A 144,179-nucleotide genomic window follows, 5' to 3' on the forward strand; every position below is an offset into this window, starting at 1 on the left:
ATCAGGAGTCCAGCAACCTGCATTTGTTTATTTTTTTAATTGAGATATAATTGACATACAACACTATATTAGTTCCAAGCGTACAACATAATATCTGTTTATGTTGCAAGTGGTCATCACAGTAAGTCTAGCTAGCAGCAATCTGCATTTCTTCGTCAACTCTGCCACGTCCCAACTCAGCAGACTTGAGAGACGACATCTCTCTGGGCCTGTTTCCCCACCTGACAAATGCACATGTTGATAACATTTCCATGCTTCTCTCCAGCCTTCTGGGAGTTTTCTGGGCCTGAGAGGAGCCCGGGCAGTTGTGGAGTCACAGAGTTACTCACTTCCTTGTTTTCCTACATGACTTGGCCCTATTTCCTGGCTTCCACCTCTACCCTGTCAATGACTTGGTCTGAGCCACTTGTGCGGGGAAAGCTGGTGAGCTGAGCTGGGATCAGAAAAGTGCTGGACAGACCTGGGCCACACAGCCTTATGCACTCCCCTGAGGATGGGCCCTGCCACTAAGGAGATGTGTGGATAGAAGTTCATGAAGGTCAAGCTGGAAGGTCTCTTAGAGACCCTCAACTTACAGCAGGGAAGCTGAGGGTAACAGAGGGGAAGAGACTTGTCCAGGATCTCACAGAGGTCCCTGGGAACATCTGTTTGTTTTTTAATAAACAAGAAACAACCTTATTACAGCATAAGTAGCATCTATTAAACTCTACATGAAGTGGAGTTGGATGAGTTCTGACACACATACATCCCCATCAACCAGCTCCACAGTCAGGATACTTATCGTTCCCATCACATGGGGACTTCTTTGGTGGTCCAATGGCTAAGATTCTTCACTCCCAATGCAGGGGCCCAGGTTTGATCCCTGGTTGGGGTACTAGATTCCACATGCCCCAACTAAGAGGGCACAGGCAACAACTAAAGATCCTGCATGCCTCAACTAAGACCAGGCACAGCCAAATAAATAAAGCTAAAAAAATTTCCCATCGCCTCCAGAAGCTTCCTCATGGTCCTCTGTTCTGTCTCCCTCACCGACACTCCAGGCCAACTCCAGTCTGCTTTCTGCCACTACCGACGCATTTTTGCATCTGTTTTAAGGGAGCACTGAGAGGGCTGGTGGGCAGGCTGGGCGTGGCCTGGGAAAGACAGGGGGCCACCAGGATTGCGGCCTGAGGACTGGAAGACTGGAGCAGCCATACTTTGAGGTGAGGGTCAGGGAGCTTCATGAGCTTAGCCTTAGGCCTTAGGTGACCTGTCTAGTCATCCTCGTATGGGGAAGGCTCCGGGGCAGTTGGACACAGGAGCCTGGAGTTCCAGAGTCTGGACTGGAGATCTGCAGAGAAGGACGGGAAGTCAAGGACCGGCCAGACCTCCAAAGAATGAGTGTGGTGACAGCAGGGCCCTGGTCTCCCACTAAGCAGTTGGTCAGGGCCAGCTCTCTACAAAACATCTGCTCCCCTCCAGGGGTCTGGCATCCCTGAGCCCAGGAAAGTGGGTCCTCCAAGGGCAGAGTGTTTTTGCATCTGCTTGGTGGCCACACAGTGCCTGGTCCCTGGGAAGAGCAACTGAATGGGCAAGGAAAACTCCCTTTACCTTGCCAATATTTGCAATATTGGCAAAAAGTATGTGTCAGAGGAGGGCAAGTACCCAGACAATTATGACCACTTTCCATGGGCCTCACCTCTGGCCAGAGGTTCTGCAGAAAAGGAAAAAGCAAAGTGACATTTGACTCGCCTTTCGCAAACACTCCCTCAGTTGACCTCCCAGTAACCCCATCAGCTAAGTCCCTCCTTTACAGAACAGGAAAGTGGGGCTCCAGAGAGAAGATGGCACCAGATGTGGACCCACTGCCTTCTTGGTGATCCCTGGGGGCACGAAGGCTTGAGCAAATCTGCCTTGGGCCATCCCCAGCTGGTCACTGCCCTTTCCCCAGGGCTCCCCTCTCTCTGCAAATCTACTCCAAGACATTTTGTCCTGTTTGGACTAACTGCCCCACCAGCCCTATACCTTGGCACCGCACCCTGGCCTCTCAGTGTGAGCCCACACTTCCCACCTGCCCTGTCCTACAGGGCTTTCTCTGGGCCATGCGTGATGCCTCATACTCCAGGTGTGTGCAAGGCCTCATGGCAGTATCTTCCAGAAACCCCCATGCGGCTAGAATATTCGACATAACTGATAAACACAGTTGAGCAGCTTTCACTGTGTCTGGCCTGGCACACAAGAGGCAGGCACTATCCTAATCCTCCTGCGCCTGGAGACAGGAGGTCCGTGGGTCAACCTCAGGTCATTAAAGTTGACTGTGAGGCATGTGTGCTCTGAAGCAAAGGGTCAGTGCATAGGACGGGGACCAACCATTCCAGGATCCATAAAGGGGTTCTGGGGAAGGGGGTGGGGAGCTGAGGCCGAAGGAAGAGCAGGAGTCACCAGGGGAAGATGGAGGGGAGGTTATTCCAGGCAGAGGAGGGAGGGGACACAGCTGTGAGGGCCAGAGGAGGCCTGTGTGCCTCAAGAGAGGACACCTCAGGTCAGCTGAGGATGTCCAGAGGGCAGGTGGGACCGGAAACGGTGTGTCTTGTCCACCAGCAGAGACACACGCCCTTCCCTAGAGCAGCTCAGGGACTGGGAGCAGGCAGGGGCCCTGGGCCTCATAGCACCTTGCGGAGGGAGGGTCCCAGGTCAGTTTCCTGCTCAGCAGAGGCCAAGTAGCTCCAAGAGCTCTGCCAAGCAGAGAGGGGGCCGCTGGTCCCCACTGCCTGTCCACTGTCGGCTCCAAGCAGACCAGGAGGCCCGGGCCTTCCATCTGCTGTGAGTTTTCTGATGGAGGCAGAAAGGCCAAACCCTGGAATGTGCTGACCTCTGCCCCCTTCAAGGCCTAGGAGCTAAGCCCCATTCTTCCCAGTGCCAAAGCCCTGCTAAAGCCAAGGGTGGGTGCGGCCCAGCATGGGGCAGGCCAAGCAGGAGAAACATTTCCCCTAGGATGGTTCCCAGAAGGGTCTCCTTCAGCATCCCCAGCCTCCTTCCCTAATGAGGAGAGGAAGGCCCCTGAGGCCAGGGTCAGCACAGCATACCCCGGCCAGTACTGGCTCAGCGCTTCCTGGGCAGGGCCCTGCCACAGCCCTTGAAACTGGCGGCCCTGGAGCTCCTTTCAAGAAACTTCACAGTTGGTTTTGGAATCCACTCCCGTCACATAGGAACAGAGCTCTGTGGCCTGTGTTGGGAGGGAAGTCATGGGCGGCTGGAAGGGGCGGGGGCTTCAGGGCAGGGCCTGGGCGTGGGAAGAAGATCAACCTTGGAGGAAGCCCAGCCTCGTGCTCTCCAAGCCTCAGTGGCCTCATCTGTGACATGGAAACCACGGCTGCTCTGCCAATGCCAAAGGAAAGCTTTGAGGTCACAGGAAACTGTATGGTGCTTTCCAACTGTGAGGTGAGCCTCTTATCAGGCTCCAGTCACCCAAGGGGAGGACACTGAGTTAAGGTAGCGACAGCCCTCAACGTGGAGCTGAGAAGCTGCAAAGCTTGGGTTCTGCTGCCTGAGGGGCCAAGCAAGGTCTGAAGACTCTCAGCACCCCTCATCCTGAAATGCAGAGCCCTGGGTTTCTTTTCTCCAGATGAACTGGGCTCTGAACCCTCCTGGCAAGCCAAGACATGGGCTTGCACTGGGGCTGGTGGTTCTTAAGGGAGTCCTCTGAGAATCCTCGATGGGAGGGGAAAACACAGACTCCCGGGTGGGTAGGGCAGGGATGGACAAGGCTCCCAGCTAAGGACCCCTAGAGGTGTGTGTGCAAGAGTTAGGATTAGACTGGGAATTTAGAAGGAGGCAGGAACCGCTGCCAGGAAGCTCCCACAGCCCTTTGGCTCCTGAAGCCTTCCCCGTGGTGAGTTCTTGAGAGTGAGGACCACACTTTCTTCCTTAGACCCACAGAGTATGCCAAGATAAGGGCCTCTGTACGTGTGTTGGGAAAATGAACAGAACAACTCTTGTAAACTCTCAACTCAAGTCTCATCTGCCTTTGTCTCTGGCATCTAGCACAGCACCTGCATTCAGCTGGTGCTCAGTATATGTCTAGCGGCTATTTGTTTCCCCAGTAAACCCTGCCCTGGACTCAATACGCACTACCTGAGCTTTTCCAAGCACGTCTTTTGTTCTCCAGCCTCTCAGCCCCTGTTCCTTCTGTGGGAGCATTGTCCCAGGCCCTTCTTCACCACCTGACATTCTGAGCATCCTTTGTGGGCCCCCTTTCCCAGGAGGCCTTCTCTGATCAGACTGACTTCCACTTGGTACCACCCAAAGTCCTCCAAGGACTTTCCTCATCCCACAAGGGACTGCCAGGCTCTCAACACTCACCACACTCCCAGCCCTAACCCTTTCCCCAGCCCTCACCTCAACCCAACACCCAGCTGAGGGTCTGTCCTGCCGGGAAGAAGTCAGCCACGTAGCAATGGGAGTGTATCCATCCGCTGTCCCCTAGGGGCCATGACACGCCCCGTCACGCGCTCACCCTTTCTCAGAAGACACAGGAGAGGATGTCTGTGTGTCTTTGGATGACAAAGCGAGAGGCTCTGGACCAGTCCCCAACTCCACCAAAAGGAAGTGGTAGTTTTGAAGAGCCCTGAGCTGGTGGTCAGGACGCCTGGGAGGGTGACCTTGGAAAAGTCATACACAGAGCCTCAGATTCCTGTCTGTGAAATGAAGAGTTGGACCATGTCTCACAAACTCTGACACATTGAAACTGCCCAGTCCTGTCTCAAGAAGGAAATTCCCCACAATGGCTGGAAAAGGAGTGGGGGTGGTATGTGCTCAAGGGCCCCCTGTCTACCGGGGCCAGTCTCCCTCTCTCCCAGGACTGCCCAGGAGCTCAGGACACTGCCGGAGGGTGGGTGTCCCGCTCCTGGTCAGGTTTGCTGTATTTTGCTGTGTGGCGAGTCCTGGCCTAAGGTCAGCTGTCCCCCTGCATCCAAAGCAGATTTCCTAGGAGGGAGCCCTGAAATTGGCTCCCAATTTCGGAGGAGGGAGAACAAGTTGATTCCAGGGAAAGAATATATTTTCCAGAACATTTAAGACAGCTGTTGTTTCTGGGGCCTGCGGGGGTGCCCCTCACTCTGTCATCCCCAGAGTTGTTGGCTCCCCCAAATCCCTGGGACCTGGGAAAACACTGTCCTCCTTCCCTCCACCACCCGCCTCTCACTTCCAACAAGCAGCACTTCCTCTGGGATTCTCCACCTTGGACTCGCTCCAGGGAATTTCTGGAAACATAAAATGGTGCAAACAGATTGTTTTCATTATGATTATTCTGGGTTTAACCTCCTGGCCCTGCGTCACTGAGAATTGGGGGCTCTTTGTTAGAACCGCATGGGGCAAGAGGCCTTTCTTTTTCTTCTATTTGCTGCCCGAATCAGTCTTATTTTCCTTCCCTCAATTCTGGATCCTCTCCTGCCTGGACCCATTCCTCCACACGCCCTCCCTGCCTCCTGCAGGATTTGTCTAATGAAGCCTCAGGGTGACCCTGCTCTCCTGCCTGACCTGCATTGTTGTCAAATCCTTGCTTCTCTCTACGGCTGCTTTCCAATGTGAAACCAACCTCTCTGAACCCGCCTCTGAAAGACTTAGAGGATCTGCCAACATTTGGTATGAATGTATTTTAACATGAAAATTTTCCTGTTCATCAAAATTGTAGTGAAAACAACACACTCACACAAATGTGTTACATGTAAATTTCAGTACATTGAAAACTACCAACACATTAACTTGGACTGCTGCAAGAAGCGTTTTTTGGTACAGATCTCAAAGCAAGAATTTTATTTAACTAAAGGTTGTTCTAGGAACAGCAAGAGAGCTAATTTAAAAAATAAAAACCACACTTTTAACAATTGCAAGTACTTCTCCACGTGAAACAGAATTTCTTAATCTGGTACAATCAAAATAGATGGCAGTGGTTCTCAGCTGGGGTAATTTTACTCCTGACACCTGACTCTGGAGGAAGGGCCAGTGACTATTGGCTACCGTCACCATGCAGGGTCTTGAGTTGTGCCGTGAGGGCTCCCACTCTGGGCCCACCACTCCTAGACCATGTGACCTCAGGCTCAGTGCCTCGTCTCGCCAAGCTTAGATTTCCTCAACTGCAAGATGGCACCACAGTATCATGTATTTCATTTGGCAGTTGTGAGGATTAGATGGTATCATTTATGCCAAGTGCTTAGAACAGTGTCAAACACACAATCAGTGTTAGCCACCACCATCATGATTCCTGCAAATTCTGGCAGCCTGCTGGTAAGAACTGGCCATTGGAGGACCCCTGTTTGCCTCCCCGACTCCAGGGTCCTTGTCTTGCTTCACAGCCCAGCCCTGGCGTGGCCTTATGTGGGGAGTGGGGGCAGCCTATTGGAAGGCACTCCCCAGAACAAAGCTTTAAGCAGCAGTGTCCAGAGACACAGACACTTGAGGATTTTTCTGGCCCCAAAGCTTACAGATGCCCAGACTCACAAAGCCCCCTCCCCACTTCCTCTTTGAAAGCTGGAGTCCTACTGGGCGGAAGAGGAGCTGGGGGGAGGGGGGATGACGGTTAGGGTTCAGGCTCAGCCCTGACCTTTAATTTTGGTGAAGAGCCTCTTTGGAAAAGCTATTCAACCTTGGCAGAGGGGAGGGGAGTGTCCTACCAGGACACCAGGGGAAAAAGGCGGTGTTTACATTTCTGCAAACTCTATTGTTTGAAAGGACACAGAGCAGCCATTTCCCACAGCAATGGCCAATAGGGTCAGAATTTCTCACATGTTGCAGTGAGACCAGCCTGGCTGGGCTGTTTATTTACAGCAAAAAGCATCACTTTACCAAAATGATTTACTAAAAGCTATCTTCCAGCATCAAATTTGAGAATTTGCTCTAAATGTGACAAATGGATTTACTTGCTGCAGATGGTTTTCCTGCAAAGAACAGCCAGGATAGGCATTAAGAAGATGCTGAAGCCCATTCTGGAGAAGGTTTGTTTGGCTGAGCCAGTTGGCGAGGTTGGGGGCGTTCTAGGTCTGTCCTGGAAACCTCAGTGCCTTCCCCGTCTCCTCCTTCCAGGACTTCCCTCCCTCCCACAACATCTTCTGGCTCTTCCTTCAGCATCTGTCCAGAACTAGACCACCTCCCATCAGCTCCACCGCCACCCTGGCTCAAGCACCGCCATCTCCCGCCCGAGTCGTTGCTGTGGCCCCTCCTTGGTCTCCCTGCTTCTGCTATGGCCCCTCTACAAACTACCACCTGGAGAAAGGTCATTTTAAAATGTAACTCTGATGTCACTCTTCTAGAACATTCGAGTCCAGAGGACCCTTCCCAGCTCACAAGGAGTCAAATTCAAAGTCCTTTCTGTGGCCTGTATGCTGTGCTCCCACCCCGGCATACTCACCTGGGCCTCTTCTCTTACCACTTGGCTCACTCCTCCCAGGCCCACTGGGCCCTTGTTCTCCCCTGAACAACCCCTGGTACAGCCTGCCATTCCTTCTGCTCCCACATGGCCTCCCTGACTTCCTTCAAGTTCCTACTGAGGTGTCTTCTCATCGAAGAGCCTTTCCTTGACCACCCTGACAGTTGCCAGTGTCCACCCCACTGCAAACCCAGGTTTCCTCCTCCATTTGCTTCACAGCATTGCTGAACCTTTGCTCTCTGCTCATCACTTACTTGTGTGTTGGTGGTCTCCCTCCCTGGAGATCCGCTCCTCAAGTGCAGGACATTGTGGTGTTCACAGCTCTATCCCCACTATCCCCATCCATGTCAGGAGCTCAACCAATACCTGTTGCATAAGTGATGATTGGGCGAGTGAATTCTGAGGGCAGCCCCAGACAACTGTGATTCCTCTCCTCTGCCCACAGCTGACGGGGCCACGGACCGCCAATCCCCAGGTGAACCAGCACTCAGACAGGTCAGGAGGAGAACACTCAGCCCTCCTGCATCATGGGGATTTGTGGGTCAAGTCCTCATCGGTCTCCACCTCCCTCTTTCTCAGTTTAAAGAGATTAGCCAGGAGATAGTGAGAAAGAGAAGTTACTGCCAAGGGTTCCCAGCTGCAAAGACTATGGCTCCCCACAGATCCACGGATGAGGCCCCAGGCTGTCCCAGCCCTCTGGTTCCAGGTGTCATTGGAAGCCACAGTCCTGGGCAAAGAACGTTCCATCTACACATATAACATCATGCCACTGGTATCCGTGTCAGGATTGGGAGCAGGGTCAGGGAGGGTCACTGTGTGAAAGTGTTAGGGTTCAGGGTGGTTCTGTGTGAGACAAAGGAATGCCTTTGGTGGCTTTTGGCTGGTCCAATTGGTCAGGAAAATCATTCCAGAGAAGGAGGGCCAGAGAGCATGATCTCAACTTCCACAAGTGATCATGAACTTTGGAGGATATTCCAGGTAAAAGAAACAAATATAAGAAGCAGCAAACTGGTTTCCTGAGCAGGGACTGAGAAGCTGGAAATCGATTCTGTAGATGGGCTAAAGTGTAGGCTTCATGCTGGGGGCCAGAAAAAAATGACCCCAGGTTTCTCCAGCACCTGCTGTGCCAGGCCCTGTCTCGGTGCTAGAAGATGAATAAGGCCCAACCTCCCCCACCCTGTCACACCCTACACAAGGTGGTGGGTGTCAGAAATACACGTGCAGCCAGCATCACGGCACACACACACAACATGCTTATACACATTGCACTTCCACACACATACACAGAAAAGAGGCTCCTGGATGACAGCTGACTCAGTGGCCCTTGTCAAGTCTCCAAAATGATTTCTCCCAACAGAAAATAGGCAGTGGTGCCAGAAGATCCACCAGGCATCTCACAGGCTGCACCCAGCTCCCCTCCTGCAGTACCCTAGAGCCAGGCTTTCACCTTGAAACAAATCTCTTTTTTCTTTTTCTTTTTTTAATTTAAATTTATTTATTTTAATTGGAGGCTAATTACTTTACAATATTATATTGGTTTTACCATACATCAGCATGAATCTGCCACGGGTGTACATGTGTTCCCCATCCTGAACCCCCCTCCCACCTCCCTTCCCGTACCATCCCTCTGAGTCATCCCAGTGCACCAGCACCAAGCATCCTGTATCCTGCATTGAACCTGGACTGGCAATTAGTTTCTTACATGATATTATACATGTTTCAATGCCATTCTCCCAAATCATCCCACCCTCTCCCTCTCCCACAGAGTCCAAAAGACTGTTCTATACATCTGTGTCTCTTTTGCTGTCTCACATACAGGGTTATCGTTACCATCTTTCTAAATTCCGTATATATGCATTAGTATACTGTATTGGTGTTTTTCTTTCTGGCTTACTTCACTCTGTATAATAGCCTCCAGTTTCATCCATCTCATTAGAACTGATTTAAATGTATTCTTTTTAATGGCTGAGTAATACTCCATTGTGTATATGTCCCACAGCTTTATTATCCATTCATCTGCTGATGGACATCTAGGTTGCTTCCATGTCCTGGCTATAATAAACAGTGCTGCGATGAACATTGGGGTACACGTGTCTCTTTCAATTCTGGTTTCCTCAGTGTGTATGCCCAGCAGTGGGATTGCTGGATCATAAGGCAGTTCTATTTCCAGTTTTTTAAGGAATCGCCACACTGTTCTCCATAGTGGCTGTACTAGTTTGCATTCCCACCAACAGTGTAAGAGGGTTCCTCTTTCTCCACACCCTCTCCAGCATTTATTACTTATAGACTTTTGGATTGCAGCGATTCTGACTGGTGAGAAATGGTACCTCATTGTGGTTTTGATTTGCATTTCTCTGATAATGAGTGATGTTGAGCATCTTTTCATGTGTTTGTTAGCCATCTGTATGTCTTCTTTGGAGAAATGTCTATTTAGTTCTTTGGCCCATTTTTTGATTGGGTCATTTATTTTTCTGGAGTTGAGCTGTAGGAGTTGCTTGTATATTTTTGAGATTAGTTATTTGTCAGTTGCTTCACTTGCTATTATTTTCTCACATTCCAAAGGCTGTCTTTTCACCTTGCTTATAATTTCCTTTGTTGTGCAGAAGCTTTTAAGTTTAATTAGGTCCCATTTGTTTATTTTTGCTTTTATTTCCAGTATTCTGGGAGGTGGGTCATAGAGGATCCTGCTGTGATGTATGTCAGAGAGTGTTTTGCCTATGTTCTCCTCTAGGAGTTTTATAGTTTCTGGTCTTACATTTAGATCTTTAATCCATTTTGAGTTTATTTTTGTGTATGGTGTTAGAAAGTGTTTCAGTTTCATTCTTTTACAAATGGTTGACCAGATTTCCCAGCACCATTTGTTAAAGAGATTGTCTTTAATCCATTGTATATTCTTGCCTCCTTTGTCAAAAATATGGTGTCCATAGGTGCGTGGATTTATCTCTGGGCTTTCTATTTTGTTCCATTGATCTATATTTCTGTCTTTGTGCCAGTACCATACTGTCTTGATGACTATGGCTTTGTAGTAGAGCCTGAAGTCAGGCAGGTTGATTCCTCCAGTTCCCTTCTTCTTTCTCAAGATCGCTTTGGCTATTCGAGGTTTTTTGTATTTCCATACAAATTGTGAAATTATTTGTTCTAGCTCTGTGAAAAATACCGTTGGTAGCTTGATAGGGATTGCATTGAATCTATAGATTGCTTTGGGTAGTATACTCATTTTCACTATATTGATTCTTCCAATCCATGAACATGGTATATTTCTCCATCTATTAGTGTCCTCTTTGATTTCTTTCACCAGTGTTTTATAGTTTTCTATATATAGGTCTTTAGTTTCTTTAGGTAGATATATTCCTAAGTATTTTATTCTTTTTGTTGCAATGGTGAATGGAATTGTTTCCTTAATTTCTCTTTCTATTTTCTCATTATTAGTGTATAGGAATGCAAGGGATTTCTGTGTGTTGATTTTATATCCTGTAACTTTACTATAGTCATTGATTAGTTCTAGTAATTTTCTGGTGGAGTCTTTAGGGTTTTCTATGTAGAGGATCATGTCATCTGCAAATAGTGAGAGTTTTACTTCTTCTTTTCCAGTTTGGATTCCTTTTATTTCTTTTTCTGCTCTGATTGCTGTGGCCAAAACTTCCAAAACTATGTTGAATAGTAACGGTGAAAGTGGACACCCTTGTCTTGTTCCTGACTTTAGGGGAAATGCTTTCAATTTTTCACCATTGAGGATAATGTTTGCTGTGGGTTTGTCATATATAGCTTTGATTATGTTGAGGTATGTTCCTTCTATTCCTGCTTTCTGGAGAGTTTTTATCATAAATGGATGTTGAATTTTGTCAAAGGCTTTCTCTGCATCTATTGAGATAATCATATGGTTTATGTCTCTGCTTTTGAATATGCTATCTAGTTGTTCATAACTTTCCTCCCAAGGAGTAAGCTAGCGCCTTTTAATTTCATGGCTGCAATCACCATCTGCAATGATTTTGGAGCCCCAAATCACTTACAGAATGTGGTCCACTGGAGAAGGGAATGGCAAACCACTTCAGTATTCTTGCCTTGAGAACCCCATGAACAGTATGAAAAGGCAAAATGATAGGATACTGAAAGAGGAACTCCCCAGGTCAGTAGGTGACCAATATGCTACTGGAGATCAGTGGAGAAATAACTCCAGAAAGAATGAAGGGATGGAGCCAAAGCAAAAACAATACATGGTAAGTATTGTCAAATGAGTAATAACTCTTAGGTTATATTGTATGGTAAATGTTGCTAATATAGATATCCTGGAAATTGTGAATTCCTTTTTCCAATGGTCATGTATGGATGTGAGAGTTGGACTGTGAAGAAAGCTGAGTGCCAAAGAATGGATGCTTTTGAACTGTGGTGTTTGAGAAGACTCTTGAGAGTCCCTTGGACTGCAAGGAGATCCAACCAGTCCATTCTGAAGGAGATCAGCCCTGGGATTTCTTTGGAAGGAATGATGCTAAAGCTGAAACTCCAGTACTTTGGCCACCTCATGCGAAGAGTTGACTCACTGGAAAAGACTCTGATGCTGGGAGGGATTGGGGGCAGGAGGAGAAGGGGATGACAGAGGATGAGATGGCTGGATGGCATCACCGACTCGATGGACTTGAGTTTGGTTAAACTCCGGGAGTTGGTGATGGACAGGGAGGCCTGGCGTGCTGCGATTCATGGTGTCTCAAAGAGTCGGACATGACTGAGCAACTGAACTGAACTGAACTGACTGAAAATACTGATAGATCCTAGTAAAATTTGTCAGTCATGATTCTAGTTATTATCTTAAAGTGTTCTATGTCATAGCAGTAACCAAGTTTCTTTGCCAATTGCATTGTAATTAGATTTTAAATGTGCCTTAAGTCTTTTGTCATCATAGACAGTTATGGTTTTATTCTGATTCTTTTGCAAAAATGCTTCCTCTTCAAGAAGATTAATATAAAGGACTTCTGGATAAATACAGGTTTCTGACTTTCAGATCATAATGCTGAACTGAGTAAGAAATTAAACATTCCTGATGAGAAACGTGATGACTTCATAAATTGCTAACAAAACAAGTTAATTACATAAGACTGAATGACTGGTGAATATGGTTATACTTTTTACTTTCAGTCTGCAAAACTACTGGTTTGGATATATGTTTTCCAGGTATAAGGAAACCTTTCCCTCAAACAAATTATGACTTTGATAAATTATACCTTTGTAAGCAGAATTGCTTATAAACAATTCTGAGCAGCAAGAGGCAGCTGTGTGGTGCTGGAGCGGCGAGTGGCTGAGAGGAGATACCCTGCATCCAAGGTCAGTAGCGGTGGCCATGAGGAGATACCACACGTCCAAGGAAAGGAGCAACAGCTGCAAGTTGCTGGAGCAGCCATAAAGAAATACCCAACTTCCAAGGTAAGAGAAATCCCAGTAAGACGGTAGGTGCTGAGAGAGGGCATCAGAAAGCAGGCAGACTGAAACCACAATCACAAAAACTGACCAATCTAATCACGTGGACCACAGCCTTGTCTAACTCAATGAAACTAAGCCAGTCCGGGTAAGCCACCCAAGACGGACAGGTCTTGGTAGAGAGTTCTGACAAAATGTGGTCACTGGAGAAGGGAATGGCAAACCACTTCAGTAGTCGTCCTTGAGAACTCCATGAACAGTATGAAAAGGCAAAAAGATAGGACACTGACAGATGAACTCCCCAGGTCAGTAGGTGCCCAATATGCTACTGGAGATCAGTGGAGAAATAACTCCAGAAAGAATGGAGAGACGGAGCCAAAGCAAAAACAACACCCAGTTGTGGATGTGACTGGTGATAGAAGCAAGGTCTGATGCTGTAAAACAGCAATATTGTATAGGAACCTGGAATGCTAGGTCCATGAATCAAGACAAATTGGAAGTGGTCAAACAGGAGATGGCAAGAGTGAACGCCAACATTTTAGGAATAAGTGAACTAAAATGGACTGGAATGGGTGAATTTAATTCAGATGACCATTATATCTACTGCGGTGGGCAAGAATCCCTTAGAAGAAATGGAATAGCCATCATAATCAACAAAAGACTCTGAAATGCAGTACTTGGATGCAATTTCAAAAATGACAGAATGATCTCTGTTCATTTCCAAGGCAAACCATCTGATATCACAGTAATCCAAGTCTATGCCCTGACCAGTAATGCTGAAGAAGCTCAAGTTGAACTGTTCTATGAAGACCTAGAAGACCTTTTATAACTAACACCCCCAAAAAGATGTCCTTTTCATTATAGGGGACTGGAAGGCAAAAGTAGGAAGCTGAGAAACACCTGGAATAACAGGCAAATTTGGCCTTAGAGTACAGAATGAAGCAGAGCAAAGGCTATTAGAGTTTTGCCAAGAGAACGCACTGGTCATAGCAAACAGCCTCTTCCAACAGCACAAGAGAAGACTCTACACATGGACATCACCAGATGGCCACCACTGAAATGAGATTGATTATATTCTTTACAGCCAAAGATGGAGAAGCTCTATACAGTCAGCAAAAACAAGACCAGGAGCTGACTGTGGCTCAGATCATGAACTCCTTATTGCCAAATTCATACTAAAATTGAAGAAGGTGGGGAAAACCACTAGACCATTCAGGTATAATGTAAATCACATCCCTTATGATTATACAGTGGAAGTGAGAAATAGATTTAAGGGACTAGATCTGATACACAGAGTGCCCAACGAACTGTGGACAGAGGTTCATGACATTGTACAGGAGACAGGGATCAAGACCATCCCCAAGAAAAAGAAATGCAAAAAAGCAAAATGGCTGTCTGGGGAGGCCTTACAAATAGCTGTGAAAAGAAGAGAAGTGAAAAACAAAGGATAAAAGAAAAGATATAAGCATCTGAATGCAGAGTTCCAAATAATAGCAAGGAGAAATAAGACAGCTTTCCTCAGTGATCAGTGCAAAGAAATAGAGGGGAAAAAATAGAATGGGAAAGACTAAAGAGCTCTTCAAGAAAATTAGATATACCAAGGGAATATTTCATCAAAGATGGGCTCAATAAAGGACAGAAATGGTATGGACCTAACAGAAGCAGAAGATATTAAGAAGAGGTGGCAAGAATACACAAAATAACTGTCCAAAAAAGATCTTCACGACCCAGATAATCACGATGATGTAATCACTCACCTAGAGCCATACATCCTGGAATGTTAAGTCAAGGGGGCCTTAGGAGGCATAACTACGAACAAAGCTAGTGGAGGTGATGGAATTCCAGTTGAGCTATTTCAAATCCTGAAAGATGATGCTTTGAAAGTGCTGCACTCAATATGCCAGCAAATTTGGAAAACTCAGCAGTGGCCACAGGACTGGAAAAGGTCAGTTTTCATTCCAATCCCAAAGAAAGACAATGCCAAAGAATGTTCAAACTATCACACAATTACACTCATGTCACATGCTGGTAAAGTCAGTCAGTTCAGTCAGTTCAGTTGCTCAGTCGTGTCCGACTCTTTGCGACCCCATGAATCGCAGCACGCCAGGCCTCTCTGTCCATCAACATCTCCCGGAGTTCACTCAAACTCACATCCATTGAGTCAGTGATGCCATCCAGCCATCTCATCCTCTGTCTTCCCCTTCTCCTCCTGCCCCCAATCCCTCCCAGCATCAGAGTCTTTTCCAGTGAGTCAACTCTTCGCATGAGGTGGCCAAAGTACTGAAGTTTCAGCTTTAGCATCATTCCTTCCAAAGAACACCCAGGGCTGATCTCCTTGCAGTCCAAGGAACTCTCAAGAGTCTTCTCCAACACCACAGTTCAAAAGCATCGATTCTTCTGCGCTCAGCTTTCTTCACAATCCAACTCTCACATCCATACTTGACCACTGGAAAAACCATAGCCTTGACTAGATGGACCTTTGTTGGCAAAGTAATGTCTCTGTTTTTGAATATGCTATCCAGGTTGGTCATAACTTTCCTCCCAAGGAGTAAGCGTCTTCTAATTTCATGGCTGCAATCACTGTCTGCAGTGATTTTGGAGCCAAAAAAATAAAGTCTGATACTATTTCTTCTCCAAGCCAAGTTTCAGCAATACGTGAACCATGAACTTCCAGATGTCCAAGCTGGTTTTAGAAAAAGCAGAGGAACCAGTGATCAAATTGCCAACATCTGTTGGATCATCAAAAAAGTAAGAGAGTTCCAGAAAAACATCTATTTCTGTTTTATTGACTATGCCAAAGACTTTGACTGTGTGGATCACAATAAACTGTGGAAAATTCTGAAAGAGAAGGGAATACCAGACCACCTGACCTGCCTCTTGAGAAATCTGTATGCAGGTCAGGAAGCAATAGTTAAACTGAACATGGAACAACAGACTGGTTCCAAATGGGAAAAGGAGTATGTCAAGGCTGTATATTGTCACCATGCTAATTTGACTTATATGCAGAGCGTATCAGGAGAAACGCTGTGCTGGATGAAGCAGAAGCTGGAATAAAGGTTGCTGGGGGAAATATCAATAACCTCAGATGTGCAGATGACACCACCCTTATGGCAGAAAGTGAAGAAGAACTAAAGAGCCCCTTGATGAAAGTGGAAGAGGAGAGTGAAAAGGTTGGTTTAAAGCTCAACATTCAAAAAACTAAGATGACCATCACTTCATGGAAAATAGATGGGGAAACAGTGGGTGACTTTATTTTGGGGGGTCCAAAATCACTGCAGATGGTGACTGCAGCCATGAAATTAAAAGATGCTTACTCCTTGGAAGGAAAGTTACGACCAACTTAGACAGCATATTAAAAAGCAGAAACATTACTTTGCCAACAAATGTCCATCTAATCAAGGCTATGGTTTTTCCAGTGGTCAAGTATGGATGTGAGAGTTGGATTGTGAAGAAAGCTGAGCGCCGAAGAATCGATGCTTTTGAACTGTGGTGTTGGAGAAGACTCTCGAGTCCCTTGGACTGCAAGGAGGTCCAACCCAGGTCATCCTAAAGGAGATCAGTCCTGAGTGCTCATTGGAAGGACTGATGTTGAAGCTGAAACTCCAGTCCTTTGGCCACTTGATGCAAAGAGCTGACCGATTTGAAAACACCCTGATGCTGGGAAAGATTGAAGGCAGGAGGAGAAGGGGATGACAGAGTATGAGATGGTTGGATGGCATCACTGACTCAATGGAAATGAGTTTGAGTAGACTCTGGGAGTTGGTGATTGACAGGGAGGCCTAGCATGCTGTGGTCCATGGGGTCACAAACAGTTGGACACGACTGAGCAAGTGAACTGAACTGAAGCAGAATTGAGGGTTTCCAGGTGGCACTGCTGCTGCTAAGTCACTTCAGTCGTGTCCGACTCTGTGCGACCCCATAGACGGCAGCCCACCAGGCTCCCCCATCCCTGGGATTCTCCAGGCAAGAACACTGGAGTGGGTTGCCATTTCCTTCTCCAATGCCTGAAAGTGAAAAGTGAAAGTGAAGTCGCTCATCGTGCCTGACACTTAGCGACCCCATGGACTGCAGTCTACCAGGCTCCTCCATCCATGGGATTTTCCAGGCAAGAATACTGGAGTGGGGTGCCACTGCCTTCTCCGCCAGGTGGCACTAGTGTTAAATAAACCCCCTACCAATGCAGAAATTACAGGAGATGCAGGTTCTATCCCTGGGTTGGGAAGACCCCCTTAGAGAGGGGTATGGCAATCCACTCCATTATTATTGCCTGGAGAATCCCATGGAAAGAGGAGCCTGATGGGCTCCGGTACATGGGGTCACAAAGAGTTGGACATCATTGAAATGACTTAGCATGCACGAATACAACTAGAATTGAAACATTTATCTTTTCTTCTCTATCTGCTTCCTCCAGAGATTGTAAACTCTTAAGTTCCCAGCAACTTTACCAGAAAAATAAGGAAAGCCACACACTAACAGCTACAGAAAGCTCAACGTAATTGGGGGACCTTAAAAAAAGACAAATTAACCAATATATCTGTTAGGTGAAATCTGTGACAAGCCCTTTGTGTACCTTTTCTAGCCCTGATAGGATCTTTAAAAGTTCACTCAGACTCCTTATAAAATTTTCAGCAAAAAGTGTATATGATCAAATATAAATTATCAGGCCAAATTTTTGAGATCAGAGTTATTTTGCAAAAAAAAAATAGTCAATTTTGTTATATTTGGTAGAAATTAGGGTAATTCTAGAGAGGAAAAGATGTTTCAATGAATGTTAAACCCCAGTTTTGTTAACAGAGGTCTATATTTACTATGACTCACCTCCTGGATAGTTCCTTGCTGTTATATTAAAGTAAAGTTTAATTGAATTGTTAAAAGAATACTCTAAGTTTGTATCTGAAGCTTTCTTTATGGTCCAACTCTCACATCCATACATGACTACTGGAAACGCTATAGCTTTGACTGTATGGACCTTTGTAGGCAAAGTGGTATCTCTGCTTTTTAATATGCTGTCCAGATTTGTCACAACTTTTCTTCCAAAGAGTATCTTTAATATCATGGCTGCACTCACCATCTGCAGTGATTTTGGAGTCCAAGAAAATAAAATCTGTCACTGTTTCCACTTTTTCCCCTTCTATTTGCCATGAAGTAATGGGACCAGATGCCATGATCTTGGTTTTTTGAATGTTGAGTTTCAAGCCAGCTTTTTCTCCCTCCTCTTTCACCCTCATCAAGAGGCTTTTTAGTTCCTCTCCCCTTTCAGCCATTAGAGAGGTATTATCTGAATATCTGAGGTTGCTGATATTTCTTCTGGCAATCTTGATCCCAGCTTGTGATTCATTCAGCCTGACATTTTGCATGATGTACTTTTCATTTAAGTTAAATAAGTTGCGTGACAATATGCAGCATTGAAATACTCCTTTCCCACTTTGAACAGTCCATTGTTCCATGAGCTGTATGAAAAGACAAAAAGATATGACACCAGGAGATGAGCCCCTCAGGTCAGAAAGTGTCCAATGTGCTCTTGGGTAAGAGTGGAGGACAATTACAAATAGCTCCAGAAAGAATGAAGTGACTGGACCAAAGTGAAAACAATGCTCATTTGTGGATGTGTCTGGTGGTGAAAGTAAAGTCCAATGGTGTAAAGAACAATATTGCATAAGATCACAGAATGTTAGATCCATGAATCGAGGTAAGGTGGATGTAGTCAAGCAGGAGATGGCAAGAGTGAATATCAATATCTTTGGAATCAGTGAACTAAAATGGACAGGAAAGGGCGAACTTGATTCAGATGATCATTACATCTACTACTGAGGGCAAGAATCCCTTAGAAAAAAATGGAGTAGCCCTCATAGTCAAAAGAGTCTGAAATGCAGTACTTGGGTGCAATCTTAAAAATGACAGACTGATCTTGCTTCATTTTCAGGGCAAATCATTCAACATCACAATAATCTAAGTCTATGTCCCAACCACTGATTCTGAAAAGCTGAAGTTGACCAGTTCTATGAAGACCTAATGCAAAAGTAGGAAGTCAAGAGATACTTGTAGTAAGTATCTCTTGTTTGGCTTTGGGGTACAAAATGAAGCAGGGCAAAGTCTAACAGAGTTTTATCAAGAGAATGCACTGGTCATAGCAAACTGGTCATCACAAAAGACATCTCTACACATGGACATCACCAAATGGTCAATATTGAAATCAGACTTATATTCTTTGCAGCCAAAGATGGAGAAGCTCTATACAGTCAGCAAAAACAAAACCTGGAGCTGACTGTGGCTCAGATAATGAACTCCTTGTTGCAAAATTCAGATTTGAATTGAAGGAAGTAGGGAAAACCACTAGGCCATTCAGGTATGACCTAAATCAAATCCCTTATTGTTATACACTGGAGGTGATGAACAGATTCAAGGGATTCGATCTGGTAGACTGAGTGCCTAGAAAACTATGGGCAGAGGTTCATAACATTGTATAAGAGGCAATGACCAAAACGATCACAAAGAAAAACAAATGCAAGAAGGCAAAGTGGTTGTCTGAGGAGGCTTTACAAATAGCTGAGAAAAGAAGAGATGTGAAAGGCTAAACAGAAAAGGAAAGGTATACCCAACTGAATGCAGAGGTCCAGAGACTAGCAGGGAGAGATAAGAAGGCCTTCTTAAATGAACACTGCAAAGAAATAGAGGAAAACAATAGAATGGGAACAACTAGAGAGCTCTTCAAGAAAATTGGAGCTGTCGAGGGACTATTTTATGGAAGGATGAGCATGATAAAGGACAGAAACAGAAGAGATAAATAAGACGAGGTAAGAATACACAAAAGAACTATACAAAAAAAGAACTGAATGAACCAGATAACCACGATGGCGTGGTCACTTACCTAGAGCAGACATCCTGGAATGTGAAGTCAAGTGGGCCTTAGGAAGCATTACTACAGACAAAGCTAGTGGAGGTGATGGAATTCCAGCTGAGCCATTTCAAATCCTAAAAGATGATGCTGTTGAAAGTGCTGTACTCAATATGCCAGCAAATTTGGAAAACTCAGCAGTGGCCACAGGGCTGGAAAAGGTCAGTTTTCATTCCAATCCCAAAGAATGGAAATATCAAAGAATGTTCAAATTACCGTACAAGTGTGCTCTTTTCAAATGCTAGTAAGGTAATACTCAAAGTCCTTCAAGCTAGGCCTCAGCAGTATATGAACCAAGAACTTCCAAATGTACAAGATTGGTTTAGAAAAAGCAGAGGAACCAGAGATCAAATTGCCAACATTCATTTGATCATAGAGAGAGCAAGAGAAATCCAGAAGAGCATCTACTTCTGTATCATTGACTATGTGAAAGCCTTTAACAGTGTGGATCTCCAACTGTGAAAAATTCTTAAAGAGATGGGAATACCAAACTACCTTACCTGTCTCTTGAGATGCCTATATACCAGTCAAGAAGCAAAAGTCAGAACCGGACACAAAACAACTGAGTGGTTCCAAATTGGGAAAGGAGTATGACAAACTGTATACTGTCACCCTGCTTATTTAACTTCTATGCAGAGTACATCTTGTGAGATGCTGGGCTGGAGGAAGCACAAGCTGGAATCAAGATTGCCAGGAGAAGCATCAACAACCACAGATATGCAGATGATATCACTCTAATGCAGAAAGTGAAGAGGAAGTAAAGAGCTTCTTGATGAGGGTGAAAGAGGACAGTGGAAAAGCAGGTTTGAAACTCAACATTCAAAAAACCAAGATCAAGGCATCCAATCCCATCACTTCATGGCAAATAGAAGGGAAAAAGTGAAAGCACTGGCAGATTTATTTTCTTGGGGGTCCCAAATCACTTCAGACAGTGACTGTAGCCTTGAAATGTAAAGATGTTCACTCCTCAGAAGAAAAGCTGTGACAAATCTGGACAGCATATTAAAAAGCAGAGACCTCACTTTGCTGATGAGGGTCTGTATAGTCAAAGCTCTGGTTTTTCCATTAGTCATGTATGGATGTAAGAGTTGGATCATAACGAAGGCTGAGCACTGAAGAATTGATGCTCTTGAACTGTGGTGTTGGAGAAGACTCTTCAGAGTCCCTTAAACAGCAAGGGGTTCAAACCTGTCAATCCTAAAGGAAGTCAACCCTGAATATTCATTGGAAGGACTGTTGTGAAAGCTGAAGCTCCAATACTTTGGCCACTTGATGTGAAGAGTGGACTCATTGGCAAAGACTCTGATGCTGGGAAAGATTAAGGGCAGGAGGAATAGGGGGTGACAGAGCATGAGATGGTTGGATGACATCACAGACTCAATGGATATGAATTTTAGCAAATTCTAAGATACCTTGGAGGACAGCAGAATCTGGTATGCTGCAGTCCATGGGGTGGCAGAGTCAGACAGGACTTAGTGACTGAACAACAATATGTGGTTAACACCAGGCTGAGGTCATTTAAGTTTTAAGGCCCCTCCCCCCTTAATCTTTTATTGTTTACTCACTAAGTCATCTCTGACTCTTGTGACAACAGACTGTAACCCACCAGACTCCTTTGTACGTGGGATTTCCCAGGCAAGAATACTGGAGTGGGTTGCCGTTTCCTCTTCCAGTGATCTTCCTGACCCAAGGATCAAACCTCATCTCCTGCATTGGAGGAAGATTCCTTTATCTTGGGAACAATTAAATTATATTAAGGATAAACAACCTAGTAATACTAGGCTGGGTGCCTTATGGACAGTGCCAATCCCAGGTGGTGCAGTGGGAAAGAACCCTCCCCTTCCCGCCCCCCCCCCCCCCCCCGCCAGCCAATGCAGGAGATGCAAGAAATGCATGTATCTTTGGATTGGAAAGATCCCCTGGAGGAAGGAATGGCAACCCACTCCAGTATTCTTACCTGGAAAATTCCATGGACAGATGAGGCTGGCAGTCTACAGTCAATGGGTCCACAAATAGACATGACTGAGCACACACAAAGTTTATTATTTCCATGAAAAATAAAGATTGGTACAGAATAGATGAAGTCAGACAATCTGAGGATATACTGGGCTACACCTAATGGAAGTTCTTGGCTTCTTACTGATAACTTTAATAATACTGCTAGCTATGTTATTTGTACTTTATCTGTTTTACAAGATTGTTGTTTCTTGCATTACCAAATGTGTGATTGAGCCTCTGATGAAAATATTTTTATATGATATCAATGATTATAATAGTATAACTTTAGATATGGGAAGATACAACAAGAGGGAATTTTTTCCTGGACATAAGAGGTTAGTAAGACAGGTGATCCAGAGTCCTGGTTACTGTTGATAAGACCTAGTCCAGTAATTGCACTGAGTGGTCTATCAGTAAAATCTTTGACAGATCTAAAAATGAACCTTCCTAGCACTGTGTGACAAAATGGTCATGAAATGCCTCCTGAAGCATGGTCGAATTTAATAGCAGGCGGCTGCTGCTGCTAAGTCACTTCAGTCGTGTCTGACTCTGTGCGACCCCATAGACGGCAGCCCACCAGGCTCCCCCATCCCTGGGATTCTCCAGGCAAGAACACTGGAGTGGGTTGCCATTTCCTCCTCCAGTGCATGAAAGTGGAAAGTGAAAGTGAAGTCGCTCAGTTGTGCCTGACTCTTAGCGACCCCATGGACTGCAGCCTACCAGGCTCCTCTGTCCATGGGATTTTCCAGGCAAGAGTACAGGAGTGGGGTGCCATTGCCTTCTCCGATACCAGGAGGGGGCCCTATCAAATTGGCACTTGCCATCTACCTCTCAGTTCAGTTCAGTTCAGTTGCTCAGTTGTGTCTGACTCTTTGCAACCCCGTGGACTGCAGCACACCAGGCCTCCCTGTCCATCACCAACTCCTGGAGTTTACTCAAACTCATGTCCATTGAGTCGGTGATGCCATCCAACCAGCTCATCCTCTGGTTCTCCTTCTCTTGCCTTCAATCTTTCCCAGCATCAGGGTCTTTTCAAATGAGTCAGGTCTTCACATCAGGTGGCCAAAGTATTGGAGTTTCAGTTCAACATCAGTCCTTCCAATGAACACCCAGGACTGATCTCCTTTAAGATGGACTGGTTGGATCTCCTTGCTGTCAAGGGACTCTCAAGAGTCTTCTCTAACACCACAGTTCAAAAGCATCAATTCTTCAGTGCTCAGCTTTCTTTATAGTCCAACTCTCACATCCATACAAGACTACTGGAAAAACCATAGCTTTGATGAGACGGACCTTTGTTGACAAAGTAATGTCTCTGCTTTTTTTTTTTATTATGATTATAAATTTATTTATTTTAATTGGAGGCTAATGTCTCTGCTTTTTAATATGCTGTCTAAATTGGTCATACCTTTCCTTCAAGGAGTAAGCATCTTTTAATTTCATGGCTGCAGTCACCATCTGCAGTGATTTTGGAGGCCCCCCTCCCCCAAAATAAAGTCAGCCACTGTTTCCACTGTTTCTCCATCTATTTGCCATGAAGGGATGGGACCGGATGCCATGATCTTAGTTTTCTGAATGTTGAGCTTTAAGCCAACTTTTTCACTCTCCTCTTTCACTTTCATCAAGAGGCTCTTTAGTTCTTCTTCTCTTTCTGCCATAAGGGTGGTGTCATCTGCACATCTGAGGTTATTGATATTTCTCCCAGCAATCTTGATTCCAGCTTGTGCTTCATCCAGCCCAGCATTTGCATGATGTACTCTGCATATAAGTTAAATAAGCAGGGTGACAATATACAGCTTTGACATACTCTTTTTCCTATTTGGAACAAGCCTGTTGTTCCATGTCCAGATCTAACTGTTGCTTCCTGACCTGCATACAGGTTTCTCAAGAGGCAGGTCAGGTAGTCTGGTATTTCCATCTCTTTCAGAACTTTCCACAGTTTGTGGTGATCCACAAAAGTAAAAGGCTTTGGCGTAGTCAGTAAAGCAGAAGTAGATGTTTTTCTGCCTTCTACCTCTACAAGGAATAAATCATGTGCTGCTGCAGCTACTCATTTCAACACTCCCTGAAAGGAGTTTAAGGTGGAGAGCAGAAATGAAGTATTCGTGCTTTGGAAAAAGACCTGGCAGAACAGGGCTCCAGATGGATATTTTTAATGACCCTATTTTATGACCCCGATTTTGTATCTCCTCATATCTAGAAAAGCACTTAAATTCTTCATGGTGATGTCCACTCCTTGTGACTAGCAGAAACCTTCTGCAAAATATATGTGCTTGAATGCATGTACTCCCCCTTCACCAAAGGCACATATATACTGACCTTCCATTCTACCACTTTGGAGTAGTTTCTAGGAACTATCTGAGGTGCTGTCACCCAGGCTATAGTCCTTGTTATTGTTGTTGCTGTTCAGTCACTCAGTCATGTCTGACTCTTTGCAACCCCATGGAATGCAGCATGGAAGCCAGCTGCATGGAACCCCAAGGAAGCCAGGCTTCCCTGTCCTTCAGTATCTCCTGGAGTTTGCTCAAACTCATGTCCATTAGGTTGATGATGCATTTCAACCATCTCATCCTCTGTCACCCCCTTCTCCACCTGCCCTGAATCTTTCCCAGCATCAGTCTTTTCCAATGAGTTGGCTGTTTGGATTAGGTGGCCAAAGTATTGGAGCTTCAGCATCAGTACTTCCAATGAATATTCAGGGTTGATTTCCTTTAGGATTGACTGGTTTGAAGGGGCTTCCTTCATAGATCAGTTGGTAAAGAATCTGCATTCAATGCAGGAATCCACCTGCAATGCAGGAGACCCAGGTTCAATTTCCAGGAGAAGGAAATGGCAACCAACTCCAGAATTCTTGCCTGGAAAATCCCATGGACAAAGGAACCTGGTGGGCTACAGTCCATGGGGTCACAAGAGTCAGACACGACTTAGGGACTAAACCACCACTGGTCTGAACTTCTTGCATCCAAGGGACTCTTGAGTCTTCTCCAGAACCACAGTTTGAAAGCATCAATTCTTCAGCACTCAACCTTCTTTATGGTCCAACTCTCATCTCCATACATTGCTGGGAGCCGGTGAGGCATTCCACTCGTGACAAAGGTCATGAGGAAGGAGGCTCGGCATACGCAAAGGCGGGATCGAGCCTCAGGAGTCCCCCCAGATATTCTCGAGCATCTACCCCCAAAAAACCAGAGTCTGCCTACTTTATTGCTCTGTGCTCTCACCTCTGACTTTACTGGGGGCTGTCCCCCACCACCATCTCACTCTCTCTGTCAAAGAATTAACTTATGGCTCCAATTAATAAAGTTCCTGGGCAATTAGGAGTGTTTAAATCCAAACCCCTCATATGGCTCTCTAACTCGCCTGACAAGTTTACCCGGGCTCCTACAGCTATGCATACGATTGTTTACAGTCTCCCAGCCTCGAGAGGCACAAGAAGCTTAAGATATTCAAATAGCTTAGAGCCTCTCAGAGAGTTAGAAACTGTCAGAATAAAACTAGTAAAAGATTTCATTGATGAGCCAATGTTTGTTGCCAAGTTTCCACATCCCCTGTATTGTATCCTTGAATTCGTATTAATTAGTATAGTTGGTATGTAGAAAAAATAAGTAGTGGCCTTGGTGTTAGTAACTTTAGACCCTTAAGGTAATAAATTCTTTCCTTTGTTGTAAACCCATTACACATCCGCCCTATAGGAATGCAATTTTATCTCCGGAAGATGGTGCCAAACCTTAAAATAATTACTCTTAGAGAAAATAAGTCTTTGTTGATAAGTCTTTGTCAAGAGTCATGAAATGTTAATAGGCCTTCTGGCCAGATGATGTAAATCACCTAAACCATTTGTATACGATAAATTTGCAGGAAAGAAACCCTGGTTTTTGATAAGGATCAAAGACTGCTGACTTTGCATCCCCTATTCTGTATGTGTAACTTAGGGTATATAAGCCCCTGTTGAAAATAAAGCTACGGGCCTTGCTCACCAACGCTTGGTCTCCCCATGTCATTCTTCCCCTCAATTTCCAGCTGAGTCTCCATCTGGAGTGTGGATATCCTCTGCGACCATTTATTTGCCTGGGCTTCTAAGACCCACTCGAGAAGGTGTCTAAGGTGGGGCACCTTCTGCTATTCGAGAGGGCGCCTGCGGCCTCTGTGGTCAGAGCTAACCTGGTGTCACGGGTTATATTGATTTTCTGCGTAAACCAAGCTACTCAGCTTCTTTTCTCCACTGAATTTTCCTACTGAGCTATCCTCATTCTATTATTCTTTATATCTTTGATGAATAAATAAATAAATAGTCACCGACGCCATCTCCCCTTTGAATACCCTGATCAGCCGGGGCTGGACCCTGGCAATACATGACTACTGGAAAAACCATAACTTTGACCATACGGAACTTTGTTGGCAAAGTGATGTCTATACTTTTTAATACGCTGTTTTGGTTTGTCATAGCTTTTCTTCCAAGTGAAATGGAGCAGGACACTGTGTCCCTGCCCACTCCTCCATCATGTTTGCCTGCCTTTTGTCTGTGGAAAACTTTAGTCAAAGAATAAGCTTAATCAGAGAAGTGATAAATGTGGAGATAAAAGAAAACAGAAGAGACTTAAGAATAATGTAGTCATTAAGCATCATCAAGGACCTTTATCAAGGGCTGTAGATAATATTCTGAGCCATACACTATGAGCTGTTTTATAGATACTAAAACCCCAGGTGGAGAAGATAACTACACGATGACCAGACTGTATCCAGGACATGAACTGCCACAATTCCAAGGACTGATCACAAAGAAATTCGAACAAATGGACCCTGGAACTGAAGATTAACTATGCCTAAAATGATCAAGATGATGCTTGTCAGATCACTGATGACCAGTTTGAAGATGATTGTTAGAGCTGTGTTGTTTCTGCATGTAGCCTCTGCCCCACCCCCACTCTGTTTATAAAAGTTCTTACCCCACTGCTTGTGGGGAGAGTCAGCTTTTGGAGAGATGTCTGCCATCCTCCCCCCAGCCCAGCTGCCAGCATCTGAAATAAAGCAAACTTTCATTTCCATCAACCTGGCCTATTTAAGCATCTTTAAATTTCATGGCTACAGTCACTGGCCCCTGCGATTTTGGAGCCCAAGAAAACAAAGTCTATCACTGTTTCCATTTTTTCCACATCTATTGGCCATGAAGTGGCCAATGGGACCAGATGCAATGATCTTAGTTTTTGAATGTTGAGTTTTAAGCCTTCTTTTCATGCTCCTTTTTTACCTGCATCTAGAGACTCTTTAGTTCCTCTTTGCTTTCTGCCATTAGGGTGGTGTCATCTGCATATCTCAGGTTATTGACACTTTTCCTGGCAATCTTGATTCCAGATTGAGCTTCAGCCAGCCAGGCATTTCACATTATGTACTCTGTAAATAAGCGGGGTGACAATGTACAGAGTTAACATACTCCTTTCCCAATTTGGAACCAGTCCACTGTTCCATGTCCAGTTCTGTTGCTTCTTGAATTGCAAACACGTTGCTCAGGAGGCAGGTAAGGTCAGTTTTCATTCCAATCCCAAAGAAAGGCAATGGCAAAGAATGCTCAAATTACCATACAATTGCACTCATCTCACACACTAGTAAAGTACTGCTCAAAATTCTCCAAGCCTGGCTTCAGCAATACATGAAACGTGAACTTCCAGATGTTCAAGCTGGTTTTAGAAAAGGCAGAAGAACCAGAGATCAAATTGCCAACATTCACTGGATCATCAAAAAAGCAAGAGACTTCCAGAAAAACATCTACTTCTGCTTTATTGACTATGCCAAAGCCTTTGACTGTGTGGATCACAATAAACTGTGGGAAATTCTTCAAGAGATGGGAATACCAGACCAGCTGACCTGCCTCTTGAGAAACCTGTATACAGGTCAGGAAGCAACAGTTAGATCTGGACATGGAACAACAGGCTTTTTCCAAATAGGAAAAGGAGTATGTCAAGGCTGTATATTGTCACCCTGCTTATTTAACTTATATTCAGAGTACATCATGAGAAAAGCCAGGCTGGAAGAAGCACAAGCTGAAATCAATGTTGCTGGAAGAAATATCAATAACCTCAGATACGCAGATGACACTACCCTTATGGCAGAAAGAGAAGAACTAAAGAGCCTCTTGATGAAAGTGAAAGAGGAGAGTGAAAAAGTTGGCTTAAAGCTCAACATTCAGAAAACTAAGATCATGGCATCCGGTCCCATCCCTTCATGGCAAATAGATGGGGAAACAGGGGAAACAGTGGCTGACTTTATTTGGGGGGGGGGGCCTCCAAAATCACTGCAGATGGTGACTGCAGCTATGAAATTAAAAGATGCTTACTCCTTGGAAGGAAAGTTATGACCAACATAGATAGCATATTAAAAAGCAGGGACATTACTTTGTCAACAAATGTCTGTCTAGTCAAAGCTATGGTTTTTCCAATAGTCATGTATGGATGTGAGAGTTGGACTATAAAGAAAGCTGAGCACCAAAGAATTGTTGCTTTTGAACTGTGGTGTTAGAGAAGACTCTTGAGAGTCCCTTGGACTGCAAGGAGATCCAATCAGTCCATCCTAAAGGAGATCAGTCCTGGGTGTTCATTGGAAGGACTGATGTTGAAGCTGAAACTCCAATACTTTGGCCACTTGATGTGAAGAGCAGACTCATTTGAAAAAAACCCTGATACTGGGAAAGATTGAGGGCAGGACAAGGGGATGACAGAGGATGAGCTGGTTGGATGGCATCACCGACTCAATGGACATGAGTTTGGGTAAATGCCGGGAGTTGGTGATGGACACGGAGGCCTGGCGTGCTGCAGTTTATAAGGTAGAAAAGAGTCGGACATGACTGAGCAACTGAACTGAACTGAAGGTGCTCTGATATTCCCATCTCTTAAGTATTTTCCACAGTTTGTTGTGATCCAACAGTCAAAGGCTTGAGTATAGTCAATGAAGCAGATGTTTTTCTGGAATTCTTTTGCTTCTCTATGACCCAACAGATGTTGACAATTGGATCTCTGGTTCCTCTGCCTTTTCTAAATCCAGCTTGAGCATCTGAAAGTTCTTGGTTCACACACTGCTGAAGCCTGGCTTGAAGGATTTTGAGCATTACCATGTTAGCATGTGAAATGAGTGCAACTGTGCCATAGTTTGAATATTCTTTGACATTGCCCTTTTTGGGAATGGAATGAAAACTGACCTTTTCCAGTCCTGTGGCCACTGCTGAGTTTTCCAAATTTGCTGACACACTGAGTACAGCTCTTTCACAGCATCATCTTTTAAGATTTTAAATAGCTTCCCTGGGACTCCATCACCTCCACTTTGTAGTAGTGCTTCCTAAGGCCCACTTGACCACACACTCCAGGATGTCTGGCTCTAGGTGAGTGACCACACCATAGTGCTTATCTGGGTCTTCCAGACCTCTTTTATATAGTTCTTCTGTGTATTCTTGCCTTCTCTGCTTCTGTTACATCCATAATGTTTCTGTCACATCCATACTGTTTCTGTCCTTCAGTTCAGTTCAGTTCAGTTCAGTTGCTCAGTCGTGTCTGACTCTTTGCAACCCCATGAATCACAGCACGCCAGGCCTCCCTGTCCATCACCAACTCCCAGAGTTCACTCAAACTCATGTCCATCGAGTCAGTGATGCCATCAAGCCATCTTATCCTCTGTTGTCCTCTTCTCCTCCTGCCCCCAATCCCTCCCAACATCAGGGTCTTTTCCAATGAGTCAACTCTTTGCATGAGGTGGCCAAAGTATTGGAGTTTCAGCTTCAGCATCAGTCCTTCCAATGAACACCAAGGACTCATTTCCTTTAGGATGGACTGGTTGGATCTCCTTGCAGTCCAAGGGACTCTCAAGAGTCTTCTCCAACACCACAGTTCAAAAGCATCAATTCTTCAGTGCTCAGCTTTCTTCACAGTCCAACTCCTCACATCCATACATGACCACTGGAAAAACCATAGCCTTGACTAGACGGACCTTTGTTGGCAAAGTAATATCTGTCCTTATTTTGCCCCAAATAAAACTTAACTCGCTACTCTTAGGTTGTGCAGTTTTTAAAGTTGACAGTGGCCAACAATGCCCATTTTCTAGAGGACTGCCCAGCAGAGTGAGCAGGAGCCCTCTGTCCACCGTCACTCACCCTACAAATAGTAATTATTATATCAGCTCAGATTTGCTCCTTCACAGTGAATTGTGGTAAGGTTGTCTCTCATTTTTTTTTAAAACAAGTGTAGTAACTTTGATTTATCTGTAAGGCTTTCCTTACCTCCTCCCTGACAACAGGCCTTTCAGTCCCAGTGTTTCTGATTCTGACTCACCTTCCACTTAAGTGTTCACACACTTGGACCCAAGATGCTGTCTACCATCTTTAGACATTTAAAAAACCAAGGTACAGATCATTAAACTTCTCAGGTTACTCAAGTCATGATTTTCTCTCAACAGTCAAGAATAAAATGAGGAGAAACGCTGACCAAGCAGTTTGTCATTGGCTGTCAACAACTAGAGAATCTACAATCCTATTTCGCCTCCTCTCCCCATACCTTTTCCATTTGAACATTAGGTTCCATCCCACAATCTGCCCAACACTTGGGAAGCTAGAGAAAAAAATGAGATGCTCACGGGGTGGGAGTAGCGAGGTGGGAGATGCGGTGTTAGTCCTGGAGAGGGCACTACTGAAGTTGGCAAAGACCCTCTGCGCACCAGGCGTGTAATTCACGTCATCCTGACATCTTTCTTTCCTTTAAGACACTTGGCTGTTGTAGTTGGTGAGCACATTTGGGCTATACTGGAGGAAAATAATCCAGTCCACCAGTCCATGGAGTCAAAAAGACTTGGGTGCAGTCTTAAACTTCTACCACTTACTGTGACCTCGAACACTTCATTTAATTTCCCTAAGCCTCAGTTTTTACATCTGTAAAATGCGAATCAGTATTTGCCTCCCAGAGTTGTTTTAGATAACATATGGTGTCTCGGCATAAAGTATTTATTAAAGAAACCCTCTTTTACCTGTCTTTATTTTTTTGATATGTTAGGGTCTGCTCTGAGGCATCAGTCCCCAACATTTTTTGTAACTAGTGACCGGTTTAGTAGAAGACAATTTTTCCCAGGGCAGGGGGAGCTCGGCAGTTTAGGTGGCAACGCGAGAAATGGGGAGCGGCTCTGCTTCCACCACTAACCTTCCCTGGCCCTAGAGTAGCGAACTCCTGCTCTAAGATACCTCTGATCCGCCGCCCCAAAGCCCTAGCCCTTGGCGCTTCGCCAATTCCCAGCAAAGGCAAAACCCGTCCTTCCAGCTTCCAAGCCAAGCTTCTGCCAAAGCCTCCCTGGAACACCTTAGCCTCCGCGTGGGAACCAACTACCACCGCCGCTTTCTTTCGTCTCCGCCCTCTGCCCCCCGCAGCTGTCGTAGTGTCACTTCCGCCGGAAGGTACGGGCACAACCGCGCGGTTGGCGCGAAAGTCGGTTCGCGGTTCGGTAACTTCCGGGTCTGCGTTTGCTTTGGTCGGGGGCGCCGCTGGGTGCGGCGGGTGTGCGCCGGGCTGGCGCCCGACCCCAGCCGCAGTCCCGCGGGCCGCGCGGCTCCCCACTCGCCGGCCGGAGATCCCCTGGCTCCTCCGAGGTGAGTGAAGCTCAGAGTGAGCACCCAGCTCCCTCCTCACCTTGCGGGGGGCGGGAGGGGGCGGGGCGGGGGAGGGGTCCTCGACGCCGCTTCTGGCCTTAGGGGCCCTGGATTCCGGACCTTGTAACCGGCCCCCGGACCGGTGGATGGGACACCAGAGAGCACGTGACTGGGGCTGGACCGATAATCGGACTTTTCCTTGGCAGCTGGGGAACGAGAGCGTCTGGCCTTTTAGGGCCCTAACTTGGATGGCTGGCTTTCATGTTTATATTTAAAGTTCGTTTACTGAGGGCTTAACCTATCTCGAGGGCCGCAGATGACCTCAGGGACTTAATCGTTCTGAGCATTCTCAAGCTAAATGAAATTGAATGGCCATCGGCTTAGGAGACTTAGAGCTCCAGAGCAAAGGTCCTCGATGAATTCAGTTTAGCAACATTAATTTCGTCTTTTGATTTACGAAGACTGGTTGTTGTCATCTTTTCCCTTGATTTTGTCCACATTCCACTGTTTCTTACAAACCATAGTGAACGAATTCAAGGGCAAGACCAGAATGTTTGTCCTTCGGCATTCTTATTTGCGCAGAAAAACAGGTGCTTTAAACATTTAACTTTATATGTAATGTGTTTTTGCTCTTGTTAATGGTTCCTTTATTTTGACAGTTCAGAAATGTCCAAAAATGACAAAGAACCGTTTTTTGTGAAGTTTTTAAAGTCTTCAGACAATTCTGAATGTTTTTTTGAAGCTCTTGAGGTAAGACTACTTGACAATGTCTTGCTGTGAATTCATTTTCTTGTTTCTAGTGTTTTTGACTTAGGCCTTTTATGTCTTAGTCATGGTTATTTTATTTTCATAATAGTTTTACTCTAGTCTACATTCGTAGATATCTCATTGTTAACACACTTTTGAATTGATATTAGTATATCATGTATTTTGGGGGGCTTGAAGTCTTTACTGACTTTTATATCGAAAGTGATGGGCCTACTAGTCTTAGAAATTAAGTAGTTTTCTTTTGTCTACTAACCATAGACCTTTGTGTGTTGAAAAAACTTGAGGTAGTCCTATATTGGTTACACTTCAGTTTTTGTTTTTGTTGTTAATTGTTAAAAGTATGTTTCATTATATAGTTTCATGTGGGAGGATGTAGGGGTAGTGTCTCCCCCAGTAGCATCACCGTGGCCTGAGAAATTGGACCCCAACTCAGACTTACCAACTGGAATCTACTTTTTAACAAGATCTTATGTGTGTTTAAGAAACACTTGTAGCAGGTTTTTCTTTAAAGTTCATTCATTCAGCAAATAATTATTGTGTTCATCATCTGATAAGCACTGTTCAAATACTTGGGATACACAGTGGTTTAGATAATGAGAGCAGGCAAAGATCCATACTTGCTCAGAGTTTACGTTCTGGTCTAGCTAGAGGAAATAAACTAATCAGATAAAAAAGTGTGTAAACTATATAGTATGTTAAAGGTGCAAAGTGCTGTGGGAGGAGAAATGTGAAACAAGTTAAAACATTCCAGAAGATGTTTGTTAAGGAAGAAGGGAAGTTTACAATTTATTTTAAATATAGTGTGATATATTTTGTGGAGAAGTTGGTATTTGCAAACACTTGAAGGAGGTGAGATAATGAGCCGTGTGAACATGTGGGGAAGGTTTCCGTTTCAGGCAGAGGGAATAATCATGCACAGGCCCTGGGAGGGTGTTTGCAGTGACTGTCCTGCTTTATTATGGCTGTAGTGTAGTGTGAACAGGAGATGTGGGATGAATGCTAAGGTTTGCTTCAGAGAGTAAAAATAAAGAAGTCATGAGGGCCTTGTGGTCTCTTTTAAGGACTTTGGTTTTTTCTTCCGGTGAGATGGAGAGCCACTAGGGGAGTTTAATCAGAAGAGTATTATGAGCTGACTTACTCGTTTTAAAAGGATCACCCTAAGTATTTAATGAAAGGACTTCAAAATTTGTTAAGAAAATATTTGAGTGCTTATTGGGAGCCAGGATATGTTGCCAAACAAGATAGATCATGAAACGTTCTTCTTACAAGGGAGAGAGACAAAAACAGTGTGTATGTATGTATATATAATATACATATTATATATGCTAGTATACATAATACTACATCTATGTTAGTTTCTTCGTAAAATTGGAAAAGAATATTTTAGAAATGTGGGATCAGGAAAATCATCTCTGAGGAAGTGACACGTGAGCAGATGTGGTTGAAGTGAAACAAGTCAGGTGAAGTCCTGGGGGAATAGTATTCCAGGTAGCAGGGGGAGAAAGCAAAACCTCTAAATGAGGTCATACTTAGCTTGTTCCAGGTCTGGAAAGAAAGCAGGAGTGGCTAGAGAAGAGTAAGCAAAAGGGATTAAAGGAAGAAGTAAGGATGGGGAGACAGAGACAGGTGAAGTCCTGGGGTAAGAGTATTCCAGGTAGCAGGGGGAGAAAGCAAAACCTCTAAATGAGGTCATACTTAGCTTGTTCTAGGTCTGGAAAGAAAGCAGGAGTGGCTAGAGAAGAGTAAGCAAAAGGGATTAGAGGAAGAAGTAAGCATGGGGAGACAGAGACAGGCAAGGGCCAGACTCTGTGGTCTTGTAGGTGATTGTAAGAAATGAGGATTTTATTCTGAGTGTGGTGGGAAGCTCCTGGAGGTTTTGAGCAGAGTGAAATGACCTGATTTGTATTGTTGAAAAGATTAGTAGCTGCTGCGTGGAGAATAGATTTAGGGCAAAGGATTAGAAGGAACCCCTTTGGAGGCTCCTGCACAGGCCTCGTGAGAGATTATGGTTCCTTTTGATAGGAAGAAGGCTGGATTTGAGATGGATTTTGAAGATTAGAGTTCATAGGACATAAATACAGGTGAATAATTTCATATGCCTTCTTATTTTTTCTTTCAGTCAATAAAAGAGTTCCAATCAGAAGAATATCTTCAGATTATTACAGAAGAAGAGGCATTGAAAATAAAGGAGAATGATAGATCACTGTATATCTGTGACCCCTTCACTGGTGATGCCTTTGATCATCTCAAAAAGGTTTGCTAACTTTTAGTGTGTTCTTTCAGGTACTGTTTTTGGTTTGTTTTTGCTGCAGTGGACATAAGTTCTTTACTGGTCATCATGTATTTTGTAAATTATGAATTGAGAGGAATCTTTTGGTTTTGAAAGACCAGAATAGTATTTTTAAAGTGTAATTATGTTCCAGTAGGCTTTGGTTGGGCTTCCCTGTGGCTCAGACAGTAAAGAATCCACATGCAATGCAGGAAATCTGGGTTTGATCCCTAGGTTGGGAAGTTCCCCTGGAGGAGGGTATGGCAACCCACTCCAGTATTCTTGCCTGGAGAATCCTCATGGACAGAGGAGCCTGGCGGGCTACAGTCCATGGCGTCACAAAGAGTCAGACACGACTGAACGAGACTAAGTACAGCACAGAACAGACTTTGCTTAATATGTGATTTTTATATTTCAGGGAATTTAACCTCACTTAGTATAATTTAACCCTATAGTAACAAAGTATTTACTGATGAAGTTCTGATGCACTTAAACTCAGTTTGATTGTAGAGTAAGAAAGGATTTGTTTACTTACTGTCTTTACTGTGTGCTCTTGAATTTTAGTACCTGTGCTTTGTATAGGGTATGAAAACTTATATGCTAAAAGGAAGCGTTTGGGGGATGAGCATTGCTAATATATCATTGAGCCATCTTATTTCTTTTTGTTGATTCTAGAGTCTACTGACTCATTACTTTTTTGGTGTCTGGACAAGAGAGAAGCATTGAAATAAAAGTAAACTGGCTATAATTCCATCCAGATTACAAAGAAGTGACTCTTGTTTGAAGGAGAAGAAAACATTAGAAGAGTAGCTAGATGCAGTACTATACAGTATATGGAAGGTCTGTGCCCATGTTTGCCAAAAGCATTATTGGTCTTACTCTCCTTTTGGAAATAACATCTCTTGTCAGATAGAATCAATAGCGTTGAATACTCAGTTTTCTTATGACTGACCAAAAAGATAGAAATGGACATTTACCCTGTAGACATTTACATCAGTTATGTTTTGGTAACTTTGGCAACTGTAGGCTTTTTAGTCTGGCCTGGATGTGCTGATGTTGAGCAAGATTGTTAACTTTTCTCAGTTACTAATGAAAGTGATACCTTATGAGAAGTTTTTGTGGGCCTTTCTTGGAAAAACATTGAGTTGTGAACAGTGTTTAAAAACGAATGTAGAAACTACCTAGGGTTATGCTTTTTTGTAGCATAATAGGTATTTTAGAGGGGAATTATTTGGGTTCTTACACTTCACTGCCTTATTGGCTGGGTGCTTCATTTGAACAGTAAAGGTAGATGTTTCCTAAATATTATGGCATAAGGCTATTACTCATATCCCCTATTGCTAAGATTTTGTTTCGGAGATTAAAATTTTAATGGCAATGTAGAGTGAGTGTAACTTTTGGAGCTTATTTCTTTTGATAGCCTGCGTCGTTTGATTTGCTTGTGTGTTAATGTGTGGTATGTCTGAGAAATTATATAACGTGTTTGTTTTTTTAACAATTTGGTGGGTTTTCTGCAGTGATCAACTTCTCTAAAGAATTGGTAAATACAGTGTTACAAAATATAATTTTCTAAAACTATCTTTTCCTACTTAATAATCTTTCCTTGTTTTTGTAGCTTGGTTGCAGAATTGTTGGTCCTCAAGTAGTCATATTTTGTATGCACCACCAGCGATGTGTCCCAAGAGCTGAACATCCAGTTTATAATATGGTTATGTCTGATGTAACCGTGTCTTGTACAAGCCTGGAAAAAGACAGAAGGGTAGGTGTTGCTGTGTTAAGTGGATTATCGTCAATATATATTTGCACACTTAATTTTTCACTGTGTAGGGGATGTTTTGAAAGACCTTGCATTTGGTGTTTATGACATGTAACAGAGTCTAGATGATATTGTATGTCTTTTTTTATTTATTTATTTTAATTGGAGGCTCATTACTTTACAATATTGTAGTGGTTTTTGCCATACATTGACATGAATCAGCCATGGGTGTACATGTGTTTCCCATCCTAAACCCCCCTCCCACCTCCCGCCCCCATCCTATCCCTCAGGGTCATCCCAGTGCTCTGGCCCTGAGCACCCTGTCTCATGCATCAAAGCTGGACTGGCAATCTGTTTCACATATGGTAATGTACTGTTTCAATGCTATTCCCTCAAATCATCCCACCCTCGCCTTCTCCCACAGAGTCCAAAAGTCTTTTCTTTACATCTGTGTCTCTTTTGCTGTCTTGCATATGGGGTCATCATTACAATCTTTCTAAATACTGTATATATGTGCTAATATACTGTATTGGTGTTTTTCTTTCTGACTTACTTCACACTGTATAATAGCCTGTATAATAGGCTCCAGTTTCATCCACCTCATTAGAACTGATTCAAATGCATTCTTTTTAATAGCTGAGTAATATTCCATTGTGTTTATGTACCACAGCTTTTTTATCCATTCATCTGCTGATGGACATCTAGGTTGCTTCCATGTCCTGGATATTGTAAACAGTGCTGCGATGAACATTGGGGTACACGTGTCTCTTTCAATTCTAGTTTCCTTGGTGTGTATGCCCAGCAGTGGGATTGCTGGGTCACGACTGAGCGACTGATCTGATCTGATCTGATGGCAGTTCTGTTTCCAGTTTTTTAAAGAATCTCCACACTGTTCTCCATAGTGGCTGTACTAGTTTGCATTCCCACTAACAGTGTAAGAGGGTTCCCTTTTCTCCGCACCTTCTCCGGGATTTATTGTTTGTAGACTTTTGGATAGCAGCCATTCTGACCAGCGTGAGATGGTACCTCATTGTGGTTTTGATTTGCATTTCTCTGATAATGAGTGATGTTGAGCATCTTTTCATGTGTTTGTTAGCCATCTGTATGTCTTCTTTGGAAAATGTCTGTTTAGTTCTTTGGCCCATTTTTTGATTGAGTCGTTTATTTTTCTGAAATTGAGCTGCATGAGCTGCTTGTATATTTTTTAGATTAATTCTTTGTCAGTTGCTTCGTTTGCTATTCTCCCATTCTGAAGGCTGTCTTTTCACCTTGCTTATAGTTTCCTTCGTTGTGCAGAAGCTTTTAATTTTAATTAGGTCCCATTTGTTTATTTTTGCTTTTATTTCCGTTACTCTGGGAGGTGGGTCATAGAGGATCCTGCTGTGATTTATGTCAGAGAGTGTTTTGCCTATGTTTTCCTCTAGGAGTTTTATAGTTTCTGGTCTTAACATTTAGATCTTTAATCCACTTTGAGTTTATTTTTGTGTATGGTGTTACAAAAAGTTGTAGTTTCATTCTTTTACAAGTGGTTCATCAGTTTTCCCAGCACCACTTGTTAAAGAGATTGTCTTTTCTCCATTTTATATTCTTGCCTCTTTTGTCAAAAATAAGATGTCCATACGTGCATGGGTTTATCTCTGGGCTTTCTGTTTTGTTCCTTTGATCTATATTTCTGTCTTTGTGCCAGTACCATACTGTCTTGATGACTGTAGCTTTGTAGTATAGTCTGAAGTCAGGCAGATTGATTCCTCCAGTTCCATTCTTCTTTCTCAAGATTGCTTTGGCTATTTGAGGTTTTTTGTATTTCCATACAAATTGTGAAATTATTTGTTGTAGTTCTCTGAAAAATACTGTTGGTAGCTTGATAGCGATTGCTATAGATTGCTTTGGGTAATACACTCATTTTCACTATATTGATTATTCTGATCCATGAACATGGTATATTTCTCCATCTGTTTGTGTCATCTTTGATTTATTTCATCAGTGTTTTATAGTTTTCTATATATAGGTCTTTTATTTCTTTATACTATACTAAGTCACTTCAGTTGTGTCCGACTCTGTGCGACCCCACAGACAGCAGCCCACCAGGCTCCCCTGTCCCTGGGATTCTCCAGGCAAGAACACTGGAGTGGGTTGCCATTTCCTTCTCCAATGCATGAAAGTGAAAAGTGAAACTGAAGTCGCTCAGTCGTGTCTGACTCTTAGCAACCCCATGGATTGCAGCCTAACAGGCTCCTCCGTCCATGGGATTTTCCAAGCAAGAGTACTGGAGTGGGGTGCCATTGCCTTCTCCGTTTGTTTCTTTAGGTAGATTTATTCCTAAGTATTTTATTCTTTTTGTTGCAATGGTGAATGGAATTGTTTCCTTAATTTCTCTTTCGGTTTCTCATTGTTAGTGTATAGGAATGCAAGGGATTTCAGTGTGTTAATTTTATATCCTGCAACTTTACTGTATTCATTGATTAGCTCTAGTAATTTTCTGGTGGTGTCTTTAGGTTTTCTATGTATAGGGTCATGTCATCTGCAAACAGTCAGAGTTTTACGTCTTCTTTTTCCAATCTGGATTCCTTTTATTCCTTTTTCTTTTCTGATTGCTGTGGCTAAAACTTCTAAAACTAGGTTGAATAGTAGTGGTGAGAGTGGGCACCCTTGTTTTGTTCCTGACTTCAGGGGAAATGCTGTCAATTTTTCACCATTGAGGGTAATGTTTGCTGTGGGTTTATCATATATGGCTCTTATTATGTTGAGGTATGTTCCTTTGGCCACCTAATGTGAAGAGCTGACTCATTGGAAAAGACCCTGATGCTGGGAGAGATTGAAGGCAAGAGGAGAAGGGGATGACAGAGGATGAGATGGTTGGATGGCATCACCGACTCAATGGACATGGGTTTGGGCGGACTCTGGGAGTTGGTGATGGACAGGGAGGCCTGGTATGCTGTGGTTCATGGGGTCACAAAGAGTCGGACACGACTGAACTGAACTGATGTTCCTTCTGTGCTTGCTTTCTGGAGAGTTTTTATCATAAATGCATGTTGAATTTTGTCAAAGGCTTTCTCTTCAAAATTGAAAGCAGTGGACTCTTCTATTGCAAACTGGCTACTTAAAATTTTTTGTTTTGTTTTTAAAAGGAAACTCACTTTTTTCTCTGTATAATCAATAAATTTGTCTTTGAGTCACCTTTTTCCACCATAGTTAATCTTTTGAGATTTACACATATTTTTTCTGTATTCTATATGTAATTTGTATATTTTAAGTATGGGCATCAGTTCAGTTCAGTCGCTCAGACATGTCCGACTCTTTGTGACCCCCTGGACTGCAGCATGTCAGGCCTCCCTGTCCATTACCAGCTCCTGGTGTTTACCCAAAACTCATGTCTATTGAGTCGGTGATGCCACCCAACCATCTCATCTTCTGTCATCCCCTCCTCCTGTCTTCAGTCTTTGCCAGCATCAGGGTCTTTTCAAATGAGTCAGCTCTTCACATCAGGTGGCTAAAGTATTGGAGTTTCAGCTTCAACATCAGTCCTTCATAGTATATTAAAATATATAGTGTTCACTGTAGAAGAAAAATAGTTAAATTCATGGAGTTGCAAAAGATAAACATAGGAAAATAACGTGCATAAAGGTGATTCTAAAATTTATACTTTATATTTATCTTCTAAAAAGTAACTTAATGAATTATTTAACTTGTGATGAGAAATATTTGTGTGTTCAAGCTAAGAACAACAAACTGTTTATCGGACATTGTATTTAAAAATAGAAGAAATATTGTTTGATTCTGTATTAATAATTTTCTTTTGGGGCTACAGGAAGAAGTTCATAAATATGTACAAATGATGGGTGGACGCGTATACAGAGACCTTAACATATCAGTAACTCACCTTATTGCAGGAGAAGTTGGTAGCAAAAAATACTTAGTTGCTGCAAACCTAAAGAAACCTATTTTGCTTCCCTCTTGGATAAAAACACTTTGGGAGAAGTCACAGGAGAAGTAAGAGATATTTTAGATATTTTCTAGATTTGAATAAATGTTATCATTTTGGCATATTTTGGGTTTTCATGGGGGGTGGTTTATGGTATCCGTTTGGGTGAACTCTGGGAGTTGGTGATGGACAGGGAGGCTTGGCATGCTGCAATTCATGGGGTTGCAAAGAGTTGGACACAACTGAGTGACTGAACTGAACTGATGGATTTGTTATTTGGGACAAAAATTGGATCATTACTCTTTTCTCCAATGAAAACAAAAGATAATCTACAAGTTCTTATTATCAAGGTATAAGTTGTTAGGTAGACTGGGCTATGGACTTAGCATTAGCTACAAGATAATAAATTCTTTGATAATAGAATTGTTTTCAGCAGTGAACAATGATAAAATAGTTGAAAGAATCTGTGTGGCAACTGTAGCTTTTATGTTGCATTATCTTTCAATACAATGCCCTCACGTTGCTGCTGCTGCTGCTGCTGCTAAGTCGCTTCAGTCGTGTCCGACTCTTGTGCGACCGCATAGACAGCAGCCCACCAGGCTCCGCCATCCCTGGGATTCTCTAGGCAAGATCACTGGAGTGGGTTGCCATTTCTTTCTCCAGCCCTCATGTTAGGATGGAGAATAAGTTTTAGCCACTTTGGTATTTGTATTTCTTCCCAAAGGGGACATATTTAAGGTTGAATATAAAAATATATAACCCATTAACTGAGATGTAATTATTCAGTAAATGTTAATTAAGCCCATTTTATGTACCTGTCCTGAGCTAGGCATTAGGTAACTGGAGAGCAAAACAAGACATCATCCCTGGCCTCATAGAGCTTAGAGCCTATTTCAAAAGATAGAATTGAGTCTCCCTTAGAATTAGATTAACAACCAATACGTATTTAGTTACCACTGTTTAAATTAAGTAGGCATTTTCCAGTCTTCCTTTCAGCACCATCCAGCATATTCTAAACATGTCTCTATATTGGCATCATCATTCCTAGCCTGTTTCATCAGTACATCTACCTACCAGGGCAGCAAAATGATGATATTTTTGTTGGCATTCTGCCAAAAATCTTTGCTTATTATTTGTATAGTATAATGGAAGAATTAAAAGACTGTCTTTTTAGTAGGCAACCAAAGAACCTTTGAGTTTTTAGTTAGAAATTTAGACTTATAAGTTTGGAAAATGCACTGCTTTGACCAGCATGGATTTATAGTTAACTGAAATATATGTATTTTTTCACTTAAAACAGTTTTATTTGAGGCTCTGAAACATTAATTTTTTTAGAGACATGGTTTGAGCTAGATGAGCAGTTAGTATAATTCTAAGTGTGCTTGTCAGTTTCCCTTAATATTGATCAAATTCCTAAAAAATGAGGAAAACATCAGTGTTACTTCTGTTGTTTGTCATTCTTCTGCTAAAGTTTAAACTACCTGGTATTTTGATATCTTAATTTATGGGGTTTTGTTTTGTTTTGTTTTGTTCATTTTCCCCAGGAAAATAGCTAGATATACTGATATAAACATGGAAGACTTCAAGTGTCCTATTTTTCTTGGTTGCATAATCTGTGTGACTGGCTTATGTACCTTAGACAGGAAATCAGTTCAGCAGCTCACAGTAAAGCATGGAGGACAGTACATGGGGCAGTTGAAAATGAATGAGTGTACACACCTCATTGTGCAAGAACCAAAAGGTAAAACTGTTTCCCAAATAGATGATAGAATATCTTTTACTTCTAATATTTCATAAACATGCACATTTCTTTTTTATTTTTGGCTCTACTGGGTCTTGTTGATGCACAGGCTTTTCTCTAGTTGCAGCAAGTAAGGGCTGCTCTCTAGTTGGAGTGGTTTCTCTAGTTAAGTGGCACGGGCTCTAGGGTATGTGGGCTTTAGTACTTGCAGTTCCCGGGCTCAGGCTCAATAGTTGTGGTTCATGGGTTTAGTTGTTTCACAGCATGTGGGATCTTCCTAGACTAGAGATTGAACCTGTGTCTCCTGCATTGGCAGGTAGATTCTTTACCACAAGCCATCTGGGAAGCCCTCTAATAATACATTTTAAAGGCTTGGCTTCATTTTTAATTGAATGAATTATCCTTACTGAGTAAACTACAAGTTTTAACTTGAAGATACACCTTGAAGAACATGAAACTACTAAAAGAAAAATATATTACCAGGAAAAAGAGTTCCTTAAAATTGCAATTAATTTTGGTGTTCTGTAACCATTATAACTATTCTGGAGAATATTTTTACTGATTCTCTGAAAATATATAAAAATCGATGAGAACAGAGTTGTATTAACATTTTTATTGTCTCTTTTTACCTACACAGAGAGTTTTTACCTAGATATCAATGTTGTTTTTTTCTTCCTAGGTGTGATTGTGAACAACTGTAATTGCAAAAAAAATTTTTACATTTTATATTAGAAATACGTATTTTGAAACTACTTTCCAAAATGTTTTATTGTATCATGTCACCTTTGTTTCCATCTAAGCTTATTCATCCTCATATATCTCTATAAATTATAAATATACTGTTATGCCTTAACCCTATTGCTTATAGTATGAAACTGAGGGTCAGAGTCTCCTGAGCAGAAACTGATTTAGATAGAACGGTTTCTTCAGAGTGTCAAAGCAATTTAAATACTTGTGTTAAGTAGGAATTGAAGTATATATACTCATAAATATATGTATATGTATATATACACACAGTAATTAGTTTAAAAGTGAAAAGTGTAAAACCACTAAATTCTGTGAGTTATCCACATGTTACAGATTAAGAAGCTGGTTTAAAGAACTTAAGAGATGGAAGCTATATTCAGAAATTTTATTTCAGTTACCCCAATAATGGCTTCTGTCTCTGCAATTTTGTAAAAGATAAACCCCTCACATAGCATGTGTATTTAACACAACACACATAAAATATAATTGGATAATAACCTAATATATTGCCTTTTAATACACTGTATAGCATACTGTTTAAGAATAATTGCTGGTAATTTTAATTTTGTTTCAGGTGAATTTTTTTCATAAGCTTTCATATAAATATTTCTGCAAAGATGGATTTTAATGGCTTGCATTTCTCTCTTTTTTAATTGACATAATAGGTCAAAAATATGAATGTGCCAAGAGATGGAATGTACACTGTGTGACCACGCAGTGGTTTTTTGACAGTGTTGAGAAAGGTTTTTGTCAGGATGAATCCATATACAAGACAGAGCCTAGATCAGAAGCAAAGAGTATGCCTGATACTTCAACTCCTACTGGCCAGATCAACACAATTGATAGTAAGTCTCTTTGGGATTAAGCAGTCATTTTTAGGACAGTTTTCTGTGTAAGGATTAATTTGTTAATAGGATCAATGAGATACAGTAGAGAATTCTATCTTTTCTTACTTTGTTTCCAGGTATAATTGTATAATAAAATAACCAAATCATATTAAAAAAAATTAGTCCAGAACTTCTGCTATTTCTTTTTCTAATGAATACCTACTTTCTTTCATATCCTTATATAATGCACAAGATGGTTAAAGAAATTAAGAATATTAATAAAGACTTAAAAGAAGAGAATTAAGTTTTTAAAACTTGACTGGCATGTGGATATTAGTCCTATTTCTTTATTAGTTTGCTACAGTTGTTATAGATCATCTGTATTCATATAAAATTTAAAAACCATTTCTGTTTTGGAAGTACCATGTATACTTGTCGTTGGCAATATAACAAATGTTACCAATTTTTTTCCAAATATAACCTTCCTGGACCTTGAAGTCAGCAACTTCAGATTTTTATTGGAAGCCAGTCACTATTAAGAGAATATATTAAGTATATTTTAATTAAAATGAACCTTAATTAGATTCATTTTCCCTTTTCATACTTGGCCCCCAAGATTTCAGTAAAACCATTTAAATTTTACTTTAGAAATTGTTCATGATTCTTCTGGTATAAGAAAAGTTCACCTATAGAGAAATATGTAATTAGTTATTTTATTTCCATAAATTTATGCATCTTTGTTTTTAATATGTAGGTCGTACTCTTTCAGATGTCAGCCATATTTCCAACATCAATGCAAGCTGCATAAATGAATCAATATGTAATTCAGTTAATAGCAAACTGGAACCTACAATTGAAAATCTGGAAAATTTGGATGTCAGTGCATTTCAGGCACCTGAAGATTTATTAGATGGTTGTCGGGTATGTCTTTATTGTGTAATGCACTAAGTGATAATACACGTTGGTACTTGTAGCTTCACTGTGAAGACCCTTCAGAGTTGGGCTTGCTCCTTACCTACAGAAGCCCACCACTCAAGCTAAGCAAATGCACTCATTACGCCTTGTTTGTCTTTTAGCTATTAGGGTCTCTTTGCCTGGGATGTACCTTTATATGTCATCCATTAAACTTCATATCATTTTTCAAGTCTTTTTTGAACCCTCCTAACTACCTTAATCTTCCCATGTATTGTGGGGTTTTTTTGGCTGCATTGGATCTTCATTGCTGTGCTCAGGCGTTGTCTAATTGCTTCAAGCAGGGGCTGTGGTTCACTGTAGTGTCTTCTCTCGTTGCAGAGCCTGGGCTCTAGGAGCACAGGCTTTGGTAGTTGTAGCACACGGGCTCAGTGTTTGGGGTAAATAGAGTTAGTTACTCTGCGGCATGTGAATCTTTTAGACCAGGGATCGAATCCCTGTCCCCTGCATTAGCAGTATGGATTCTTAACCACTGGACCACCAGGGAAGTCCCATCTACTGTATTTTGAGAGCATTTAGTTTCTGAACCACTTAATGGATTTTTATTTATAATTGTCATTTACTGTTTATAATTGAGACAGTGTGCTAATTATTTCATATACATGTTAGTATGTCATATATAATCCCATTTAATTCCCACAAATAACTCAAATGGATATTATTAAGGCTGAAACTTGGAGGATTAAAGTTCTTGTCCAGAATCTCACAGAAAGTAACAAGCTGTCTATTCCAAAGCCTGTATTTCTAAAGGTTAGGTATACCACTTTGTTTAATATCTCTTGGGCTATTTAATTTTTTAGTGTCTGAGTAACTGTCTAATAAGTGCCTTGATGGGAGCATCATATATATCTTTTAGAACTAAATACTTAGTGTATTTCTTGCTTGTAGAATGAATAGGCTATGCACTAATTCTCAAGGAGTAGCAAAGACTTAACTTTCTTATTTTATTCTTCAGGAAATTGGGCACATTACCTTCCTTTCTATACTTTTAAAACTTAACAGTTTATTAACAGAATAGGAGGTGTTGTGTAATCTTTTATATAGACTCTACTAATTCTGAATGTGACTTAATTATTCTTATAGGAAATGTATGATTACTCATTTTTGTTAAAATGTAATCTAGTGATGGAGGTTATTTACTTTGGGATATAAATGCAGTTTGGAATAGATTAAGACATTTTTAAAAGATCCATTTTGTAAAATAGAGATGAAGAAGATACAATATAGTAATATTGATTAAACTGGTTTCAGTTCAGTTCAGTCTCTCAGTCACGTCCAACTCTTGGTGTCCCCATGGACTATAGCACACCAGGCCTCCCTGTCCATCACCAACTCCCAGAGTTTACCCAAACTCATGTCCATTGAGTCGGTGATGCCATCCAGCCATCTCATCCTCTGTCGTCCCCTTCTCCTGCTTTCAGTCTTTCCCAGTACCATAGTCTTTTCCAGTACCATAGTCTTTTCCAGTGAGTTAGTTCTTCGCACAGCTTCAACATCGGTCCTTCCAATGAATATTCAGGACTGATCTCCTTTAGGATTGACTGATTGGATCTCCTTGCGGTCCAAGGGACTCTCAAGGGTCTTCTCCAACACCACAGTTCAAAAGCAACAATTCTTTGGTGCTCAGCTTTCTTTATAGTCCAATTCTCACATCTCACATGTGCACATATTGGTAGTTAAAAATAAGTTACTGAATATGTTTCATCCTCAAAGCATTGTGTTTAGCTCTTTGACCTAATTTTTTTTTGTTTAATCAACTAGGAAAACTGTATTTCAGTATATAAGGAAGAAAATGGATTTAAATAGTCTAAGTCGAACTTGCTTGGTAGTCTAATCGTTAAGAATTCACCCCCCAATGCAGAGGACACAGGTTTGATCCCTGGTCTGGGAAGAAAATGCAGGAGACGAGAGTTTGATCCCTGGGTTGGGAAGATCGCCTGGAGTAGGAAATGGCAACCCACTCCAGTATTCTTGCCAGTAAAATCCCATAGACAGAGGAGCGAACCTGGCAGGCTACATATAGTCCATAGAGTCGAAAAGATTTGGACACAAACTGAGCATACTCGCACCCTGAGGATTCCCATGCCTTCAGGCAGCTAAGCATGTGTGTCACAGCTGCTGAGGCTGCACACCCTAGAGCCTGTTCCCTACAAAAAGAGAAGCCACTGCACTGAGAAACCTGCATATCCTCACTAGTAGCATCCACCTGCCACAACTAAAGAAAGCCCTCGTGCAGCAACGAAGACCCACACCACCCAAAAAAAAAAAAAGCCTAGTATGTTGAAGTGGTCGTATGGTTAATCATTGGCAGCCGACCCAAAATTTAAACCTAGATTTTCTGAATTCACATATTTAACTCCAGTTTATTTCAGTAATTACTTTGAAATTTACAAGTAGCAAGACCAGGTTAAGAAGCTACCTACATTTTAGAAATTGCTATGCACTAATATTCAGAAGATACTTGAATTATTCTGGTTTCTTTTTAAAGCCTCAGTACTTATCAGTATTGGGTAATAATGTTATGGGATTGTGAAGAAGTGATAAAATTTAAGAATTCTTTAGAAGTCAAAGTTTCAGAATATACTTCTTAATGTATTTAAAATGTAAATATAAAGGTTGCCTTATTTACACGTAATGGGTTTAGATACACACTTTGAATAAATAGATTTCTATTGAGAGAAATAGGCCATTTTAAATGTGTTAATCTAAAGCCAATTTTTTTTTTCATTGCAGATCTATCTTTGCGGTTTTAATGGCAGAAAGCTAGATAAACTGAGAAGACTTATTAACAGTGGAGGTGGAGTTCGTTTTAATCAGCTCAATGAAGATGTAACTCATGTTATTGTGGGAGATGATGATGATGAATTGAAGCAGTTTTGGGATAAATCAGCCCACAGGTTTTTTCAGTTTTTAATTCAAAGCAATTTCTACTCTGTAATGATTTTCCTTAAAATTGCATATCCTGGCAGTTATGGAAACTGCATGGCACATGGGATAATGGTATTTATGGTTTAAACTAATATATAACTGTACTGTTTTTGTAGGCCGCATGTAGTGGGAGTAAAATGGTTGCTAGAGTGTTTTAGTAAAGGCTACATGCTTCCTGAAGAGTCATACATCCACGTTAACTACCAGCCAGTGGAAATTCCAGTTTCAGATCCACCTGAAAGTAAAACAGCCCTTTTAAAAAGGAAGAACAGCAGCTTCTCTAAGAATGACTTTGCTCCTGAGGAAAAGCGTGAGCAAGCTGATGAAGATCTGCTCTCTCAGTATCAGACTAATAACCCCACAGTAGGTAAGAAAGAATGACCAGTGTTAACAGTCATTAAACATTTTGGTGGCAGAATACATACTTATGTGATTTCTGCCAGGTTCTTTAGAATTTAGGTTATACTAACCTCTTTCTTCCCTTGAAGTTTTATTTCTGTTACTTTTTTTTTTTTTTTAAGCAGGCAGGGCTAAGAGATTCTAGACTTTCTGAGTCCCTTTTTTCTCTTCAATTCACCTGTACCTCTTAGGTCTGGTTTTTAAATACTGTCACTTGGTTTGTGTGTTTGTAACATCCTGAGTTTATTACAGGGGTCAATTCAGTTCAGATGCTCAGTTGTGTTTGACTCTTTGCAACCCCATGGACTGCAGCACGTGAGGCTTCGCTGTTCATCACCAACTCCTGAAGCTTGCTCAAACTCATGTCCATCGAGTTGGTGATGCCATCCAACCATCTCATCCTCTGTTGCCGACTTCTCCTCCCACCTTCAATCTTTCCCAGCATCAGGCTCTTTTCCAATGAGTCAGTTCTTTGTATCAGGTAGCCAAAGGATTGGAGTTTCAGCATCAGTCGTTCCAATGAATATTCAGGACTGATTTCCTTTGTTCAGGCTGGTTTGATCTCCTTTCAGTCCAAGGGACTCTCAAGAGTCTTCTCCAATGCCACAGTTCAAAAGCATCAATTCTTTTTATGGTCCAGCCCTCACATCCATACATGACTACTGGAAAAACCATAGCTTTGACTATATGGACCTTTGGTAATGTCTCTGCTTTTTTATATGCTGTCGAGGTTGGTCATAGCTTTTCTTCCAAGGAGCAAGTGTCTTTTTTAATTTCATGGCTGCAGTCACCATATGCAGAGATTTTGGAACCAAGAAAATAAAGTCTGTCACTGTTTCTATTGTTTGCCCATCTATTGGCCGTGAAGTGATGGGACCAGATGCCATGCCATGATCTTAGTTTTTTGAATGTTGAGTTTTAAGCCAGCTTTTTCACTCTCCTCTTTCACTTTCATCAAGAGGCTTTGTTCCTCTTTGCTTTCTGCCATAAGGGTGGTGTCATCTCCATATCTGAGGTTATTGGTATTTTTCCCGGCAGTCTTGTTTCCAGCTTGTGCGTCATCTAGTCCGGCAAGGTATTTGTTACAAGGTATTTTAACCTTATAACAAATGCCTCTCAGTTTGTAATTGTAGCTTTAATGAGTATAATGCTGCACTGTAGACTACTGTCTCAGGATGTAGTCTTCTCAGTGTGCTAAACACAATTGCCAGTGAAAAGTTGTAAACAGCATTTCTACTTTTTAAATACTTTTTATTATAAAGTATTTAATACATCCAAAAAGATATAAAGAATAATTTAACAAATAACCATATACTACTAATCTAACTGTTTAAAAACTATAGGATATTCTGCTTGGTCAAAATTCTCCTGTGAATCCATCCTCATTTTCTTAGTAGTTTATAACATATATATATCTGTAAGTAATATACACACTTTTTTGTTTTGTGTGTATTTTAACTTACATAAATCATACATGATATGTACTCTTTTGCTACCCTACCCTAAACATGCAAGATACTCATCTTATCCTAGTAACTGGTTATGAATATATCACACTGGTATGTGAACATGTCATAGTTTATCTATTGCCCTTCCTGAGGAGATTTTTATTGTGGTTTTTTTGTTTTGTTTTCTAATAACAAACAGTACTGCTGAAATTGTTCTTGTGTGTCTCTGCACGTGAACAAGAATTTCTCTAGGGTGGGATGACTGATTCCTGGGATAAGTATGTCTTCCACTTTCTTACATAAAGCGTATTGCTTTCTGGAGTGTTTTAGTTTACCACTTTATACTAGAACAATAGTAAGTGTTCCTGTTGTTGCACATCCTTTTAACATTTAGTATTTCTCATAAGGCTTGAAATTCTTATTAATTTGATGGGTGTAGAGTGGGATCTCATTGTGGTTTTAATTTTATAACATTGCTAATAAGGTAGAGCATCTTTTTGAGTGTTATTTGGCTATAATTTTGTTTTAATTAATTTATTTTTTATTGAAGAATAATCACTTTACACAGTTTTGCTGTTTTCTGTCAAACGACATGAATCAGCCATATGTATACATATATTCCCTCCCTTTTGAAACTCCCTCCCATCTCCATCTCCATTCCACCCCTCTAGGTTGATACAGAGCCCCTGTTTGAGTTTCCTGTAAAGTAGGCTTTTTAATCCATTATTCATGGTTTGTGTTTTTCTGTTTTATGTAAGTTTTCCTATCTGAAAGTCATAAAGTTGTATTTAAAAGTCTTAAAGTTTTGCTTTTTGACATTTCATCTTCAGTCCACATGGGGTTGATTTTTGCGTTTGATAAGAAGCATTCAAATTATCAGTGTAAATAATCACTTATTCTCAGACTTTTCTGAATAGGCCATCCTTTATCTACTAATTTGCCCTGTTGCCCCTGTCATTTATTAAGGGTCTGTTAAGTGGGGATCTGTGTTTAGGCTTTTTATTCTGTTCCATTGAGATACTTCACTGATAAACCATCTTATTTTAATAGCTTTTGTAATGTTTTGATATCTGAAATGTCAAGGCCCTCCAGTTTTCTTTACAAAAGTTTCTTACCTATTCTTGAACTTTTGCTTCTAAATAAATTTTTAAAATTAATTTGTCAGTTTGAATAAATCTGTATGGGAATTTGGTTGGGATTGTACTAAAATTATTTGGAGCAGGATTGACATCTTTACAATAAAAAGATCTTCCTATCCATAAATATGGAATATCAGCATACAGTTTATGTTTTTCAATAAAGTATAACTGGAGTCATAAGATATTAGACATGCTGTGTTACAACTATCCCTAATTTTTTGTGTTTTGTGTCTGTTCATTTGATATTTTAATTCTTAAAATTATATTTTACTGGTATATAAGAATAAAACATTTTGAATAAGAACATTTTGGGTATTGAGTTTTTAAAAATTGTGGTAAAATATGCCTGACGTAAAATTGACCATTTTAACCATCCTTAGATATACGGTTCAGTGGTATCAATTATATTCACATAGTTTTGCCACCATCATTACCATCTATGCCAGAACTTTATCTTCCCAAACTGAAACTTTACAGGCCTTAAACAGTAACTCTATATTCCTCCAGCCCGTTTCCGGGCATCCACCATTATATTTCTGTCTCTATGAATTTGACTATTCTAGGTACCTCATATACATGGACTCAAGACAATACCTTTTGTGTCTGGCTTATTTCACTTAGCATTATGTCCTCAAGGCCATGTTTTAGCATGTGTCAGAATATCACTCCTTATTAAAGTTGAATAATACTCCACTGTATGTTGGAATTGTCTGTTCCATTTTCTGTTGATGGACACTTGAGTTGTCTCTACCTTTGGCTGTTGTAAATTATGGTGTATGAACATTGGTGTACAGATACCTGTTCAAGTTCCTGCTTTCAGTTCTTTTAGATATAGTCTCAGAGGTGGAATTGATAAGTCATGGTGATTCTATGTTTAACTTTTTGGGAAACTATCTTGCTGTTTTCCACAGTGCTGAATTACTTTACGTCTTCACCAGCTGTGCACAAAGGTTCTAGTTTCTCTATATCCTTAGAACATTCTGTATTTCCTTTTTTTTTTTTCATATAAAAGTCATCCTAGCGGATTTGAAGTGATATCTCACTGATGGTTTTGATTTTCATTTCCCTGATTAGTGATGTTGTGCATCATTTCCTGCTCTTATTGGCCATCTATATATCTTCTTTGGAGAAATGTTTATTCAATCGGGTTGACTGTTTTTTGTTCCTGAGTAGTAGGAGTTCTTTATATATTCTGAATATTGATCTCTTATCAGTTATTTGATTTGTATATATTTTCCCCCTTCTTTGGGTAGCATTTTCACTTTGTGTTCTTTGGTAGATGGAAGTTTTAATTGTGATGAAGTCCAGTTTATCTGTTTTTTTCTCATTGCCTGTATTTTTGGTGTCATAATTAAGAAATCATTACAAAAGCTAGTCATGAAACTTTCTCGTATGTTTTCTCGTAAAAGTTTTGTTTTTATTCATTAGAGCTTTGATCTGGGTATTACATACTTTTCCTCTGTTCATTGGAATTATCATATGGTTTTTCCTTCTTGGTGTGATAAATCGTATCAGTAGATTTTATATTGTCAAATCAAGTGTAAATTCTTCTGGATGTGATATATTCATCTTTTTTACACATTACTATATTTAGTTTGCTAATATTTGATTTAGGCTTTTATCTACTCAGTGTGATACTGGCCTGTACTTTTCCTTTTTCTGTTATCTTTGTTGGATTGTGTTATTAATTGAGTGGATTGGGGATTATTCTTTATTTTTAAAAAAAATCTTTGTGGTAGATTGTGGGGTTATTTTTCCTTTTTTTTAAATCTCAGAGTTTGTGTAACATTGGGGTTCCCTATCCTTGAATGTGTGATGAAACTTATCTATCTGGGCCTAGTGTTTCTTTGTAGGAAAATTTTATAGTACTAATTCACTTAATGGATATAAGACTGTTCAGTTCTGTTTTTTTCTGAATCAATTTTTGTAAGCTGTGTTTTCTAGGAAGCTTAATGGCTCATTTTAATAGTCGTTTTAGGAAACTAACTTCATTCATAAATTTATTCTTTTTTTTCTTCTGATTTCTTGAGTTGCACAATTTGCTTTCTTTTTTTGGTAGTCTTTTTATCTAAGTATGTCAATAGATTTCTCTGAAAGTACTCACTCAACTAGTTGTATTTCAAAAGATTTTTTTTTTAATTATTTTATGTTTTGATTGCACTGGGTCTTCATTGCTGCACACGGGCTTTCTCTAGCTTTGGAGAGCAAAGGCTGCTCTAGTTGCGGTGCACAGGCCTTTCATTTCCGTGCATGGCCTCCTCCTTATGGTGACTTCTGTGGAGCACAGGCTCTAGAGCTCTTGGGTCCTAGTAGTTGTGGCATGGGCTCAGTAGTTGTGGCACATGGGCTTTAGTTGCCCACAGCATGTGGGCTCTTCCCAGACCGGGCATCAGACCCATGTCCCCTGCTTTGGCAGGCGGATTCTTATCTACTTTACTGCCAGGGAAGTCCCAAAAGATCTTTTATGTAGAATTTTTGTAATTTGTTATTGTTGTTACTCACTCGCAGAGTCATGTCTGACTCTGCCACCCCATGGACTGCACACTCCAGACTTTCCTGTCATTCACTATCTCCTGGAGTTTGCTCAAACTCGTATCCATTAAGTCAGTGATGCTATCTAGCCATCTCATCCTCTGCTGCACCTTTCTCTTTTTACCTCTAATTTTCCCCAGCTTCAGGGTCTTTTCTAATGAGTCTATTCTTTGCATCAGGTCGCCAAAATAATTCCATTCTAAATATTTTCTAATTTTATCATATATTTGGTCTGTGAGGTGTTTAGGAAGTCGTTTTTGTAAATGTTTTTCTGTGCCTCAGAAAAATGTTTTCTATGATTATTTGGAAATTTCTATACATTTATATGATGTAATCAAGTTTTGTCAGTTCTATCTATGCATTAATGAAATAGATGTTAAACTCCTCTATTGTAATGGTGACTGTCACTTTTTCCATGCAGTTCTGTCACATTCAGTTCTTTTGTGTGTATTTTGAAGTCTTATTACATGGTGATCCTCATTTTCCTAATTTTTCTTTTACTTAAGATCTATTTTATCTGAAATTAAAACACCTATGCCTGTTTCACATAGGTATTTTTTTAGTATGACTTTCTTTTAATTGAAAATTGGTTGATTTACATTTATTGTTATTTGTGATATATTTCGATTATTTTCTACCCTCTTGTTCTGTGCTATTTGTCCCTTTTTTCCATGCTTCCTTGTTTTTCGTTTGTTTTTTTTAACATTTTTGTCTTTTGGATGGGTTGAGCTTGCCTTTTCCTTCCCCAGATCACACTTCCAACTCTGCATCTTTCCCTCTACTGATTTGGAAGCTTATATATTCAATTTTATGTTTTCAGTGTTTACCCTTGAAAATCTAACGCACATCATAGCTTAAAATTTAAAATTAATTAGAATTTTTGTCTTTCTTGTGAATAATTTAAGAACCTTATAACGTTTATCTTCAGCATCACTACCACCATACTCTCTACACATGCACTCATTAATATATTCAGCTATGTGATTTCGTCTTGTATTTTCATTGTCCTTTAATCTCACAATTAGGCATTGTTTTTTTTCTATATTCAGTAATTGTTTTGATTTACCAGCATATTTAGCTACTTCTTTGCTCCTGATTCCTTATTGCATTTGATCTCTCTCCTTTGGAATAATTTTCTTTTTTAAGATGTATCTTTTGGAAATTTCTTCAGTTTCTGTTAATGTCTTTATTTTGCCCTTGTCCTTAAAAGACAGTTCTAGACAGTTAATTTGTCAGAGCTCTTGGGAGGTATTTTTTCTTTGTCATCTGTTTCCATGACTGCTAATTAAGAAGCCAGATGTCAGCTTACTTGTCATTCTTTTGTAGGAAATCTTTTTTTCTCTGTTTGGTGGTGCTAATGGTTAAGAATCCACCTGCCGGTGCAAGAGACACAAGAGATGAGGGTTTGATCCCTGAGTTGGGAAGTTCCCCTGAAGTACCAGATGGCAACCTGCTCCAGTGTTTATGCCTGCAAAATTCCATGGGTAGAGGAACTTGGCAGGCTGCAGTCTATGGAGTCGCAAAAGAGTCTGATACAGCTTAGTGGCTAAACAGCAGCAGCATCTTTTTTCTCTATTTTTAATACCTTTTATTTTTTGTGTCCTGGAGTTTTACCATTTATCTGTCTTATTTGCATATCATTGTACTTTTTGAATCAGAGAATTAGTGATTTTTTTTTCCTTTATTAGTTTTTAAAAATTTTTCATCTATTATGTGTTCAAATATTGCTTTCCTTCATTCTCTGTATTTGTAACTCCCCTTTAGCTCTGTGTCCTTAATCTGTCCTTCTAATTTCATCTTTTTGTTTATTATTTATTATATGTAATTTCTTCAGATTTTCCTTCTAAAACACTATTTTTCTGTTTAGCTATTGCCTAATATGTTTAACCCATCCATTAAACTTTCACTTTCAGTATTTTTTCAGTTCATAGAAGTCCTAGTTCTTTCAGTAGTGTGTTGTTCTGTATTTGTGGGGGTTTTTTGCTTTATTTCTTGAGACATTTTAAACCTGTTGCAACATCTGAATGAAGAACAGGGGTAGTTCTCTTGATTGTTGTTCATGATGCTTGGCTTCCTCATGTGTTTTGTGATATTTATTATATAAACTCTTTCTCGTTAGGACTAGAGGTTCTAAGAAGCCTGGGAAGAGAATTTGGTCCTCCAGATAAAGTTTATGTTTAAACCTGCCAGGAGCCTAGGAATTTCCCAACTTAGGACACCCCTAAGTTACTTATTAGCTGGATGTTTTTGGACCATCAGGCCCTAACCTACTCTGAGGACCAGCCTATGATGACAGATTCCCAAGAGAGATGTGTTGACAACCACCCGCCCCCCACCCCCTAAAAGCCAAAATCGTGTACTTCTCATCTCTTTTTGCAAGGTGAACGTGGTGGTGGTTGATTGGTTTTTGATAGACATTTTTGCTGAAGGCATCTTCCTTTAGGGTTTCTGAGTGGAAGGGTATACTCTGCCCCACCTCTAATTAGTGTGGGATAAAAGGCTTGACTTCTGTCCCTCCACGTGACATCCTTAGATCCTAAGGGTGTTGGTCACCGCCAAAATAGATGGTAATTGTTAACCTTTAGTGATTACTTAATGCTCTGGATTCATGCTACCACTTCATTTTTAGTTTGAGAATTTACCTTGCTTTTTTGCAAACTCAGCTTTGCATTTATAATGATACTTTAATATTTCATCCTCTATTTTTAGGTGTTTTATGGTGAGAGGGTTCTGCATGTCTAGCTGGCCATATTTTTATTTATTTATTTTTGACATATTTTTAGAGAATTTCAATTTTCCTTTTTTTTTTTTAGCTTAAAACAATATTTAATAATCCACACTGTTCATGTTGTTCTGCAAAATGATTTTTGTCAGACCATTTGCTTATGCTTTAGTAGTGTATCATATTAGATCATCCTAATTTTTTAGGATGTTTTAGTACAAAAAGACCACCTATTGACTGGAAGCAGTTTTATGCGCTATCCTTCAACAAGGGTGGTTGTTGGAGTAAGGCAATTAGTTTCTCAAATCTTCCTTTCTGAAGCAGCTAGTAGTGTACTGACTTTGAAAGGATTTGGTGATAGTAAATCTCAGTGAATCCCCAAGTACCTTTGAAAGAATGTAATTAAGTGTTTACTTCATGTTGAAAAAGCTATCAAAAAGAGTCTGTTGGGCTTCCGAATGACATCTATTTGAAAAGAGGGTTCTATTAGTAAATGAACTGCTATAAAATGTGTTATTTTATTCTGAACCTTTAATAACTTCAGGGTTTTACTTATGATTTAGAAGAACATAGTATTTCTAGTTTGTTTTTATAGTATGTACTGATGTATTCAGTCATGGCCAACTCTGCGACCCCATGGACTGTAGCCCACCAGGCTCCTCTGTCTGTGGAATTTTCCAGGCAAGAAGACTGAAGTGGGTTACCATTTCCTTCTCCAGTTTTTACTGTAGTCTTCTAAAATTCCCCCTGGTTTCTTTGTTCTTACACCTCACCAATTACACAGAAACATCAAATGAAGTTGTTTTCTTCCTCCTAGATGTGATTGTGAGCAGTTTTAATGCAAGAAAAAATTTGTTTTTACATTTTATATTATACATTTTAAAACTGCTTTCTAAATGTTTTATAGTATCATGTCACCTTTATTTCCATCTAGGCTTATTCATCCTCATGTGTGCTTAGTCATGTCTGATTCTTTGTGACCCTTTAGACTGTGGCCTTCCAGGCTCCTTTTTCCTGGCATTTTTCAGGCAAGAATATTGGAGTGAGTAGCCATTTCCTCCTCCAGGGGAACTTCCTGACCCAGGATTAAACCCTAGTCTCCTCCATCTCCTGCATTGCAGGCAGATTCTTTACCTGCTGAGCCATTGGCAATACATCCCTCTAAATTATAGATACACTGTTACTCTTTATTCCTTACAGTATCAAACTGAGGGTCAGAGAGTCTCCTGACTTACTGATCAGTAAATGCTCTAGACAGAACAGCTTCTTCAGAGTCTCAGAGCAATTTATATACTTGCATTAAGTAGAAATTAAAGTGTGTATATACACTTTATTTTATATATATATATATATATATGCACACTTTATATATACTTTTCTCCAATAAGCATAATTTTTCACTTTTCAACTAATGACTGTATGAATGTGTATATACAGTAATTAGTTTAAAAGTGTAAAGAATCATTTATATATATATATATACACACACATACACACACCCATATACAGTAATTAAAATGAAGAGAGTCCTGCCTGTTGGAGATGAGGATAGAAATAAGAAGTTGGCTTCCCTGGTGGCTCAGCAGTAAAGAATCCGCCTGCTGTGCAGGAGATGTGGGTTCAATCCCTAGGTCAGGAAGATCCCCTGGAGAAGGAAATGGCAACCCACTTCAGTGTTTTTGCCTGGGAAATCCTATGGAGAGAGGATCCTGGCTGGCTACAGTCCATGGAGTCAGAAGAGAGTGGGACACGACTTAGCAACTAGAACAACTATAACATAATGTTATGGACCCTGCAGTCAGACAAACTTTGGTTTATATCTCATTTCTGCCAGCTAATAACTGTGTGACCTTAGAGAAATTACATAACCTGTTTAGACCTGACATTCTTCTTGAAGGATGGGTGTAGATACAGCAATAGAACTAGCCTTATATTATCATAAGCATTAATTACATGCACGAAAAGCACTTAAGTACAGTGCCTATGTCCCTGGTGGCTCTGATGGTAAAGAATCTCCCTGGAATGTGGGAGACCCAGGTTCAATTTCTTGGGTCGGGAAAATCCCCAGAAGGAAATGGCATCTCACTCCAGTGTTCTTGTCTGGAGAATCCCATGGACAGAGAAGCCTGGCAGGCTGTAGTACATGGGGTCACAAAGAGTCAGACATAGCTGAGCAACTAACTCTATGTAAATAGAAAAGAATCTTTGAATAGCCTTCAGGCTGTTGGAATCCCAGGAAGCAGGGCTTGGACAATTCTGAAAGTTGCTCAGTGGTGTTTGACTCTTTGTGACCCCATGGACTCTCCATGGAATTCTCCAGGCCAGAATACTGGAATGGGTGGCCTTTCCCTCCTCCAGATCTTCCCCCCCCAGGGACTGAATTCAGGTCTCCTGCCCTACAGGCAGAGTCTTTACCAGCGGAGCCACAAGGGAAGCCCCTTGTGGAGTTATTGGAGCTTCATAATTTTCAAGTTACTGCTACTGCTAAGTCACTTCAGTCGTGTCCAACTCTGTGCGACCCCATAGACGGCAGCCCACCAGGCTCCCCCGTCCCTGGGATTCTCCAGGCAAGAACACTGGAGTGGGTTGCCATTTCCTTCTCCAATGCATGAAAGTGAAAAGTGAAAGTGAAGTCACTCAGTCGTGTCCGACTCCTAGCGACCCCATGGACTGCAGCCCACTAGGCTCCTCCATCCATGGGATTTTCCAGGCAAGAGTACTGGAGTAGGGTGTCATTGTCAGTTCGAGTTACTGGAGCCTCATAATTTTCTAGTACACTAGGAATACTAGAATACTAACATGATTGCTCTTATCCGAGGATGGTAATACTCATTGCTGTCTTGGGAACACAGAGGATGGGATAGGTCATATTCTTTCTTCATTGTATACTTATAAAGCCTTAGTTTTGTAAGTGTGGTCACAGTTCTCAGGCTCCCTGTTACCTTTATATCCTTACTAGGAGATAAACTTTATAAAGTAAATTACCTGTTAGAAAATGTTTCTTTTTCTTTTCCAGTTGAAGTTGCCAAGTCTGAAGTTGGACTCGGTAGTGACTCTACTCATGTGGAGCCCCGTAATGATTCTACTCATATTTCTCTTCAAGAACACCAGTCTTCCATCAGTCATTGCCTCCCTGATGTTTCTACAATTACTGAAGAAGGTTTATTTAGCCAAAAGAGTTTCCTAGTTTTGGGTTTTAGTAATGAAAATCAATCTAATATTGCAACCATCATAAGAGAAAATGCTGGAAAAATTGTGTCCCTTCAGAGCAGAGTTGTTGCTGATTATGCTGTGGTTCCTCTGCTGGGATGTGAAGTACAGGCGACTGTGGGGGAAGTTGTAACAAACACATGGCTGGTAAGAAAACACCGCATCAGTTCAAATGTAGTATTGAAGGGTGTCGGAAGCTATACATCTTTGGCACTTTAGTTTCCGTAGATTGGTATTTGGGTTTGGGCACTGTCTGGATTTTGCTTTTAGTAAAGGAAATTATCAATAACAAAATATGCAAGCTTCTTGATCCTAATCCTGGTAGAATAGAGGGGCTACATCAGCAGCATTCTTTCCTAGGAAAGTGACTCCAGGTCTTCTTATATTTAGGTTTTCCCTGTTTTTTTACTACCAAAGCATGACATGCACTTATGTATTATTGCATCTTGTTGGCTTATCAATGATAATTTCAACCATTGACTTTTTCAACTTTCCAAGACTTAAGAGGAAAAATGATAACTACATAGGAAGAAATTAAATTTAAAGCAATATTTAGGAAATTCAATGATAAATCTGATTTTAATATCCTATATAATGACTGGTACATTTTAATATTATAATTTTAAATGTATTGTGAATGAGCATATACACATTTATATTAATAAAATCGCTTTTCACTGTAACTGAACCAGTGTTAACCACTAATTGCTTATTTCAGGTTGATGATGATGTTTTTCTTATTTTTAAAAGGTAATGTGTATAGACTACCAGACTTTAATTGATCCAAAGTCAAATCCTCTCTTCACACCAGTTCCAGTTATGGCGGGAATGACTCCTTTAGAGGGTTGTGTTCTTTCATTCAGCCAATGTGTAGGAGCTGAAAAAGATTCATTGACATTCTTAGCAAATCACCTTGGAGCCAGGTATGTAGTATTTTTAGTATCTGCCATCTTGGTGTATGTATTATTTGTTTTTACTTACTGAAAAGCATACAAATTAGCATTTTGCTGGATGTCGTATAATATTTATGAGGAGTATGTTGCGTATCTGATGTGGTGGCTCAAAGTGGAAGGGAGAGAATGATGTTAGACAGGTACTTAGCAAGTGTTAAGACCACAGGCATTAATGCTTACCTACCAGGAAAAGGAACATTTAAAGATACTGCTTGTCTCAGTGTTATTTCCTTCTGTGTGCCATATTCTTTTTCAGTATACATTGTTTCTCTGCAATGCAGTGTTAAGCAGAAATAATGAATACTTTGGGAGAAAGAAAATGAATTTAAAAGTTCTGGAATCCAAATTAGCCCAACCCCTAAGTGAACTTTAATGGTGGCTGTTTAAAAGAAAAGTAGAAAACTGTTACATAAATAATTATTAATGAACTAACTTTCACATTAAAGGAAAAGTTCTTTTAGATTATATCATGAAACAGCACTTAAAATACTTTTAAACAAGAGCCACACCTAAACCAAAGTGATTCAGAACATTTGGAGAAAAAAGTAAAGATGGGCAATGATATGTGAAAAGAAAGGAGAGGGGTACAATTTTATTATCAGACAAGTTTGAATTCAAATTGAAAGGCATTAAATGGGGAAAAGGCATGTTGTAAATAAAGAATGCTATTCACACTGAAGGTTTCTAATTTCTTAAAAAATTAGAAATTAATAGTAGAAATGGAAAATGAAGATTGTATCAACTGGACATTTTAGAACTTTTTAATAACTCTTGGTTCAAAGAGGAATTCAAAACCATTTATAAGCCTAGATATCATTGTCAACCCAATAGTAACAAGCAACACCAGTACCCCCATTGTGACCTTAAAATACCATTTCCCACTAAAAGAAACTAAAGCTTAGAGAAATGATCAGTTCTACATCTGGGGCAGAAAAGATACCAGTGAGTCTGGAACCTTTGGTCAGAATGGAGAACAAATATATTATTGAAGACTACTCCGAAGGGTTGTGTCAAAAGGACCACCACTGGTCAAGGACAGGAGAAGTGTCAGCAGCAGTGGCTCCAGACGTCATCAAATAATATTTCAATCATGATTTCATAATGGCACCAAAAAACCAAGCTAATTGGCCATGTTTGAAGGATGCTAGGAAACCAACTCATTATTTTTGAAAGCTGGTAAATGAAGAGAAAGGATCTGGTATTTATTCTGACTTCCTGCACAGTCTGTATCAGACTGTATCCATAATAATAGATAAGACAAAGTTTCCCTTTATAGAGGTATTCCAACAAATGAGTGAAGAAGAAATGGTAACATTTTGACTCCTAATAAATGGAAGAATCTAGATATTGAAAACCAACATTCACATAATAAAGAGAAAACTAGACATATGCCTCCTTATGAAGAATATACAACCATCTTGAAACAATCTTATCAAAATAATGAAACCTCATGATCCAGTATCTTCAACAAATATAAAGGGGGCATGGAAAGAAGAAGGAACCTGGAAGCCAAAAGACATAAAAAATGAAATGTAGTGTTTAAGGGTGGGAAGTGATAAAGCAAAGTAAGGAAGTTCAGTTCAGTCACTCAGTCGTGTCCGACTCTTTGCAACCCCATGAACCGCAGCATACCAGGCCTCCCTGTCCGTCACCAACTCCCAGAGTCCACCCAAACCCATGTCCATTGAGTCGGTGATGCCATCCAACCATCTCATCCTCTGTCATCCCCTTCTCCTGCCAGCAGTCTTTCCCAGCATCAGGGTCTTTCAAGTGAGTCAGCTCTTCGCATGAGGTGGCCAAAGTATTGGAGTTTTAGCTTCAAGATCAGTCCTTCCAATGAACACCCAGGACTGATCTCCTTTAGGATAGACTGGTTGGATCTCCTTGCAGTCCAAGGGACTCTGAAGAGTCTTCTCCAGCACCATAGTTCAAAAGCATTAATTCTTCGGTGCTCAGCTTTCTTTATAGTCCAACTCTCACATCCATACATGACCACTGGAAAAACCATAGCCTTGACTAGATAGACCTTTATATCTACTACTGTGGGCAGGAATTCCTTAGAAAAAATGGCGTAGCCATCATAGTCAACAAAAGAGTCCAAAATGCAGTATTTGGATGCAATCTCAAAAACGACAGAATGATCTCTGTTCGTTTTCAAGGCAAACCATTCAATATCACGGTAATCCAAGTCTATGCCCCAACCAGTAGCCCTGAAGAAGCTGAAGCTAAACAGTTCTATGAAGACCTACAAGACCTTCTAGTACTAACACCCAAAAAAGATGTCCTTTTCATTATACGGGACTGGAATGCATAAGTAGGAAGTAAAGAAACACCTGGAGTAACAGGCAAATTTGGCCTTGGAGTACAGAATGAAGCAAGGCAAAGGCTAATAGAGTTCTGCCAAGAGAATGCACTGGTCATAGCAAACACCCTTTTCCAACAACACAAGAGAAGACTCTACACATGGACATCACCAGATGGTCAACACCGAAATCAGATTGATTATATTCTTTGCAGCCAAAGATGGAGAAGCTCTATATAGTCAGCAAAAACAAAACTGGGAGCTGACTGTGGCTTGGATCATGAACTCATTATTGCCAAATTCAGACTGAAATTGAAGAAAGTAGAAAAAACCACTGGACCATGTATGACCTAAATCAAATCCCTTATGACTGTACAGTGGAAGTGAGGAATAGATTTAAGGGACTAGATCTGATAGAGTACCTGATGAACTATGGACAGAGGTTTATGACATTGTAAAGTAAGGAAGTGATAACTATAAATATCCAAACAGTGGCTGCTATTAACATGGGAGGGGAGGGGTGGTAGTAACAGAAGAGGCATATTGGAGAGGTTCTGGAGTGACTGGTAAGAGTCTGTCTTCTGACGTGGGTGGGGAAAAGAAGGGTTTTCATCTTATAATTCACTAAATCTTATATTTCCTTTTTTGCTGTGTTCTGTACTTTGGTTATACTAAACAATAAACTTTTGGAAAAAATAAATTGTAGAAAAGAACAGTAAGAAAATATGGCAGTAGACTAAAGCAGTGCTCATAGAAAAATTCAGCAAACTGATTACATAAAATACTAATATACAGAAGTCACTGACCTTCATATGTGCAGCTAGTTAGAAGAGCTAATGAAAACAGAGATCTCTTACTAAATCTGTAGTAAGAGATAAAATAGGTAGCAACATGATATGTAATCTTAAAAAGAAAGAAAATGAATGAATAAAATAAAACCAAAATAGACTCCTAGATACAGAGAATAAATTAGTGGTCACCAGAAGGGAGGAAATGGCAACCCACTCCAGTGTTCTTGTCTGGAGAATCCCAGGGATGGGGGAGCCTGGTGGGCTGCCATCTATGGGGTCGCACAGAGTTGGACACGACTGAAACGACTTAGCAGCAACAGCAGAAGGGAAGGGAATAAGAGGCTGGGCAAAATTAGTGAAGGGGATTAAGAGGTACAAAATTCCAGTTATAAAATTTAAAAGTCACAGGGATGTAATTAGATTTGGCATTGATCTTTTGTAATCTATTTAAATATTGAGTCACTATATCATACACCTTAAACTAATGTTGTATGTCAACTATATTTTGATTTAAGGAAAAAGTTGAAAGTGAAACTTGGAAGAGCTACAGAAACTTGTAAAATGCTATTGAGGGAAACAGGACTTGAAGAGTATAAAAGATGTACCTGTTCTTGGACAGGAAGACTAAACATTATAAAGGAATTTTTTAGAGAGGGCAATAAGCAAACTAATTCTTAAATTCATAAGAAAATATTAGCAAGCAGGAAAGTCATAAAAATTCTGAAATAGAATTGTTATTTAAATATATTTTGTAAACCTCCCTAGATAATAGTATGTCTGTAGGTAGCAGAAAGTTAAGTGAACAGACAGAAAGCATAGAAATAGACCTAAATACAAACGAATTTAGTATATGATAAAGGTGATGTTTCAGCTTATTGAGGAAGAGATAATTCAATAAAATTGGAGCAACATCTCATACCAAAATAAGTACCAAATTAATTGATCAGTGGGTTAAATGTGAAAAATGAATCCGTGAAAGTACTAGGGAAAATGTGGGATACTTAACAAAATCTTAAAAGTGAGGAACTAGACCTGAAACCCAGAAGTCCTAAAAGACATTTCTGTTTGTATCTCAAATGGTGGTGTTCTCTTTAATATTCTGTGATCTTGAGGAAGACACTTAATTTCTCTGCATCTTTTCCCAGGTTGTATCTTTATGATAACTTGTAAAATATTGGTATTTCACAAATACTGAGAGGATCCAATGATATACGTGAAAATGCTTAGAGAAGCTGGGGTGTAGGGCTAGGAGTTCTGTTATTCATGCTCATCCTTTGCTCCCCTAGTTGTTCCATGTCTTTTACTGGGAGGAAAGACAAGGTGGGTAGGTGGGTGATGACCAATTAAATAGATGATCTTTCTGGTTATTTCTTGTAAGTCTGGTTTAATTTGCTTATTTTTAAATAATTAATTTTTAAAAGTTTAATTTTAACAATACATTTTTATCCTAGAGTAGGTATTGTAAGAGGATTAGCTTAATTTAAGAAATATAACCAACTTTTAATGTGAGTATTTTCTTATACTTGGAACTCTGACAACACCATTGTATTAGAAATATCATTCTTTGCCAACTATTATGCATATGACCGTTTGCTTTTTTTTTAAATGTAACTTTCAGTGTTCAAGAATACTTCGTTCGCAAGTCCAATGCAAAGAAAGGCATGTTTGCCAGTACACATCTTGTTTTGAAAGAGCCAGGTGGTTCTAAATATGAAGCTGCCAAGAAGTGGAATTTACCAGCAGTCACTATAGCTTGGCTGTTGGAGTCTGCTAGATTGGGAAAGAGAGCAAATGAAAACCGTTTCCTGATTGAAAGTTCATCTAAAGAAGGTTAATATTTTTGTTTGTCATTTTATATATATTTTTACATTTTGGTTTCTGGGATTGTTGTTCAGTTGCTAAGTCGTGTCTGACTGTTTGTGACCCCACGGTTTCTGGTTTATGAATATGCTAAAACTTGTTTTTGAGACAGTTCATTAAGATTTCTCCCTTTAACATGAGCCACTGTTGGGCACCCATTATTGGGGAGAGGGGTGGGCAATATAAGTATGTTCATAGCAGCAATGTTTAATTTATGATTACTATCAAGTGTAGGCACAATCTGAAAGCTAGAAGGTACAAAACAGTATGGGAGTATTCTAGGGTCTCAGTGTTTGAAGTCTAAAGATGTGAGCTTTGATCCCATTTACTGTTCCTTCTGTGAGTAAAGTGCTGTCTATTCCTATTTTAGTTTTTCCTATCTGTGTATTTTATTCTATTCCAGTCTGTTCCTGGACTTCTGCATATTATATCTTGCCCACCTTGTGCTTGCTTGTTCCTCCTTATCTTTCAGCTCCCAGCTTGGATATCGCTTTCCGTGGAAAAACCTTCCTTGATTTATAAGTATGGCCTTGTCTTGCCATAACACCATGCCTCTTTTGTAGCTCTTATCCCAGTGTTACCATTCTAGTTTACTTTCCTGTTTCCCTGCTCAGCCATAAGCTCTGAAAAGGCAAGGAGTACATGCATCTTGTAAATTATGTATTTTCATTGTCTAGATTGGACCTGGCATGGAGCAGCCATTTAGTAAGTGTTTTTGATAAATGTTGAAAAATGGTGGAGGCAGAATGGGAGGACACAGTAGCCTCTCTTATATAACATGATGGCATCCCGGGTCACACTTTAGGGAACCTTGGGAACAGCTCTCAAAGCTATTATTTATTACTTTTCTCTAGACAACCTGGGAATTTTACAACTGAGGTGAAGTAATGTTTAGGTCATATTAAAATCTCATTAAGAACTTTTCAAAAACTTGACTGTAGTTGTTAACTCTGAGTACATGTAATTGGGATTTTCTTTTTACTCTGCCATTGACCAAGATGATATTAACTTCTTGTTCAATCACTAAGTCATGTCTGACTCTTTGTGACTCCATGGACTTAGCACACCAGGCCTCCCTCACCTTCAGTCTCTCCCAGAGTTTGCTTAAGCTTATATCCGTTGAGTCAGTGATGCTATCTAACCATCTCATCCTCTGCCACACTCTTCTCCTTTTGCCTTCTGTCTTTCCCGTGAGTCAGCTCTTCACATCAGGTGGCCAAAGTATTGGAGCTTCAGCTTCAGCATTAGTCCTTCCAAGGAATATTTAGGGTTGATTTCCTTTAGGATTGACTGGTTTGATCCTCAAGGGACTCTCAAATGTCTTCTCCAGCATTGCAATTTGAAAGCATCAATTCTTTGGCACTTGCTTATATAATTTTGGGCAAATTATGAGGTTTATTGAGAATATTTTAAGTTATAACAAGATGAAACAGGAAATCTAATTTCATTCATTATTTCGGTTGATTTGGTTGTCTAACTCAGCATATATTTTAATGTCTGGTTTGTTTCTTTGAAAGTAAGTTTATAGCTTTGTGGTGTGAAGTGTACTTAAGAATTCACATGAAAACTAATAGGAAGATAAAAACATCACTTCTGGTATGCCTCTTTAGAGACAAGAAAACGACATCAGTGGCTCATATTTGTTTCTTTTCATTTTAAATCTCTAGAACAAAGTTTGGAAACTGAAACAACAAATGAGGTGAATCTAAATCCAGATACTCCAGAGCATCCTGTCACACATCTGGAAACTCAGAGAAAAACAGCCGTTACACCTTTAGATATGAACCGCTTTCAGAGTAAAGCTTTCCGCATGGTGATGTCACAGCACTCCGGACAGGCTTCAGTCTCCCCTTCCCCAGGACAGTCACTTCAGAAGGAGCCCTCATTACACCTGGATACGCCCTCAAAGTTTCTGTCCAAGGACAAACTCTTCAAACCTTCCTTTGATGTGAAGGTGAGGCTTATAGAAAATGGTTCTGGAGATAACAGTTTTATAGTTCATAAAGTTAAAGCACCAAGTTCTCCATCACTTAGTTTGTAGTAGTAACTTCAGAAATGCTGGCAAATAGATTCATGGTAATGAGTCCCTATGTATACCCAGTGTTGAGGTAACAGCTAGAGATATATATGGTGTGAAATCAGGACATCTGGGTTCAAGTCCTGTATCTGTTGTGAACGGTATGATTCGCAGATCGTTTAACATATTTGAGCATCAGTTCTCTTTTGTACAAAGAGGATAATATCACTGAAGACTTACACACTTACTGTAAGAATCAAGTGAAATTGTGTGATAAATAGTTTCATAAACTGTACAGTTACATAGACAAATTGGACTTAGGTTTTGATTCTAGGAATACATCCAGTGCACTTTCTGAAAATGTTATCTCTTTACCTTTCAGTCATTTGCTCTAAAAAGATGAGTTAAGTGTGCATCTTTCTTTGATCTTCTGAGCATTGGAATATGGCTCCCAGTCTAAAAAATGCATTCACAAATGAAGGTTTAATTCAGCCTTCTCAGATGGTTTTCTTTCATTCCCCAAAGATAATTTTCTTCACTATTCCTTTAGTAGTTCTTGGCCTTTCAAATAGCTGTTCGAACCATGATTTTTTTACCCATGAACCTTTGCAAAATTATTGTGTGGTTTTACTCATAGTATGTTTTGGAGCAGACTTAAAGTTTGCAAGTTGTTCATCTTCAGAAAATAAACATAAATTGACCTGGGACAGTTTTCTCCAAGCTAAATCTTTGATCAGATTTCTTCTGAAGTAATATTTTGTACTGTAACACTACTTATGCTGTGAAAAGTAGAGGGAAAGCACTGGTTTGGGAATTGTGAGATCTAGAATCAGGCCTCTGCTTTGCCTCTTACTGCCTTTTAAGGCAAGTCAACTTCTTTGTGTTTCATTATCCCCATCTGTAAAATTATGGAGCATATCTAGATGATTTCTAAGGTCTCAAAGCTAGTAATATTCTTTGAATAGTAAATGGAATAATAATAGGCAAGATAGTAGAAATATTTCTGTTTGTTGAGACCATTCTTCTACCTTACAGTGAAAAACTGATGGTTCTGAAATAGTCTCAGTGAAGGTATAAAGCACATTTAAAGGTTTTATTGTTTAGTCATAATGTGTTTAGCAGTGTCTCTCTCTTGTGATATATAAGATAGTACTTCACCTTGTACTCAGTGGTCTTTAAACTGATGTAACAGATGGGCAAAAAAGAAAAATCGGATTATCTACTCTGCTCTCTAGTACGTGGTGAAACACTGATGCTTTGCTATGAGAATATATCAGTGTTGGTGCATGCATTTTGCTTACATGGTTTCCTTTACCTGTGCAAATTGTGTGTGTTCAAGGTTAATATTCATCACTTGAGCACTGGCTAGATACTTTCTGCTGTGTATATGGAATACTATTCAGATGGGAAAGAGAATGAGCACAAGTCCTGAACAGCAGTGACTAGTGCTCACGTGGGAATTGGGGTAGCTTGGGACTAGGCATATATTTTGTACCCTTGAAGATTTTTCATAATCATCAGCTCAATATGACTTTTTAATCCTCCTTATTGTTCATGTCTAGTTTATATCCATCCTTGCTTACTTGTTTCCTTCTGTGTTTTTTGCTTGTTTACTTGTTTGTTTTCTTTTGTTTTTTGGTATCATTTTAACCAATTTCAACTGTGAAGTGAAGTGAAGTCGCTCAGTCGTATCCGACTCTTTGCAACCCCATGGACTGTAGCCTACCAGGCTCCTCTGTCCGTGGGATTTTCCAAGCAAGAATACTGGAGTGGGTTGCCATTTCCTTCTCCAGGAGATCTTCCTGAACCAGGGATCAAACCCAGGTCTCCTGCATTGTAGGCAGATGCTTTACCATCTGAGCCATTTCAACTGTAAGATCAGACAAATGTGGTAAAATACTACTGAAAATATATTAAGTTGCTTGGTCTCTTTGAACCAGTTTGTTGGACAGTATGGAATTGTTTTCTTCATTATCTATATAGATGCAGATAATACTTCATTCTTTTTATTGTTGTTTGGAGGAAAGCTGGAGGAGGTTAAAGCTATAATCCAGTTAATACTGAGGATTATTCCCCTTCTCTCTTTACCTCTTTTTACCCCTTTCCTTTTTCTGTTTACCTCTCTCTCCCCTCTTCTTTCTCTTTCCTTTTCTCTTCCTTTTCCTCACTTCCTTTCTCCTTCTCCTCCTCCATATACACAGGATGCACTCGCAGCCTTGGAAACTCCAGGAGGTCCCAGCCAGCACAAAAGGAAACGGAGTACACCACTCTCAGAAGTCATCGTCAAAAACCTGAAACTTGCTTTGGCAAATAGCTCTCGAAATGCTGTTGCTCTTTCTGCCAGCCCTCAACTGAAGGATGCCCATTCAGAAAAGGTGGAATTATATCTCTTATTAAAAGGAAGTTTTAGATTAAAAAAAACATTTGAAATAATAATGATTGAAACAGTGCTGTTTCTTTTATTTTTCCATGGGCAGGAAGATGCTCCGAAGCCACTTGAGAACGTTGTGGTGTGTGTTAGTAAGAAACTCAGTAAGAAGCAGAGTGAACTAAATGGGATTGCGGCCTCTCTAGGTGCAGACTACAGGTAGTTGGCATGCCTTTTTTTTGGTGGTGATATGAACTCAATTTATAGGGAAACCTAAAGCTGTTGTGAGCATCTATTTAAAAAAAAAACAAAAAACATTATTTTGCCTTTTATTAATAGTTTATCATAGTATCTACAAAATCCAATTTTGATTTAATTTACCTCATCCTTTTAAAATACCCTCTCCTATATCAATTCACTCTTACATGTATTTAGGGCATATTTAACAAATATATGAGAACATACTTTGTGACACTATTCTAAAAATCTGGGATCTGTGAATGAGTACAGTCTAGAAAAAAAATCCTTGTCTTCAAGGAGTTTTTCAATACATTTAGGTCAGAGATTTTAAGCATGTTTCTTAGTGATTATCAATCAGAGCCCTTCTGTGAGTACTGCTAAGTGCTGCAGCACTCCTGAATTAAAATGGTCTTTTTGAGGATGTTTAATGCCTATCATTTTTACTTTGGAGGCATAGATAACCACTCTCAACCTGACAGCCCATCTAGAGACAGGTCCCTAGCACAAATGGCATCAGTATCAGGGATTGAGAGACCCTTGCCTATTCCAGCCAGTGCTGAGTTGATTGTATTCCTTCATTGTCTGTGGTACTTGCTTTCTTGATCACTTGTTTTCAGCAGTTCATAGTTAGCATAATGATTGGTTTACAATTAACAAACAGTTTGAGGAATATGATTAGCTTTATCTTTCCCTTTTGGTAAGTCATTTCAGTTATCTTTTTGATAGAGAAATTAAATCAGGAGAATGGAAAAATAAAATATATTTGTGTGATTATAGGCACCTTAGTGTTTCATTCATCTATTGTAGAAGAGTAAAGCTTTCTTACTTATAACTATTATTTGTATTGTCTACATATTGTTCTTACCTGGTTGCTGAGTGCTCAATATGAGGCAAGTATTATCTCATATCATTCTCACAGTAGCCCTAAGAGCCCTAAAAATTGAATGTGTCCATGGGTATTCTCTTCAGATGTAGACTTATGTAAGGTTTAAAAAAACGCATATAGGACTTGTGTTTTTATAAGATTTAAAATGCCAGTCCTGGGAATTCCTGGTGGGTCCAGAGGTTAGGATTCTGCACTTCCACTGCTGGGGGGCCAGGTTCTATCCCTGGTCAGGGAACTAAGATCCCACAAGCCACAGCAGACAGCCAAAATAAATAAAATGCCCCAGTCTTCTCAATATAAAAAAAAATACATTGCTGAAATCCCTAAATAGAATTTAATAGTCAGTGGCATTACTTTGAAATTTGCATTAGGTATATTCCTGAAGTAAATTTCTGAGACTTGATAATTAATGAGAGGAAAGAACTCTTTATTATGCAGAGGTTACAGTATGTATGTGTTCATAGGGTAATTGGCTCTCAAGTGCTGCTGTTCCAGATGTTCCCTTCCATACGCACCAAAGAGATCAGTGATACTGTCTCCCACCTGCCGACAGTTAAAATCTAGACCAGATCTTCCTGACACATCAGATATAGCACTCCCTTTTTATTACAGATATTTATACAACATTCCTTCTACTAAAATGGATTTCATAAATCTAACTTTTATAATTAAAGTCAGTAGAAGGTACATAGTAATAGAATATACATTAAATATGTAAATGCCTTTGTCTGATAACACAGAGGGGAATGGAGTATTTATATTTTTGCATACATAGAAAGAGCACTTCAAATGTGATAGCTGGAAGACTGAAATAGATATGGAGACTCAAGTACCATAAACAGCATTTCTGTTGGTAATATGACTACCATGAGTTGTTCACATTTAGCAAACTAGGTTAAGGAAATATTAAATGGGAAGAAATCGGGAGCACAGTGTAATAGCTAAGAGTGTGCATTTTGAAGTCAAAATTGGTTCTACCTCTTATTCACTGAGTATGTTACTTAATCATGTCCTTCAGTTGCTTATCTGTTAAATGGATAAAATAATACAGTGTTTGAGAGTTGTTGTGAGGAATGGATGGATAATGCTATGTAGAGTACACAATATTATGGGCACAGAGCGAATGTACAGTGACTAGTGGCTGCCAGCAGCTGGAGGATAGGTTGGATACTTAACTGGAAAATATCTTTATCGTTGTATCACCTGTATGAAGTGATATTATAGAAGATGTTTTAAAGAATATCTTTCTGCATCTCTGTTTGCATTTATATATTGAGAGATATGCATATAGAATTTAACAGTGAAAGTGGAGTCTGTCATTTAGTGTTTTTGCTTACTCTGGTTCCTGAAAGGTTTTGGGTATTCTGTTTATAGAGAATAATGATAAACTAATGTCGTTCTCTCTCTCAGGTATTCAGGCTTTTGTGGGTTTGATTGTTTTAGGTGGAGTTTTGATGAGACAGTGACTCATTTCATCTATCAGGGACGACCAAATGACACTAATCGGGAGTATAAATCTGTAAAAGAAAGAGGAGTACACATTGTTTCAGAGCACTGGCTTTTAGAGGTAAGCATACTCCCCCCGCCTTTCTGTTAAATGAAAACATAAACAGTACTTCAAGGCACAAATCCATTTCTCTGTACATAAACAAGTTTGATAACCTTATTTAATTGCACATTTCCTTTCTTGATAACTTTATTTAATTGCACATTTCCTTTCTTTGGCATCAGAAACTTAAGGTCTTTAATCCTTAAATGCTTAGTAAATCTTTAATGGGTATTTCAGATTGTCTGATTCTTTTTGCTAGTTAAAAATGATATGAAAGAAAACTTTGTAATGCTTTGAGGAGAATTAATTTAGCATGCCAATACAGTTTCTTTTCTTTCTTCTTCTTCCATTTTCCTTCTGGGTATTCCCTGAAACATGATTGATACTTGGGCAAAGGCATAGAAATAGAATTAGATTTCATACTTTAGTGGGCAGGACATTTAAAAGTGAGGACAAATTGTTACTTGTATGATGGAATTTTAAAGTCAACTACTTTTCAAAACTTTAATTTTGTGAACTTTTGCCATCTTAGAATTCCTACTTAATATCTTTTAGTCACTAAAATTTTTTTTAGTCCTGTTTTAAAGCACACCATTGTATTACAGTGTGCCCAGGAGTATAAACATCTTCCCGAATCTCTTTATCCACATACTTATAATCCCAAAATGAGCTTGGACATCAGTGCGGTGCAAGATGGCCGACTCTGTAATAACCGACTACTCTCAGCTGCTTCTGCAATGAGGGATGATGAGGTAAATGATACAGATGATACATTTACCCCCTCTTTAAGCTGAATATACAGTCATATATTGCTGTGAAGCCTTATACAGGGCTTGGTTTGAGAAACTGTAATTTTTCTCTTTCAATAGCCAGATCATATGCCTGTAGAAGAAAATGATATAGACAATATGACCACCAGTAATGAACTAACATCAAATGGAAATGGGAGGAATGACTCTAAAGGAGGTAAAATATTTTAAATTACAAACAAAATTTATAAATGTGTATCTTTCATACTGAATGTTTCCTTTGCATCAGATGAACAAATAAAGTTATCTTCTATGTTACTAGATAGAAGTAAAGCATATATTAATATTTGAGGATTGAATTGAGATTCCATGCCAATCATTAATTAATAGTTAGCAAAGCTTTGAGTGATATAAGTGTGAAACCTGTAAAATGTGTGAAACTAGGTATTCTACAGAGTTAGTGTGACACAGCTGTATTCTCTTAAACATAGGTAGAGATGGTAATTTTTCAAAAATTGGTCCTTTGATTCAAAAAGTTTCATTATGTGCACAATATATTTTAACATAAATTCACACGGTTTTAAAGGTACAGAAGGAGGTGTAAAGAGTTTCTCTTTATCTTTCTGATGTTATTTATTTATTTTTGGTTGTGCTGGGTCTTCGTTGCCATGGGCAGGCTTTCTCTAGTTGCGGTGCATGGGCTTTATTGTGGTGGCTTATCTTGTGAAACACAGATTCTAGGCACAGGAGATCAGTAGCTGTGGAGTAGCTACTTAGTAGCTCGCAGGCCCTAGAGTGCTCAGGCTCCAGTAGTTGAGGCAGGCATGTGAGGCTCTAGAGTACGGGCTCAGTAGTTACAGCACACGTGCTTGCTCGGGATCTTCCCAGACCAGGCATCCCACCCATGTTCCCTGCATTGGCAGGGGAACTCCTATCCACTGTACCACCAGGGAAGTCCTCTGATGTTACTTTCTTACGATTTCTTCCAGAGCTGTTTTATGAGTATACAATTATAAACATGTTTTCTCCTTCCCTCATTTAAAAAAATATATAAATATTAAACTACTATATATATTGTTTTATACTTTGATGTTGATATTGTTATTTACCAGTTCAACTTGTGGAGTGTCATATTAGGACATAAGGAGCTTCTTCAGTCTTTTTCCCTTTTTTGGCAACTGTATAGTATTCATAGTATGAATGGCCCACTTTGTTTAGCCAGTTCCTTGTTGATGGGCATGTTGGTTATTTCTCTTGTCTTGCTATTATAAAGAGTGGTGCAACAATGAGTAACGTTAAAGCTCTAGGTGTCCTCTCTTTAATGGATTTAATGGATCAGTATTTTCTATTTTCTTTACCCTACCAGAGCATTCCCTGTGATTTACCTGTTTAGTTAGTCCCACTGTGTTCATTCCAAAAGTGTTTATTTAGTACCTACTTCAATATTTAGTCTATAAAGAAACCAAAGATAAACATGTTGTGGTCTGTGTTTTCAGGGACCATAAGGGAAAATCATAAATGACTGTAATGTATGTCAGGGTGTGGTACAGAGCGTGAGAGGATCGGAAACCAGCAGGGTATCTGCACAGGGATGATGACCACGTGTCTCAGCACAGTGTCTGCAGAGGGCTTCCTGATTATTTCCTATTCCGTCTCCATAGTAAGGGCTGCCTTTATGTCTTGGTTCTGCAGTATTCATAGTGTTAGTACAGTACTGTAGCCTATAGTAAATATTCAGTAGATGTCAAGCCAATAAATCTGTGTTCAACTAAATCTAGACAAAATAGTTAATATGAATAAGGTGTGCTAAAGAGAAACTTACCTTGATTGGTATATTTTTGTTTGTTTCAAGCTCTGACACAGACTTTGGAGATGAGAGAGAACTTTCAAAAGCAGCTTCAGGAGATAATGTCTGCAACTTCAATAGTGAAACCCCAAGGGCAGAGGACTTCCCTCTCAAGAAGTGGTTGTAACAGTACCTCTTCAACTCCTGACAGCACCCGCTCTGCCCGCAGTGGACGAAGTAGAGTCCTAGAGGCACTGAGGTCTGTCCCTGTCACTGATGGCAGAATAGCTTTTCCTTCCTCCCTTCCTTGTTAACTTATCCTTTCATTTCATGCAACTCCAGAATTCTTATTTGGGAATAGGAAGCAGAGGTGTGTTCCATACCAAGGAACTGCTTCCACTGAGGCATGATTAATACATTTTATTACCTCCCCTGAGAGAGACATGATTTAAAATCCAGTTTGCCTTGTTTGAAATGGATTGAATGGTAGTCCTCTCTGTTCTGTGTATTAGACTTAAATAATATTGCTATTAGACAGTAAGTGCGTGTGTATGTGTATATACATATATAAATTTAGGCAGTTTTCTTATTGGATTACATATTATTTTGTATTCTCTTTATAACTCCTATCTTCTAGGGAAGGTGATTACAGATCTTAGTGTGATGTGATTTAAGTTCAATAGAAAGAACTTCATCTTTTCCTTAATAGAAAAATCTCTATGATGAAGGTTAATGGACTTATATCTTGAATTGATTAATTGAAATATGCATTTATCTATATTAACTGTATGTTTCATGAGGCTGTTTCTTTAGCTGAGTACAGAGCAAAAATGATTTTCTATTTAATACACCTCAGGTCATATTTTACATTTTAGAGAGCCTAAATCTTGTGCCAAAGTCGGTAAGTAAATATATTCTGAGAGTAAAAGGCCATCTTCCTTGTATTTGAGGCAAATGAACACTTTGGGAGTGCCATCAGCTTTAGCAAATTATTTCTATTAATAATTCTTTATGTATATACATTGAAATATTCAGTATACACATTGAAGGCAGGTATTGGAATTCTTTTTACTTTTCAGTGAAATTGGTACACCATAAAGGAACTAAAAAGCCTCTTGATGAAAGTGAAAGAGGAGAGTGGAAAAGTTGGCTTAAAGCTCAACATTCAGAAAACTAAGATCATGGCATCTGGTCCCATCACTTCATGGGAAATAGATGGGGAAACAGTGGAAACAGTGTCAGACTTTATTTTGGGGGCTCCAAAATCACTGCAGATGGTGACTGCAGCCATGAAATTAAAAGACGCTTACTCCTTGGAAGGAAAGTTATGACCAACCTAGATAGTATATTGAAAAGCAGAGATATTACTTTGCCAACAAAGGTCCGTCTAGTCAAGGCTATGGTTTTTCCAGTGGTCATGTATGGATGTGAGAGTTGGGCTCTGAAGAAAGCTGAGCACCGAAGAATTGATGCTTTTGAACTGTGGTGTTGGAGAAGACTCTTGAGAGTCCCTTGAACTGCAAGGAGATCCAATCAGTCCATTCTAAAGGAGATCAGTCCTGGGTGTTCACTGAAAGGACTGATGCTGAAGTTGAAACTCCAATACTTCAGCCACCTCATGCGAAGAGTTGACTTATTGGAAAAGACTCTGATGCTGGGAGGGATCAGGGGCAGGAGGAGAAGGGAATGGCAGAGGATGAGATGGTTGGATGGCATCACTGACTTGATGGACATGAGTTTGAGTGAACTCCAGGAGTTGCTGATGGACAGGGAAGCCTGGCGTGCTGTGATTCATGGGGTCGCAGAGAGTCAGACACGACGGAGGGACTGGACTGAACTGAACTGAAAACATGTTTCACTCTAGTTCTCTATAAAGCTGACTTACCTTAGACTCTGAGAGGTTTGGTTGTTAGTAACCAAAAAACCTTCCTTAAAAGCAGCCTATAGATACTAAGTACACTTCCTACGTAATTATAGTTATTGTTTAATTACAGTTATTGTTTCCAGTGATTAAAAATACAACCTGTGAATGGTCAGCAAAATAACCAGGTTTCTAAACATGTTTCCCTAAGCCTGTATAATTGAGAAAAGTCCCTTTTCTAAATGCTGCAATCATTTTAGAATTTTTTAAAATTTCCTACAGTAAACTTACCCTCTGAAGTTGAGATTCAATGTGCTTTATTTTCTAGGTAAAACAGATAAGTTTCTGGGAAAAAAAATTTTTAAATAAAAATTTCCCTAAGTTCAATTATTGAATAAGTATTTTCAAGTTGCTTACTGGGTGCTAGATGGTGGACATTTAAAGGTGAACCACCAATTTGCAGTCTAACTTAACAGAAGTTATGAGGACGGATTTTGTTATGGCTATCTGTTATTAAAATTGTGACTTCTGTTCCTTAGGCAGTCTCGTCAAACAGTACCTGATGTCAACACAGAGCCCTCCCAAAATGAACAGATCATTTGGGATGACCCTACAGCCAGGGAGGAGAGAGCAAGACTTGCCAGCAATTTGCAGTGGCCTAGTTGTCCCACACAATACTCTGAGCTTCAGGTTGATGTTAAAAAATTGGAGGATTCTCCTTTCCAGGAGCCTTTACATGATTCAGAAATTGCTGAACAGGGTAATGAGAAAGAAATCTATTTAATTGTTTGTATTAAGTACATGTTGACTTCTTGAAAATAAATAGATAAGCACTTTGTGGTTCTCTGAATTGTACATGCCAACAAAAACTTAATAGATATATTTGGGCTTAAACTTGGAAGTCAGATAAATAATTATAAATTGATGTAATTTATCATACTCTGGTTGGGAGAGTTCCATGGACAGAAGAGCCTGACAGGCTACAGTCCATGGGGTTGCAGAGAGTCAAACACGACTGAAGTGACTTAGCCACATAGGCATCATAAATTGAAATATGTATTTTGATTAAATTTGGAAGTTAAGGATTAGGCATTTTTTCCCCCAGACATTTTTCCAGTTCTTTTTGCATTTGTGTAGTTAATGCTTGATTTTTCTCTCAATCATCTGTTCATTTAAGTCTTAACTCCACCTAGCACATACCTACATTTCTTTAGAGCTGTATGAGTTTCTTTCTGAATTCCCTATATTTTTCTTCCTTGGACTTTACCTTGAAAACAAAATGCTTCCTGTTTCTCATCATTGGTCATCTTTCCCCCTCTTTCTCTTTCTGATCACATGAGTATTTCTCTATACTAGATGTATAGATTTATCTCTGCTTCTGATTTTCTCATAGAATTGCTCTCATTTTTAAAATCTGATTTACATTTTACTGATGAAGGTGTGGTATTTAAAGAGAGAAGCACACAGATAACACCATTTGCCATTCTAATTGCATTCATTTATAAGCTCTAGAAATAGGCTACTTCTTTTGCATGTACATTTTACATTCTAGAATTTCTGTTTAATTTCATCTTGGTTAAGACAGATGAGAATATTTCCCAGACTTTCTTCTTAGTCGTATTTGGATAACATCACACTGTAGCATTTTATTGCCCTCAGCTGTCTGTGATCCTGGGAACGTATGTGTGACTGGAGCCCCAAAACACCCGATCTCTGAAGAACTGGAAACTCCAGTGAAAGACAGCCACCTGATCCCTACGCCTCAAGCCCCCAGTATTGCCTTCCCCCTAGCCAACCCACCTGTGGCTCCACACCCTAGAGAAAAGGTTTGTTTATCCTTAGTATGGTGATAAAACTTTTGGATATTGCTGCTATGTTACATTCAGAATTTTTTGATATCAATGTCAAGGTTTTGTCATATGTTGAAAACTTTATTTCTTTGTACTTTATTATAATCATTTCTGCATTTGATAACTCAGAAAACTAAGTAAAATGTTACTGTAAAAGAACCATAGACTTGATAGCTGTTTTGATGTTAATTTTTTTCTAAAATAAACTTTTCCATTCCAGATTATAACAATAGAGGAGACTCATGAAGACTTAAAAAAACAATACATATTTCAGTTGTCATCTCTGAATCCTCAAGAACGTATTGATTATTGTCATCTGATTGAAAAACTAGGTACAAGTATCTTACTTATGTTGAAAATGTAACCTTATTTGGAAGTCAAATGTAGCTAATTATTGATTACCATTTTTAAGCTGTAGAAATTGAGATTAAAAAGATGAATAACTTGTCTCAGGCCATACAGCCTGTCAGCAGTAGAACTTAAGTCATAGGATTTAAAGATTTAAAGTGAATCCCATCATTAAGGTGTAAGAATCTTGTCCTACTTTGAGTGTTCGTTGTTGAAAGTCTGGACAAAATCAAAGGAATTATATAGTTAAAAACTGCATTTTCATGAAGTTGAAGGTACATTGATATCCAGACAGGAGCTCCTCCTGCTGTGACGTTCTTATTCTACTGGTTGTCAAGCTCTTCCTGACCATTCTGGAAGCAGCATACTAGAAAGGTAAACTTCCTAACAACTACTTTAAAAAGTAAAATGAAGCAGGTGAAATTAATTTTACATATGTATTTTATTTATATATGTACTTTATTTAATATTTACTTTATTAGTACATGCAAAATATATTCAAAATATTATATTCAACATGTAATTAGTATAAAATATCAGTGAGATAATTTGCCTGTTTTCTTACTAAGTTTGAAATCTGGGATATATTTTACATGTACAGCACATCTAACATCTCAATAGCGAGTAGCTGTGCTTCAGGTGTTCAATAGCCACATGTGGCTAGCGGCTACTGTATTGCACAAAGCAGCCTTATAGAACTTAATATGACAACTTGACCTAGAGAAACATTAAGAAATAATGATTGTTTTTAATAGTGGCCCTGAATCATCAAGAAAAAATTAAAGGTCCTTTAGTGCTCTCCTTTTAAGTTTGTGGGACACTTTTTTTTTTTTTAAGATTTCTTTCAGATGCAGTTGTACACTTAAGAAGCTGTATATTTTGGAAACTTCACTCATGTGGAATATTTGTTTCCCAGTCCTACAATAAATTAGATGGAGATAAGTTAGAATTGCTAAGCGTTACCTAGAGCTACCAAATGGAGCACTTTCAAGTGTGTGTCTTCTGTAGAGTGTTCCATCTCTGTAAACTATGCAGCTAGCAGAGACTTGTCTAAAAGAGAGCAGAGGCAGATGAGTGCAGACTGCTGAACTGGGAGTCTGTGACTAGAGGGTTTTTGATACTAGACTGCAGAGAGTCCCATCATTGTATAAATGAAGCAGCCGTGGCCAACTGATGTACATAAATAAGTTCGCCTGTTGTCTGGGTTATAATAAATTCATTACGTAGAATTAGATATTGATATTAATAATAGAATTTTACCTTATTGTTCTTTAGTCACTGTGATCCTGGGTTAGTTACTCTTATACCTGTGTCCTTATATGTAAATTGTACATAATAGAATATTCATAGAATAGTGATGATTAAATGAGTCAATACTTTAAACTCCATGACTTGTATAGTAAGTGCTTAAAAGTATTGCCACTCTTAATTATTAAAGTCATCTGTAAAGCATGAGTAGAGTTCCATTGTTTGGTTAAAAATCTCAGGAAGTCCTTGGTACCACACTGCCTAACCTCTAAAATATAAATAAAAACATGCTTTACATATGCTTTCATTTACTTAGGTCTTCTTCTTTCCTCAGACTTCTTTCTTACATATCTGAGAAGAGGGGTCAGCTCTCACCATCTCCTTCATCTCTATTTACCTAGCGTGTGCTTTCCTCCTGAGCTTCTGTGTTGGTCTACTGACCTTATTTCCACTAAAAGCAGGACAAAAATTTTTTTTCTGTATTTAGTCTATAGATGCCCATTTTTGGCCTCCATCTCCCTGGTGACACATATTCAGTGCTTGAAAATTGCTAAGGTAGTTGAAAGAGACTTAAGAGATGTGAACCTAAGAGAGGCTTAAGAGAACAACCACTTGCAGTTTGTTGCTCTTGTTTGTATTCATTTTCTTTTTTTTTTAATCTTAATTGTAACCAATTTCAGAGAAGCAGGAAATTTTGAGTAAACATTTTATAGAAATATGCATGTAAAGTAATTGTCAGGGGTTTTGTTTATTTAATGCAATTTATTTATAAATAACTTCTCTGCATTCCTGGGCTCGATTCCTGGGTCGGGAAGATTCCCTGGAGAAGGAAATGGCAATCCACTTTTGCCTAGAAAATCCCATGGACAGAGGAGCCTGGCAGGCTACAGTCCATGGGGTCGCAAGAGTTGGACACAACTTAGCGACTAAACTACCACCACTGCATAGTTGAGGTACATTTTCCCTCAGAAAAGGTTAAGAATCAATAAAGTATCAATTTTTCTCTAATTAAGGTGGATCAGTGATTGAGAAGCAGTGCTTTGATCCCAGCTGTACACACATTGTTGTGGGGCATCCACTTCGCAACGAGAAGTATTTAGCCTCCGTGGCAGCGGGAAAGTGGGTACTGCATCGCTCCTACCTTGAAGCTTGCAGGACTGCTGGGCGCTTCATGTCGGTGTGTATGCAAATTAATGTGAAGGGTCATTTTTCTTTAAAATTAAATGTCTTAATAATTGATTCTAGCACATAAAATATTAAGCTAGTTATTTGAAATATTTTGGTTTGTAACTGACCATCGCAATAATATCTATCATGTAGTTTTTGAAGTTTTCAATCAAGATAACCTCAGGGATCTCTCTTGTATAGACTAGTAATCAAACTGTTAATGTATACCTCCTCTGAGACCATGTCTTTCTGTGAAGTTCATCTTATAGTAGGTAAAGCCCAGTAATCTAAATATTACCAGTTGCTAAGATGAAGCTAGATGTACATGACTTTCATATGAAGGCAAATTAATCTACATTTCCTCCATGCTCATAAATTGATGCTTGCTTAGTACTCTCTGTATTTAGAGGAACAAAATGTATAGCTTGTAGCTCTTACTAGATTGTGGACTCTTTGAGGATGTATTGTAGGAATTCAAAAGTTTGTTGTACTAATTCTCTAGGAAGAAGACTATGAGTGGGGAAGTAGTTCCATACTCGATGTTTTGACTGGAATCAATGTACAGCAACGAAAACTAGCACTTGCGGCAATGAGATGGAGGAAAAAAATCCAGCAAAGACAAGAATCAGGCATTACTGAGGTATTAATATATATAATTATGTGGGTAGTATAAATGGCATTTGATGTCATGACTAGTCCAGATTTTAATTTTTTAAAGAGAACCTGTATTACAAAGTAAGAACAGTTCTATTTGTCTTTTATTCTTTGATTGATATACTTAATTTGGGCATTCTAAATTGAGCTTAGTGTGATTCCTAATTCTTCTAATTGTGATCAACAGTAATATATATTTAGTGTTGATGGCTCTCTTAAAAATCATTTATATGTGTAAAATGTGACCCATACTATATTTCTTCCAAAGAATCTTTTCAGCCTCTAGCTTCAGGAATTTTCAACTTGGGGTCCACAGATTATCAAATCAGATATCAAAGGAGTTTATAGATCAGATTCAGAAAGGCTGTACACTTTCAATGGGAAAAATACATCCTTATTTTTACAAACCTCTAATTGAAAGTTTGCATTTCCTTCATTGTATAAGTCTAGGCAACAAATCACAACACTGTTAACAGTGCTGTGACGTTCCCCACAGAAATCAGATATTTTTAAAATTTATTTATTTATTTGGCTTTGTTGAGTCTTACTTGCAGCGTACAGGATCTTCACTGCCTCACATGGGGTCTTTCCTCGTGGTGCACAAAGTCTCTAGTAATGGCTTTCAGGCTCAGCAGTTGCAGCGTGGGTTTAGTTGTTTTGCAGCATGTGGGATCTCCAGCAGGGATCAAACTTGCATCCCCTGCATTATAAGGCAGGTTCTTAACCACTGGACCACCAGGGAGGTCCAAGAAATCAGACATTTTTGCTGGCATTATGTTTGCAACTTGAAATATTGTTTATGTTCATCACAACTCTAAAATTATAGTAATACAGACCTCTTCGACTTGCAGTGGTTTGACTTTATGATGCTACAAAAGTGATATACATTCAGTAAAAAGCATATTTCAAATTTTGAATGTTGGTCTTTTTCCAGGCTAGCATCATGCAATGCCGTATTCTGTGGTGGTGCTGGGCTATAGCAGCAACCACTGCACCCAGGGAGCCACGTGATTGTGGGGGCAGTAAACAACTGATGCAGCCATTCTGTTTTTCTGTATAGTATTCAGTGAATTACTGAGATATTCAACTACTTTATTATAAAATTGACTCTGTGTTAGCTGATTTTGCCCAATTAAAGACTTCTGTGTTATGAGCATGTTTAGTGTATACTAGTAAGCTCTGGTTAGATAGTATTACTGACTCAAAGGACATGAATTTGAGCAAACTCTCAAATTAGTTAGTGGACTTAGTGGAGAACAGATGAGCCTGGCGTGCTGCAGTCCTTGTGGTTGCAGAGTCAAAGACACAGCTTAGCAACTGAACAGCAGCAGCAGTGAGACTTCCCTGGTGGTCCTGTGGCTAAGGCTTCGTGCTCCCAATGCATGCAGCCCAGGTTCAGTCCATGATCAGAGAACTAGATCCCACGTGATGCAACTAAAAGTCCCGCGTGCTGCAACTAAGACCCGGTGCAGCCAAATAAATAAAGTTTTAAAAAACAGTAGCAATCTATGATGGTTAGTACATTAGGTGTATTTAAATGCATTTTTTACTAAATGGTGTCTTCAACCCTCTGATGGGTTTAAGGTAGAAGCACATCTATTATGTCACAAATTTTTTAATATTTTTAGAATTTTCAATAAAATGTTTTCTTTTGTAATACTTTCTTTTTGATTTTGAACATTTATAAAACATTCATATGGTACGGAAATTACATTTCAATAAAGGTGTTATTTTTTTTTTAATTATTTGGAAAACAGATCATAGGTTTTACTAGGCTGCCAGATGGGTCCATGCCTCACAAAAAGGTTAACAATACAAATTATGTCATCTTTTATGTTATATTCTGAGTTCTGTGCTATCTCCAAGTCCCTGTTAGCCTTGATTCCCTTTATTTTAGAGTAATTCCACTAGCTTCTGTTAACTGTTAATTCTGTACTTAAATTTCCAATTTGTAGTCATTTTCAAGGGAAATAGTGAGGCTTCATCTAATCTAAGAAGCCGTGTTTTAGATTCTACAATTAGATTAGTTGTAAGGAAGAAAAATACTACAAAAAAACTAGACAAATGTCAAGTTGCTTTGTTTTATTGTTACCTAATTATTAAATCATTTTTTTTAATTCTTTAATTGTTTATTGATGGCCAACTGTATGCCAGACACCATGACTGTGTGTATCAGAGTGTTCTGGCCAAGATAGTTATCAGTTCATCAGAAGTAAAACTTATAAGATTATTCACTTACATAAAACTAAGACTACAGAGAAAATAATGTTTTTATATTGTCAAATTATTTTCCAAATAATTTCTACACTGATTATTCTTTATTTGCAGGGGGCATTTAGCGGGTGGAAAGTTATTTTACATGTTGATCAGTCCCGAGAATCAGGATTCAAACGCCTACTTCAGTCAGGAGGAGCAAAGGTTTGTATTGAGTCCACGTAACTGGATTTTTTACAATTATTTCTAACCAAGGTTGCTGTGATCAGTTCTTGATTTTCGGTACTTTATGAGATGGTAATCCTTAGGTGTAGCTTATACAGTTGAACTACCTTGGAACACTGATAGATTGTGGTGCTTTTTGTTTTTTCCTTAGGTGCTGCCTGGTTATTCTGTATCTTTATTTAAAGAAGCTACACATCTCTTTTCTGACTTTAATAAACAGAAACCAGATGACTCAGGAGTTAATATAGCAGAAGCTGCTGCCCAGAATGTATACTGCTTGAAAACAGAATACATTGCTGATTTTCTTATGCAGGTTTGTAAAATCCTGTCCTTGACAACCTCTCTACCAGAAACATGCTTATATGCATATAGATATAACTACACAGTAAAACCCTTGGTTGTTATTCATAGAATGTTAATCTCCCATTAGTCTCCTTGATTCATCCCTTTCAGTTTCCATCTATTTTTTTAAAATAATGAACACATGTAAACATTTGGCCTGGAAGGTAAATATGAAATAGGTATAAAAATCTGGAGACCTCTAAAAACCTTAAAAGTGCCCTCTAAAATGTTGGACTCTAAAGAACGCAGAAATTGATTCTGCGAATCCAAGAAGAGACATTTACCCAAGGGTCCTTTCTAAATTTTCTTGACCTTTTTGCTTTGTTGTTGTTTAGTTGCTAAGTCATGTCCAACTCTTGGTGACCCCATGAACTGCAGCACACCAGGCTTCCCTGTCCTTCACCATCTCCTGGAGTTTGCTCAGACTCATGTCCATTGAGTGAGTGATGACATCCAATCATCTCACCCTCTGTAACCCACTTTTTCTTCTCTCAATCTTTTCCAGCATCAGGGTCTTTTTCCGCTGAGTCACCTCTTCCTGTCAGGTGGCCAAAGTATTTGGAGCTTCAGCGTTATTCTTCCAATGAATATTCAGGGTTGATTTCCTTTAGGATTGACTGGTGTGATCTCCTTGCTGTCCATGGGACTTGCAGGAGCCTTCTCCAGCACCACTCTCCTCTTTTACCCTCATCAAGAGGCTCTTTAGTTCATCTTCACCATTCTGTTTCAGGGATATATCAAAAGGTTCTTTAGTTCTTCTTCTCCCATTAGAGTGCTACCTTTTGCATATCTGAGGTTATTGTTATTTCTCCTTGCAATCTTGATTGCAGCTTGTAATTCATCCAGCTGGGCATTTCACGTGATGCACTCTGCATAAAAGTTAAATAAGCAAGGTGACAGTATACAGCTTTGATGTACTCCTTTCCCAATTTTGAAATAATCTGTTCATGTCCAGTTCTAATTGTTGCTTCTTTACCTACATAGAGGTTTCTCAGGAGGCAGGTAAGGTAGTCTGATATTCACATCTGTTTTAAGAATTTTCCACAGTTTGTTATGATCTACACAGTCAAAGGCTTTAGCATAGTCAATGAAGATTTTTTTCTGGGATTCTCTAGCTTTTTCTATGATCTAATGGATGTTGGCAGTTTGATCTCTGGTTCCTCTGCCTTTTCTAAATCCAGCTTGTACATCTGGAAATTCTTGGTTCACATACTGTTGAAGCCTAGCTTGAAGGATTTTTGAGCATCACTTTGCTAGCATGTGAAATGAGCACAATTGTGTGGTAGTTTGAACATTCTTTGACTTCGCCCTTCTTTGGGATTGGAATGAAAACTGACCTTTTCCAGTCCTGTGGCCACTGCTGAGTTTTCCAAATTTGTTGACATACTGAGTGCAGCACTTTTAACAGCATCATCTTTTAGGATTTGAAATAGCTCAGCTGGAATTCCATCACCTCCACTAGCTTTGTTCATAGTATTGCTTCCTAAGGCCCACTTGACTTTGCACTCTAGGATGTCTGGCTCTAGGTAAAGGACCACATCATCATGTTATCCGAGTCATCTTTTTTTGTATAGTTCTTCTGTGTATTCTTGCTGCCTCTTAATCTCTTATGCTTTGGTACATTGTAAATACCTGTGTTAGACAGTAAGGGAAATCATGCACTTGCTACATGGAAGGCTCACTATATTCCTGCTCAGAATTGGCCTTTGTTGGCTGATTTGAATGGGCAAAGAAAAATCTTGACACCAGAGTACCTAAAATGCCATCAGGAATCAGTGAGATATGGCACATCATAAATGTCTTACCACAAAGGATTTCAAATAGAAGGAAGTCAAAACTCAACCTGGTTTGTAATTGTTGCTCCTTGCGTTTGGAAGTTGGTCAGGAATTAAAAGAAGGAATGCTTGAAACAGACATAAAACCTGTTATAAAGCAGTGAAGTGTATTGACTAGGAATTAGTAAATCAGTGCTTGTTCTCCTTGAACATCTAAATAAATACATATATATATATAAAACAGGTATGCATGCTTTATTATTTTTAAATGACAAATTTCTTGAGGTAAAAGAACAACATGTATACAAGAGATCGTGAAGATTTATTCTAAGAGCCATCTCTGATGAATTCATGATTCATTAGAATGCTGTGTAAAGAAGGATTCTGAGTTTGTATCATTAGCAGTGCCAACACAGCCATGTTTTTGTTATCCTTGCTCAAATTAGAATCTTTTCAGTGGTAGCATTTCTTTCATTAGAGAATGAGAGCTTTATGATCCATTTAATTTCCTTTTCAGTTGCTAGAAACTCAGGGGAATTTTTTTTTAATATAATTTTCTCCTTTCCCTTTATTACTTGATTTTTTCTTTTATTTTCTGGACTGTTCAGTTCAGTTCAGTCGCTCAGTCGTATCTGACCCTTTGCGACCCCATGAATCACAGCATGCATGCCAGGCCTCCCTGTCCATCACCAACTCCCGGAGTTCATTCAAACTCGTGTCAATCGAGTCGATGATGCCATCCAGCCATCTCATCCTCTCTCGTCCACTTCTCCTGCCCCCAGTCCCTCCCAGCATCAGAGTCTTTTCCAATGAGTCAATTCTTTGCATGAGGTGGCCAAAGTATTGGAGTTTCAGCTTTAACATCAGTCCTTACAATGAACACCCAGGGCTGATCTCCTTTAGAATGGACTGGTTGGATTTCCTTGCAGTCCAAGGGACTGTCAAGAGTCTTCTCCAACACCACAGTTCAAAAGCATCAATTCTTCGGCGCTCAGCTTTCTTCACAGCCCAACTCTCACACCCATACATGACGACTGGAAAAACCATAGCCTTGACTAGACGGACCTTTGTTGGCAAAGGAATGTCTCTGCTTTTGAATATGCTATCTAGGTTGGTCATAACTTTCCTTCCAAGGAGTAAGCGTCTTTTAATTTCATGGCTGCAGTCACCATCTGCAGTGATTTTGGAGCCCCCAAAAATAAAGTCTGACACTGTTTCCACTGTTTCCCCATCTATTTCCCATAAAGTGATGGGACCAGATGCTATGATCTTCGTCTTCTGAATGTTGAGCTTTAAGCCAACTTTTTCACTCTCCACTTTCACTTTCATCAAGAGGCTTTTTAGTTCCTCTTCACTTTCTGCCATAAGGGTGGTGTCATCTGCATATCTGAGGTTATTGATATTTCTCCCAGAAATCTTGATTCCAGCTTGTGCTTCTTCCAGCTCAGTGTTTCTCATGATGTACTCTGCATATAAGTTAAATAAGCAGGGTGACAGTATACAGCCTTGACGTACTCCTTTTCCTATTTGGAACCAGTCTGTTGTTCCGTGTCCAGCTCTAATTGTTGCTTCCTGACCTGCATATAGGTTTCTCAAGAGGCAGGTCAGGTGATCTGATATTCCCATCTCTTTCAAAATTTTCCATTGTTTATTGTGATCCACACAGTCAAAGGCTTTGGCATAGTCAATAAAGCAGAAATAGATGTTTTCCTGGAACTCTCTTGCTTTTTCCATGATCCAGCGGATGTTGGCAGTTCGATATCTGGTTCTTCTGCCTTTTCTGAAACCAGCTTGAACATCTAGAAGTTCACAGTTCATGTATTGCTGAAATCTGACTTGGAGAATTTTTGAGCATTACTTTACTAGTGTGTGAGATGAGTGCAGTTGTGGACTGTTACTATACTGTAATTTGGGGTTTTTTTAATTATTTTAATTGGAGGCTAATTACTTTACAATATTGTGATGATTTTTGCCTTACATTGACATGAATCAGCCATGGGTATACATGTGTCCCCCCATCCTGAACCCCCTCTCCCACCTCTCTCCCCATCCCATCCCTCTGGGTTGTGCCAGAGCACCAGCTTTGAGTACCCTGCTTCATGCATTGAACTTGCACTGGTCATCTGTTTCACATATGGTAATATACATGTTTCAGTGCTATTCTCTCAAATCATCCTACCCTTGCCTTCCCCACAGGATCCAAAAGTGTTCTTTACATCTGTGTGTCCAGTTCCATTCTTCTTTATCAGGATTGCTTTGGCTGTTGAAGATTTTTTGTGTTTCCATACAAACTGAAATTATTTGTTCTAGTTCTATGAAAAATACCATTGGTAGCTTGATACAGATTGCATTGAATCTATAGATTGCTTTGGGTAGTATACTCATTTTCACTACATTGATTCTTCTGATCCATGAATATGGTGTATTTCTCCATCTATTTGTGTCATCATTGATTTCTTTCATCAGTGTTTTATAGTTTTCTTTGTAGTGTCCTGCTTTGTCTCTTATCACGGTCTTTATTTCAAAGTCTATTTTGTCTGATATGAGTATTGCTACTTCTGCTTTCTTTTGGTCTCCATTTGCATGAAATATCTTTTTCCAGCCCTTCACTTTCAGTCTGTATGTGTCCCTTGGTTTCAGGTGGATCTCTTGTAGAGAGCATATATAGTGTCTTGTTTTTGTATCCATTTGGCCAGTCTTTGTCTTTTGATTGGGGCATTTAGCCCATTTACATTTAAGGTAATTATTGATAACTATGATCCCATTACCATTTACTTGTTGTTTTACATTAGATTTTATAAACCTTTTCTATGCTTCTTGTCTAGAGAAGATCCTTTAGCATTTGTTGAAGAGCTGGTTTGGTGGTACTCAGTTCTCTCAGCTTTTGCTTGTCTCTAAAGCTTTTGATTTCTCCTTCATATCTGAATAAGATCTTTGCTGGATAGAGTAATCTTGTTTGTAGTTTTTTCTCTTTCATCACTTTAAGTATGTCCTGCATTACCTTCTGGGCTGAAGAGTTTCTGTTGAAATATCAGCTGTTATCTTTATGGGGATCCCCTTGTGTGTTGTATGTTGTTTTTCCCTTGCTGCTTTTAATATTTACTCTTGTGTCTAATCTTTGTTAGTTTGATTAATATGTATCTTGGGGTTTTTTTGCCTTGAGTTTATCCTTTTTGGGACTCTGTGGGTTTCTTGAACTTGGGTGGCTATTTCCTTCCCCATTTTAGGGAAGTTTTCGACGATTATCTCCACAGGTATTTTCTCATGCCCTTTCTTTTTGGCTTCTTCTGTGATACCTATGATTCGAATGTTGGGGCATTTAACATTGCCCCAGCAGTCTTTGAGGTTGTCCTCATTTCTTTTCATTCTTTTTTCCTCTCTGCTTCATTTATTTCTACCGTTCTGTCTTCCACCTCACTTATCCTCTCTTCTGCCTCAGTTATTCTACTGTTGGTTCCCTCCAGAGTGCTTTTGATCCTCAGTTATTGCATTATTCATTATTGATTGACTCTTCTTTATTTTTTCTAGGTCCTTGTTAAACATTTCTTGCATCTTCTCAATCCTTGTCTCTAGTCTAGTTATCTGTAACTCCATTTTGTCTTCAAGATTTTGGATCATATTTATTATCATCATTCTGAATTCTTTTTCAGATAGACTCCCTATCTCCTCTTTGGTTTGGTGGGTATTTATCATTTTCCTTCACCTGCTGAATGTTTCTCTGCCTTTTCATTTTGTTTATATTGCTGTGTTTGGGGTGCCATGTCTGTAGGCTGTAAGTTCATGGTTCCACTTTATTGTGGAGTCTACTTCCTGTGGATGGAGTTGGACTAGTGGCTTGTCAAGGTTTCTTGATTGGGGGAGCTTGTTTCTGTGTTCTGGTGGGTGGAGCTGGATTTCTCTCTGTAGTGCAGTGAAGTGTCCAGTAGTGAGTTTTGGGGTGTCCGTGGGTTTGACATGGCTTTGGGCATCCTGTGTTTTAATGCTCGGGGTTGTGTTCCTGTTTTGCTGGAGAGTTAGTGTGGTATGTCTTGCACTGGAACTTATTGACTCTTGGATGGAGCTTGGTTTCAGTGTAGGTATTGAGTCTTTTGGGTGAGCTCTTGTCTATTAATGTTGCCAGAGTCAGGAGTTCTCTGATGTTCTCAAGTTTTGGAGTTAAGCCTCCTGCCTCTGGCTTTCAGTCCTTCTCTTACAGTAGCCTCAAGACTTCTCCATCAATACAGCACATATGATAAAACATCTAGGTTAATGGTGAAACAATTCTCCACAGCAAGGAACACCCAGAGAGATTCGTAGAATTACATAGAAAAGAGAAGAGGGAGGAGGAAGATAGAGGCGACCAAGAGAAGAGGGGGAGTCAAAGGGGAGAGAGCAATCAAGCCAGTAATCAATTCTCTAAGTGCTCTGCACAGCCCAGAACACCCAGAGAGATTCACAGAGGTAAGTAGAGAAGAGAAGAGGAAGGTAGGAGATAGAGGTGATCTGGAGGAGAAAAGGGAGAGTCAAAAGGGGAGGGAGCAGTCAAGCCAGTAATCAAATCCCTAACTGAAAATGGATACTGAAGATAGATTCTTAAAGGTACAAAATTGATAATACCAAAAAGCAAGGTTAGAAATCTAGAATAGACTCTCAAAAATACAATATAAAATACAAAAACAAAATCCATCACAATATTTAGATATATGTGAAATTTACTTAAAAAAATAGGGTCCTTTTTTTTGCTAGGTAATACTAGGTTATGAAAATTAAAGGAGAAATAAAGAACTTAAACTTTCTTTAAAAAATTAAAAAGTCATAATAGTAAAAATATATCTAGGAATTTCTCTGGAGCTGTTGTGGGCAGTTTGACGTTAGTTCAGTGTCAGTCCCTTTTTCCAGCTTGTACTTGTTTTGAAGGTCTATAGGTCCCCCTCCAGTGCACAGTCAGTATTAACCGCAGGGTTTTAATGCGTTGCACCTGTCTCTTCCCCAGCGGTTCCTTCTTCTGTTTATTTTGACTTCCTCTGTTTGCAAATCTCTTCAGTGTCTAATTTCTGCCCTGACACAAGAGGGTGAAGGTGGCTACTTATTTAGGCTCACTTGTTCAGTTGTGTTTTGGGGAGGGAGGGACACTGCAAACAAATACCACTGGCATGTGTGGGGAGTGCTCGCAGTGTGTGGACCACCCTGGGTTTACCACAGCCCAGGGCAGCGTGTGTTTCCCAGGTCTACACTGTTCAGACTCCAGGGTGCTCTTCAAGGACACTGTCCCAAGTGGGCCCTACATTTCATGCAGTCCCCAGGTCTAAGCTGCTCATGTTCTCGGGAGCTTTGCAGGGGCACAGACCCAGATGGGCTGTGCATTCTGTGCCTCCCAGGTCCGAGCACCTCAGGCAACCCAGTGCTTGATGAGCACACTGTCCCAGATGCACCATGCATCTTAATCACCTCCCTGGTCCTGGCCTGTTGGTTTCCCAGGTATGCTGTGAGAGCCCCATCACAGGTATGCCGTGTGTCTCTGGGGAGCTGATCTCAGGCTGTGACACTCCTGGGAGATGTCAACCATCCAGGAACCCAAAAAGACGAAGCTAGCAACTGGGAGTCTGCTCACAGTTTGGTAGAAGATGCAGTCTCCGGAGCTGAGATTGCAGCAGCCCCTTGCCTTCCAGCTCTGGCTCTGTCTGTTGCACACCTGCCTCTCTGCCTCTTGGGAGGGAGGGCCCTATATTGCAGCTGGCTCGCACTCCTTTGATATTCACTCATCTTTTGTTCTGTGAGTGCACCAGGGGTGACTGTGCTGTGTTAGAGCCTTTCTCAGGAAAGTTGTTTTTTTTTTTTTTTTCTGTCTCTCTGGTGATCCCATGTTGCAGTCTCATGTTAGCTCTCTCAGATTGTCATCAGGGCATTCAGGCCCATTCCTTACCCTAAGGACCGATGATGCTGTCCAGTCCTCCCTGCCCAGCCCCCACTCTGGTGGTAGACGCAAGCATCTGGGCTGCTGTGATGCTGGCAGTTGTGGTTAGGTGTGTATTCTGTGGGGTTCTTTTTTTTTTTTTTCTCCCAGTTATGTTGCCCTCTTAGATTACAAAATTCCCCACAGACCCACCTGTGAGAGGGTTTCCTACTGTGTGGAAACTTCTCCTCCTTCACACTCTCTCCTCAAGTCAGGTCTCCATCCCTAAATCTTTTATCTCTGTTTCTGTCTTTTATATTTTGTCCTACCTCCTTTCGAAGAGAATGGGCTGCCTTTCTGGGTGCCTGGTGTACTCCGCCAGCGTTCAGAAGTTGTTTTGTGGAAGTTGCTCAACATTCAGATGATCTTTTGATGAATTTGTGAGAGCGAAAGAGGTCTCCCTGTCCTATTCCTCCACCATCTTGGGACTGCTTCCCCCTAAATATATTTTTTAGAAATCTATTTGTTGAGATATGAGGTTTTAAAATTCTACTAATTGAATAAGGGGCAGGGATTAGGGGAATGTAGAGAGGCTCCTGTATTTCATCCCTCCAGAAGTTACTGATTGTTTCAGGGATATGGCTGCCATCTAAGATAGGACCCAACGTAGATGAATTGCTTAATTTGTACCATGTCAAGTGTTTGTACGTGTACTATAGGATTTGTTGGTATTTTTTCTTACATATGAAAGAAGTGTATAGAAAGTATTTCCTGGTTAAAGAATAGCAGAATGTCATCCAGGCACCCAGGATAAAATATAGATTGCTAGTCTCATATGACCTCCAGTTGCTCCTCTCTGGTTGTTCATATCCTTGCCTTTGTCAGGGTTGATAACGTGTGTCAAGTTCTAGATATCTGGAGAAATGCATTGGGGGAGTAAACTGCCCTGTATTTCTGCATCTGAGCTCATCATTGCCTATCTCTAGGTCTCAGGAGTAGGTCAAAACAGAAGACATTTTATAGAGTGAGGCAGCAGGCTAAGGATGGGAGAGCAGCAGCTTCACGTCAAGTTCATGGCCAAGAGAAGCCAAGCAGAGGTAGGACCCTGAGATAGGCTTACCCCAGTGTTCTGACGTCAGGTTAGAAACTAGGTGCTGTGGCTGCAGGGATCTTCGTGATAACAGGCTTCAACATGTCTTCAGTGCGTTGCTTCAGTTTGGATGGTCACCCTGTATCTACTTCTGTACACTACCATCATCCCAGGAGCTCCATTCACTGCCCTTTGTCTCTTCTAGTAACTTTTGTCTCCTTGCTTCTAGTATTGCTATTGAGTAGTCTGAAGCCATCTGATTTATAATCCTTTATATGTAACTATAATCTAGTAGGAAGTTCTTTTTTTTTTTTTTTTACGTTTTCTTATGTCTGAATAGTTTCTGTTTCCACTAATCTGTGTTTTCACAGCTGGGTTTTCATCATCCATGTTAGAGGAATTTATCAGATATCTAGTAATTCTTGGTTTTCTATACATGATTAAGACAAGTGGGTAAAACGCTGTTTAAAAGTATTGAGCACATTTGCGTCTTGTCCATTTTGAGCTGGGTCAGATGTTTTGGGTGGACTAATTATTGGACCTCCTCTCCTAGATTCATAACAATGATTCACTTTATGTATATATTGCAAAGTGATCCCCATAGTAAGTCCATGTACAACCACATGCAGTTACAAATTTTTTTATATTGTGTGTTGAGAACCTCCAAGATTGACTCTCAACAAGTTTCAAATATACCATACAGTACTATTAATTATAACCACCATGCCGTGAATTATATCCCCATGACTTATATATATCAAATTTGTATCTCCTGACCACCCTCATCCTTTTTGCACTTTTTCACATACCTGTTGGCCATCTGTATGTCTTCTTTGGGAAAATGTCTGTTCAGATCCTCTGCCTATTTTTAATGGATTTTTTTCCCCCCGCTGTTGAGTTTTATGAGTGTTTTGTACACTTTGGATATTAACTCCTTATCAGATACATAATTTGCAAATTTTTTCTCCCATTTGACAAGTTGCCTTTTCCTTTTGTTGATGGTTTCCTTCATTGTGCAGAAGGTTTTCGTTTGATAATCTCACTTGTTTATTTTTGCTTTTGTTGCCTTTGCTTTTTGTGTCAAGTAAAAAAAACAAAACCACTGTCGAGAAGCTTGCCACCTGTTTTTTTCCTAGGAGTTTTATGGTTTCAGGTCTTATGTTCAAGTCTTTAATCCATTTTGAGTGTATTTTTGTGTGTGATGTAAGATATTAATTGAGTTTCATTCTTTTGCATGTGGTGATTTAGTTTTCCCAACACTGTTTATCGAAAAGACTGTCTTTTCCCTGTTGTATATTCTTGGCATCTTTGTTGTAAATTACTTGACCATGTATGCTTATGATTATTTCTGGGTCTCTAGTCTATTCCATTGATCTGTTTTTAGGCCAATACAATGTTGTTCGGTCACTCACTTGTGTCCAAGTCTTTGCGACCCCATGTACTACAGCACACCAGGCTTCCCTGTCCTTCACCATCTCCCAGAGCTTGCTCAAACCCATGTCTAATAGTCAGTGATGCCATCCAGCCATCTTGTCCTCTGTCACCCCCTTCTCCTCCTGCCTTCAGTCTTTCCCAGCATCAGTGTCTTTTTCAGTGAGTCAGCTCTTCACATCAGATGGCCAAAGTATTGGAGCTACCAATACTTTGGTCCTTCCAATGAATATTCAGGATTGATTTCCTTTAGGATTGACTGATTGGATATCCTTGCAGTCCAAGGGACTCTCAAGAGTCTTCTCCAACACCACAGTTCAAAGCATCAATTCTTTGGCGCTCAGCTTTCCTTATGGTCCAGCTCTCATATCCATGCATGACTACTAGAAAAACCATAGTTTTGACTAGACAGACCTTTGTTGGCAAAGTAATGTCTCTGCTTTTTAAGATGCTGTGTAGCTTTGTCATAGCTTTTCTTCCAAGAAGCAAGTGTGTTTTAATTTCATGACTGCAGTCACCATCTGTAGTGATTTTGGAGCCCCCAAAAAATAAAGTCTGTCACTGTTTCCATTCCCTATCTATTTGCCATGAAGTGATGAGACCAGATATCATGATCTTAGTTTTCTGAATCTTGAGTTTTAAGCCAGCTTTTTCATTCTCTTTCACTTTCATCAACAAGCTTTTAAGTTCCTCTTTGCTTTCTGCCATAAGGGTAGTGTCATCTGCATACCTGAGGTTATTGATGTTTCTCCTGGCAATCTTGATTCCAGCTTGTGCTTCATCCAGCCCTGCATTTCACATGATGTACTATTTTGATAACTGTAGCTTTGTAATATAGTTTGAAATCAGGGCACATGATGCTCCAACTTTGTCATTCTTCCTCTAGATAGCTTTATTTGAAGTCTTTTGTGTTTCCATACAAATTTTAGGATTGTTTGTTCTATTTCTCTGAAAAATGCCATGGAGTTTTGATAGGGATTGCATTGAATCTGTAGATTGCTTTGGGTAGCAAGGACATTTTAACAACATTAATTCTTCTAATCCATGAGCACAGATTATCTTTATGTTTATTTGTATCTTTTTCATCAGTCTTACAGCTTTCAGTTCACTAATTTATAAGTCTTCATTTCATCAATCTTACTGTTTATAAATGTTAGTTGAATTTATTGCCCAGTATTTTATTCTTTTTGATGCAATTGTAAATGGGATTATTTCTTCTTAATTTCTTTTTTTTTTTAATTTTAAATTATCTTTGTTGTTAAATGAATTTCTTGAAAGGGAACCCTCTTGTACTATTGGTGGGAATGTAAATTGATACAGCCACTATGGAGGACAGTGTGGAAATTCCTTTAAAAACTAGGAATAAAACTACTATATGACCCAACAGTCCCACTACTGGGTATATACCTTGACAAAACCATAATTGAAAAAGACACATGTACCCCCAATGTTCATTGCAGCACTATTTACATATATATATATATATGTATATACATATGTGTGTGTATAATGGAATATTACTTAACCATGAAAAGGAGTACATTTGATTCAGTGCTAAGGTGGATGAACCTAGAGCCTATTAGAGTGAAGTCAGAGAAAAATATTATATATTAACACATATATATGGAACCTAGAAGTATGGTACTGATGAACCTATTTGCAGGGCAGCAATGGAGACACAGACAGAGAACAGACTTGTGAACACAGAGAAGAAGTGGGAAGGAGAAGGTGGGACGCATGGAGAGAGTAGCATGGAAACATATACACAGCCATAAGTAAAATAGATAGCCAATGGGAATTTGCTGCGTGACTCAGGGAACTCAAACTGCGGCTCTGTGTGTGACAACCTAGAGGGGTGGGATGGGGTGGGAGGGAGGTTTAAAGGCAGGGGACATATGTATACCTATGGCTGATACATGTTGGTGTATGGCAGAAACCAATACAATATTGTAAAGCAATTATCTTCCAATTAAATACTTTAAAAAATTGAGGAGGGGGAAATAGCTTTCTTATAAACAGGATATAGTTGGGACTTGGTTTTTATTCTCTAGTTTAGTCCACAGTGTAATTACCAATACTGGATTTTCTTTTTTGCCATTTGTTTGTTTGGTTTGTCTCTCAGTTCTTTGTTCCTCAGTTCTTGTCTTTTTTGGTATTTTTTAGAACTCCATTTTATTCATTGTCCTTTTCTCGTCTGCACTGGCTCTTCATTGCTGTGTGAGCTTTCTCTAGTTGCAGTGAGTGGGGTCTGCTCTCTAGTTGTGATTATGGGTTTCTCATGGCTGTGGCTTCTCTTGCTGAGGAGCAGGGGCTCTGGGCACATGGACTCCATAGTTGCAGCACATGGGCTTAGTTGCTCCATGGCATGTGGGATCTTCTGGACCAGGGATTAAACCTGTGTCCCCTGCATTGGCAGGTGGACTCTCAACCACTGGACCACCAGGCAAGTCCAGCGTCCATTCTTTTTAAAGCAACAACTTGTCTGCTTTTTTTGGACAGGTGGGAAGTGTTTTGCTTTACTGATTACAATATACTTAATTTTTCATAATCTTTCTAGAGTTACTATTGTACCACTTTGCATAAAATTTAGAAATCTTGGAACCATATAGATTCAATTGCTTCCCCTGTTCTTCAACCCAGGAGTCAGTAAACTACAGCCCACAGTCCAGTCTGTTGCCTATTTTATAAATAAAACTTATAAAGTTGAAACCCAGCTGTGTTCATTCATTGACATATTCTATTTGGCTGCTTTTGCACTACAACTGCATACATAGTTGAGTAGTTGCAACAAAGATTTGCAACTACTAAAATGTTTCATGTCTGACCCATCTATCTGTTATAACTCCAGTTTTGTGTAATACTTTAAGTTTTGCCTTAGACAGTCTTATTTATTTTAAGGAAATCAAAAGGGATATATTTACCCTAATATATATCATCTTAAATGTTATTTCTTTCTAAAGAGCTAAGTTTTCGTGTGGTATCATTTTCCTTCAGCCTGAAGAACTTTCTTTAGTTTATAATACAGATATGATGGGGACTAATTATAGTTTTCTTTTTTGAAAATCTGTTTTACCTTTATTCTTGAAGATATTTGATAGGATATAGAATTGAGGGTTGAGTTTTTTTCTTCTTCTAGTACTTTAAAGACTTCATTTTCTCCTGGCCTCTTTTATTTCTGATAAGAAGTTAATGGTAATTTGAATTGTTCTTTATGCTGTGTGTCATTTCCCACCCCCCCACCCCCACCCTGCCACCTCCCAAGCTATCTCTTATGCCTGGCAACCACTGATCTTTTTTTTTAAGAGGACACTAAAAAAAAAAACAATTATTATTTCGTTGTGTGAGGTCTTAGTTGCAGCCCACGGGATCTTCATTGCATCACACAAGATCCTTTGTTGTAGCGCGTGAACATCCTGATCGTGGCACACAGTCTCCAGTGTGTGGGCTCAGTAGTTGCAGTGCGTGGGCTTAGCTGCTCTCCAGCATGTGGAACCTAGTTCCCCAACCAGGGGTCAAACCTGTGTCCCCTGCATTGCAAGGTAGATTCTTAACTGCTGGACCACCAGCAAGTCCCAATTAGTATTCTTTTGTCCATTTCTATAATTTAATGATTTTTTAAAATCTTAAATAAATGAAATTTCTATAGTGTGTGAACTTTGGCAGTTGGCTTTTTTCACTTAGTAAAATTCTTTTGAGATTTATCCAAATTGTTGTGTTAGTATACACTTTTATTCCATTTTATTACTGAGTAATACAGATATACTACAGTTAATCTTTAACCTCTTGAAGGCCATCTGGGTTATTTCTGGCTTGGAGCTGCTAGGAATGTTTGCATAGTTTGTATGTGAATATAAGGTTACACCGCACTGGGATAAGTGCCCAAGTGCATGTTTCCAGAGTGGGCATATTTTACATTCCCACCGTCAGTGTTTGAGTGATCCAGTTTCTTTGCATCCTCATCTACATTTAATTATCATTTCAGTTGGCATATAATCTCTCATGTTTTAGCTTGTTGCATTTCCTTAATGGCTAATCAAAATGAACATCTCTTTGTATGCTTTTTTTTACCATGTTTATAATCCTCTTTATTGAAATGTCTCCTCATGTCTTTTGCCCATTTTGTAATTGAATTGGTTTTACCCTTGAGGGTTTTTTGTAGCAGATACTCGTCTTTTGTTGGATATGTGTTTGCACATATTTTCTCCATCTCGGTTTATCTCTTTACTTTTATACTCTTTTTTTTTTTTTTTTTTTTTGGCTGTGCCACACAGCTTGCAGGATCTTAGTTCCCCCACGAGGGGCTGAACCTGGGCCCCGAGCAGTGGAAGCACTGAGTCCTAACCACTGAACCAACAGGGATTTCCTACCTTTATCTCTTAACAGGATTTTTTGCAAAACAGAAGTTTAAAAGTTTTTACAGTTTTTATACTTTCTATGACCCATTTTCCATAAAACATGTGAAAGTCTCTAAGTTGTGTCCAACTCTTTGTGACCCCATGGACTGTAGCCCACCAGGCTCCTCTGTCCATGGGATTCTCCGGGTAGTAATACTGCAGTGGGTAGCCATTCCCTTCTCCAGAGATCTTCCTGATCCAGGGAGTGAACCCAGTGCTCCTGCACTGCAGGCAGATTCTTCACCGTCTGAGCCACCAGGGAAACCTGGTTGTGAGGTTTAGGACAAAATCGTCAGGGGGTTGGCTGGGGGTTTTCTGCCTCAGAATATCCAGTTGCTTTAGAACCATTTCTTAAAGAGCAAATGGTTAATCCTCCATTTAGTTGCATTTGTACCTTTTTTGAAATTTAGATGTGGGTTTTGTGTCAGTCAGAATAGATTCCATCAATCTATGTGTCTTTCCCTCTGCAAGGTTCCCCCCGCCCCCCCCCCCCCGCAAGACTCAATTAGTCCTAATACTCAGTAATGATTCCTTTCTCTTTATTCCTCTTTTTCAAAATTGCTGTTGCTGTTCTAGCGCTTGTACTTTTTTTTTTGCTTGTATCTTTATATGTAAATTTTAAATAAGCTTGTTTGTCTATAAAAACCCCTTGCTATGGTTTTAATAGGAATTATATTAGACCTACAGGTCAGTGTAAGTGTTTGACATCCCTAGTCTATTAAGTCTTTCAGTCCTTAAAGGCAGTAGGCAGTTTGCTTGGCTGACGTTACACAGTAAGTTGCAGCTCAGAGATCTCAGTTGGGTTCTTGGGGCCTTACCTTGAGTCTCTGACAGACATGATTTAGGGGTCAAGTAAGAATTTGGTCAGTGTTTATAATACAGAGTTGGAGCTCCCCTCAGATTTTCTGGAATTTCCCACCTCATTTTCTAGTGCTATGGTGCCATTCTGTCCTGTGGCTCTTCAAACTTTTCTGTTTTAGCCAGTCAACGTGACATAGACAGGGGCATCTCCCCTGACTAAAAGCTGTAAAAAATGAAAAAGAGGATTTGCCCTTTTCATTCCTTTCTTTCCAGAGGTCAGGCCCCCCCCCCCCCCCCAATTTGGTATTTGCCTGATTGTTTCTTCTGCAGTGTCTTAGAGTAATTGCTTTTCGTATATTCTGGTTGGAAGTTATACTGGTTAAACTTGGGAGGAGTTGGATTGAAAGGCATTTACCCAGTGTGGTGGTGATTCCTTGTGTTCTCCAGTCTACCATGTTGCCAGGAATAAATTGCACTTATAATAGCTCTTTTCTTTTATGTTGGAATATGGTTGTGTGGAAGAAAAATGCAAAGGATTTTGGAGTCAAGTGGAGAGGTACATGAATTTTGGCTTTGCCACCTGCTAGTTATATAACACTGTGTCATTTAACCTTTTTTATCTGTAAAATGGAGAATAAAAAACCTATCTCACATGTTTATTGAAAAATTTTTTTAAGGTTTTCAGAAACTTGCAGTAAATATAACATCTCACTTAAATGATAGCTATTAATTGTATTTTATGTTTTCTCTATTCTGTTTTTTAATGTATATTTAATCCATTAAGATCTGAGCTAGCCCACCTCTGCCTGAGCTGTAAACTCATTTTTCCGATAAAAGGTGAAATTTTGTTATATGGGATCTGTTCATTAAGGGTGACAAATGCTAAGTAGCTATCTTGGAAGACTGATGTTTAAGTTTTTTGATTATAAAGCAGAGTAAAGGAATCTATTACCTTATTAACAGTTTGAAATCTGAAAAAAAAAAAGTTAACAATGTTGGGTTTTTCCCCTTTTATAGGAATCCCCTCCTCAAGTAGAAAATTACTGTCTACCAGAAGCTGCTTCATTTCTTCAGAATAAAAAGGAACCTGGGCCTGGATTCTCACAAAAGAGGAAAGCTCCTGCAGAAAAAAATAAAATCAAACGACCCAGAGTACAGTAATTATATTTACTCAGTTACCAAACATTAAATGTTTTTTAAATTAATAACTTGATGACTGTGATGGATTTGTAATTTAAAGACAAGAACCTGGAGAATTCAGCTTCAGTGTAGTGGTGAAGCTTGAAGTTAGTTTTCAACACCTGACATTTTAATCACTGAAATATTAACTGATCCTAATAGAAAGTTACCTGAAATAACAAAATGCAGCTCCTCAGCTAGCTTGTCGTTAAACCATATTGATGTGTGTGATGTGGGTTTTTATTTATTTGCTTGTAAGTATCCAAGTCTGTAGTTTAGAGGAAGTTTGAGCAAGGTGTTAGATTTTGCCTTAAAATGTCTGCTTTAATTCGTAACAAGAAAGTTATCAATTGGGATTCATTCATATTTTCCCTGATTTTTAGCTTCATACCATTTTATCTCTTCTTAACAGGAGCCTGAGCACAAGGTTTAATGAGGAACTGAGGCTTTAAACTTAAGTGCGTGTGTATATATGTATATGCATGTTTGTACAAATCTCCATGATGTTTGCCAAGTTTGGGGGCCAAAACTTGGAAGATAAAGACAATAAAGAATAAAAGTAGTGACTCAAAGTTGTTGTTCAAATAGATAATTAAACAAAACAAAACAAAACATTCTGGTAACCATTCTCTTGAAGCAAATAAAAGATTTGTAAAACAGCTTAAAAATAAATCTAGTTATGTTTCTGATGTTGTTTATGTAGAATTATTAGGGCTTCCCTGGTGGCTCAGTTGGTAAAGAATCTGCCTGCAATGCAGGAGACCCGGGTTAGATCCCCAGATTGGGAAGATCCCGTGGAGAAGGGAACGGCTACCCACTCCAGTATTCTGGCCTGGAGAATTCCATGGACTGTATGTATAGTCAATGGGGTTGCAAAAGAGTTGGACATAACTGAGCGACTTGCACATACACATGTAGAAATTTGCTCTGGTGGGTTAAAAAAAAGGAAGAACTACAGAACTGCATTAACCTCTATTAATCTAAACCTAAACACCAGATACTACATGCATGGCCACAGTTCTTTAAATATAAGGCTACCTCACTTTGTTTAAGGGACTGTAATTTTGATGTAAATTGTTCAGTTCCTAGTAATAATCTTTGAAAGGCAAACTCAAATGTTGATGAATTAAAACCCTTAACCTGAACACCAAACCCCTGAAGTTTTCATCAGATTTTTCTCTAAATGAAGTAGGGGTTATCACTGCCCTTCAGTCTTTTTAGCTTTGAGCTAATTCACGCCTTCAGTTCAGTTCAGTTCAGTTCAGTCACTCAGTCGTGTCTGACTCTTTGCAACCCCATGAATCACAGCACGCCAGGCCTTCCTGTCCATCACCAACTCCCGGAGTTTACTCAGACTCACGTCCATCGAGTCAGTGATGCCATCCAGCCATCTCATCCTCTGTCGTCCCCTTCTCCTCCTGCCCCCAGTCCTTCCCAGCATCAGAGTCTTTTCCATTGAGTCAACTCTGCATGAGGTTGCCAGAGTACTGGAGTTTCAGGTTTAGCATCATTTCTTCCAAAGAAATCCTTAGGACAACACAAATTCTTACACCAGCAAACAGGTAGCATTGTCATATAAACTGTACTCCTGCCCTCCTCCAAACAAAAAACCCGTAGACCTGGTTTTATTAGAACCATTTTGTGTTAGCTGGTCCTTTCATTGGCAGTTTGAGGTATGATTCTCTCTGAATTTAACTACTTAAGAATTCTTTGAAATAGGTACTCTTTTCTTGATGAGCACACTGTTGCCAGAACAAATATTATTCTACTATTTCTGTATCTCAGAATAAATGAACTAATGTAGCATTGTCTTTTCTGCCATGATTATGAACTATTTTCTCTGTTCAGGCCTTAATGTACAATTTTAAGGCTCCAGATCTCAGCTTCTCTTGACTCTCCAGAATCTGTCTACACCCTGCATAACACATTTTCAGTCAGGTTTTGACTCTTAGCACTGTAAATGTCCTTATGCCAGTGAAGTCTTCTTACATGCAGATAATTCTAAGCATAGGTAGATATCTCATTTAAAAAGGAAGAAAAAAAGCTTTCCTTGATTATTCTTACTTTCTCCTTAGAATTACTGTAGTATTTTAATCTATGACATTTAAATTAGCATTTCTTATATTTCCCTGTGACTTTTCATGTGCATTACTCTGGCCTCATCACGATTCACTGATTCAACAAATACGACTCCTCAGCATGTAAGGTAGTTTGTGGACTTCAGCAGCAAACCGCTTAGCACACACGCTCCCTCAGAGTTAGAGGTACGGCCCTCAGCGCAGACACTACACTCAGTTATCCTCGGATTTAGTATTTATATTTCAGGTTGAATTTTATCTTCTTCAGCCCACTAAAGAAAATTTCACAGATTGACACTTAACCGGATATGTGACTGTACTTGGAGATTGGCCTTTAAGGAAATAATTAAGGTTAAATGAAGTCCTATGAGAGGGCTTTAAGGAGAGACCAGGAGTTCATGGGCACAGAGGAAAGGCCACGTGGGGACACAGGCAGCTGTCTGCAAGTCAGGAGAAGATGCCTTACCAGAAGCCGCCTCTGGCAGCATCTTGACCTTAAACGTCTGGCCTCCAGAACTGTGAGAAGTTTGTTGTTTAAGCTCTAGTCCATACCTGTTCATTTTGAGACAGGATGGGAAGGGACAAGACAAAACAAAACCTCTGGACAGTGAAGGAGGGCACAACTATTTATTAGCATGCTGAACAGGCTGGAACTGGCTGAAACCAAGATGACTTCAAGAATAATCTGGTCATTGACATTTAGCTTATACTTTCATTGTAATAAAATCACTCAGATGGGAAAAGTGGGCAGTGGCCCAATTTCTGAAAAAATCCCATCCTTTCCTGAAATAACTAGAGTATTCCTCCCAGCCATTAGCCTATGAAATTACTCAGCCCATAAAAAGCAACAACCCCATGGCATGAGTCCAGTCTCACTTTCTGAAGAGGTTCTGCCAATGGAGTGTGCATCCCTCAAACTCACTTTCACTCTTTTTTGGGGGGCTCATTTGTGAAGTCTTTGCTGCATGAAGCAAAAGATCCCTTCTTAGCACTCCGTCCCAGGACCTGATGTTTCCCTCTCCTGCAGCAACTTAACAGATGAACCTTTAACTCGGAGGTACTTCCATAAGTGTTGGTTTATAGCAGAGGTTGGCAAGCTTTCTCTGTAGAAGGTGGAAAATGAACTTTTAAGCAATGTGGGCTGGTCTTTGTGGCATTTTTCCTCCAACTCTCTAAAATATAAAAACTATCCTGAACTCAAGGCCATATGGAAATAGGCAGTTGGCCATAGTGTGACCCCCACTCTAGCCTCAAAAATACTTTTAAAATCTGTATTTATTGACCTGTTTTACGGGCATTTCCCCAGCACCTCAAACAATGGATGGAATAAGCAGATAAAAAATAAATATTTTTAAGTCAATTCATGTTTCTTGGGGGAAAAAAATCTGTCAACAAGCAAGGCACACAGCTCTTTGTTTTTCTCCCACTTATAAAAGTAGTATCCTTTTGGCATTTCATGCTTATTTAGCATTTGGGATTCTGTAATTGAAAGTATTGAGTGTTTTAAATTTGTGAGGTATTTATGGGAAGAAAAGCCAGGATACAGATATTTATGTTTTTCAAGGCATAAAGGAAAAGCAATAGACTATTTTGCTTTTAATATAATAGCAATATTTCTAAAGCAATAGAAACTGATAAAGGAAAGAATCGGGCAGTTGTCCTACCAGTATGACTGCATTTCAGGATAACCTGACAGTTGAGAAAAGGCCCTATAGAATAATTCCAGGCAGAAAGTGCAGAAGAAATGATAGAAGTCAAGCCATTTTATAGTTTCTAATGAAATCATAGATCTAAGCAAAGAGGGACTTTTATAATGATGGGTCAAGCTGATAATACCTGAACTCACTGGTCACAAAAAGAGTCAGACATGCCTCCTGATGTGATGTAGCAGGAAGTAGAGAACATCTGTAATCTTTCCCTCAGCGCAATGACTTGGATTTGATCAAGTTTCCAGATCTTAATAAAATCAATCAACATTGGGTAAGGAGAGATCTGGGCTTCCTTTATGGCTCAGCTGGTAAAGAATCCACCTGTAATGTGGGGGACCTGGGTTCAGTCCCTGGGTTGGGGAGATTCCCTGGAGAAGGGAAAGACTACCCACTCCAGTATTATGACCTGGAGAATTCCATGGACTACAGTGTTCTTTGGAAGGAAAGATGCTAAAGCTGCAACTCCAGTACTTTGGCCACCTCATGCAAAGAGTTGACTCATTGGAAAAGACTATGATGCTGGGCGGGATTGGGGGCGGGAGGAAAAGGGGATGACAGAGGATGAGACGGCTGGATGGCAACACCAACTCGATGGATGTGAGTTTGAGTGAACTCCGGGAGATGGTGATGGACAGGGAGGCCTGGTGTGCTGCAATTCATGGGGTCACAGAGAGTCAGACACGACTGAGCGACTGAACTGAACTGAACAGTCCATGGGGTCACAAAGAGTCAGACACAACTGAGCGACTGTCAAGGAGAGACCCAGTTCAAAAATGATGATGTTAGTGGATCCTGTGTCCCATGGACACACTGCATCCTATATACAGAACAATTTCCTCTGAAAGAGTCACAAAAAGTGGTTGCTACATATCAGGCAAATGAGAAAACCACATCAAAGCAGAGAGGGGGAAGCTGAGACAGTCTCACCATAAACCCCACCCCCAGCATGACACCCACAGTCAGAAGCAGACTGGCACACCTGAACTTCTTCCTGGGGAACAAAGGCTTTGAACTCCACATCTGACATCCCACATTTTAAGACCTACATCTGAGAGGCAAGCTTCCCAAGTATCTACCTTTGACAGTCAGTGGAACTTGTTTCCTTAAGACCCACAAGGCTACAGTTATCTGAGAATGCAGTACAGAGGCAGACCGAAAAGGGCCAGTCTTTCTGTAAAAGAGGCCCAACTGCTTATTGTAAAGCTTTGAGGTTTGTATTATAAATGGAATATAACTTAAAAATTGTGGGAGAAGGCAATGGCACCCCACTCCAGTACTCTTGCCTGGAAAATCCCATGGATGGAGGAGGCTGGTGGGCTGCAGTCCATGGGGTCGCTAAGAATTGGACACGACTGAGCGACTTCACTTTCACTTTTCACTTTGATGCACTGGAGAAGGAAATGGCGACCCAATCCAGTGTTCTTGCCTGGAGAATCCCAGGGACGGGGGAGCCTGGTGGGCTGCTGTCTATGGGGTCACACAGAGTCGAACACGACTGAAGCGACACAGCAGCAGCAGCAGCAGCAGCAGGGACCGTATTGGTTATAAGAACAGACATGTAGACCAGTGGAATAGGGAGTCCAGAAATAGATTGTGGCATTAAGAAACAAAAAGCATCAAGAGAGAGGGGATATATGTGTACTTAGAGCTGATTCACTTTGTTGTATAGCAGAAACACAACACTAAGGCAGTTATCCTCCAATTAAAAAAAACAAACACTGTGCTAGGCCAAGAAAATGCATCATTCTTGCAGCCCTCCAGCTTGGAAACTGAGGTTTATCACCTTGCTGCAGGACTTGAACTGTCAAAGAAAGCAGTAGAAGCAACTTCGTCTCTGTCTGGTCAGGGTTAATTCTGAACCTCCTAGTTTCTTAAGGCTTTTGTGAAAGCTATTATTCTTAATGGGATTTAACAGTCACATAGGAGGTTTGTTTTTTTTTTTCTTACTATGTGCTAATTCATTTTTTCTGTCTTCATGTATCACAGTAGAATAAACCTGAGTTGCATGAAACAGTAAAAAAAAAAAAAAAAATTGTGAACCACTGTTGTTCACTTGTGTATCAACTGTACCTCAATAAAACAAGCAAAAGCTTTGACCTGAGGGGCACGCATTCAACACATGTTGCAGGGAGGGGCGGCCCGAAAGGGGGCTCTTGTGTAACATTCAGAAATGAATTGTCAGAGGAGACATACACGCTGACAAAACAAGAGACTTTATTGGGAAGGGCCTCCTGAGTGGAGAACGCTAAGGTAAGGGGACCTGGGAGAACTGCTCTGCCACGTGGCTTGCAATCTTGGGTTTTATAGTGATGGGATTAGTTTCTGGGTTGTTTCTGGCCATTCTGACTCAGGGTGTTCCTGGTGGCACACGCATTGCTCAGCCAAGATGGAGGGCATTGAGAAGGAGTCTGGAAAGTGATAGGATACGTGGCCTCTCCTTTGACCTTTCCCAAATTCTTCCAGTTGGAGGTGGCTTGTTACTTCTGTGTTCCTTACCAGGACCTCCTCTCATAAAATAACTCATGCAAATGGTTACTGTGGTGCCCGGCCAGGGTGGGCCGTTTCAGTGTGTTTCCCCTAACACCAAGAGCTGACAACTGAAACACTCTCCAAAAGACCGAGGCCACCACACCTGCATTTTGTACACTCTCTGCCTTGCTCCAGATCTCTGGTACCTCCCAGAAAGGAGCCTGTACATTTGCCTGGTGCCCTGATTTTGGGAGGAGCCACCCCCACACAACACCTCTTCATCACCTGGTTCTAGTAGCTAGTGGGGCTTAGTCCTGCAGGTCCCATAGGACAAATGGAGAAGAGTTCTTAAACAGCTATCACTCCCAGGGCAGAGCAGGGAGGCAATAGACTGAAATACCCATTCTTTCTGTAAAAGAGGATTGGTACTTATTTTCATTGCTACCGCCTGGGGGCAGGCTTCCAATTAAACACACATTGAGAGGCCTCATGAAATATTTATCTAAAGTCTACAGAGGCTGATTGGAGCCATCTTCAACCTCTCCCTCTGCCTCTTTCCTAGTATCTCCTAGGAAGGAATTTGTGCTCATGCCTGGCACCCAAGTTTTTGTGGCTGCTCCCAGGGGACACCCCTTGATCACCTGGTTCTGGTGGCCAACAGGGCTAACACTCACAGGTCCCACACTATAACAAATGGAGAAGTTTTTTTTAACCAGCCATCATCCCCAGGGCACGAAACGAGAACTGAAACACACCCAGTCTTTCTGTGAAATAATTCTATTAGCGTGTCTTCATAGCTTTGGCCTGAGGGGCAGGCTTCTAATTAAACACACACCAAAGGTTTGACTACAATCTTCTCCAGAGACTTCAGGGGGTGAACACCATCTTCACACTCTCCCTTCTGCCCTACCCTTGGTTACTGGTACCTCTGAAAAGGAGCTGTGTACACGTCTGATGCCCTGACTTTTGTGGCTACCACCTAGAGGACACATACTTTGATAGCCTGGTTCTGGGCGTTAGCAGGACTTGTGTTCACAGGTTCAGTGAGATGGTAGCAAACAGTTTTGGAAAGGCTATCACCCCGGGGCTCAATCAATGCAGAGAAGCAGAGAGAAATGCTCTTTTTCCAGTATTCCCCTGGAGAAGGTATATTTGCATATTTTAAAAGCTGCTTCCCAAGAGTCTGACTTCCAGTCAGCCTGAATCTTGGGTGCTGACTGAGATCCTCCTCTTTGGAACACTGAGAGGTCTTGGCACACCCTCAAGTACTGGGAGCCACTAAGAACAAATTAGTCTACTTGAACAATCACAGAAGTTTGAAGGACAACCACGAGCTAGAGCAGGGTTGAATAAGTTTCATCTCCAACACAAGCCCACTTCTTCAACACTAGAAAAGATGGTTGCTTTATCTAACGTGCAGAAACCAATAAAGAGAGGCAAGAAAAAAAGAAACAAGGGAATATGTTCCAAACAAAAGAATAAACTAAAATTTCATAAGATGACCATAATGAAACAGATGAGTGATTTTGCTGATAAAGAGCTCAAAATAACAGTCATAAAGATGTTCCCCAAGCTCATGAGAATAGTGAATGAGCAAAGTGAGAATTTCAACAGAAAAAAAAAAAAAAAAGTATATATTAAACTGAAGTCATAGAGCTGAAGAATGCAATAACTAAACTTTTTTGAAAAATACAATAGAGGGTTTCAACATCAGACTAGATGAAACAAACAAGAAAAAGATCAATGAACTTGAAGACAGTTCAGTGAAATCCATTGAATTAGAAAGCAAAAAGAAAAAAGATGAAGAGTATAGATAGTTCAAAGGACTTACGGAACAATATCAAGTAGACCAACATTCACATTATATGATTCCCAGAAGGATAGAGAGAGAGATGCTGAAAATTTTCCTAACCCTGGAAAAGGAAAAAGATATTCCATATAAGATGAACGCAAAGAGACATTATAATTAGGGTATCAAAAGTTAAAGACAACAAGAGTCTTAAAAACAGCAAGAGATAAAACAACTTGCTATGTACAAAGGAACCCCCACAAAGATCATTAGCCAATATTTCAGTGGAAACTTCCCAGGCCAGAAGAGAGACTGGCATGATATATTTAAAGTGCTGAAAGAAAAAAATACTGTACTGGCAAAGTTGTCCTTCAGAATTGAAGGACAAATAGAGAGGTTTCCAGACAAGGAAAAGATAAAGAAATTCATCAACACTAGACCAGACTTACAAGAAATGCTAAAGGAACTTCTTTAAGCTGGAGGAGGGGGACATTAATTAGTAACAAGAAACATGGAAGTATAAATCTCACAGTTACAGATAAATATATAGAGATAAATACATAGTAAAATTCAGAATAATGTAAAGTTGGTGAGTTAATCACTTTATAAAGGTACTATGAAGGTTAAGACAAAAGTAGTAAAAATAATTATAACTACAATAATTTGTTAGTAGATACATAAGATTAAAAGATGTAAATTGTGACATCGAAAATACAAAACATGGTGAGGGGAGTAAAAATGTAGTCTTAGAATGAGACCAAAATTGTTATCAACTTAAAATAGACAGTATAAATAAAAATATAAGTTGTTTTATGTAAGTTCATGATAACCACCATAGATACACAAAAGACAAAAAGAATCAAAGCATACCACTATGGAAAACCATCAAATCAAAAAGTAAGAGAGCGCAAGACGAACAAAGCTGAAGTGGAACCAAATGAAAGCTGGAGTGGCTATACTTATAGTAGACAAAATAGACTTTAAGTCAGAGACAAGGAAACTCAATATACAATGATAAAAGGGTCAACCCAACAAGAGAATATAATATTTTTAAGAAGTAATGCACCCAACATAGAAACACCTAAGTGTATAAAGCAAACAACACACATAAAGAAGTAGACAGCAATATAATAGTAAGGGATTTTAATATTCCACTTTAATCCATGAATAGATCCTCCAGACAGAAAATCAATACAGAAACATGGACCTTAAATGACACATTGGATCAAATGAAGTTAAAAGACATATATAAAACATTCTACTCAAAAGTAACAGAATACACATTCTTCTCAAGTGTTCATAAAACATTCTCCAGCATGGATTATAAGTTAAGCCACACACACACAAAAAAAAAATCAATAAATTGAAGACTGAAATCATACCAAGCATCTTTTCTGACCACTGTGATAATGAAACCAGAAATCAATTACAAGAATAAAACTAGAAAGCCAACAGATATATAGATATTAAACTACCTGCTACTGAACAACAAAAGGGAAATAAAAAATACTTTGAGACAAATGAAAACGGATATGCAACATATCAACCCTATGTGATGCAGCAAAAGCAGTTCTAAGAGGGAAGTTTATAGTGATAAATGCCTGGGGCTTCCCTGGTGGCCCAGTGGCTTAGATTCCATATTCCCAATGCAGGGTGCCCACTTTCAATCCCTGGTTGGGGAACCAGATTCCACATGTTGCAACTAAAGATCTTGTGTGCCTCAACTAAAACATCACTCATGTAGCAACATGTGATCAACATGGAATCATGTAGATCCCAACAGAATGCCACAACTAAGATTTGGTGCATGGAGAAGGAAATGGCAACCCACTCCAGTATTCTTGCCTGGACAGAGGAGCCTGGTAGGCTGCAGTCCATGGGGTTACATGACAGCATGTGTGCATGAGGGTGGAGGGTGACGGGTTGGTAGTAATAAACTGGTAGAACTTAAAAAAAAAAAAAAAAGATTTGGTTCAGCCAAAACAAATAAATATTAAAATAAAAAAAGAACTCCTCAATAGTGATAGATGCCTTATTAAGAAATAAGAAAGGTCTCAAACAACCTAACCTCAGACCTCAAGGAACTACAAAAGAAGAACAAACTAGTCTAAATTTATAGAAAGAAGAAAATAACAGATCAAAGCAGAAATGAAGGAGAGACTAAAAGACAATAGAAAAGATCAATGAAACTAAGAGCTGAGGTTTTTTTTTTAAATATTTTTGTACAGTCTAATTAATCTTTTATCTATTTATCTGTGGATGCTCTGGGGCTTCATGGCAGTGAGTCAGGGCTACTCCTTAGATGTGGTGTGCAGGCTTTTCATTGCGGTAGCTTCTCTTGTTGCGGGGCAGGGGATCTAGGGCATACAAGCCTCAGTAGTTGTGGCTCACGGGAGTATAGGCTCAGTAGTTGTGGTGCACAGGCTTAGTTGCCCCATGGGATCTTCCCAGAACAGGGATCGAACCTGTGCCCCTGCATTGGCAGGTGGATTCTTAACCACTGGACCACCAGGAACGTCCCTAAGAGCTGTTTTGTTTTGTTTTGTTTTAATTAATTGACTTATTTTTGGCTGCTCTAGGTCTTCATGCAGGCTTTCCCTAGTTGTAATCAATGGGGGATACTCTTCGTTGCAGTTCATAGGTTTATCACTGTGGTGGCTTTTCTTATTGTCAAGTATGGGCTCTAGAGCCCTGGCTCAGTAGTTGTGACACACAGGGTTAGTTCCTCTGCAGCATGTGGAATCTTCCCAGACCAGGGATAGAACCCATATCCCCTGCATTGGCAGGCAGACTCTTAACCACTGGACTACCAGGGAAGCCCAAAGATTCATTGATTGATTTTGATTGATTGACCTACTAAGAGCTGATTTTTGAAAAATGAATTATCAACGATAAACTAAAGAGACAAATCTTATCTAGCAACACCAAGAAAATAAAATAGGACTCAAATAAAATTAGAAATGAAAGCAGAGACATTACAATGATACCACAGAGATAAAGAATCATGAGATTCTACTATGAATACTTACATATCAACAAATTGGACAATCTAGAAAAAAATGAATAAAAGTATAGAAATATACAGACTATGAAGAATAAGTCATGAAAAAAATTTGATTACACTGATTAAGGAGATTGAATCAGTAACCCAAAACTTCTCAACAAACAAAACTCCAGGGTCAGATGTTTGTACTGGTAAATTCTGGTAACTTCCAGTGAACATTAAAGAATAGCAACCCTTCTCAAACTCTTTCAAAAAAATAGGAGAGGAGAGAAGACTTCCAAACCAATTTTATAACGCCAGCATTTACCCTGATATGAAAACCAAAGATAGAAGAAAAGAATATTACAGGCCAACAATGAACATAAATGCAAAAATCCTCAACAGAATATTAGCAAACTGAATTCAGCAATACATACAGAAATTATGACTAAGTAGGATTTATTCCAGAGATGCAAGGGATGGGGGTGGTTCAATATCCACAAATCAATCAATGTGATATATTAACAAAATGAAGAATAAAAATCATGATCACCTCAATAGATGCAGAAAAGGCTTTTCACAAAATTCAAATGTTTAAGTTTAAATTTAGATTCCAGTGGATTTAAAATTTAATGTGCATTTAAAAGATTTTCAGAAAACTATGTAGAGAGAGAATGTGCTCCAACATAATAAAAGCCATTCATGAGAAGCCAACAGCCAACATCATACTCAGCAGTCAATAGCTAGAAGCTTTTTCTCTAAGATTAGGAATAAGACAAAGATACTCACTCATGTCACTTTTATTCATCTTATTGTGATATTGGAAGCCTTAACCAGAGCAATTAAGCAAAAGAAAGAAAGAAAAGGGACCAAAATAGAAAAGGAAGTAGTGAATCTGTAACTGTTTGCAGATGACCTGGTATTAGAATAAGAAAATCCTAAGGACTCCACCAAAAAACTATTAGCACTAAATAATGAATTCAGTAAAGATGCAGGACACAAAATCAATATGCAAAAATAAGTTGTGTTTCTATATGCTAAAAATGAACTATCAGAAAGAGAAATTAAGAAAATGACCTAAGATCTATATGCTGAGAACTATAAAGGATTGATAAAGGAAACTGAAGATGAACTGATCCAAAGAAATAAAAAGATGTCCCATGCTCTTGGATTGGAGAAATTAATATTGTTAAAATGACTACCCAAAAGCAATCTACAGATTTAATAAAATCCCTATGAAATTATCCATGACACTTTTCAGAGGACTAGAACAAGTAATCCTAAAATTTATATGAAACCACAAAAGATTGTTCTTTTTCCTTAGCATTGCTTTGGTAATTCTTAAAGTATAGCTCTTCCAGACTTTGGACAATATTACAAAGCTACAGTAATTAAAACAGCATGGCACTGGCACAAAACAGACATATAAATCAATGGAAGAGAATAGAGAGCTCAGAAATAAACCCATACATCTATGGTCAATTAATCTATGAAAATGGAGGCAAGATTTACAATGGAGAAAATCTCTTCAGCAAGTTGTGCTAGGAAAGCTTTTAGACTGCCTTATGGCAAATCTGTGAAATTAGAACACTCCCTTCACACCAATATACCAAAAAAAAAAAAAAAAAAAAATTCAAGAAGGTTGAAAGACCTAAATATAAGACATGACACAATAAAACTCCTAGAAAAGAACATAGACAAAACATCTTCTGGCATAAATCATAAAATATGTTCTTAGATTAGTCTCCCAAGATGAAGTAAACAAATGGGACATAATCAAACTTATTCGCTTTTGCATGGCAAAGTAAACCAGAAACAAAATGAAAAGACAACCTATAGAATGGGAGAAAATATTTGCAAATGATGTAACAAACAATAGATCAATTTCCAAAATATATAAACAGCTCATACAACACAATATAAAAAAGAAAACCAAATAACTCAATCAAAAGAAGGGCAGGAGGCCTAGATTTTTCTCCAAAGAAGGCATACAGATAGCCAACAGGCACATGAAAAGATACTCAACATCACAAATTATTGGAGAAATGCAAATCAAAACCACAGTGAGATATCACCTTGCATTGGTCAGAATATCTACCATCAAAAAAATTTATAAATAATAAATGCTGGAGACTGTGTAGAGAAATAGGAACTCTCCTACACTGTTGGTGGAATGTAAATTGGTGCAACCACATGAGAAACAGTACGGTGGTTCCTTAAATGGCTAGAAAATAGAGTTAATATATGATCAAGCAGTCCCACTCCAGAAAAGACAAAAACTCTAATTCAAAAAGATACATATGGGACTTGCCTGGTGATCCAGGAGTTAAGATTCTGTGCTTCCAATGTAGGGGGCATGGGTTCAACCACTGGACAGGAAACTAAGATCCTACATGCCACACAGGGCAGCCAAAAAAAAAAAAAAAAGATACATGCATCCCAATTATCATAGCAGCACTATTTACATTAGCCAAGATATGGAAGCAACAAAAATATCCATGAACAGATGAATGGATAAAGAAGATATTACTCAGTCATAAAAAAGAATGAAGTAATGTCAATTGCAGTGATCAGCCAATTTGGATGGACCTAGAGATGGTCATATTAAGTAAAGTAAGCCAGACAAAGACAAATATCATGATATTGCTTATATGTGGAATCTTAAAAAAATATACAAATGAATATATATAAAACAGTCCTAAAATGTGTATAGAATTACAAAAAATCTGAATAGCCAAAGCAACTTGAAAAAGAATAACAGTTGGAAGCATCATTTTTCCTAATTTCAAACTATATTACAAATATATAATAATCAATATAGCATGGTATGGACATTAAACCAGACACATATATCAATGGAACAGAGTAAGCCTACACATGCATGGTCAGTTAACTTGCAACACAGGTGTTAAGGATATACAATAGGGTAAAGATAATCTCTTCAGTAAATGGTGATGGGAAAACTGAGCAACCACATGCAAAACAATGAAACTGGACCACTATCTTATTCCATACACAAAAATAAAACTCAAATGGATCAAAGACTTGAACATAAGACCTGAAACCATAAAACTCCTGGAAGAAAACACAGCAGTGATCTCCTTGACATAGGTATTGGTGATGATTTTTTTAGATTTGACAGCAAAACCAAAATAAACAAGTGGGACTAAATGCTTCTGCATGGAAAAGAAAACCATCAACAAAATAAGAAGGTAACCCATCAAATGGGAGAAAATTTTTGCAAACTATGTAACTGATAAAAGGCTAATATCCAAATTATAGAAGAATTCATACAATTCAATAGCAAACATCCAAACTGATTAAAAACGTGGGTAGAAGGTCTGAATAGACATTTGTCCAAAGAAGACATACAGATGGCCAACAGGTACATGAAAAGGTGCTTGACATCACTTATCAGGGAAATGCAAATCAAAACTAAATGATATCACTCACACCTGTTAGAATGGCTATCATCGAAAAGACAGACATAACAAGAGTTGGTGAAGATGTGGAGAAAAGGGGACACTTGTCCCACTGAGGGTAATATAAATTGGTGTAGTGACCATGGAAAACAGTATGTATCTTGCTTAAAAAATTAAAAATAGAACTACCATGTAATCCAACAATTCCTATTCTGGGTATTATCTAAAGAAAATGAAAACACTAACCCCAAAAAACTGACCCCCATGTTCATTGCAGCATTATTTACAATAACCAAGATATGGAAGCAACCTTAGGTGTCCTTTGATGGATGAATGAATTAAAAAAATTGGTAAATACATACAATGGAATATTATTCAGTCATAAAAACAAGGAAATCTTGTCATTTGTGACCTTGGGGGTATAATGCTAAGTAAAATAAGTCAGATGGATAAAGACAAATGCCATACAATTTCACTTATACATGGGCTCTAAAACAATACAAAACTCATAAAGAGAACAGATTGATGGTTGCCAGAAGCTGGGGTGAAGGATGTGAAATGGGTGAGTGAAGGTGTTCAGAGGTATAAATAAGTAACTCCTGGGGAATGTAATGTACAACACGGTGACTATTGTTAATAACATTGTATTGAATGTTTGAAAATTGCTGAGAGTAGATCTTAAAATTTCTCATTACAAGAAAAAATTTTTGTAACTATGTATGGTGATGGATGTTAACTAGACTCATTGTGGGGACCATTCTGTAATATATACAAATACCAAATCATTATGTTGTATACCCAAATCTAATATGTTACATATCAATTTTACCTCAAAAAAAAAACAAAAAATGTAGGCTACCACTGAGTCCAAGTTTCAGTCAACCAACCAAGTAATATGTTACAGCTCTCAGTGCTAACACTTTAGGTCTAGAATCTCTGGTTAGTGAACCCATATGAATGGATTCAGCTCAATCTAGTAGTATATCCTCTTCTCCTTGCTCTGAAAGTCGCCCCGTTATGTCTGACTCTTTGCGACCCCATGGACCTTACAGTCCATGGCATTCTCCAGGCCAGAATACTGGAGTGGGTAGCCTTTCCATTCTCCACAGGATCTTCCCAACCCAGGGATCAAACCCAGGTCTCCCACATAGCAGGTGGATTCTTTACCAACTGAGCCATCAGGGAAGCCTAATGCTCTTCAAATACATTCCCACATGTATATTTCAGAATTATGCTAATATATGTTAGGAAAATCTTAATATTTTTTCCCTTTTTGGGTCACTTACTACGTGGGTGGTGGTGGTGGTTTAGTTGCTAAGTCGTGTCCAACTCTTGAGAGCCCATGGACTGTATGTAGCCTGTCAGGTTCCTCTGTCTGTGGGATTCTCCAGGCAAGAATACTGGAGTGGGTTGCCATTTCCTTCTTCAGAGGATCTTTCTGACTCAGGAATCAAACCTGGGTCTCCTGCACTGCAGGCAGATTCTTTTACTGTGTGGGTAGTGGCGTCAAAGAAGTTCTTGAGAATGGGCATGTCTTTGCATGAGAATTTGACTCAAATGAAGAATCTCCGGATTTGCAAAAAAAAAAAAAAAAAACAACGTTAGCCATCTCGGTTAACACAGGACGATAAACTATGTCCACTGACAAAGAAGGTTCAGTTTAGTCTGAGTCTGGCCAGAAGTTGCCATTCCAAGTTTCCCCATCTCTCCCAGTCATTGTCCTAATCACATAAGCAATTCAATGATCTTGTGAATTCAACTGATGTTATAATTCTGCACCCTGCACAATGAAGTTTTGTTTGATTTTCAGCAACATCAAGCCTCCTGGCTCCACGAAATAATTCTCTTAGGATTGCCATGGATGCTCTCTGGTCCTTGGACTGTGACTTGAGCTGAGAGTTTAAGGGCTCGAGCTTGTCATTTCTTCTTGTAAGCACTCCAGTGCATGGAGAACCAACCCCACACTAGCCCTTGCAGACATCATTACTGCCGTAAAAGTCAAGTGCAGCCCAAGTCCCAGGGGCTCACGAAACACTTCAGCAGACACTTCATTCCAAGCAGAGGTAGTAGCTGAACTGCTATGCATGTCATGGATTATAAATATCCCACTGCCCAGTGGCAAGGAGCTCAACTTTGCTTGAGTTCAAAGGTACCATCAAACCAATCCCCAAATCAGATCTTTGAAGGTTTTTCTCCTGAGACTATTCCTGCTACCATTTCATCCACCAGGAAACAAATGAAACCAGTAATTTAGATGGGAAAAATCTAAAGAATTATTACCTAGTAAAAGTGGTTAACATTTAAGAAGGATAAAAGAGTATGCTAAGACATACATCAGTAGCAACTATAGAAAGCAGCCACAAGCCCTAGAGTTGAGGAAGAGTGAACAAGAAAGGAACGTATAGGCCAATGGTACAAGACAGAAAGTACAGAGATAAACCCATGCACCTATGGGAACCTTATCTTTGACAAAGGAGGCAAGAATATACAATGGAGAAAATATAGTCTCCAATAAGTGGCACTGGGAAAACTGTACAGCTACATGTAAAAGATGAAATTATAATGCTTCCTAACACCATACACAAAGATAAACTCAAAATAGATTAAAGACCTAAATGTAAGACCAGAAACTATAAAACTCTTAGAGGAAAACAGAGGCAGGACATCTATGACATAAATCACAGCAAGATCCCCTATGACCCACCTCATGGAATAATGGAAATAAAAACAAAAATAAACAAGTGGGACCTAATTAAACTTTAAAGCTTTTGCATAGAAAAGGAAACTATAAACAAGGAAACAAAGAAAACCTTCACAATAGGAAAAAATAATAGCAAATGAAACAACTGACAATGGATTAATTTCCAAAATGTACAAGCAGCTCATGCAGCTCCATACCAGAAAAAAAACCAACCCAATTAAAAAGTGGGCAAAAGACCTAAATAGACATTTTTCTAAAGAAGACATACAGATGGCTGACAAACACATGAAAAGATGCTCAATATCTCCCATTATTAGACAAATGCAAATCAAAACTATAACGAGGTATCACCTTGCCCTGGTCAGAATGACTATCATCAAAAAATCTACAAACCATAAAAGCTGGAGAGGGTGTGGAGAAAAGGGAACCATCTTATACTGTTGGTGGGAATGTAAATTAATACAGCCACTATGGAACACAGTATGGAGATTCCTTTAAAAACTAGAAATAAAGCTACCATGCATGTGTGTCTGTTCAGTTGTTTCAGTCTTGTCTGACCCTGCAACCCCATGGACTGTAGCTAGCCAGGGTCCGCTGTCCATGGGATTCTCTAGGCAAGAATACTGGAGTGGGTTTCCATGCCCTCCTCCAGGGGATCTTCTGGACCCAGGGATTGAACCAGTGTCTCCTTGTGTCTCTTTCATTGCAGGTGGATTCCTTACTGTTGAGCCACCAGGGAAGCTCAAAACGACCACGTAACCCAACAATCCCACTACTGGGTATATACCCTGAGAAAACTATAATTGAAAAAGACACATGTACCCCAATGTTCATTGCAGCACTATTTACAATAGCTAGGATATGAAAGCAACTTAGATGTCCATTGACAGATGAATGCATAAAGAAATTGTGGTGCATATATACAATGGAATATTACTCACCCACAGAAAGGAACACATTTGAGTCAGTGCTAATGAAGTGGATGAACCTAGAGCCTATTATACAGAGTGAAGTAAGTCAGAAAGAGAAAAACAAATATCATATATTAATGCATATATATGAAATCTAGAAAAATAGTACTGATGAACATAGTTGCAGGGCAGCAATGGAGACGCAGCCATAGAGAACAGAGTTGTGGACGTGAAGAGGGGGTAAGAAGAGGAGGGTGGGATGATGAGAGAGTAACATGGAAACATGTACACTACCACATGTACAACAGATAGCCGAGGAGAATTTACTGCATGACTCAGGGAACTCAAACTGGCCTCTGTGACAACCTAGAGGGGTGGGATGGGGTGGGAGGTGGGAGGGAGCTTCAAGACGAAGGGGACATACGTATACCCATGGCTGATTCCTGTGGATGTTAGGCAGAAACACAATACTGTTAAGCAATGATCCTTCAACTAAAAATAAATAAACTAAAAAGGAAGGAACTTAGAAACTTAAAGGCAGGGTCCCTCGCAAGGCTGAGGTTCAAACCTGGGAGGGGAGAGTAAGGCTGCACTGCAACAGCAAACCTGCTAGCATCAAAAAAACCTGCTGGTGGATATGGGCTGAAGTAACAACTGGAGGGTGTGAGCCACGGCTGAACCATGAGGGCTACCAAGGTGAACATCCCAGGTGAACATGACCATCTGCCCAGAGGACTGGAAGAAAGGCACAGTCCTGTTGCTAACTCTACCGTTTTCCTCCAGCTCCCTCTGTTGGCGAAGCAGAGCTGTGTACAGGGTCCAGAGTTCGTTGAATCACAATGCAAGGCGAAGGAGGGCAGCTTTGGAAACTAAAGTCTATCAATTAATAGCGGGCGCACCACTTATTCATAGGAGTTGTAGGAAAGTAATCTGCTAAATTCAGAGTGTGGGCAATTCTACAAGCCAAATAACCAGAATTGTAAGAATACAATGGGAAAATCATGGGAGCTTAAAGACTAAATGCAATAGTCATTCTTGTCTGGTTTCAAACAAACCAACTGAAAAGCATCAGGAGAAATCAGAGTAACACCAGCAGGACACTTGATATTAAGAAAATATTAATTGTTTAGGTGTGATAATGGTGTTATGGTTAGGAATCTTTATCACTCGGTGAAATATTTACAGGTGAAATAGATCTGGGATTAGCCTTAAATGAATCCAGGAAATGGGGAACATGTTCCCAAGTGAAATAAGACTGATCATTGTTGAAGCTAGGTCATAGCCTCAAGGACATTTATTATACTATTCTCTATTCTAATGTATTTGGAATTTTTTATCATAAAACATCCTAAAAAATAAAATCCCACACTCAGAAAAAGATTTAAAGATAATACAACTCACCTCAGTGTCAGGAACTCTATATTCTGCTGCTTTGAGAGGGAGACAGCAAGAAGCCAGCCTCAAAGGCATCCATGCCAGCTTTGGGATGGGAATACAGCAAAAGGCATTTCCAAACCCAGTTTGCAGAAACATTAGTTTCTTGCTTTATTTCTCTAGCCTTAAATCTAACAAGAGGAGTGGAAGCAAAGCCTCATGGTTAAGAACACACCAGAGTCAAAACAGCTGGGGCGGAATCCTGGCTCCTTCATCACCTGCTCTGTGATTCAGGCAAGCTTATCTAAGCTTTCAGAAGCTATTTTCCCATCTTTAAGGGATTGCCAGGAATTAAATGAGTATCATTTGTTACATGTTTTGGACAGTGCCTGCCCGAAGGTTATACACTTTATGAGTAATTTTTTAAAATTCTAAAAGAATGATTTGCTATTTGATACTCTTGCTAGACTGGAGCTAAGGTTAAAAAAATATATGAAAGGAAGATGGGAGGGTCAGAGAAGGACATAGGAACATAACAGAAGCTGCAACCTGCCTTTAACCCCATTACACTAACATGGTGCTACTGAAGTGGGGAGTCCCTGACATGCAAGTTTAATTCAGGCTCTAATTAAAGCCATACATTTGAACTGTAAAATCAGAGAAACCCAGGAAGACAACTGCAATAGTTGCATCAATTTAAAACCAAAGACAAGCCTAAGATGCTTCCTCTCTGTGCCCACATGCTATTCAAAAGGATGCTTCAGTGCAACCCAGATGACCCCTAGAAGGTGACTGAAGTCAACCACCAGCCCGAAGTGTGGTCAGTAAAGAGCCTGAATTTCCAGTGCTGAGTAGGCAAATTGATAGTGCAGTTGCTGAAGCCTGTCTCTGGTAAAGTTAATCATGTTCATTCCATAGTCACCTGGGAGAACTACAGAATTGCAAAGAAACCCTTAAAACCCAGAGGTGTTCTTACTAGCAACATAACGGAAGGGCAAATTTAAAGTATCCAGGAGTGATGTAAGGCAAGTTAAGATTTACAGTGAGTAACTTCTGGAATGGTCAAATTTATTGTGAAGATACAAGAGAGACAAAGTTAGTGTATGAGAAGGAAAACAAAGGAACTATAGTAATTATATTGATGGTGAGGTAGTTTTCTTGGAAATGAGAGGATATATTTAACAGTTTTTATACTGATAATTACTGAATGATAAAAATGTGTATGTAAAAATTTAAAAAAAAACCCTGTATTTCAGCTGCCCACACTGTTTCAGTACTCATTCCCCACCCTCACTTCACACTGTCTGATAATGCAAAGATGCTTGCTCATTGGAAGGAAAGCTATGATGAACCTAGACAGCATATTAAAAAGCAGAGACATCACTTTTCCAACAAAAGTCCATATACTCAAAGCTATGGTTTTTCCAGTAGTCATGTATGGATGTGAGAGTTGGACCATAAAGAAGGCTCATTCTATGAGGCCACCATCACCCTAATACCAAAACCTGACAAAGATCCCACAAAAAAAGAAAACTACGGGCCAATATCACTGATGAACATAGATACAAAAATCCTTAACAAAATTCTAGCAATCAGAATCCAACAACACATTAAAAAGATCATACACCATGACCAAGTGGGCTTTATCCCAGGGATGCAAGGATTCTTCAATATCCACAAATCAATCAATGTAATACACCACATTAACAACTTGAAAAATAAAAACCATATGATTATCTCAATAGATGCAGAGAAAGCCTTTGACAAAATTCAACATCCATTTATGATAAAAACCCTCCAGAAAGCAGGAATAGAAGGAACATATCTCAACATAATAAAAGCTATATATGACAAACACACAGCAAACATTATCCTCAATGGTGAAAAATTGAAAGCATTTCCTCTAAAGTCAGGAACAAGACAAGGGTGCCCACTTTCACCATTACTATTCAACATAGTTTTGGAAGTTTTGGCCACAGCAATCAGAGCAGAAAAAGAAATAAAAGGAATCCAAACTGGAAAAGAAGAAGTAAAACTCTCACTATTTGCAGATGACATGATCCTCTACATAGAAAACCCTAAAGACTCCACCAGAAAAATTACTAGAACTAATCAATGATTATAGTAAAGTTGCAGGATATAAAATCAACACACAGAAATCCCTTGCATTCCTATACACTAATAATGAGAAAACAGAAAGAGAAATTAAGGAAACAATTCCATTCACCATTGCAACGGAAAGAATAAAATACTTAGGAATATATCTACCTAAAGAAACTAAAGACCTATATATAGAAAACTATAAAACACTGGTGAAAGAAATCAAAGAGGACACTAATAGATGGAGAAATATACCATGTTCATGGATTGGAAGAATCAATATAGTGAAAATGAGTATACTACCCAAAGCAATTTATAGATTCAATGCAATCCCTATCAAGCTACCAAGGATATTCTTCACAGAGCTAGAACAAATAATTTCACAATTTGTATTGAAATACAAAAAACCTCGAATAGCCAAAGCTATCTTGAGAAAGAAGAAGGGAACTGGAGGAATCAACCTGCCTGACTTCAGGCTCTACTACAAAGCCACAGTTATCAAGACAGTATGGTACTGGCACAAAGACAGAAATATAGATCAAGGGAACAAAATAGAAAGCCCAGAGATAAATCCACGCACATATGGACACCTTATTAAGAATATGCAATGGATTAAAGACAATCTCTTTAACAAGTGGAGCTGGGAAAACTGGTCAACCACTTGTAAAAGAATGAAACTAGAACACTTTCTAATGCCATACACAAAAATAAACTCAAAATGGATTAAAGATCTAAATGTAAGACCAGAAACTATAAAACTCCTAGAGGAGAACATAGGCAAAACACTCTCCGACATACATCACAGCAGGATCCTCTATGATCCACCTCCCAGAATATTGGAAATAAAAGCAAAAATAAACAAATGGGACCTAATTAAACTTAAAAGCTCTGCACAACAAAGGAAACTATCAGCAAGGTGAAAAGGCAGCCTTCAGAATGAGAGAAAATAATAGCAAATGAAGCAACTGACAAACAACTAATCTCAAAAATATACAAGCAACTCCTACAGCTCAACTCTAGAAAAATAAATGACCCAATCAAAAAATGGGCCAAAGAAATAAATAGACTTTTCTCCAAAGAAGACATACAGATGGCTAATAAACACATGAAAAGATACTCAACATCAGTCATTATCAGAGAAATGCAAATCAAAACTACAATGAGGTACCATTTCACGCCAGTCAGAATGGCTGCGATCCAAAAGTCTACAAGCAATAAATGCTGGAGAGGGTGTGGAGAAAAGGGAACCCTCTTACATGGTGGGTGGGAATGCAAACTAGTACAGCCACTATGGAGGACAGTGTGGAGATTCCTTAAAAAACTGGACATAAAACTACCTTATGATCCAGCAATCCCACTGCTGGGCATACACACTGAGGAAACCAGAAGGGAAAGAGACACGTGTACCCCAATGTTCATCGCAGCACTGTTTATTATAGCCAGGACATGGAAACAACCTAGATGTCCATCAGCAGATGAATGGATAAGAAAGCTGTGGTACATATACACAATGGAGTATTACTCAGCCATTAAAAAGAATACATTTGAATCAGTTCTAATGAGGTGGATGAAACTGGAGCCTATTATACAGAGTGAAGTAAGCCAGAAAGAAAAACACCGATACAGTATACTAATGCATATATATGGAATTTAGAAAGATGGTAACAATAACCCTGTGTATGAGACAACAAAAGAGACACTGATGTATACAACAGTCTTATGGACTCTGTGGGAGAGGGAGAGGGAGGGAAGATTTGGGAGAATGGCATTGCAGCATGTATAATATCATGTATGAAACGAGTTGCCAGTCCAGGTTCGATGCACGATACTGGATGCTTGGGGCTGGTGCACTGGGACGACCCAGAGGGATGGTATGGGGAGGGAGGAGGGTTCAGGATGGGGAACATATGTATACCTGTGGCGGATTCATTTCGATATTTGGCAAAACTAACACAATATTGTAAAGTTTAAAAATAAAATTAAAAAAAAAAAAAAAAAAAAAGAAGGCTGAGTGCCAAAGAATTGATGCTTTCGAATTGTGGTGAACCTTGAGCGTCCCTTGGGCAGCAAGAAGATCAAGCCAGTCGATCCTAAAGGAAATCAACCGTGAATATTCATTAGAAAGACTGATACTGAAGCTCCAATACTTTGGCCACCTGATGCAAAGAGCTGGCTCATCAGAAAAGACCCTGATGCTGGAAAAGATTGAAGGCAAAAGGAGAAAGAGGTTGGCAGAGGATGAGATGGTTGGTTGGCATCACCAACTCAATGGACATGAATCTGAGCAAACTCTGGGAGATAGTGAAGGACAGGGAAGTCTGGTGCTGCAGTCCGTCGGGTTGCAAAGAGCTGGACACAACTTAGTGGCTGAGCAACAACAATAACACGTTTAGAAATATGATAATCGTTTTTGGACTAAAAATACAATCAAAAGGATTTCCTACATAACTGGCCGTGTGTTTTCACACTCCATCACAGAGAGATCGATTCTCTCTTTGACATACTTTGTGGTTCCCATATTTTGCCACATATTAGAATTAACTGGAGAAAAGAAAAAATCCCTATGTGCCATTCATAGCCCATACCAATTAAATCAGAACACCTGGGGTAGGGGTGGGAGTTGGGCATCAGTATTTTTAAAAAAGATCTCCAGATTCTTCCAAAATTAAGCAGTTCCAGAACCGTGGATATAACCCATAGAATTGCCTCACTTCTTTGGAAGAAAATCAGCTACAGTCTTTTTAGGGATGATATACTGTCTAAACTTTGGAGTTGAAAATGAAGGATACAAAGTCTCTGTCCTGAGGTAATGTTTTGAGTTTCCATACACTCACATTCAAAATAATTGATAGTTTATTTTGTATGTTTGTCTGCCTACATTAAAAAAAAAGATTTTAAAAATAAAAGTTTGAGTTTTCTGGGGGGGAAAAAAGGTAAAGTTATACAACAGAAGTTAAGAGATGGTATAGAAAATTATTGTCCGATAGTCTGTCGTAACAAAGTAAGAAAAAGTAAAATATCCTAGTTTATGTTTTGAAACTTGAGAGTTTGGGGTCTGTAGGGAAAGAGCAAATAAGCCAAGATGGCACGGTCAGGCTCTCTCACCCCACAGCCTCTCACTCTTGCCCCATGATTTGTAAGTTGTAAATAATGATTATGTAACGGCTGGGATCACTTAGAGCACTGCATCTGTGTGTCACGAGGTACTTGCTTGGCCATGAGCTACTTTTGTTCTGTAAGCATATATAAGCTCCACATGGAAAGCCCTTGCGGGTTATGTTATGTGATGGCTGCTGCATCAGCCAGGAGGGAATAAATGTGCCTGCAGTTTCTATGGCTCCTTGAGTGTTCTTCCAGCTTCCCTGCTCATACCTTGCCTGCCATGGGTTCAGCAAACGGTGTGCACAGTGAGATACAGTGAGACAGTTGGTGTAGCCGGCAGGATCAGTAGACAGGGTCAAAAGCTACTCATGTTTAGAGAAAATCAAAAGGCCATGTTTCCTGAAATGGCACTGCAAAAATGTAGAACATCACATTAAATATTTGCAATAAATTTTTATCATTCCCTTAGCTGAATCTGCTTGCTACCTGTTTTAGGGAGAAAGTGGCTGCCTTCTTAGTGGTGCTCACCTGATACTAAAGCTGTCTACTCAGCCTGTTACCAATTAAGAAAGACTATGGATGCTGCTTCATTCATACTTAACACATTGTCTTCCACCATATTTGGAGACAAAGGATCTTATCCTTACACCTAAAAAAAAAATTTACTAGAATATATGTTGCTTTACAATGTTGTGTTAGTTTCTACTGTATAGCAAAATGAATCAATAATATGTGTGTGTGTATATATATATATACTCTCTTTTTTGGATTTTGTTCCCTTTCAGGTTACCACAGAGCACTGAGTAGAGTTCCCCGGGCTATACGGTAGGTTCTCATTAGTTATCTATTTTATACATACTCTTAATAGTGTGTATTTGTCAGTCCCAATCTTCCAAATTCATGCCACTCCCTGCTTTCCCCTTTGGTATCCATCAATTTGTTCTCTATGTCTCTGTCTCTATTTCTACTTTGTAAATTTGTTGTTGTTTCATTCAGTTGCTAAGTCATGTCTGACTCTTGGCGATCCCATGGACTGCAGTATGCCAGGCTTCCCTGTCCTTCCTTATCTCCTGGAATTTTCTCAGTCTCATGTCCATTATGTTGGTGATGCCATCCAACCACCTTACCCTCTGTCACCACCTTTTCCTTCGGCCCTTGATCTTTCCCAGTATCAGGGTCTTTTTCAATGAGTCAGCTCTTGGCATCAGATGGTCAAAGTATTGGAGCTTCAGCTTCAGCATCAGTCCTTCCAATGAATATTCAGGGTTGATTTCCTTTAGGATTGATTGGTTTGATCACCATGCTGTCCAAGGGACTCTCAAGAGTCTTCTCCAGCCCCCACAATTTGAAGGCATCAATTCTTTGGTGCTCAGCCTTCTTTATGGTCCAACTCTCACATCCATACAGGACTACCGGAAAAACCATAGCTTTGAGTATATGGACCTATGTCAGCAAAGTCTCTGTTTTTAAATATGCTGTTTAGATTTGTCATAGCTTTCCTTTCAAGGAAAGAGCATCTTTCACTTTCCTGGCTGCAGTCAACATCTGCAGTGATTTTGGACTCCAAGAAAGTAAAATCTGCCACTGTTTCCACTTTTTCCCCTTCTATTTGCCATGAAGTGATGGGATCAGATGCCATGATCTTAGTGTTTTGAATGTTGAGTTTTAAGCCAGTTTTTTCACTCTCCTCTTTCACTCGCATCAAAGAGGCTTTTAGTTCCTCTTTGCTTTCTGCCATTAGAATAGTATCATCTGCATATCTGAGATTGTTAATATTTCTCCTGGTAATCTGGATTCCAGATTGTGATTCATCCAGCCTGGCATTTCACATAATGTACTCTGCATATAAGTTGAATAAGCAGAGCCTCGATGTACTCCTTTCCCAATTTTGAACCAGTCTGTTGTTCCATGCAAGGTTCTGACTGTTGCTTCTTGACCCATATACGGTTTCTCAGGAGACAGGTAAAATGGTCTGGTATTCTCATGTCTTTAGGAATTTTACACAGTTTGTTGTGATCTACACAGTCAAGGCTTTAGTGTAGTCAATGAAGCAAAAGTAGATGTTTTTCTGGAATTGCCTTGCTTTCTCTATGATCCAACAGATATTGGCAATTTGATTTCTGGTTCCTCTACCTTTTCTAAACCCAGTTTGTACACCTGAAAGTTCTTGGTTCACTAACTGCTGAACCTAGCTTGAAGGATTTGAGCATTACTTTGCTAGCATGTGAAATGAGCACAATTGTATGATAGTTTGAGCATGCTTTGGCATTGCCCTTCTTTGGGATTGGAATGAAAACTGACCTTTTCCAGTCCTGTGGCCATTGCCAAGTTTTCCAAATTTGCTGTCATTCTGAGTGCAACAGTTTCACAGCATCGTCTTTTAGGATTTTAAATAGCTCAGTTGGAATTCCATCACCTCCACTAGCTTTGTTTGTAGTAATGCTCCCTAAAGCCCACTTGACTTCACACTCCAGGATGTCTGGCTCTGTGCTGTGCTGTGCTTAGTCACTCAATCACGTCCAACTCTTTTTGACCCCATGGATTGTAGCCCGCCAGTCTTCTCTGTCCATGGGGATTCTCCAGGCAAGAATACTGGAGTAGGTTGCCATTCCCTCCTCCAGGGAATCTTCCCAACCCAATGATCGACTGGGTGAATGATCAAACCATCATGGCTATCCAGGTCATGAAGGCCTTTTTTGTGTAGTTCTGTGTATTCTTGCCACCTCTTCTTAATCTCTTCTGCTTCTGTTAGGTCCTTACCTTCTCCGTTTTTTACTGTGCCCATCTTTGTATAAAATATTCCTTTGATACCTCCAATTTTCTTGAAGAGATCTCTAGTCTTTCCCATTCTATTGTTTCCCTCTTTCTTTGCATTGTTGACTTAAGAAGGCTTTCTTATCTTTTCTTGCTGTTCTCTGGAACTCTGCATTCAGTCGGGTATATCTTTCCCTTTTTCCCTTGGCTTCTGCCTGTCTTCTTTTCTCAGATATTTGTAAAGCCTCCTCAGACAACCACTTTGCCTTCTTGCATTTCTTTTTCTTTGGGATGGTTTTGTTCACCACCTCTTGTACACTGTTACAAACCTCTGTTCATAGTTCTTTAGGCACTCTGCTACCAGATCTAATCCCTTGAATATCTATCACCTTCACAGAATAATCATAGGGATTTGATTTGGGTGAAACCTGAATGGCCTAGTGGTTTTCCCTACTTTTTTCAATTTAAGCCTGAATTTTGCAATAAGGAGCTCATGATCTGAGCTCCAGGTCTTGTTTTTGTTGACTGTATAGAGTTTCTCCATCTTCAGCTGCATGCACTATAATCAGTCTGATTTTGGTACTGACCATGTGGTGAGTCATCTCCTGTGCTGTTGTTGGATGAGGGTGTTTGCTATGGTCAGTGACCAGTGTGTTCTCTTGACAAACTCTGTTAGCAAACTCTGTTTGCCCTACTTAATTTTTTTATTTTTTTAAATATAAATGTATTTATTTTAATTAGAGGCTAATTACTTTACAATATTGTATTGGTTTTGCCATATATCAACATGAATCTGCCATGGGTGTACACGTGTTCCCCATCCTGAAACCCCCTCCCACCTCCCTCCCCGTGCCCTACTTTATTTTGTACTCCAAGGCCAAACTTGCTTGTTACACCAGGTATCTTTTAATTTCCTATTTTTGTGTTTCAATCCTCTATGATGAAAAGGACTTCTTTTTTGTATTAGTTCTGGAAGATCTTGTAGGTCTTCATAGAACCAGTCAACTTCAGCTTCATCAGCATTAGTGGTTAGGGCATAGACTTGGATTACTGTGATGTTGAATGGTTTGCCTCAGAAATGAACCAAGATTATTCTGTCATTTTTGAGACTGTACCCAAGCATTTCAGACTGTTTTGTCGACCATGAGGTCTACTCCATTTCTTCTAAGGTAGTCTTGCCCACAGTAGTAGATACAATAGTCATCTGAATTAAATTCACCTATTCCCATCCATTTTAGTTCACTGATACCTAAGATGTTGAGATGGCCGATACCAAGTTTTTCAAATTCCACCTAGTACACAATATTTGTTTTTCTTTTTCTGACTTACTTCATTCTGTGTGAAGGTCTATCCACATCTCTACAAATGACCCAATTTTGTTTCTTTTTATGACTGAGTAATATTCCCATCTTCTTTATCCATTGCTCCTGTTAATGGACATTTAAGTTGTTTCTTGCTGTCTGCTCTGATTGGATCCCTGCAGAGTGCAGTTGGGGGATGGTGTTCAGTGGAGAGGATACTCATGGGTGAAATGAGAATTGATAGCTTGAGTTCTACCCACCTTCTATTACTATGCCCAGCTATTGTCTAAAATGCTAGTTCTCATTTGGGCTATAATTTTTTAAAAGGTTTAAAATACCTTAATGATTCCCTTGATGTGGACATAATCCCTTTTCATTTATTTTTAGATAATAGAAATGCTGTTTAGAGTGATTATTTATGTTCTTTGATTAATATAATCATAATATTCATTACCTTTATATCAAGCTTGAGAAGAAATTCATGGGGATTCCCTTGTTGTCCAGTGGTTATGACTTGGTGCTTCCACTGCTACAAGTTGCACAGTGCAGCCAAAAACCAAACAAATGAAAGAAGCAATTCGGGACTTCCCTAGTGGCGCAGTGGATAAGAATCCACCTGCCAGTGCAGGGGACACGGGCTCAATCTCTGGTCAGGGAAGATTTCACATGCTGTAGGGCAGGCAAGCCTGTGCACCACAGCTACTGAGCCCATGCTCTAGAGCCCATGAACTAAAACTACTGAGCCTGCGAGCCTAGAGCCTGTGCTCTGCAATAGGAGAAGCCACCACAATGAGAAGTCCATTCACCACATCAGATTAGCCCCTACTCACCACAACTAGAGGAAGCCTGTGCAAAACAATGAAGACCTAGCTCAAAAAAAAAAAAAAATTTCACAACTTGCCTGCATTTTTCAGGCCCCATTATGCCTTGTCACAGTTGCTGGGTGATAAAAACTGTCATACAGTTTCAGGACTCTAGTTATTGGAGTATCTGTGTATATGATTCTCTATGTCCTGGATTCTCCTTCCTAGCTCTGATTATCCTATTAAATTCTATCTCCACTGTGTAATACAGATTCTGACCTCAATCTTTTCCTGTCTACTGCCCTCCACCTAATCTCTCCCCAATTTCTATTCCACACTCCCAAACTCCTGACATCCTTTCCCATGTATTTTTATTCCAGTTTCACATTCTAGTGGAGGGTGGTATTAAGAAAGATGGGGGAAAAATGTTTACAAATCATGTATCTGATTAGGTCCTAGTATCCAGAATATATAGAGAACTCTTCTGACTCAACAGTAAAAAGAGAAAAGGCTCAATTTAAAAATTAGTGAAGGATTTGAATGGATGAATTTTTCCAGAGACATAAAAATGCCCAATAAGCACATGAACAGATGTTCAACATCATTAATTATTACAGAAATGTGAATCAATACCAAGAGATACCACTTCATCCCAATTAGGATGACTAGAACTAAAAGTCAGGTAATGAGTAATTATAAAGAGAAATCAAAATCCTCAGACACTGCACAGCTATTTTGGAAAAGAGTTTTGTAGTTACTCAGAAAGTTAACACATGACCCAGCAATTTCACTCCTAGATCCTAACCCTAACCCAAGAGAATTGAAAAACATGTTGATACAAAAACTTGTACTTGAAAGTTCATAGAAGCATTATTCATAACAAGGACAAAGTGGAAATGACCAAATGCTTATCAAATAATGAATGGGTAAATGAAATATGGCACATCAACATAGTTTAATACTGTCTAGCAATCAAAAATAATGAAGTACTGATACATGCTACAACATGGATGAATCTCAAGAACATGCCAAATGAAAGAAGACAGTCAAAAAAGACCATATATTGTATAGCCCTGCTTATATGAAATGTCCAGAATAGAGAAATCTATAAAGGAAAAATAATAGTTGCTACCTAAGGTTGGGGATTTGAAGGGAAGTGGTAAAGGACTGCTCATGGGCATGGGATTTCTTCTGGAGATGATGAAAACATTCCAGAATTAGAAGTAGTGATAGTTGCCCTCCTGGTGCTAATAAGCCAGTGTCCTCATGATATAATGAGCTCTCCTACCTTTAATGGCTGCCACCCACCTTTAATGTTAAAAATTTACTATTTAGACAAACTTAGAGAAGGGAAGAGTAATAGGAAGTATGTTTTTGTGTGTGCTCTATTTTTGAATAGGACTATTGAGAATAATCAATCTAGTACAAAGAATGACCAAATAATAAATCATTAACAGTAATGGTGGGTGGCAGCCATTCTGGAGAGCTCCTTTTATCACGAGGACACTGGTGATGGCAAGTGCTATTTTGAAATCCTCCCTCTGGGTTATTAGCACTGGCTTATTACCACATTCACCAGCCTGTCAGTACCAGTCCTGGCCCTCCGCCTAAGCTGAGTAGCTGTCTGCCTTGGAACACAGCTTTACCCACCAGGAAGCCAGTAGCAGCTGTGGGCCCCCCTGAGGCCCCCAGGGTCCTGGGACCTGGCCTGTCATAACAGATAATTGAGGAGTTGGCCACACTAGTGGGCTAGCACTAGCCTCAGGACACTTGAAGTCCCTAAGCCCACCATGTCAAGACCATGGCCTCAACCACCAGCAGGCTGATACCAGCTTCAGAACCTCAGGCCATTATAGCTAGAGACCCAGGACCCAGCTCTGCCCTTTAGTGGGTCAGCACTAGCCCCAGACTTGTCTCACTCACCAGAGGGTGGATGTCAGTTCTGAAACACCTGGGGTCCCTCAGCTAGCAGCCTGGAGTCTGGCCCTGCCTATGGTGGGCAAGCACTAGCCCTGGAACCTGGCCCCATACACTTGAGTCTAAGACCAGCTCTAGGACACCAGGACCTGCAAGCAACCATCCCAGGACTCAGATTTCTCACTAACAGGCTGGCACCAGCCCTGGAAGCTCCCTTGAAGCCAGCTGCCCATGAATTAGCCCAGTGGCTGGTGGTCTCTGCACTAGATAGGGCCTGGTAACCAACTGGACCAGGGGCTAGTCAGGACTACCAGCATGCCCACCCACAACAGAAGGGCCTAGAACTTCACAAAGAGTGAAGAGCATATAGTGAAGGGCACCCCTAGAGCATATAGGTCTGGTGACCAGAGGAGAAAGCACTGCTGTGACATAGGACATTCTATAGAAGGCCACTTCTCCAAAATCAGGGAATAGCTGATCTGCCTAATACATAGAAATTAAAACAGCAAATTAGGCAAAAAAGAGGAAACAGAGGAATATGTTCCAAACAGGGAAAAAGATAAAATCCCAGAGGAAGAGCTAAATGAAGTGGAGATAAATAATCTACCCAGTAAAGAGTTCAAGGTAAATATCATAAAGATACTCAATGAACTCAGAAGAATGGATGAACACAGTGAGAAGTTTAACAAAGAGTTAGAAAATATATAAAAAAGACTCAGAGTTGAAGAATACAACTGAAAAAAAAATACACTAGATTGAAATCAACAGATTAGATGATACAGAGGAATGGATCTGCAAACTGGAAGTCAGAGTAGGGCAAATCACCCAAGCTGAACAGAAAAAAGAAAAAAAAAAAAGTGAAGATAGACTTTTAAGAGATCTTCAGGACAACATCAAATGTATTAACATTTGCATGATAGAGGTGTACCAGGAGAATAAAGAGGCAAAGAACATATTTGAAGACAAGGGTTCAGCAACACTAAACTGGTTCTACAAGAAATATTAAGGGACTTCTTTAAGTGAAAAAGAAAAGACAACAACTAGAAATGTGAAAGTTACTAAAGAAAAATCTCATTGGTGAAGGTAAATATACAGTCAAGGTACTAGATCAATCACTTATGAAGCTACTAGAAGGGTAATATGACAAAAGTAGTATGCCCACAAGTATAGTTAAGGGATACATAAAACAAAAAGATGCAAAATATGTTGTCAAAAGCACTAAGTATGGGAGAGTAAAAATGCAGGGCTGTCAAAATGTGTTCAAACTTAAGTTACCAACTTAAAATAATCATATATATATGTATATATGCATATGTATATATATGTATATATATACGTATATATATATATATATATATATATATATATATAGGCTGCTGTGTATTAATATAAACCTCATAGAAACCACAAACCAAAATCTACAATAGATACACACACAAGAGAGGAAACCAAATACAACACTAAAGAGAGTTATCAAATCACAAGGGAAGAGAACAAAAAAAGGAACCAAAAAGAACTATAAAAACAACCAGAAAATACTTAATAAAATGGAAATAAGTACATACTTATCAATAATTACTTTAAATGTAAATGGACTAAAGAGCCTCTTGATGAAAGTGAAAGAGGAGAGTGAAAAAGTTGGCTTAAAGCTCAACATTCAGAAAACTAAGATCATGGCATCCGGTCCCATCATTTCATGGCACATAGATGGGGAAACAGTGGAAACAGTGGCTGACTTTATTTTTCTGGGCTCCAAAATCACTGTAGATGGTGATTGCAGCAATGAAATTAAAAGACGCTTACTCCTTGGAAGGAAAGTTATGACCAACCTAGACAGCATATTAAAAAGCAGAGACATTACTTTGCCAACAAAGGGCCATCTAGTCAAGGCTATGGTTTTTCCAATGGTCATGTATGGATGTGAGAGTTGGACTATAAAGAAAGCTGAGTGTCGAAGAATTGATGCTTTTGAACTGTGGTGTTGGAGAAGACTCTTGAGAGTCCCTTGGACTGCAAGGAGATCCAACCAGTCCATCCTAAAGGAGATCAGTCCTGGGTGTTCATTGGAAGGACTGATTGAAGCTGAAACTCTAATACTTTGGCCACCTGATGCGAAAAGCTGACTCATTTGAAAAGACCCTGATGCTGGGAAAGATTGAAAGCAGGAGGAGAAGGGGACAATGGAAGATGAGATGGTTGGATGGCATCACCGACTCAATGGACATGGGTTTGGGTAAACTCCGGGAGTTGGTGATGAACAGGGAGGCCTGGTGTGCTGTGGTTCATGGGGTCACAAAGAGTCAGACATGACTGAGTGACTGAACTGAAATGGAGTAAAAGACAGTGGCTGAATGGATACAAAAACAAGACCCATTTATGTGCTGCCTATAAGAGACTCACTTTAGGTCTAAAGACACACACAGACTGAAAGTGAGGGGATGGGGAAAGGTATTCCATATAAATGGAAATGAATAGAAAGCCAGGGCAGAAATACTTATATCAGACAAAATAGACTTTAAAACAAAGACTGAAACAAGAGACAAAATAAGGACATTACATAAGGATCAAGAGATCAATCCAAGAAGATATAACAATTGTAAATCCAAGAAGATATAATAATTGAAAATATACATAAACCCAACATAGGAGTACCACAATAAATACAACAAATGTTAATAGATATAAAGGGAGAAATTGATAGCAACACATAGTAAGGGACTTAAACTCTTTCCTTTCCACACATAAATGGACAGATTATCAGGTAGAAAATGAATAAACACTGGCCTTAAATGATACATCAGGCCAGATGGACTTAACAGATGTGTATTTTTCAACCATAATGCCATGAGACTAGAAATTACAAGAAAAAACTTCCAAAAAAATAAACACATGGAGGCTAAACAATAAGCTACTAAAACAACCAATAGATCACTAAAAAAAAGTCAAATAGGATATAAATATATGGAGACAAATGAAAACATAACGAACCCAAAATCTATGGGACACAGCAAAAGCTGTTCTAAGAGAAAAGTTTATAGTAACACAAGCCTCAGAAAACAAGAAAAATCTCAAATAAACAACCTTACACCTAAAGTAACTAGAAAAAGAAAAACAAAACCCAAAGTAGAAGGGAAGAAATAAAAAAGATCAGAGCAGAAATAAATGAAAAAGAGACTAAAAATACAATAGAAAAAAATCAATAAAACCAAGAGCTGTTTCTTTGAAAAGATAAATAAAATTCATAAACGTTTATCCAGATTCATCAAGGAAAAGAGGGCCTCAATAAATGAATTCTGAATTTTCTATTTCAGAAATGAAAATAGAAAAGTTACAACCGCCACAGAAACACAAGATCATGAGACTACTGTGAACATTTATGTCAATAAACTGGAAAACTTAGAAGAAATTCCTAGAAATGTACAATCTTCCAAAACTGAATCAGAAAGGAATAGAAAACATGAACAGACTAATTAACAGGAATGGAAGTTGAGTCAGTATTTTAAAAAACTTCCAACAAAAGTCCACAGACTTACCGGTGAATTCTGCCAAACAGTTAAGGAGTTAACATCTACACTTCTCAAACTCCAGAAGGTGCAGAGGAAGGAACACTTTCAAACTCATTCGACAAGGCCAACAACACCCTGATACCAAAACCAAAGATATAAAAACAAGAAAATTACAGGCCAATATCATTGATAAATACAGATGTAAAAATACCCAACAAAATATTAGCAAACCAAATTCAATAATACATTAAAAGGACCATACACCATGATTGAGATTTGTCCCAGAGATGCAAGGATGGTTCATTATTCCCAAATCAATTAATGTGATACACCATATTAGCAAGCTGAAGAGGGAACATCCTTGGTGATCCAGTGGCTAAGACTGTATGCTCCCAGTGCACAGGGACTGGGTTCAATCCTTGGTCAGGGAACTAGATCCCACATGCCACAACTAAGAGCTCACATGCCGCAACTAAAAGATCCTGCATGCTGCAACAAAGATTGAAGATCTTGCATGCTGCAACTGAGACCTGCCACAACCAAATAAATACTAAAAAAAAAAAAAAAAAAAAAAAAACCAGGAAGAAAAATCATGATCATCTTAATAGATTCAGAAAAGCTTTTGACAAGAATCAAAATCCATTTATGATTAAAAAATTCTCAACAAAGTTGGTATACAGGGACACACCTCAATATAATAAAAGTCATATATGACAAACTCACAGCTAACATATGGTGGTAAAAAGCTAAAAGCATTTCCTGTAAGATCAGGAACAAAACAAGGACGCCCACTCTCATTTCTCTTAAAATTTAATTGGAGGATAATTACTTTACAATATTGTCATGGTTTTTGCTGTACAACAACATGAATTGGCCACAAGTACACATGTGTCCACCCCCGCCATCCTGAAACCCCTTCACACCTCTGTCCCCAATCTATCCCTTTGGGTTGACCAAGAGCACTGGCTTTTGGTGCCCTGCTTCATGCATCAAACTTGTACTGGTCATCTATTTTACATATGGTAATGTACAATTTCAATGCTATTCTCTAGAATTATCCCACCCTCACCTTCTCCCACTGAGTCTGAAGGTCTATTCTTTACATCTGTCTCCTTTGCTGCCCTGCATGTAGGATCGTCAGTACCATCTTTCTAAATTCCATATACGTGTGTTAATATATAGTACTTGTCTTTCTCCTTCTGACTTACTTCCCTTTGTATAATAGGCTCCAGGTTCATCCACCTCATTAGAACTGACTTAAATGTGTTCCTTTTTATAGCTGAATGATATTCCATTGAACTGTGGTGTTGGAGAAGACTCTTGAGAGTCTCTTGGACTGAAAGGAGATCCAACCAGTCCATTCTGAAGGAGATCAGCCCTGGGATTTCTTTGGAAGGAATGATGCTAAAGCTGAAACTCCAGTACTTTGGCCACCTCATGCGAAGAGTTGACTCATTGGAAAAGACTCTGATGCTGGGAGGGAGTGGGCGCAAGAGGAGAAGGGGACGACAGAGGATGAGATGGCTGGATGGCATCACTGACTCAATGGACGTGAGTCTCAGTGAACTCTGGGAGTTGGTGATGGACAGGGAGGCCTTGCGTGCTGCGATTCATGGGGTTGCAAAGAGTTGGACATGACTGAGCGACTGATCTGATCTGATCTGATACGTACCACAACTTTCTTAATCTGCCGATGGACATCTAGGTTGCTTTCATGTCCTAGCTATTGTAAATAGTGCTGCAGTGAACATTGGGATACACGTGTCTCAATTCTGTTTTCCTAGGGGTGTATGCCCAGCAGTGGGATTGCTGGGTCATGTGGCAATTCTACTCCCAGTTTTTTAAGGAATCTCCACACTGTTCTCATAGTGGCTGTTGTGGTTTACACTCCCAACAACAGTGTAAGAGGGTTCCCTTTCCTCCACACCCTCTCCAGCATGTATTGTTTGTAGACTTTCTGATGATGGTCATTCTGACTGGTGTGAGATGATACCTTATGGTGGTTTTGATTTGCATTTCTCTAATGAGTGATGTTGAGCATATTTTCATTTGTTTATTAGCCATCTGTATGTCTATTTTGGAGAAATGTCTGTTTAGGTCTTTGGCCCTTTTTGATTGGGTTGTTCATTTTTCTGGTATTGAGCTGCATAAGCTGCTTGTATATTTTGGAGATTAATTGTCAAGTTGTTTCCTTTGCTATTATTTTCTCCCATTCTGAGAGCTGTCATTTAGCCTTGCTTATAGTTTCCTTTGGTAACCTGGCTTCCCTGGTGGCTCAGAGGTTAAAGCGTCTGCCTCTAATATGGGAGACCTTGGTTTGATCCCTGGGTCAGGAAGATTCCCTAGAGAAGGAAATGGCAACCCACTCCAGTATTCTTGCCTGGAGAATCCCATGGACAGAGGAGCCTGGTGGGCTACAGCCCATGGGGTAAACTTAATTAGGTCCCATTTATATTTTGTTTTTATTTCCATTACTCACTGAGGTTAGTCATACAGGATCTTGCTGTGATTTATTTCGAAGAGAGTTCTGCTTATGTTTTCCTCTAAGAATTTTAGTTTCTGGTCTTACATTTAGGTCTTTAATCCATTTTGAGTTTACTTTTGTTGTATGGTATTAGAAAGTGTTCTAGTTTCATTCCTTTACATGTAATTGACCAGTTTTCCCATACTGACTATCTTTTCTCCATTGTATATTTTTGCCTCCTTGTCAAAAATAACGTGTCCACAGGTGAGTGGATTTATCTCTGGACTTTCTATTTTGTTCCATTGATCTGTATTTCTGTCTTTGTGCCAGTACCATACTGTCTTGATGACTGTAGCTTTGCGGTATAGTCTGAAATCAGACAGGTTGTTTCCTCCAGTTCCATTCTTCTTTCTCAAGACTGCTTTGGCTATTCATGGTCTTTTGTGTTTCCATACAAATTATGAAATTATTTATTCTACTTCTATGAAAAATAACATTGGTAGCTTGATAGGGATTGCATTGAATCTATAGATGGCTTTGGGAAGTACACTCATTTTCACTATATTGATTCTTCCAATCCAAGAACATGGTATGTTTCTCCATCTATTTGTGTCATCTTTGATTTCTTTCATCAGTGTTTTACACTTTTCTGTATACAAGTCTTTTGTTTAAGTAAATTCATTCCTAGGTATTTTATTCTTTTCGTTGCAGTGATGAAGGGGATTGCTTCCTTAATTTTGCTTTCTGATTTTTCATTATTAGTGTATAGGAATGAAAGGGATTTCTGTGTATCCTGCAACTTTACCATATTTATTGATTAGCTATAGTAATTTTCTAGTGGCATATTTAGGGTTTTCTATGTAGAGGATCATGTCATCTTCAAACACTGAGAGTTTTACTTCTCTTCCAATCTGGATTCCTTTCTTTTTCTTCTCTGATTGCTGCGGCCAGGACTTCCAAATCTATGTTGAATAGTAGTATCACTCTCACCACTTCTATTCAACATAGTATTGTAAGTCCTAGTAACAGCAATCAGATGAGAAAAATAAAACAAATTAAAATATCAAAGGATGAGGTAATGCTGTCACTGTTTGCAGATGACATAATCCTAATATACATAAGATCCTAAGTGAAAATGTTAGTCGTTCAGTTGTGCCCAACTCTTTGTTTCTCTTTCATGGGATTTTCCAGCCAAGAAGACTGGAGTGGTTTGCCACTTCCTTCTCCAGGGGATCTTTCTGACCCAGGGACTGAACCCCAGTCTCCTGTACTGCAGGCAGATTCTTTACCAAATGAGCTACCAGGGAAGCCCAATAAAATCCTAAAGATGCCACCAAAAAAACTATTAGAACTTACCAATGAATTCAGTAAAGTTGCAGGGTACAAAATTAATATACAGAAAATCTATTGCATTTCTATATACTAACAACTATCAGAAAGAAAAATTCTGTTTACAGTCTCATCAAAAGTAATACAAGGAATAAATTTAACTAAGGTGAAAGGCCTGTACTCACTGATGAACGACACTGATGACACTAACAAATGGAAAGATGTATGGTGCTCATGAATTGAAGAATTTTGTTAAAATACCATACTCTGCAGATTCAATGCAATCCCTATCAAAATACCGATGACGTTTTCCACAATGATGCTTATAGTTACCCTATTTATTTAACTTATATGCAGAGTATATCTTGTGAAATGCTGGGCTGGATGAGTTACAGCTGAAATCAAGATTGCCAGGAGAAATAACCACCACAGATATATGTGGATGATACCACTCTAAAGGCAGGAAGTGAAGAGGAACTTAAGAGCATTTTGTTGAGGGTGAAGGAGGAGAGTGAAAAAGCTGGCTTAAAATTCAATATTAAACTAAGATCATGGGATCCAGTCCATCAGTTCATGACAATAGAAGGAGAAAAGGTGGAAGTAATGACAATTCCCTCTTCTTACACTCTAAAATTACTGCCAAAGGTGACTGCAGCAGCCATGAAATTACAAGATTGCTTCTTGGCAGGAAAGCTCTAACAATCCTAGACAGTGTGTTAAAAAGCAAAGACATCACTTTGCTGACAAAGGGCCATATAGTCAAGGCTATGGTCTTTCCAGTAGTGATGTATGGATGTGAGAGCTGGACCATAAAGAAGGCAGAACGTTGAAGAATTGATGCTTTTGAACTGTGGTGTTGGAGAAGACTCTTGAGAGTTCTTTGGACAGCAAGATTAAAACCGGTCAATCTTAAAGGAAATCAACCCTGAATACTCATTGGAAGGGCTGATGCTGAAGCTCCAATTCTTTGGCCACTTGATGCAAACAGCTGACTCACTGGAAAAGACCTTGATGCTGGCAAAGATTGAAGGCAGAATAAGAGGGGAGAGAGGGTGAGATGATTGGATGGCATCACCAATTCAATGGATGTGAACTTGGGCAAACTCTGGGAGATGGTGAGGGAAAGGGAAGCCTAGTGTACTGCAGTCCATGTGGCTGTGAAGAGTTGGTCATGATTTGACAACTAAACAACAACATTCTTCATAGGACTAGAATAATTCTAAAATTTCCATAAACACCAAATAGGCAAAACAATCTTGAGAAAGAACAAAGCTGGAGGTAACATGATCCCTGATTTCAAAGTATACTACAAAGTTATAGTAATCAAAATGGCATGATACTGGCATAAAAACATGCATAAATCAATGGAAAAGAACAGAGAGCCCAGAAACAAACCCATATGTATATCATCAATTAATCTATGATAAGGGACACACAACAGAAAAAAGACAGCCTCTTCAATGAAAGATTTGGGAAACTGAACAGCTACCTGGAAAACTGGACTACTTACTCACACCATACATAGAAACAAACTCAAAATGGATTAAAAGATTTAAATGTAAGACCTGAAACCATAAAACTTCTAAAAGAAAAAACACAGGGAGCATGCTCTTTACTCTTTCTGTTGTTGTTCAGTTGCAAAGCTGTGTCCAACTCCTTGCGACCCCATGGGCTGCAGCACGCCGGGCTTCCCTGTCTTCCACTGTCTCCTGGAGTTTGTCCCTTAAGTCAGTGATGCCATTCAACCATCTCATGCTCTATCACCCCTTTCTCCTCCTGCCTTCAATCTTGCCCAGCATCAGAGTCTTTTCCAATGGAAAATTCTCTTCCAGAGTTTCTTCACAATAGGTAGCTGAAGTATTGGAGCTTCAGCTTCAGTTCTAATGAATATTCAGGGTTGATTTCCTTTAGGACTGACTGGTTTTATCTCCTTGCAGTCCAAGGGACTTAAGTCTTCTGCAGCACAATTCAAAAGCATCAATTCTTCAGCACTCAACCTTCCTTATGGCCAACTCTCACATTCACACATGACTACTAGAGAAACCATAACTGACTATATGGATCTTTGTCAGCAAAGTGATGTCCCTGCTTTCTAATACACTGTCTAGGTTTGTCATAGCTTTTCTTTCAAGAAGCAAGTGTCTTTTTAGGGCTGCAGTCACCATCTGCTGTGATTTTGGAGCCCAAGAAAATAAAATCTGCTGTTGCCTCCCCTTTTTCTCCATCTATGTTTGATGTCTCCTCAGGCAAAAGAAACAAAAAAAATGGGACTACATCAACCTAAAAAGCTTTTATTCATTTGCACAGTGAGGGAAACCACCAACAAAATGAAAAGGCAACCTACTAAATGGGAGAAGGTATTTGCAAAGGATATATCTGGTAAGTGTTAATGTCCAAATTTTTTAAAAAATTAATTTAATTGGAAGCTGATTACTTTACAATATTATAGTGGTTTTTGCCATACAATGACATGAATCAGCTATGTTAATGTCCAAATTTAACTCATACAAGGACTTTTCTGGTGGTCCAGTGGTTAAGACTTCATGCTTCCACTGTAGGCAGCGAGGTTTTGGTTTCTGATTGGGGAACTAAGATCCCACATGCTGTGCAGCAGGACCAAAAAAAAAAAAAAAAAAATCAAATGGACAGAAGACCTGAGAAGACATTTTGCCACTGAAGTCGTACAGATAGCCAGACACATGAAAGGATGTTCAACATCAGTATTAATCAGGGAAATGTAAACCAAAGCCACAATATCACCTCACACCTGTCAAAATGGCCATTATCATAAAGACAACAAATAAAGTGCTCTCAAGGATGTGGAGAAAAGGGAACCCTCATTCTATTTGTCGGAATGTAAATTTGTACAGCCACTATGCAAAACTGTATGGATATTTCTCAAAAAATTAAAAAAAAAAACCTGCTGTACAATCCAGTAATAACCACTCCTGGGTGTTTATCCAAGAAAAGCAAAATCTCTAAATTGAAGACATGTTCATCTCTATGTTCAATGCAGCATTATTTACAAAAGCCAAGTTACTGTAACAGGAAGCAACCTGTGTCCATCAACAGACACATGAAGAAAATGTGTTACATACATAAATTGTTTAGTCACTAAGTTGTGTCTGACTCTTTGTGACCCCATGGACTGCAGCCTACCATGCTGCTCTGTCCATGGGATTTCCCAGGCAAGAATACTGGAGTGGGGTGCCATTTCCTTCCCCAGAGTCTGCCTGCCAGATCCATGCGTTGAACCCCCGTTTCCTGTCTCCTGCATTGGCAGGTGGAGTCTTTATCACTGAGCAACCTGAGAAGCCCATATACTCAACCATAAAAAAGAATGAAAATTTGCCATTAGCAATGTGGATGAACTTGGAGGGCATTACGCTTAGTGAAATAAGTCAGACAAGTAATGATTCCACTTATAGGTGGAATTAAAAAAAAAAAAATGTATCAGAACTTCGAGCATGTGGTTTCCAGAGGGAAAAAATGTATCAGAACTTTGAGCACCTGGTTGCCAGAGATGGGGATATGGGGATGGGTGCAATGGATGAGGAACATTAACAGGTACATACTTCAGTTACTAAACAAATGAGTTGTAGGCATGAAAAAAAATACATATACTTACATTCCAAAATGAATAGTTCAAATACTTGCATTTGACTTTTGGTATTTCAAAAATTACTTAAAATATACTTTCTCTATTGTTTAGAAATTTAGGCACTAAATGTGTTACGCTGTGCTTAGCCACTCAGTCATGTCCGACTCTGTGACCCCATGGACTGTGGCCCACCACACTCCTCTGTCCAAGTGGGATTCCCCAGGCAAGAATACTTAAGTGGGTTTCAATGGCCTTCTCCAGAGGATCTTTCCAACCCAGGGATCGAACCCAGTTCTCCAACCCATGTCTCCAACATTGCAGTCAGATTTATTGTCTGAGCCATCAGAGAAACCCAAGAATACTCGAGTGGGTAGCCTATCCCTTCTCCAGGGGAACTTCCCAACCCAGGAATTGAAGCAGGGTCTCCTGCATTACAGATGGATCCTTTACCATCTGAGCTACCAGGGAAGCCTGGTAGGGACTACAATTCAGACTAAATTCTGAAATTTCTCATTTGAGAAATTTGTAAGCTTCTCAGAGGATAAGGCCTCAAATCTTTAGTTTACATAGTAGATACAACAGATAGTGTAGATTCCCCTGCCATGGTCTAAGACAACAAAACTTAATAGAGCAATGAAGACAAGTGTGCATCTCAGTTTTTATCTTTGGAAAAGAATATTCGTCACAGCTTCACAATTTCATTTCAGGTCTGTTTTTTTAACATTAAAAACAAACATTTCTCAAATGGGAAGGTCACTCAGGATGAGATTATCATCCTCCCAGAGCAAAGCAGGAATATCATCAATCCTCCATTTGCAAAGATAGAGGATAAGTTACCAGTTGAGCAAAAACCAGACTCCAAAATCCATATATTTACTTTTTATTGAATTTGTTAATGACACATAGTTTTTGCACTGCCAAACCATGCCTGAGAATTCAAAGAAAGAAATGGTACAATGGACAGCCTCATCCACCCATCATACAGCATATTAAAACTTGATTCATGTGCACTTTGATAATTCCACATATTTTTTAAAAAGTTGTAACAAGGGTTGGGATTTTTAAGTCTCCTTGCAGGTCTTTAGATTTCTATGCCATTAAATAACTTTTCCCATATATTCATCTCAGTTCCTCAATAACATAACCCCCAAAAAAATTTTGCTGGAAAAAAATGCACTTTTCAGGGGATTTATGTGGCTCAAGGTCCAAGAGATTATTTG

The 144,179-nt window shown here is 39.6% G+C and overlaps 2 protein-coding genes across 7 annotated transcripts in view; one reads left to right on the forward strand and one right to left on the reverse strand.

Annotated features, from left to right (window-relative positions):
* The first annotated feature begins 31,113 nt into the window (after nucleotides 1-31,113).
* Nucleotides 31,114-101,373, forward strand: TOPBP1 (DNA topoisomerase II binding protein 1). Of its 6 annotated transcripts, none has more exons than XM_055569658.1 (29): nucleotides 31,114-31,314; nucleotides 31,974-32,064; nucleotides 34,202-34,336; nucleotides 35,967-36,110; nucleotides 39,916-40,097; nucleotides 41,574-41,770; nucleotides 43,183-43,362; nucleotides 44,099-44,265; nucleotides 47,050-47,213; nucleotides 47,361-47,611; nucleotides 58,501-58,841; nucleotides 59,445-59,617; nucleotides 64,359-64,570; nucleotides 66,268-66,554; nucleotides 68,819-68,992; nucleotides 69,095-69,204; nucleotides 71,555-71,678; nucleotides 72,266-72,412; nucleotides 72,530-72,626; nucleotides 74,262-74,454; nucleotides 76,596-76,816; nucleotides 77,716-77,882; nucleotides 78,127-78,238; nucleotides 80,516-80,679; nucleotides 81,172-81,309; nucleotides 83,652-83,741; nucleotides 83,914-84,075; nucleotides 100,485-100,619; nucleotides 101,059-101,373. In XM_055569658.1, exons 2-29 carry the CDS (start codon nucleotides 31,981-31,983, stop codon nucleotides 101,077-101,079), a joined length of 4,572 nt encoding a protein of 1,523 aa, XP_055425633.1. In that variant the 5' UTR covers nucleotides 31,114-31,314; nucleotides 31,974-31,980; the 3' UTR covers nucleotides 101,080-101,373. The 6 variants fall into 6 exon arrangements, with proteins under 6 accessions (XP_055425633.1, XP_055425632.1, XP_055425631.1 ...); XM_055569657.1 differs by having other exon boundaries at nucleotides 44,114-44,265; nucleotides 100,485-100,624; XM_055569656.1 differs by having other exon boundaries at nucleotides 31,979-32,064; nucleotides 100,485-100,624.
* A 42,450-nt stretch (nucleotides 101,374-143,823) lies between these two features.
* The window catches only part of CDV3 (CDV3 homolog), a 14,202-nt gene continuing 13,846 nt past the window's right edge, over nucleotides 143,824-144,179 (reverse strand). The window contains exon 5 of the mRNA XM_055569663.1: nucleotides 143,824-144,179. This exon is cut by the window's right edge and continues 1,560 nt beyond it. The gene's annotated coding sequence lies outside the window, so the exon portion shown is untranslated.

This window comes from Bubalus kerabau, chromosome 2 (assembly GCF_029407905.1).
Source record: "Bubalus kerabau isolate K-KA32 ecotype Philippines breed swamp buffalo chromosome 2, PCC_UOA_SB_1v2, whole genome shotgun sequence".
Lineage (NCBI taxonomy): Eukaryota > Metazoa > Chordata > Mammalia > Artiodactyla > Bovidae > Bubalus > Bubalus kerabau.

Bases quoted from the DNA above. Each gene is read 5' to 3' on its own strand.
- TOPBP1 (XM_055569656.1), top strand. From the start codon at position 31,981: ATGTCCAAAAATGACAAAGAACCGTTTTTTGTGAAGTTTTTAAAGTCT. The intron at 47,214-47,360 runs GTTTTTTCAGTT...CTGTTTTTGTAG, and splicing joins TGGGATAAATCAGCCCACAG to GCCGCATGTAGTGGGAGTAA. The intron at 66,555-68,818 runs GTGAGGCTTATA...CCATATACACAG, and splicing joins AACCTTCCTTTGATGTGAAG to GATGCACTCGCAGCCTTGGA.